The sequence below is a fragment of the Microtus pennsylvanicus genome, chromosome 8, assembly GCF_037038515.1.
Source record: "Microtus pennsylvanicus isolate mMicPen1 chromosome 8, mMicPen1.hap1, whole genome shotgun sequence".
Lineage (NCBI taxonomy): Eukaryota > Metazoa > Chordata > Mammalia > Rodentia > Cricetidae > Microtus > Microtus pennsylvanicus.
Genome location: NC_134586.1, coordinates 24,525,965 through 24,670,143, shown reverse-complemented (window position 1 = coordinate 24,670,143; position 144,179 = coordinate 24,525,965). Strand labels below are relative to the sequence as shown.

Sequence of the window (144,179 nt, the reverse complement as noted above, 5' to 3'; positions counted from 1 at the left end):
CCAAGTTGGATTTAGGCTTCAAGGAAGGACAAACCATCAAGTTGAGTATTGGGGTAAGTGTGATTTCTTTATTTTTATTTTATGCATATGAGTGTTTTCCTGCATTATATGTTCATGCATCATAGCCCAGAAGAGGGTGTTGAATCCTCTGAACTGCAGTTACAGATGTCTGTTAGCTGCTCTGGATGCTGTGGTGGTGCTGGGATTCAAACCTGTGTCTTCTGGAATAGCAGCCAGTGCTCTTTACTGCTGAGCCATCTCTCCAACCCTTGTTTTCTTTTGGGAGACAAAGTATCACTGTATAGCCCTGGTTGGCCTGAAACTTGCTGTGTAGCTCAGGCTAGCCTTGAATTCACATATTTGCCTGCTTCTGCTACCAGAGTGCCGGGACTGAGGTTGTCTGCTGACTCAGTGTCAGCTTTGTTTTCAAAATCATTTTCCTATTATTCTTTAGGTCAGTGATCTCTCTTTCCTCTCTCTCTTTCTCTCTCCCTCTCTTTCAGAACATTACAACCAAGAAAGGAGGTGCTTCTAAGCCCCGGGCCACAGGGACTGGAGGCCTGAGCTTACTCCCACCTCCACCTGGAGGCAAAATCACTATTCCCCCACCATCCTCAGTTGCCATCAGCAACCACGTCACCCCACCACCTATTCCAAAATCTAACCATGGAGGTAGTGATGCAGGTAAATCTGATATAACTTCGAAAGTAACTTACTGAGTAAGGCAGTAATCCAATTATCCTTTTTTGTTTGTTTGTTTTTCTTTTTTCTTTATTGTTTTTGGTTTCTCAAGACAGGATCTCTGTGTAAGTCCTGATATCCTAGAGCTCACTCTGTAGATCAAGCTATCCTCACACTCAGAGATCTGCCTGCCCCTTCCTCCCAAGTGCTGGGAGTCATCAACTTAGTCATCAAAGCTTAAAAACTTGTGACTATAAAGCTGAAGATTAATTTTTTAATGAAACTTTATTTTGAGAATTAGAGAGTCATACACAGTTATAAGAACTAATGAAAGGAAGTAGGTGTGCTGGTACACACCTCAAATCCCAGCCCTTTGGAGGTAGAAGCAGTTCTATGATTCGGAATGACATAACTTCCATGTCAGCCTGAACTATTGGGACTTCGTCTCAAATTAAAAAAAGAGAGAGAGAGAGAAAAAGAAAGAAAAGAATCTTGTATGCTCTTTGTTCAGTATCCCTCACCATATCATCTTATAAAACTTTCTTTGATTGTCACAATCAGGGAATTGACATTATCTAATCTTATCAAGTTTCTCATTCTGTGTGCGTGTGTGCATAGGCCGGTGCCTGTGGTCTTGTGCAGCTTTGCCCTGTGTAGGTTCATGGATCTGTTGTGATGGTCAGGCTGCAGAACAAGTCTGTATCACTTTGTCTTTTACTTTAAAAGATTTTAAATTTATTTATTTATTTTAAAATATTTATTTATTATGTATACAATATTCTGTCTTTGTGTATGTCTGCAGGCCAGAAGAGGGCACCAGACCTCATTACAGATGGTTGTGAGCCACCATGTGGTTGCCGGGAATCGAACTCAGGACCTTTAGAAGAGTAGGCAATGCTCTTAACCACTGAGCCATCTTTCCAGCCCCAAGATTTTAAATTTATTAATATTAGTTTTTTTTTTCTATTTTTTGAGGCGAGGTTTCTTGTGTAGCCTTGGTATCCTGAAATTCACTCTGTAGACCAGGCTGGCCTCTAACTCAGAAATTCTCCTGCTGCCTTCTGAGTGCTGGGATTAAAGGTGTGTGTCACCACCATTCAGCTAAGATTTATTATTTTTAAAGTGAGTGCAGGTGCCTCAGAGGCATTGGGCCCCTGGAGCTGGAGTTAGAGATGGTTGTGAGCCATCTCTGGGGCTGGGAATAGAACTTGGGTCCTCTGGAAGAGCAACACTTAAGTGAGAGAGTACTCTTAACCAGTGAGCCATTTCTCTAGCCTCACCGTTAGGATCTTTGGTGTCACCCTTTTATAACCATACCCCTGTGAGCCTTCCTTCTCCCATCCCTGACTCTTGGCAATCTCTCATCTGCTTTGTGTTTATATAAAGTTTGTGTTTTAGGAGTGTGAGGTAAGTGGAGTCATACAGTATGTAAACTTTTGGGGATTGGCTATTTTCACTTAGTGTGTGTAAGTCTCTAGAGATGTACCCCCAAGTTGTCCTATATGTCGAGTTTTTTCCTTTTTATTGCTGAGAATGTTTTTACTGCAGTGTTTTTAGCCATCACCTAAGAGCATCTGAATGGTCTCCAGTGTGAGCGATTATAAAAAAAAGTTGCTGTGACCTTTGAGTATAGGTTTCACTGTGAACATATGATTAAACCACCCCCTGTTCAGATATCCTTCGGGTGTAGGTTTCCCTGTGAACATATGATTAAAACCACCTCTTCTGTTCAGATATCCTTTTAGATTTGGATTCCCCTGCTCCTGTCACGACTTCAGCACCAGCGCCAGTTTCTACAAGCAGTGACTTGTGGGGAGACTTCAGCACTGCATCCAGGTAACGGGCACAGTGCACCCAACAGCCTCTCCCTTAGGGTGTAGGCCAGTGGTTCTCAACCTTTTAAATGCTGCGTCCCTTTAATACAGTTTCTCAGGTTGTGGTGACCCCCAACTATAAAATTATTTTCATTGCTACTTCATGACTGTAATTTTGCTACTGCTAGGAAGCATATGTAAACATCCGCTCTGTGACCCCTGTGAAGGTGTTGTTCAGCCCCCATAGGGGTCGTGACGTACAGGTTGAGAATGATGCTGTAGAGGAATATGTAGTCAGGGAAGCAAATGCCATCATGTGGGATTCAGTACGAGTTCCCGGGAGGAACTTGGGAAGTGGAGTTCATGTGAAGAGCTCTTTCAGACTTTCTCACGCAGTGTCTTGGCCACTCGGAAGTGACTGGACTCTCATACTGATGTGCTCTCTTGGCTTCTGTCTTTTCCCCTGTCCTGCAGCTCTGTTCCGAACCAGGCGCCACAGCCGTCCAACTGGGTCCAGTTCTGAGTATCATTGGCAAGATGTTAAGGACACACTTGAAGAATAAATGACCTGGAGGGCACCATTCTATGAGGGAGTTGAGGGACCGCTTCATTTCCCAGAACCAAAATCAGTCGACAATCTTTTCCATAGCTTCTCTGTTGCTTTCAGGCTGGATTATTTTGTTACCTCTGTGTTACTTGCTGTATAAGCCAGGAGACCAACTGCTGTTTCCTGCTCACAACTGAGGCAGGGGAGTAGTGGAAATTATCACACTGACCGACTGTGCAGAGTTCAGAAAGCCACCTGTGAGAATAAGAGTGACCTCTGACATATGTAAATTCTTGAACTTATTTCAGAATCATCTCATGGTTCCTGTGTATCTGTTTGTGATGCCCTAGTTAGCAGTTTCAGGAGAGACAATGCCTTGAATGGTCTTTCTCATAACCCGAGACTATAAATGGGCAGACTGGCCTCCACACTTAACCATGTTAGGATTTTCATGGGAGTAGGTTTGTGGAAAGCCGTGTCCGGCTCTCTTCTGTAAGGCCTCCTTCAGGCTTACCCTATTCAGTGAGCATCCGGTGAGCCGCAGCACCACCACCGCCTTGTGTGTTTACGTCTTTTCCTCTGATGAAAGGCTCGGGTTGGTGGCGCCCCACGGTTTTCTGCATGTTGAATAGTGCAGCATCTTTGACGGTGGCTGTTTCTGAGATGAAGGAGATGGAGGCTGTGCTTTCCAAGTTGTAGTCTGCAGAGGCGTTTCTGCTGCATTTGAAGCATAGCATTAACTTTATTCACCCCGTGTTTGACCTAAGGTAAGCATTTTAACGTGATGTGTAGAGCAGAGAGGGGAAGCACTTAGCTCTCATGCAGTACCACATGCCTTGCTGCCTGGTCTGGAGCCTTGTCATTAGCATTTCCTTTAGTCCACTTAGCTGGCCCATGAAAGCTGCTATTAGATTATTGTCAGTGTGAAGAGGCTGCACCACAGCTCTGTCTGTGACAGCCTCTGCCCCAGACTTTGACCCCCAGCTAGGATATCTTAAGCAAGTTCCCGTCCTATCTCTTCCCCGTCCTCTGCCCACCATTCCTTTTATAATACTGTGAAGAGGGTCCTGTTCAGGTCAGTGGGTACTGTCCGTCTGTGTGCTGGACAGTTTGAGGATGAGGGTGGGATGGGAGGATTTACCTTCTGGGAGCACTGTTTGGATATGTACATTCTGGCTGAAGAGGGTTCTTACATTTAACTTCAAACACATTATTTCCTCTGGATATTTTTCTTAGCTTTTTCAGACTTGGGGTCCATTTGTTTGCATTGCCATCCCCTTTCCAGGCAGCTCTCTTTTCGCAGAGCCATGGCAGGACAATTAAGGTTCCAATAAGAACACTAAGAGGAAAATATAGAAAATATAGTGACTATTGGGAAACCTATTTTCTCAATCTTCCTCCATTTTGTGTTATTTGTATTCTTAAGATGATAATATATTATGTATTTGAATTACTGAAAATTGAAAATGAAGTTGAAGATATATGTATATAAAGCGTATGCTGTATTGGTGCAATAATGGTAATTAAAGATATGAAAAAAAAGGTGTTTTTTTCATTTTTTGGTTTATGTCCTATCTCTCTCTACCAGTGGTAGGAATTAAACCCAGGGCTTTGTGCATGCTAGGCAAGTGATTTGCCGCTTAGATACATTTCCAGCCCTGTTTGTCTTTGTAATTTAACTGGCCCAGGACAAAAGGGCCAGTAATAAGAGGACACATGCACTTGTCACTCTTTTAAGAAACAAGACTATGGCAGACATTTATCACTCAACCCCTCCCCTTTAATACTCACTATCCAGGACCACTCAAGTAGAGGAATACAGAAAAGGGCTTTGATGGTCACAGTACCAGATACTTTGGATATGGCATCAGAAGCACAGACACAGAAGTAGCTCAGTTGATAGGTGCTTCTGAGTGTGCACAGAGCCTGGGTTCAGGCCTCAGCACCACGTGACACTGGGCATGCTGGTGCGTGCCTGTGATCCCAGCACTCGTGGAAACCGGAGCAGGAGGACCGGAAGTTCATCATCTTGGCTACATAGCGAGTCCAAGAAGCAAATATGGAAAGTTTCCGTGTAGTGTTAGAAACACTCAGCAAAGAAGACAGCATGAGGAAAATTGCGAATTACGAGTAAGGGGGATCACATCCAAAAAGTATAAGGAATTCTTATCACTCAAGCAAAACAATAAAATAATCTGCCTTGAAAAATGGCCTAAGGATGGGGCTGGAGAGAAGGCTCAGTGGTTAAGAGCACTGGCTGTTCTTGCAGAGGTCCTGAGTTTAATTCCCAGCAACCACATGGTGGATCTCACAACCATCTGTAATGAGGTCTGGTGCCCTCTTCTGTCAGGAAGGCATACATGCAGGCAGAACACTATGTAATAAACCTTTAAAAAAAGTTGTTCTCTGACTCTCATATTAAAAAAAAAAATGGTCTAAGGACCCATGATACATGGTTTTGAAATGATTCTAAATACCTGCTGTACCCGAGTGACATGCTGGTATGGAATGTGACCCCTTGTGATAGTGGCACACTAGGGGAGTCACTTGTCTCTGCTGCTGAACCTGAAGACAAGCCCGAGGTTTTCCCAGAGATTAGGAGTTTAGACTGTAGCAGAGTTGCTGTCTGGCAGCCTTTAAAGGGCCCTGTATAATCTCAAGGTTTGGTAGAATCATGCACCCTTTGTGCTGGGTTTCCTCTGTTGGTCAGCCATACATGTCCTTGTTCCTTGTTGCAGGATATTTGATCATCCTGTGGAACCTGAGATTATTTATTGGAAAAACTTGTTTCTAGTTGTGTGGCTCAGCCCTAGCACACACCTTTAATCCAGAATTTTCTGCTTGAATATTGTAAACAGGATTAAATAAAATCAGTGATAGGTCAAGAGGTGGATCAAGCAACAGGAAGTGAAGATAGGATTGTTAAGAAAAAAACAGAGTAAGAGGGAGTCAGGATGGATAGAGAGATGCCCAGGAAGTAGGAGGGAGGGACATTCAGTTTGAGGAGTTTGAGATGGTGTGGGAGGAGGAGGGGCAGCTGGGTGCTTCTCTGCCTCTGAGCTAGGAGGCTTTGACCCCAAGTCTATCGGTAAAATCAAATGATTGAGATTTTGTTAAGAACAGTGCCTCAAACTTCAACCCAGCTTTCCATGCAGAGCCCAGCTTCCATCCTGTCAAGGGGCTTAAACTTTAAGCACTGGAATTTAAACATTGAAATTGGCTCACATTTAACCTCTGTGTTTAATTTCTCTGTCCAGTGTTCCCACACTCAAGGCATTATGAAAAGGAGAAAACATGTTCTTACTGTATGGACGTAAAGCATTGTTGAACCCTAGAATCCAATCACCGAGGAGGAGTCGCCCCCCAGAGACTGTCTCTCACCACCACAGCTGATGTAAAAGCATGAGGCTTTTATTAAGTCTGTCCTGACAGGGTCTTCCAGCATTAGGGAGGCTAGAAAGACCCCGAATGGCTGGTACAGGCTATTTTTTAAAGGGAAAAACCACAGAAGGAAGGGGTGTCTGGGGTGTACCTGTCCAGCAGGTCCAGTTACTCCAGGGTCTGAAGAGGCACTGCCTGAAAGAACAGGGGCGGGAGAGAGAAACGAGGCCAAGCAAAATTCACTTGTCAAGGCCTCTCTTTATTAGCGATGGTTGCGGCTTATATAGCCCTAAAATGAGGAATTGGGTTTGGGGTGGGGGGTAGGGGTAAGAAGGAATTTTGCCGGGGTAGCAAAGGTCACTAGTCAGCACACCTGGTAAGCGGAAACATTCTTTTAGTGGCTCCATTAACAAACAGCTCTCAAGGTAGTTGGGATGTGGGGGCTCTCTGCAAACATTCTTAGGACAATGGTCCCTGCTATCAAGATGGGATGTTAGCAAACAGCTCTCAAGGTAGTGGTGCTTTCTGCAAACATCCTTAGTCCTAAGGGGGGGCGGGGGTTGTTCTTTAACTAATATGATTGGCTTATTCAAAAGGGCTATTACCAATAATTGGCTGGAGAGTGGTTGCCAGATCAGATGAGGTAAGGGAAAACATCTGAGGGTCACTTGGCCCCTTTCCCAGGGACTGAGTCAAAACATCAGTCACTGAGTCAATACCTAAGGGTTATCTTGCCCCTATTCAATAACTGAGTTCTATTTGGAGAACATTCACAAGGACTCAGGGAGATGATGGAAAGTTCCCAACATTTCAGTACGTGTGTGGGCAATTGTTAGGTCCTTGGTTCTCACGGGGAAGGGGGAGCATTACTGCCGAGACTGAGAGGGCTCAGAATTGTCATAAATGGCTTCAGAATTGTCTTAAAGTTTTAAAGCATGACTGGTATCAAAAAGCCAAAAAGAAGGCCGGTGAGATGACTCAACAGGTAAGTGCTTGCCATGAGGCCTGATGAGCTGACCCTGGTCTTCAAGACCAGCAGTGTAGGAGAGTTTTCTTCTGGCCACGTGTGTGCCATGGACATTGGTCTGGCTGTCTTTTCTTTTCCTTTCTTTTTCTCTTTTTCTTTTCTTTTGTCAGCTTGACACAAGCTAGAGTCTTCAGAGAGGAAGGAACCTCTCTGAGGAAATGCTTCCATGAGACCCAGCTGTAAGGCGTTTTCTCATTTAGTGATCAGTGGGGGAAGGGCCCAGCCCATTGTGAATGGTACCATCACTGGGCTGTGGTCCTGGGTTCTTCTATAAGAAGGTGGGCTGAGCAAGCCACGGGAAGCAAGCCAGTAAACAGCACTTCTCCATGGCTTCTGCATCCGCTTCTGCCTATTCTCCAAGTTCCAGTCCTATTGGAGTTCCTGTCTTGATTCCTTTGATGATGAACAGCGATGAAGTGTAAGCCACATAAATAAACCCTTTCCTCCCCAATTTGCTCTTTGGTCATTGTGTTTTGTTGCAGCAATAGAAACCCTAACGAAGACAGGCAAACACACACACACACACACACACACACACACACACACACACACACACACGTGTAAATATATAAATAAAAATGAGCACAAGAGGGGCTGGCAAGATGGCTCAGTAGATCAAAGTGCTGGCCACCAAGCCTGAGTACTTGAGCTCAATCCCTGAAACCTGCATGATGGAAGGAGAGAACCTAGTTTTATATCTTGTCCCCCGAGTTCCACTCCTGAGTTCCACACACATATGTAGACATGTACATAGTAAAGAAAATACTGGTGAAGTGTGCAAAAAAGAACTGCAAAAAAAATGTGTGTAGTTTTTCAATAAGTTTTAAAAAAGACTGAAGCAATGGCTCAGAGGTTTAGAGCATTCTTGCAGAGGACCTGGATGAACTCTTGGAGATTTGATGTCCTCTTCTTACCTCTGCAGTCACGTGTACACACGGGGTGCACATACATATACATAAATATAAAATTATATGGGCCTTAAAATATAAAAAAATACTGTATGATCCAGGAGTCTGTCTTCTAAGTAAATATCTTAGATTCCCTACCTACCAGAAATATATATATATATATAATATTCTTTATAATCTTATTTAAAGATTTATTATCGTTATTTATTATTTTGGGTGTGTCTCTGGTGGTCAGAAAACAGTGTCAGGTCTCTTGGAAGTGTACTAGTGCATGTGAGCCGCCTGACATGGGTACAGGGAGCTGATCTCAGGTCCTCTATGAAAGCAGTGAGCTCTGTAACTGTTAAGCCATCTTTCCAGCACCTTTTAAATCTAACTAAATAATATTCTCTTGCTGTGTGTTGTATACCTCTGTGTGTGACTGTGGGGTATCCACAGAGAACACTGCTCAAACATGGGTTTAAGCCAATAGAACGTCTATTAGCTGGCCCGCAATTACACTGGGTGTTCAGGATCCCAGTTTAACCTTTCTCAGGGTGAGATTTTAAGTACAAAACCCACATTCTGGGTTAACATACTTCAGTTAACAAGAACAGTTAGCCAGAAGCGGAACTCCAGAAGCCAAAAAGCAAGGCCAGTACCTTAGAGACTTTCCCAGAACTGTGCACTTCCATGGCCTAGGTCTTGGTTTTCTTTGTGGCTCTCTGCATGCTAAGTACCAAGGCTTGAATGGTACTTCCATCATGGAGTCTGGGGGCCTGTTACATGTGTGCATGTGGATGAGAGTGTAGAGGTCAGAGGAAGATTTGGGGTGCCCTGCTCTACTACACTTAGGCTATCCCCTTGAGACAGGGTCGGTCAGTGAAAATGGAGCTTGCTGTTCTTCAGCGAGACTGATGGGCAACAAGTTGCAGTCACCTTTCTGCCTCCTTTCCCTCTGCATGCTGGTTATCAATGCTGGTTATCAATGCTGGTTATCAATGCTGGTTATCAATGCTGGTTATCAATGCTGGTTATCAATGCTGGTTATCAATGCTGGTTATCAATGCTGGTTATCAATGCTGGTTATCAATGCTGGTTATCAATGCTGGTTATCAATGCTGGTTATCAATGCTGGTTATCGGTGAGTGTCCAGCTCTTCTCTGGCGCTTGCTGCAGCCAGTGCTCCTACCCACTGAACCATGTCGCCAGCCCTGACATCATTAGGTTACAGAGAAAGAGGGTGGAGTTTATTTACTTATATTATTTTGATTGTTTTGTTTTTTTGAGACAGGGTCTCTCTAAATAAAAGCTGTCCTGGAACTCGCTGTGTAGATCAGGCTAGCCTCTAACTCATAGAGTTCAAGGATTAAAGCCTGGGATTGAAGGTTTGTGCCACCACACCCTGCTACTTGTTTGTTCTTGAAGGCTGGGATGTATATAGGCTGTGGTCTCTCCTTCCCTCCCTTCATCCCTCCCTCCCTCATTCCTTCTCTTCCTCCCTCTGTCCCTTCCTAGTTTCCTCCTGAAAGATACACTTTATGAGGACAGCATATATTCCTAAAGATGTCTAGTGTGCTTGTAATGTTTCATTTGAGTCACAAGTAAAGTGTTGTCTATTGTGAGCTCATGTTGTGTCCCATGAATCTAATAACAATATCACATTCTAACAGTCAGTGTAAAAAGGACTAATACTGATTTCTTGTTTGCTTTTCAGTAGGTTTATTTTTGTTTATTATTACTTTTTTTTTTTTTAATTCCTGTATGTTCTGATGCTATGGCAGGAAAGAAATATTATGACACTTCTTGTGGGTGTTACACTGTGGGACCACTAGAGGGCACTCTTCCTCTAGCAACTGGAACAACTGTGGGCTGGACATCCCAGACTTGCTGATGAAGGGGACTCTGTAGAAAGAGAGACAAGATCATCTGAGGTCTTTTTAGTTTATTAGTCTCCTATAGCCCTCACTGTCCTGGAACTCACTATGTAGCCTAGACTGACCTTGAACTCAAGCCTTATTTGTGTGTTTTGAGATAGGATCTCATGTTCAAGGATCGCCTTGAACTGGATGTATAGGCAAAGATGACCCCTGCCCCCAAGACAGGGTTTCTCAGAATACCCCTGGTTGTACTGGAACTCAGTTTGTAGACTGGACTAGCCTTGAACTCACAGATACACTTGCTTCTACCTCCCAAGTTCTGGGATTAAAGGCGTGTGCCACCACCACCCAGCAGCCAAAGATGACTTTGAACTTCTGACCTTCCTGTTTCTACTTCCTGAATTCTGAAATTACAGGTACGTACTCCCACAGTTAACTGACTGGGGGTCACTTTATGTAAAGAGTTGGAGCCTTTACCCAAGCCAGAGTAGGAAACTGTAGGAATAACAGATGTTTAGTCAGGCTGCAAGTAAGGCTCAGAGTGGTAGTTTTCAGATTAAACATTTGGTGGGAGATGTACTTACTAATGACCTTCTCTGCCGTAGCTCAGGAATAGTAGATGGCTAGAGGCCAGTAGAGACTAATGTCTAGGAATGTGGATTTGGGATGACTATTGCCTTTGCACAAATTTTTTTCTCTGTCATTGTCTCGACAAATTATTAAAGTTTACTTTATTAAAGTACATCATAGTGTCATTGTGTCAGTGAACTGACTCGAATAACTGAAGAGCTTGTGGTTAGTTAGACCCTGTAGGTCTCATCCTTGACTGACCTAATTGACATGGGAAAAGGCTCGGTACACAGGAAACTCCATGTAAGTATTTGCCACCACTGCTAACCTGTGCAACCGCCCCACCCACTGCGCATGCGCCCGGATGGCCGCTCTCATTCTGGCTACCACAGTAGGAGATGGGATGGTGTCAGGGAGTGGCGTTGTACCACACCTGAGTAGGTACTCTCTGGGATATGGAGTGGAGGAGTCACTGGAGAAGAGACAAATGGAGAGTAAGAGATGGTGGGGGACAAACTTAGGGAGACTGAACGTACCCCGAGGACCACACTCTTCATCCACTAGTCCCACACAGACTCTCAGAACGTCAGACACCCCAAACCGAGTACAGCCTCACTGTCTCCGTTTTCGGATCTTTGATTCCTTGTTAGGCACCAGCTAAGTGCTTTATGAGCTAGCTCAGTCTCCACAGGATCGCTAAGGTACGGTCATCTACATCTCAAGCGTAGAGAAGTTAACACAGCTTCACCCGCCTGTACCCAAAGGGATGGTGGGCTATGTAACTGCTGACTCTGGCCATTGCATGTACTTGAATTAAAAGAGAAGCACCCCGATTCACCTTCATATTGCAGCCATACTGAGTCAGTTACATTCAGTTCTGTTTTGTTCCACAGTGGCCCTGCGTTGTTTGATCTTTCCGCCCCAGGTAGCTGCGATGGCGTTAGGGTTTGGATGTGAAGTGTGCCCAGGGTGATCCAGACATTGAGAGGCAATTGGATCATGAAGGTTGTCTTAGTTAGGGTTTCTATTGCTGCGATGAAACACCATGACCAAAGAGCAAGTTGGGGAGGGAAGGGTTGGTTAGCTTACACTTCAGCATGGCTGTTCATCACGGAAGGAAGCAAGGACAGGAACTCAGACAGGGCAGGATTCTGGAGACAGGAGTTGATGCAGAGGCCATGGAGGGGAGCTGCTTATTGGCTTGATTCCCATGGCTTGCTCAGCCCACCTTCTTATAGAAGCCAGGACCAGCAGTCTTGGGATGACATCACCTAAGGGCTGGTAAAGGCTGGCCTTTCCCCTTTGATCAGTAAATGAGAAAATGCCTTCAGCTGGATCTCAAGGAGGCATTTCCTCAGCTGAGGCTCCTTCCTCTGATGACTCTAGCTTGTGTCAAGTTGACACACAAAACCAGCCGGTACAAGGGCTGCGTTCTGATCAGTGACTTGATCCATTAATGGGTTTATAATTTAGTCGCAAATCCAATTGATAGCAATAATTTGGAACGTATTCTTTATGCCTTTAAAATGTTTTTTGTTAGCATACATTAATTAATATAATCGTGGGTTTCTTTATGACATTTCCACACTCGTGCATCATGTGTTTTGAGCATATCCACCTCCTCTGTTCCCTTGTCACCCACTCACTTCTGTTGACACTCCTTCTACTTCTGTGTCTGTTTTTAAATGACCCAGTGAGTTTCATTAGGGCTGCCTACAGGAACATGGGTGGATATTTGTGTATAGTAGCCTGGGCACCAGACTAGTGGCTACATCACCGAAGATTATGTCCTTCCGTCTGCCACTAACCATTGGCTGCATATAAACTCTTAGGGCAGGGCTTCAGGAGCTTCTCCACAGTCCAGGTCTGTAGACCCAGTCTTACACGGTTATGCTAAGTGCTCTGAGTTCGAGTGTGGAAGTTACTGTCACCCTCCTGCCGTATACCTACTCCTCTGGCTGTTAGGTCTTCCCACTTCCTGAGCTGCTCCATGGCCTGGAAGGGATGATATAGGCGTCCCATTTATGGCTGAATACCCAGTAGCCATCATCTTGGCACTTTGAGCAGTTATGAGTCTGTAGTTACTGTGACTGCTGCAAAATCTTGATACATTTTATAAAACAGTTTTTGCGTGTTTATGTGTAATTGTCTACTTAAATATACTTAGATAAAACTTATACTAAAATAAACTTTACTTTAGAATTTACAATATTTTGAACTTTCCTAGGCCTATATATTTATATCTATTGATTTATTTTGCTGTGTATGTATATACATGTTTCTGTGTATGTGTGTGTACATGTGGAGGCCAGAGGCTCATGTTGAGTGTCTCCCTCAACTGCTCTTCACCTTAATTTTGTACCTGGAACTGACTGACTAGGGTAGACTGGCTGCCAAGTCCCAGGAATCCCTGTCTTTGCCTGTCCAAAACTGTAATTCCAAGTACACACCATCACTCCTAGCTTTTAGGTGGTGCTGGGGATCCACACTTAGGTTCTCATGCCTGGGCAGCGAATGCTTTATCTGCTGGGCAATCTCCTTGGCCCTGTGTATGTTCTTAGTGCTTAGATTATTCTTTTCAACATCTAACCAGGCCCTCGATATATGGATGTGCTGTAATTTATTTAATCACTACTCTTACTAACCCTGTTATCCACAGGCTTTCTTTGTGGTGTTGAGGATTGTCCCCAAGGTCTCACACAGGCTAGGCACTCTTCTTAGCCCCATTTCCTACATTTTTGGTTAAAAAAAATCACTAAATGTCTCTTAAGTGAGAACATTTAAGGCATATATTTTCTAAGAGAAAACTGATACATAAAAAGGAAAACAGTAGCCAGGCAGTGGTGGTGCATGCCTTTAATCCCAGCACTCAGGAGGCCAGAAGCAGGTGAATCTCTTTGAGTTTGAGGGCAGCCAGGACTACAAAAAGAAACCCTGTTTCGAAAAACCAAAATGCAAAACCCAAAACAAACAAAAGAACAACAACAAAGAGCCATTTCAGGGCTAGAAAGGTGGCTCGGTATTAAGCGCTCTTGTTGCACTGTAGAGTTCCAGGGTTCAGTTACCAGCACCCAGGTTCACTGTTTGCGTGACTCCAGTTCCAGGGGATCTGAGACCCTCTTCTGGTATGCATGTGGTACACCTACATACATGCAGATAAGTGTTTATATACACAAAATAAAAGATAAATCTTTTTTAAAAGAAGGGTTCCATTTTAATATTTAAATTTTGGTTTCTCTTTTGAGACAGGGTTTCATGTATACCAGGATAGCCCAGAACTAGGTAGTCAAGGGTGATACTGAACTCTTGACCTTTTGCCTCCACCTTCTGGGTAATGGAATTTCAGGTCGTATGCTGGCTTGCCCAGTATTCAGTGAGGGCTTTTTGTATGTTAGGGAAATGCTCTTCCAACTGAGCTACATCTCCAGCCCCCTTCTAAATGCCGTAGATTTTTTGATATACTCTGCTTAATACATATAATCAGTATGTAAGTTTGTTTTTTGGTGGGACACTAGAGATAGTTAATCAATATGTTTAGGACAAGATGATTAAGACTGTGGATAAGATGGGAGGTTAGAAGCTGTGCCTGAGAGAGTGGGTGACTATAAAGTTAAGGGTAAGAGAAGGACTAGGGTTGTTACTGTTATAATTTAGAAAAAAGCGACACATGAAAGATGGCATGCGACAGAGCTCAGGTGGAGAAGTTTTTTGTTTTTGTTTTTAATTGGGGGAAAGTGAATGGGAAAAGGCAGGGAGGGAAGATGGAAAACCAGCCTCTGGGGACAGGGGTGGCAGAAGAAAAGAGAGAGGCAGACAGAGAGACAAAGAGGCAGAGAAACAGGTGGAGAAGCAGAAAGAGAGAGAAAGAAAGAGATGGGAGATGGGCAAAGGCCCCCTTTTAAAAGAGAACATTGCGAATGTGCACAGGAGGTGCTCTTAGTGGCTGCCGCTGAGGACGTATCCTGTCAGAACCCCAAGGGCTAGCCAGTACAGTTGCCTGAATACTAACAAGTTACCATGGGAGTCTAAGCTATCCCTACCAGCTCCCTGAATATCTTTGGGAATGGGCCCGAATTTCCACCAGCATTGCGCCCACTAATGCAGTGTCTGGAGCCATGGCTGCCACAGCCACACTGTGAGTCAGCCTCAAACATTGCTGTCCGTGGGTTGCCTTCCAGGAGCAGCACCGTTAGTGAGCTTGAGATCCTTCTGCTGCTGCTGCTGCAGCGGCACAATGTAGGCCAGCATTCGTTGTCTCTACCAATGAGTTTCACGCAGGAGAGGCACCAGGAATTCAGACAGAACTGGGCTGGAGACAGAAGCAGAGTCAGTACAAGAGGATGAATATGTGATGTATGGCCAGGAAAGCCAAACACCAGATTGCCAGCCAGAGAAAGTGACCCCAAGGGAGAGCCGTGCTGTGGAAACCAGCCAGCTGCTGGTACACAGAGGTTTTCAGGAGGGGGGTTCTTCTCCGTAGTTCAGAGCCCACATCACATAATGCTCTGTCCGTGAAGGCATAAGTCATAAACAATGCCACACCAGTTTGGAATTATGATTAATAGGGTGGTATTTACTTAAAGGGGAAAAAACTTACAGATCACCGTCAGCCCTCTGCGCAACCAGGAAGGGAGTCTAGTCGCTGGTGGAGCAGGAAGTGAAGAGAGAGAGGAGAGGGAAGTGGCCGCTTTTTTAAAGGGAGAGAGACCACGCCCCAATGGGCTGGTATCTCAGTTGCGATAGGCTGGAGGAGTGGGAGGACCTCCCGTAACATGCCCGTGGAAGGCTGGGTCTCTTAAGTAATTAAGGGCAATGCTGTAACTTCCTGGGAGCGGGAAGTGTGGGTGGGAACTCTAGCCAGGAGATCCCGAGGGAGCTGTTTATGCTCTGTCCTCATCTGGAAGGACACACTTACTAATTTATCTGAACTGCTGAGACTAGAAGACCCTTCTCACAATGATCCCGGGGGAGGGGGGAACCGCGTCATCCCAGTAAGGATGACTGAGGAGGTCAGAAGAGAGTGCCAATCCCCTGGAGTTGGAGTTCCAGGTGATTGCAAGCTGCTTAACATGGGTGCTGGGAACCAAGTTTGGATCTTCTGCAAGAGTGGTACCTGTTGAACCTTCCCCAGCCTGTTTGTTTGTTTCTTTCATTTTCTGAGTTTCCGTTGGTTCTTTTTTGATATTCTGGTTCCTTGCTAAGTTCAAGTTACTGTCTTGCTCATTCACTTTAGTGACTGTCTTGACTAGGTCCTGAATTGATTACATTAGTTTGTTCATCTGCTTATTTGAGGTCATCGATCCTTTTTAAAAGTAGGATTCTGAATTCTTTCTCAAAATCGGTGGAGCACTAAGGACATTTCAAGACAAATACATAAGAAGGCAGTTCATGACAGCTCACCCAGCACTCCAGACAAGTTTGTCAAGAATAGTTAGCTGGGTGGGGAGGTAATACATCTTTAATCCCGGAACTCAGAATGCAGAGGGAGATAGATCTCTGTGAGTTTTAGGCCAGCCTGGTTAGTTCTAGGACATCCAAGGGCACATAATGAGACCTTGTCTTCCTACCTTGAAGGAGTAATATACACTGAGGAAGAAGAAAAACAGTCTCACCCACAAGAACACAGGAGAGTGCATTTGATGAGGGGAATAGATGAACCAAAAAGAGCTGGGAAAGACTCAATCATACCCAGTTCACCAGACTAGCAAACTTCTATGCTAATGGGGGAAGAAGAAAAGAAATACCAATTGTCCAACCAACCAGAATATCAACTAACAAAATCTCAGGAAACAGCAAACCCTTCTCAATACGAACACGAATGCAAATATCCTCAACTGACAAAATGACACAGACTAACTGAACCAAAAAGAAAAAAAAATCCACCTATCTGTTGTCTCCAAGAAATGCTCTTGCCAGCAAAGACATTCAAAAGCAGAGCCGAAGGATAGAAATGAACCTTCCAAACAAAACCGTGAGTAGGTATAGCAGGTCTTGTATATGTTAAAAACAACACCTTCCAGGAGGATGGGACATGGAGCCCCACCAACCAGGCCAGCCTGTGTTCTCCAGGAGAGAGGAAAAGGGAAAAGAAAAAGCAACAAGAAATGTAAGTGGTGCAGGGCAAGAACAGCAGGACTGAGCAACGTAGCAGCCTGCTGAACTAATACTGGGTAATAAGGAAGAATAGGTATGGCAGGAAGGCTTCTGTGAACAAAGAACACGAGGCCTTTCTGGAAGACTCTTGTCCCTCTCCTAGCTCTCAGAAACCTGTCTCACTCCTGGGAGCTCCCCTGCAGCAGATGGTTCTGTTGTCCCCTTGGGGTCTTCCTTTGATGGACCAGGTCCAGTGTCTGTGCTTCACAGGTGGAGTCGCGGATGCTGGCCGTTCCTCTGTACATCCCTTTGGGGTTTACATGTCTGCCCTACCTCTGAGAGATTCTTTTCAATCTGGGAGCAGTTCGGAGTCTGTGAGAAAGTTCCTCTGCTTTGGCTCCCAGACTTTGGTCCCTGCGTGGTCTTCTGCCAGCTGACGACCATGCAGTCCTGATGCAATGCTTTCTTTTCACATTCTCACCCTGTGCATGGATGCCCTTCTCACCCTGTTTGAAGTTGGTCTTTCTGGACCTGACCATCCTATCTGTCACATAGACGCCCTCTTTACTGTGTGAGCCGAAGTTCTCAGAAAGAAAGCATCGCCTGTATGGGAGATTCTCCAGGGCTGATTGGCTGAACTCAGGTGACTGTGGAGATTTGGAATGCTGCAGCTCCAGAACCACATTACCTTGGGATATGTTTTAGATCCCTTATTAATCATGCATTACTCACCTCTGTGTTTTATGTAACATTCTTGTGACTGTTACCTGAACCCTTTGGGAAAGTATTCACCACTAGCTTCCACCAACTTAGAGGCGGAGAATGTCATCCAACAGCACGCGAGGCCTATAATCCCCCATCACCATAACCTGTCTACTAACGTATTTTATTTAATTTTTAACATTTATTTTACGGGTCTGTAGAGGTAGTTCAGAACTTGAGACCACCTGCTGTTCTTCCAGAGGACCCTGGTTCAATTCCTCGCACCCACAGGGTAGCTCACAACTGTCTCTAACTCCAGTTCCAGGTTATAGAATGTCTTCTTACCTCAGTGTGAGCTGCACATGGTACACAGACATACACGCAGGCAAAATACCCAGACACATAAGACACTTAAAAATTTTATGTATTTCATATTTGTGAGCGTTTTGCCTGCTGAGATATATGTGCATCACACGCATGCCTGGTGCCTCTGGAGGTCAAAAGAGGGTGACAGATCCCCATTGTCTGATCCCCTGAATGGGGTTAAGGATGGTTGGGAAAGGCCATGTGTGTGCTAGGAACCAGCCCTAGTCCTTGGTGAGAGCAACGCATGTGCCTAACCACTGAGCCACCTCTAGACCACCAATCCATTTAAAAGTGCTTCGGCTTATGTCTCTCCTTTGTTACACAACGATAAGAACTTTAAAAAATTGTCGGCCCATTAGGTCATAGTGTTGGAGCTATGACCATATGTTTCCAGATCATTGTCACTCCTGTTTGACTCCAGAACCTGTCACTTATTTCCCTTGTGGTGAGAGCTGTGATTTTGGGTTGACAGTTTTTGGTACTCGAATGTGGGATCCCGAGATCATTCATTTTCATTGGAGAAATTCCCCAGATTGGCACTGGGTACCTTTATGTGCCCAACCGTCCATCACTGCTTTCTTGGGTGGATGTTGGTGAGTTCCTTCTGGGGCGTGGATATCCCTTGTTTGGTGGAGGGTTCATTGGTTTATCTTGAGCTAGTTGTTTGGATATCTTTTTAAATATTTCACAGCACCCAGTTTAAGATATTGAATGTTGCCAGGAGGTGGTGGCGCCTGCCTTTAATCCCAGCTCTCATGAGGCAGAGGCAGGTGGATCTCTGTGAGTTTGAGGTCAGCAGCCTGGTCTACAGAGCTAGTTCCAGGACAACCAGAGAAACCCTGTGCTGAAAAACAAAACATATCTATATATATAGAGAGATGAATATATTTATCTACATCTAGTGTTTGTTGTCCAAGTTTCAAATCTTTTAAGAATGCTTGTTGATATGGTAGCATTTGGCCTTTTTCTTCTGCCACACCTCCAATATCTACTTCTGAGATTTTCTGTGGTTTCTCTTGTTTAATGCATCTTTGCCACATGACTAATGGAGGGCCTGTTCTCCCCTAGCCCCACAGTGTGGTGTTGTGTGCCCTGGAGTGTGTGTGTGTGTGGGGGGCAGGGCACCTGCGCTTCACAGCCTAGCCTGATGAAGAGTATCCTCCTGTTCTTGAGTGAGTGGAAAAGAACTGTGTTGACTCAGCAGGGAAGACACGTAAGGGTTAATCACCCAGTGCCTTGAGCCCCTCATGTTCCTGTGAAGATGCAGAACAAGCGCAAGACACTGGGTGTGTGGGGCGCACGCGTGGCGGCAGGTACTTTCAAATGCAGCACGCAGCGTGAACAAAGACAGTAGATGTCATCCAGGCAGTCTGCCAGAGTCTCCGAGAAATAATCTGGAGAAAACAGAGGAACAGCTGGAAGAGGCGACTGTCACCCAAACCTTACTTTACCCAGAAAAGCAGGGCAAGGAACTTGACACATCAGAAAAGGAAGTCCACAGCCTATCCCAGGATGCCTTGGTTTCGGGAGCACCTCACTCCCACAAAAAAGGAGCCAGAGAGACTTAGAAAATCTGCCCCATTTTACAATTTACAAAGCTGAAAAGAAGCCAAGGTCAAGGAGATTCTTAGAATGCGATGCCCAGAACCCAGCGGTCCTGCTAAAGAGAATGCTGTGGCTCCAGTATTAGTAGTAGCCAACGCTGGCTGCTTCTTCAGAAATCGTGTTTGTTCCTGGAAGCTCGTGAACTCTGCTGGAGAGAGCTGAGAGCTCGGGTTTCAGGACAGACTTCTCTATTGCCTGGTTCCTCTTTTCCTTTCCTTCCTGTTTTTCCCCACTCCTGGTTTCAGTCCACTGCTCACAGTATTTGCATATCCACCCAGAACAGGTTTAATGTGATTCTTTTTTCTGACTGTGGGGATCGGACCTCTCTGTGGTCCAGAGACTTCCACCCCGTGGTTTTAAATTCTCATGCTGTACTCTCAGAGGCATTTGCCCACTTGGTACCTCTGCACCTTCTCGTTGATGGTGGGGTAATTATCACCATGATTACTTCTTGTTTATAAGAAAAAGAAAATTACGAATGCCGCGGGTTTTCTGAAGAAAGCAGATCTCGTCTCAGTATGGCTTCACCAAACATTTATACTGACCTGAACTTCAAAACTCAACCTGTTTCCTCAGGCACTATCTTGGACTCATCTTCAGGTAAACATCCCTCCCTCACCTCCAGAACAATGCAGCCTCATTTTCTGGTGGTCTAAGCTGATGGAGACGTGAAGATGGGAGTGTTTATGAGCAAGGACTAGGGGATCTTTGCCGCTGGCTGGCTGAGTGATGTGTATGGAGACAGGAGGCTCAGCTGCTTGAATTGTCTGTGGAGAGCTTGATGGGGTTGTTGTGCTGCCTTGTACCATGGAAAGAGTTCACGATACTGTCTTTACCATCGCCATTTAGAGAAAGTCTGAATTCTACTGCATATTTCTGAAGTATGTAAAACTATACTTTCTCCATGAAAATGAATTCATGTAATATAAATACTGAAGTTCTTAGTTTTCTACTTATGTGACAACATACTTTAACTTTAAGAAATTAGTTTGTATTTTGGGGGCAGTTTTATCTTGAAGGACAGTTTGAGTGTTCCTTTCTCCATTCATACAAGGGATAGACACAGGACCTCACACGTACGTTACAAGAGTCTATAATATTTCTGGAAGGAATTTTATTTTTTTTTAATTATTTATTTAGGTAGCATGCAAACCAACCGGTTGATTCATTAAGGCATTTGTTACAATCACATCCTTTGTGCGTATCCCTAGCCCTCCTCCACCTTCCCTCTAGTTCTTGTTCATCCCCTTCCTTTCCTGAAACTTTTCTCCTTCAGCTTTCATGTCGCAGGTTTACATATGTAGCAAGTGTGAAAGCCGCTGTGATACTTTGTCTCCGGGCCCAACTGCTCTGTTGTTCTTTCTCCCTCCCTCTTATACCTCTTCCCCGCCCCTCGGTCCCTTTCAACCCAGAAAATGGTTTCTAACCAAGAGATAGTAGCTAAAAAGATAACCTTAGACCACATCTTAAACATGTGAGATATGCTTATACATATTTCTCTGTTTCTGCATGCTTTAAAGTAATACTGGAAGCAGTTTGGGAGATTGTTTAAATATATGTTGAAGTACTATGTAGCCAAAATAAAGAATGTTAAAGAAGAAAACATGGCGAGGAAAAATGTTCATGATGCAATGTGCAGGAAGATAACAGAGTAGAAATTGTGGTTGTGATATGTTGGTCATACGGGGAAATATGCGTGCACGCATACACACTTTAACATTCCATGAAAGGGTATTCGTCTGTACTTACATGTCTCTCAAATATCAATATTAATGAGTTATTGTCAGTGGTAGAAATTTGTGCTTTCATTTTATCCAGTGGACATCATTGTTTTTCTTCTACTCATTTTTAAAATGCTGTTTCAAGAGTTTATACTGTTAATATTTCACAGTAGAAAAGAAGAAGATGAGGAAGAGGAAATGACTAAATTCATTACTGATTTAATCAGTTTGGTTTTTCCTTTAGCCCACCCAAAGAAGACCACCATTCACAAAAGTAATCCTGGCTTTCCCACACTGCCTTTTACCTCGATGGTGTTTTTCCTGCTGTTGGCAGCCTTCTCCTCTGTTTCTCTGAACAGTAAGTATGCAGTGCCCATCTTGGAGTAGGTAAGCAATGCCCATCTTGGAGTAAGTAAGCAATGCCCATCTTGGAGTAGGTAAGCAATGCCCGTCTTGCACAAAGACATACATTCGAAACCGATAATTACCAGTGGTTTTCATGAGAAACCCGAGACAGAAGCTTTCTCTGAAGTTGGATGACACTGGGAATTTTGCTCTATTTCAGAATAACTCTTCTGTAAAAGTCATTTGTTTTTTATTGGAGAAGCAAGTGAGTGTTTGTTGGTGACACAGAGTGAAATCCTAGGCATCTGTGTGAGACTCCATTCCTGAGGACGAATCTGTACTTCCTCAGCAGCATTTGGAAGCCAGCCCCATTGAACACACAGACACTCATCTTTTGGAATGAGTAGAAGGATCAGAAGAGATGACGGATCTATTCCAGGGACAGAGCTCCACTGGAACTCCTAATTATTTATTCCTGATCCACACTATGTGAGATCGAAGCCAATTTAGCAAACAGAGGATTTCTTTATAAGCTTGGCTTTTGGAGTTTATTAAAAAATTAAAAGGCAAGGTCAGGCAAAGTGGCATGCCTTTAATTTAATCCCAAATTCAGGAGGCAAAGGCAGGTTGGTATCTGAGTGAAAACTTGTCTAAAAATAAAAGTGTAAAATTAGTATATTTTGTCTATTTTATCTTTCCCCTCAATAGTTAGTAACATCCATTCACTATGTGCTAGACAGAAAGAACAAAATAGCCTTTGTTTTTAAAAAATTCTGAGAGTGGTGAAGTGAAGTAACATTTACAAACGTATCTAGAAAGTATTGTTCAGGCAGGATGTAAGCACAGGGGCTGAGGCAGGCTTGGAGGAGGTGACATTTAGACCTATGTCGGACAGCAGAGTCCTGGAAGCTTGAGAGCATGGGAAAATATGGGGAAGACTAAGTAAGCTTGTCTGGAACACACACACAGTGAAGAAGAAGTGAAACCATAGCTGGTAGACACAGACAGAGCTTACACAACAGGAAAGTGTTGTGTAAGTATTAAAAAAAGTTTGGGTGGGACATAGTGTTGTATGCCTATAATTTTAGCACTTGGGAAACTGAGGCAGGAGGATTGCAAATTCTAGGCCAACCTGGACTACATAGTATGTTCCAGGCCAGTCTGGGTTATATTGTAAGATCCTGTCTCTAAAACAAAACAGGTTTGAAAATTTCCATTAATCATTTTTTCTTTCTTTCCTCCCTCCCCCCCTTTCCCCACTTCTTTCCTTCCTTTTTGTTTTCCAGACAGAGTTTCTCTGTAGCTTTGGAGCCTGTCCTGGAACTGGCTCAGTAGAGCAGGTTGACCTTGACTCAGAGTTCCGCCTGTCTCTGCCTCCTGAGTGCTGGGATTTTATTTTATTTTTTATTTTTTTGATTTTCGAGACAGGGTTTCTCCATAGCTTTTGGTTCCTGTCCTAGAACTAGCTCTTGTAGACCAGGCTGGCCTCGAACTCACAGAGATCCACTTGCCTCTGCCTCCCGAGTACTGGGACTAAAGGCGTGCGCCACCACGGCTGGGCTCCGAGTGCTGGGATTAAAGGTGTGCACCACCACTACCACCTGGCTATTGAAAATTTTTACAAATCTTTTTCTTCTCCACAAACAGTTCTACAGTTTCACAGATTAACGCAGCTTTTGTTTGTTCATGCTTCTGTGGCTTGGCGGTTATATTAACATCAGCCAGGAGGTTCCTCAGCCCTGTTGAACCCAGCCACCCTCATACATGTGGTCAGGAACATGCAGCATAGCTTCTGAGGAAGAGATTGTCACCTGAAATTACAGGAGCAATATGGCCACAGTTCTCTCCTTCATCAGGATAAGCCATCTCTGTTCAAAGAACTTAAACACAAAGATAGAGGGTGAGAGCCAGTCATGCCCCTCAAAGTCTCAACTGGGGGGCTGGAGAGATGGCTCAGTGGTTAAGAGCATTCCCTGCTCTTCCAAAGGTCCTGAGTTCAATTCCTGGCAACTACATGGTGGCTCACAACCATCTGTAATGAGGTCTGGCGCCCTCTTCTGGCCTGCACTTTTGAATGATTGGCTGTCCAGATGAAACACAGGCACAAGGATATTGTTAACATTTTCCCAATGTGTCACATCAGGGAAGCCAATGAAGAATATTAGGCAGGGAGTTGAAAGCGTCAAAGAGACATGCAGAAGTGTGCTGTCAGGCGACATGAAAATGAAATAGAGAAAACTAGAGGTAAAGACACAGGCTAGAAAGAGATTCAGGTGAGCAGAGACGACCCCCGGACAGTGTTCGGAAACTGGTAAGGCAGACAGAGCCCAGGAGGAAGAGGCTTGTCGAACTGGGGCTGAAGGAACCCGGGAAGTGAAGTCACTCCAACACCTGGACTTGTAGGCTCAGTCGTGGTGAAGGTGTTCACACCGGTAGACAATACAGTGCGAGCGAGGTGCGGGCTTAGGATGGAAGATGCTGATTTGGGTTTTGAGCATGTTGGGCCTGTCTTCAAGAGTCATGTTTAGTGAGCACACACTTGTCTGGGTGTCAGGTCTGAGGTTTCCCGTCCTTTTAGGTAGCAGATGAGACCATGGGATACCCTGCCATCACTTGGGAGGAAGAAAGTATGAGAAGGAAGGATACTGACGGACAGTGGGGAGCGTTGCGTCTCTAAGGGGGTGGATGGGGGAGAGGAGATTATACAAGGCAGTGAGAGGTGACAGCAGGAGAGGTGAGGCAAAGCCCAGCAGTGTCCGAAGAGGTGAGCGGGGAGAGAACTGGGGTCAAGACCACCAGCAAGGTGGAGAGTGAGTGCCCTGGGAAATTACTCATAATCCGTCTCAATTTTTTTTCTTTAAACCACTGCCCCACTTTGTAACCCAGACTGAATCTGAACCTGATACAGTTCAGACTGGCCTGGAATTTGCAATCCTCCTGCCTCCACCTCCCCAGTTTTGGGATGAGCGGTAGGCACCATCATGTTTGGCTCAAGGATGGTTTTAGTGAAGTGGTAGAAGCCGCAGCCGGGATGTGGTGGGTCAAGGAGCAAATGGGACATAGTGAGGAAAGAGAAAAGCCGGGTTCTAAAGGGTCAGTTAGTTAAAAACAGAACCATGTTCATTGCAAATCACAGACAAAAAGTATTTCCCTCTTTTTTGTTTTAAAATATATTTCCATGGATTGTTTGAGAATTTCATACAATGTGTTCTGATCGTATTCATCCACAGTCTTTCCCCTAATTTCTCCCTGATCCACCGCAACTCCCTGTCTCCTCAATTTGTGTCTGGGAGTCAACTTTAAGTTGGGATTACGATGCCAGTTTGGTTCATTAACTAAGAGCCACGTGTGAGGGCTCAGGCTCAGCCCTCTCTGGAGGAGAGGTGGTGAACTGTGGGTGTGAGACCAGTCTGGGCTACACAGCTAGGCACTGCCTCAAATGCCGGGCGGTGGTGGCACACACCTTCAATCCCAGCATTCGGGAGGCAGAGGCAGGTGGATCTCTGTGAGTTCAAAGCAAGCCTTCTCTACAAAGTGAGTTCTAGGACAGCCAGAGCTGTTACACAGAGAAACCCTGTCTCGAAAAAAACAAATAACCAACCAGTCAAAAAGTGTGTGTGTGTGGGAAGACGTGAGTAAAGAGTAATATTAAAATGCTGCCAGGAAAATGAATATCTTTTATTCTTTTTTCCCCAGTTTTGTTTCAAATGTATTCTGATCTCCTTGAAGAAAAAAATAGTATAAAACAACTGAATCACACAAAATTGTATTGTATAAAAGACCACCCATCCGAGGAAGGTAAAAGTTAATGTGCTTGAATCCAGTTGTCAAACACAGAATATAAGCTCCCTATATAAGTATTTCTGGGTTATACTGAGATGTGGATTATTAGCCATTAGACCTAGCAACATAATATTTTGAAGTTCTTATGAGATTTGTCTTTTCTATCCATTTATTATTGGGCCTAATCACTTGTATCTGCATGTACCCACAAATATTTATTTTGTATTATAATTTGATACTTTTGTGTTTTCTGCTTTGTGCTTTAGGATCACTTCCCATTGGTCCTTCTGCCCTTTTGACATTTCATTTCAATAATTTGTTTGCTTTCTTACTTCTGGGATTCAGAAAGGCTCTGTCCTAGACTCACGGTGCATAGTCTCCATTCCTGTCTCAGCCATTTCACTGAGTAGTCCTGGGTCCTTTTACTGAAGAATAGTGTCCTACAAGTGTGGACATTTTGTATTTCCATTTTTGTTCAGCTCAATTTTATTTTGAGATAGAGTCCCATACAACCTAGGCTGACCTCAAACTTCTTATGTAGCTGAAGATGACATTAAACTTTGGATCCTCTGCTTGCACCTTCCTAGGCCTGGGATCTTCAGTGTTCACTGCCACATTTGGTTTTACGATGTGCTGTGGATGGAGCCCAGGGCCTCTTGCTCACTAGGCAAACACTCTAACCGAGATTCATTCCCAGCCCAGTTAGATGTGTTTTAAAGTAGACCTTGACGTTTGGATACCTATATTATTTAGAAGTGTGTTTATTAGTTCTAAGAATTTTTTTTGTCTTATCTTGTTTACTGACTTAGATTTCTTTTTTTTTTTTTTTTTTTTTTTGGTTTTTCGAGACAGGGTTTCTCTGTGGTTTTGGAGCCTGTCCTGGAACTAGCTCTTGTAGACCAGGCTGGCCTCGAACTCACAGAGATCCGCCTGCCTCTGCCTCCCAAGTGCTGGGATTAAAGGCGTGCGCCACCACGGCCCGGCTCTGACTTAGATTTCTTTCCATCATGTTGGGAGATGCCCTTTGATGCTCTTCTTGTTTTTGGAGTGGTCGTCTCTATCTCTGAGGGCCTCATTTCCCCTGCCCACGTATCAGTTACCCTTCACATATCTTGGCCCTGTGTTATCTTCTACATACACACTTGGGCTCAGGATATGAGGCTGTATTTATTTTTATGTATTTCATTTTTCTTAAGTTGGTTATTTTTTATTATCTTATTTAACAATTCACTGATTTGTCTTCCCCACCCCCATTCTGCTATTGGATTTATATATTGTAAGCTGAAAAGGTTATTGAGCAGTTTTTCTGTAGTTGGAGGGTGCTTGTTCATTCCCCAGCTGATGGCGGAAGGTCATTGGCTAATAAAGAAACTGCCTTTGCCCATTTGATAGGCCAGCCTTTAGGTGGGTGGAGTAAACAGAACAGAATGCTGGGAGGAAGAGGAAGTGAGGTAAGATGCCTCAGACAGATGCCATAGCTCTGCTCTCTGAGGCAGATGCGATGAATCTCTGACCCAAGATGGACATAGGCTAGAATCTTCCCGGTAAGCGCACCTCGGTGCTACACACATTAATAGAAATGGGCCAGGCAGTGTTTAAACGAATACAGTTTGTGTGTTGTTATTTCGGGGCATAAGCTAGCCAGGCGGCTGGGAGCAGGGCCGCAGGAATGCAACCCGCAGCCCCTTCAACACCCAGCCACTCTTATTCAAAATAATCACACAGAAACTATATTATTTGCAATACTGTTTGGCCAATAGCTTAAGCATATTTCTAGATAGCTCTTACATCTTAAATAACCCATTTATATTATTTTATATCTTACCACAAGGTTCGTGGTTCACTGGCAAGGTTCTAGCACGTCTGTCTCCTGTGGTGGCTACATGGTGTTTCACCAACTCGGCCTTCTTTCTCCCAGAATTCAGTTTAGTTTTTCCCACCTAGCTTTATTCTGCCCTGTCATAGGCCTAAGCAGCTTCTTTATTCATGAACCAATAAAAGCAACACATATACAGAAGGACTTCCCACATCAGTTTTTCCAGAAAAAATAACTTCCATTTTGATTCTTATTACGTCTGCTTCTTTGCTGGTTTTTCTTTTTCCAAGATGTCTGTATCTTCCCATTGAAGCATTTAAAATTGTCTCTTTTATTTTTTGAGTTTATAATAGAATTATATAATTTCCCTCTTCCCCTTCTTCCATCCAAACCCTCCCATATACTCCTCCTTGCTCTTTCAAATTCATAGCATCTTTAAAAAAATTAATTGTTGCTGCATATACACACACATATGTGTATATTATATACATGTATACATATATCTATCATTTATCTATATCTATATATCTATATATTCTCAAAGGCTCTCTGTGAAGAAAAAATAATTACATAAGTACAATTTTCTTATTTTGCTGAATGTTAATTGTATGTATGTTTTCAGTGCTGACCATTGATATTGTATAACCAGGGGATACATTTCTTCAACTCTCAGTATTCTTTAGTTCCCTGTAGTTCTTTGTGTAGGGCTGAGGCCTTGTAGACTCCCTACCTCATACTTCATCCATATGAGCATGTCTGTTGTTGCTGTCCTTGTTTAGCTCATGTTTAGACAGCCATGTTGGTGAGGCTTTATGAGTGTAGCTTCTGACATTCTTAGGATAAACAATCCCACAGCAGCTCCCTGATGCTTTTGGTCTTACACTCTTTCCACCATCTCTTATTGAAAAGATTCTTAGCTTTAGGTGCAGGAGCTGTTTTGTAGATGTATCCCTTGGGAATGGGCTCCACAACTCTTTTGTTTGGTTGTGGTTTTCTGTAATGGTCTTTGTATGTTGCAAAGAGAAGTGTCCTTGATGAGAGGTGAGGATTACATTCATCTGTGGCTGTAAGGACAAATATTTAGGTTGTAGTTAAGGATTTTGCAGGTTTAATAAAATTGTAGTTATAGGTTCTTCTTCAAGATCTATGACTGCACTAGCCCTGGGTAGTTGGTTAGATTTCCAGTACCAGGCACGATTTCCCTCTTATTGAGTGACTCTTAAGTCTAAATAGAGAGCGGTTGGTTACAAGGTATGCATGCCACTGCTGCACTCTGTGGGTTATCCTGCTCATCAAAGCACTTTTATCATGGCTGGTTTTAAAGCTTGTACAGAAAATTGTAACATTCTTGCTATCTTGCCTTTTCAAAAAATATTCCTTCACATTTCCATACATACATAACATTCTTTGATCAAAGTCTCCCACTATCCTCTTTAATTCCCTGCCCTTTTCGGACAAAGCCCTTCTTTGTGCCAAGTTCCCTGCCTCCTTCTTCCTCTTACCTTCACGTCTTGCTTCCTGGGACTCACTGGATTTAGGGAGGATTTCTCGCATGAGCCTGGTTGGGGGTTCGTTACCGGAGTGAGAACAGTATACCCATGGCTCCACCAGTGAAGAGCATGACTTCCTCATTCTGCAGCCTTTAACTGCTGAGCTCCTCTGGGAAGGGTAGGTGATAGGCTCAGTTTCATGTGGTTCGCCACCACTGTGAGTGTGTAATGTGCAACAACTGCATCGTGTCTGGAAGTCAACACTCCTTCCCATCCTCTGGCTCTGAGGTTATTTCTGCTCCCTCTTTTTTGACGTTCCCAAAGTCTCGGAGGAGTGTTTACCTTGCTTCTAGGCATCGATTACCTCTTGCTTTGTTTTGTTAAGTTTGAAAATTCTTTGGTTCTTGGTATGATTAGTTACTTTCTTCTGAGCCTAGATGTACGGATAAGTCCCGCCCCTTAGGGGGCGTGTTCGCCTCAGGCTAATGTTTGCCTATAAATTTGGCAAGTGTGCTCCCAGCCGCTTCTTCTGCTTTCCTGGTCTCGTGGTTCTGTAAGTCTATTTCGCCATTAAAGCTGTATATATATTTTTACAATCTGTCTGCATTCGTTTACGCCGTTACATTTTGGCACCCCACGTTGGGCACCATTCTGTTTTCTGTTGTAATAGGAGTGGTGGGGCTACGTCCCCGGCACCCCGCGGCCCATATGGCTAGCTCTAGCTTATGCCCAGAAATAATTACACGGAAAACTGTATTCTTTTAAACACCGCTTGGCCCATTATATCTAGCCTTTTCTCGGCTAACTCTCGCACCTGGACTAGCCCATTTCTTATAATCTGTGTAGCCCACGAGCTGGCTTACCAGGAATGATCTTAACCTGCGTCTGCCTGGAGTGGGAGAATCATGGCGACTCACTGACTCCGCTTCTTTCTCCCAGCCTTCTGTTCTGTTTTCTCCGCCCACCTATGTTTTAACCTATGAGGGCCAAGCAGTTTCTTTATTGCTTAACCAATGAAATCAACAGATTGATATATGACACTCCCACATCACCTAGGGAGTATTTATGTATGATGCCATATTTAATCACTGTGCTTTGTACTTGAATCTCCTTTCTCCCTAAAGACAAGGTCTGGAGCTGTTGCCCAAAGGACTGGGAGCCATTTAGTTCCCACTGCTACTTCATTCCCACTGACTCAGCATCTTGGAGCAAGAGTGAGGAGAAGTGCTCCAGCATGGGTGCTCATCTGATGGTGATCCGCAGCCGGGAAGAACAGGTGCATGCTGGGAGCAAGTGGGGCCTGGGCCCAGCCTGCTGTCTGCCCTTTTTACTAAGAGGGAGTTTTGTTGACATGGGTGTTGGTGCTGTGGCAGAAGGCTTGCCATCAGGTAGCTGGAAAGGCTGCTTCAGCCTTGGCATTCTACACCTTGCTCCCACTGCCGTGAACTAAACAACCCACAGGAACCATGGCAACAGAAATGCAGTGCCTGAGGGTGGTGGGAAGGATGGAATGTTTCTGTTTGAAAGACCAGTTTGTGATTTCAGCACTCTAAGGCTTCCTGTAGTACCAGCTGCCTAACAGAGGAGGGCGCAGAGCTGACTAGGGAAAGGGGATCCAATCAGGAGAGTCACAGATAACCATCAGAAATGAAATATCTGCAGTTATGAATGGAGAATGATTAAATCTGTAAAATCCTCTCATGCACAACCTTCAAGAATGGTGTTGGGGAAGAAAAGAGGGGAGTGAGTCTGAGACGAGAATTCATTATGACCATGGACAGAGATTGTTTCTGGTGTCATGGAAATCAGGTCTATGAGGGATGTCTTTGTGTTCTGGTCGGCAGGGGAAGTGGCACTCCCAGGGGTGGGGCTCTTCCAGTCCTTGAACCTTTCTTTGTCTTCTCATCTCTGTGTGACCAGAAAAAGTTCACGGTGTACCTCTTAAAATGTGTAATTACTGTGTATTCATCTAAAATTTGAAAACTATTTAAGGGCCTAGAAAGATGAACTAGGATTTGATATTGTGTATTTGCATATGTGTGTCATGAATCTATAATTTTGCATAGGTAAAATAAAATTTGAAAGATCTTATAAAAATTCTGTAACAGAAAAAGAAGCCCTCAATTTGGGCTCAATGCTCTCTTTCTTTCCTCTTAGGATTTCATCACTACGATCCTGAACCGTAAAACTGCTTATTTTATCGGGCTTTCAGATCCAGGTCATCGACAGTGGCGATGGGTTGATCAGACACGGTACAATGAAAATACCACGTGAGTCTAGAGTTACCCAGAGGAGTCCTGGGTCCTGGGCCATGAGAAGGCTTTAGGGTGTTCCAGTTGTTGGCTATGAACCAAAACAGTGGTGTGATTGCTGGGGATGGTGCTTTTAGTCAATCGTGTATATTTTTAAAAATAGGTTTTATTTTAATTTTTATTTGTGTGTCTCTGTGTGAGTGTGTGCCATGTGTATGTGTGTGCTCATGGAGCCCATAAGAGGGTGTTGGATCCCCTGGAACTGGGGTCACAGGTCGTATGACCATGCCAATATGAGTGTTGGGAACAGAGCTCTCCTATTTTCTGGAAACGCAGCAACCACTCTTAGTTTCTTAGCCATTGCTCCAGCTTTCCTCTATATCATTATAATAAAAATTATTATGATTATTTCTTATAAATCAAAAAATCAAATATACACAAAATATGTGTCGTATTTATGTAACTATTTAAAAACTTTAATATCTTACATGTTCCCATATTCTATCAGATTTCTGTTGTGAGAAATAGATAGTAATGTATTGTTATTCTCAGTTTTCAGAGAAGAGAAAGTAGGAATCCAGGATATTAAATTACTTGTCCTAGATGACAGAGATACGTAGATTATCTAGATATTTACCTAGCTCTCCAGTGTCTAAAATAAGACTTTGTAAAATGAAAAAAACCTTCATTAAGACACTAGAATAAAGAGAGACCTTTTCAGCACATAAATAAGCACATGGAATGACAGTCCCCAGGGTACCAAGACCTAGGGATGAAGTAGCCTCTGGGATGTGTGCTGGGAGAACAGGTAAGTAACAAGCTAAGAGAATATTAAATATGGTGGGCCCCGTTTTCCAGGAAAAGGTCAGATGTGGGTGGTGGAGAACGGTTGATTTGTCCACTCTAGAATCTGATTTCCACAGATTCCAACCTCATCCCCAGGCTTGCTTACTCTTGCTTTCTCTTTCCTGGCATTACTGTGGAAACACCTGATGCTCTTTCCTCCCTTGCAGGTTCTGGCACCCAGGTCAGCCCAGCAGTGACCACGAACAATGTGTTATCTTAAGTCATCCTTATACACATTCTAGCTGGGGCTGGAATGACATCCCTTGCAGTACTAAACAGAAATCAGTTTGTCAGATGAAGAAAATATACTTATGAAAAAGCATATATGGAAAGTCCTTCTGTGGAAGAGATGTCCACAAAATTTTAGGTAGGCAGCCAACAGTTATACATATGATACTACTGGTCCACATATATACTTATTTATTCATTCATTACTCTTTTATACAATGAGAATTTCCCATATACCAGAGACTATACAGGATCCCCTGTGTGCATATGTGGAATCGCATCAGCTTCTCTGTCTATTCTTAGATTCCTAGAGTCTTATTTGATGATAGAATTGTATGGTGTGGTCCCTCTTCCCATCTCTCTCTCTCTCTTTGTTCTTCTGTTATTGGATTTATTGATGTATAATTGACAAATAAATGATGTATATTTGCATGACACTCTCTTGATGTGGAAATGCACTGGGCAATGACTAACTACCACAATCAGGTTGACAACACCCTCTATTACCTAACACAGTTGCCTGTTTTGTGTGTCCATGTGATGTTAGAACATTTAAGATCTTCTTAAGCAAGTTCAGACAGACAGGGTGACATTGTTACCTACTGTCACTTTGACCTCCAGTGCTTACTCATATTTTCTCTGTCAGTTTGTGTCCTTCCAACAGCATTTTCACATCTCCCAGTACTAGGACCTTGGACCCAATGGCTGGTGTGTGGATAGTATGGGTATTGTGAGGATGATGGGGGTCACTAATGGTGGCTGATCATGAACTGGGTGAGATACATTAAGAGCAAATTTAAGAAGATGATAGTCAACCCTTTTACTGCTACACCCTTGGTGCCTGCTGTATTAGGACATCTCTGCCCTGTGGATGGACATTGAGGACACTCTCATGTCCCATGGATCCCTGTATGCTGATTAATACTTTGGAAACCTTTTAAACTTCTTATCATGATCATTTGAAAGAGAAGTTGACAGGATGATTGAAGATGGACGCTAACAAGAAATCCCACACTAGCTCAGAATCGAGTATAATAAAGGGTTATTTATTTAGGGGTAGACTCACAGATCACAGTCCTCTGCTCGAACGGGAAACAGCAACTGAATCCAGCAGCTGGAATAGAGAGGGAGCGTGCACACTTTACATCAGCCGTGCCAAGTGGGAAGATCACTTAAAGGCTACTGGCTGAAGAATGTCCTACAACACATGATATCATCAATACTCATATAACTGCCATCTATAGTTATAGTTGTTGACATCTTGATAATTTGATATACATATTATATACATATATGTATATACACATATGAGTGTGTATATACATATATATGCACATGTTACTTGATAGAGCATTTGAGAGTTAGTTTGATACATGAAACTCCAGAAAATATTTCAGTATATGTCATCTGAAATTGTCGTTGCATAACAAAACAATACCATTATCACTCTTGAAAAATTTAACAACTCTTTTCTCATATGATGTGTGGTCTTTCCTGTGTTTCCCCAGACATCCCCAAAATGTTTCTTATGGCTGTTCTAGTAAGCCATAGCCAAAATCACTTCATTTGCTAAATAAAATTATTCTACAAATTCAGGCCATGCCTCTAGAAGACTGTCCTTTTTTCAGACTCAAGCTTCAGGGTCAAGAAGTTCCCAAGGATGCCATTACTTATTGTCATCTGTCTGCAGGGCCCAGGGTCCCACGAGACCTGCAGATTTATAAATTGCTAAGATGACCCACTGAACTAATGAATCTACTCTATTAGGATCATAATTTTGTTATATTAGAAAACAGAAAGCAGAACTAAAGGGAGGGACATATCAGGTGAGATCAGGGAGGGTCCCAAATAGGGAACTTCCATTGACCTCGTGTGTGTTAGTGACAATATACAAAACAGGCCAACCAGTGGGCACTCATCTGAGCTCTGACGTTTTCAGGGATTTATCGGGGTTCATTATATAGGTGTGAGTGTTTGGTTGATAAATGAAGGAACTCAGCTCTCAGCACCACTTCAGTGCTGGGGTGAGTATCTCATGGCTCAAAGGCTCAACATTTTAATCACAAGGTCAGGGTTTCCAGAATGGTGAGCTCCCACCATGAATCGTCTTGTTACCATGAACTATGAGAGAACTGAGCAGCATAAGGCTTCGTGGCCTACTATGATTAAACAGACTTCTCAATAGTTCCAGGAATTCCCAAGAATTAAAGTGGTAACCTCCCATGACCTGGGTAAAAGTCCAGAGAAAGTCTTTCTTCGACAGGTCAGGAGTAAATGATGTGAATGCAGATGAAAATGAACAGGAGAATGTGCCCCATCAGCTTCCCAGGCTCCCCCACACTACTTCACGACAGACACTGTGGCATGCATGACACACACCCAATGCTAAACCTGCATGACACTAGTTCACTTCAATATCAGAGATAAGTAAAGCACAATTTGAATATATTATGTATATGAATGCTCTATCTGAATGTATGACTTTACACCAGAAGAGGGCATCAGATCCTACTATAGGTGGTTGTAAGCCACCATGTGGTTGTTGGGAATTGAACTCAGGACCTTTGGAAGAGCAGGCAATGCTCTTAACCACTGAGCCATCTCTCCTGAAACTTTTAATATTTTATGCTTGTGCTGCAATGGTACCTCTTTTTTTTTTTTGCCGATGGGACTAATGTTTCATTTTGAAACCCAGTAAGAAGACATCTCTTGAGTAAATAGTAAAGGAATTAGGTGTAAATGCTATGCTAGTTCCCAAGTGCTTACACACTCTTCTATAAAAGAACTGTTTCATTGCATTTGACCCATCTTCCTTTATATAGAGTATGCTTTCAACTGAAAACAACTGGTCTGTTCAAGTGACTTTCACTGGCCCATAGAATAAGAATTACAGAACAATCTCCCTCATTAACATTGACATGAAAATACTCAAAAAATAGGCCAAATAAATTCAAGAACATATCAGAAACATCATCCACCATGATCAACTTTATGGCTTCATCCCAGAAATGCAGGGATGCTGTAGGAAATCCTCCAACCAGTAGCCTTTAAGCTACCTGCCCATTTGGGTGTGGCCTCTTATACTATAAATGCCTATGTGAAGCACTTGCTCGCTCTCTCTTCTTGCTGCTGGATTTGGCTGCTGCTTCCCGTTTGAGCAGAGGACTGTGATCTGTGAGTCCCCCCCTAAATAAATAACCCATTATTATACTCAATTCTGAGCTAGCGTGGGATTTCATTTTAGCGTCTGTTTTCATCTGGCACCCCACGTGGATCCACACCTACTCCACACCTACTCCACACCTATCCACCTACTGAATAGAATGGTCTAAAAGGCCCAAAAGTCCAAGGTCCAGAAGGTCTCCCACCTCCGCCCTCCTGACTTGCTTTCACCTACTTAGTGTTTTTTTGTAAAACCCTGCCATAGCAGAGTTAATTGTGGCAATGTGGAAATTTCCCGGGCTCACACCCATTCCCCCCACTGCCGTGGCATTTGTGCTCCCTGCTCATGAGTTCTAGGATCCTTGCTCCATGTATGGAATTTATTTAATTGCTTTTCATTTGTCAAGCAAAGCATATTTGTCCTTATTTAACCTCGCACCAAGGTAGAAAACCAGAGCCACATTGGACTGTTTGTGCCATCACTGGTTGAGCCTCTACCGGTTGTGACTTTTCGCCACATGGCTGCAACCATGACACTTGCTGGACAATAAAGATTATTACACCTAAAACAATTTTCCAAATCTTATAACAAAGGTAACTACTAATTAATAAATAAACCAATAAACTTGAAAGTTATATAATGGCAGACAATATTACCATGCAAAAATTTTATAACCTCTCTGCTGATACTATGGATTGTATTCTGCACAGCTTCTATGGTTATTGTGATACATCCATTTATTGGATATTGGGACTCAAGTTTTCTTCTTCAGATTATATCCTCAAGAAAATGTTTTGATGACAGAGCCAAGAATGAGGCACTTTTAGAAATGATACAGTCTTTACAGACTAATAATGAACAGCTAGCTGACAGGATTAATACCATTGAAAATCAAAAGTTACCTGAAAAAATTAATACAATTGAAAAGGATAACATTAATTTAAAAAACAAAATTCAATCCACATCAAAGGGTACTGAGAAATTATCTGAAAGAATTCACACTATTAAATTTGACAATAAAAATCTATTAAAATCTATGATAGGTTAGTAGAATGAGTATCTCTCTAGGAAGGCAATCTGCATGCTATCCAAATAATGTCCAAGGATGAGATGTTATCTTTAAAGGAAAAACATCAAACCTTGGAATCACATGTGCAGAATGATGACCAGAGACAAGGTGCCTCAATGAAATCATTAACAATATATACAGGCCAGGAGATTCAGGCTTTACAAGACAGTAGTCAAAAGATTTGAAATGATTGAGGAAATTATTGGAGCTGATGATCAGGGAAAGAAGGTACAAGGACAGAATTTAACATCACCAGTACCTGTCAGAGATGACTTACCCAGGATTTTAGCTTTCTACCTTGTTATCTACTCTGAAAAAGCATCAAATTATAAATGCCCAAAGGGATCCAAAGAAGGTAAATGGATACCTATAGGAATGAATGATCTAAAAGAAATTAAGCAGGCAGTAGTAACTTCTGGCTTGCATTCTGCATTTGTTAGGGTTACGGTAAAGACATGGGCTCTAGCAATAAGGATACCCCACATGACTGGCTTCAATTAGTTTCAGCAGTTCTGGATGATGGGTCACAATTACTGTGGAAATGTTATTTGTGAGAAAAGGCAAAAATTTTAGAACAGCAGGGAAACACAAAAGGGCTTGAGTCTTCCCAAGATCAAATTCCTGACCAGGGCACTTAGGTTGACCCATAAATTCAAGCTCCTGCATACATTGAATACAGAGACATTTGACTATATTACTGAATCTAGGGTATGAGAAGCAATTTCCAAAGGTATGAGGAGTCATGAAAATATCATTGTTTTAATTTTGGTAAAATAGGACATCCTATTTTTGTCTACAACATTTGTACACCTAGGCAAAGTTATTTTGTCATATTGTATGCATGCATGCTTCTACCTCTACTTAAGACATTTTGTATATTGATACAAGTTTAGGATATATTTATCATATTGCAATATATATTTCTACCTTTGATCAAGATACTTATACATTGTTTGCATTTTGAGATCTTTGTCCTCATTTGTTGCACAGTTGTTTAAAAATTGTTTAATATTCTAATATAAAGTCTTAATATTTAAACTATATAGGTATTAAGAATTACAGGTCAATCGTCATCCATGTTTGTCATACTTTTAGTTAGAATAATCAGGTTCTTTAAATAAATAGAGATTGTACTTTGCATAGATAGGTAATCTTCAACCACATCAGAGAGCTGTAGAATATGGCATTTAAATAACTTAGGGTTCTAATGACTTGAGACACGATTGCTCCTGACAGTACTGATCTGTTACCAAGAGAATGTTGAGCAATGAAGACACTCCACTTGGAGTTTTTTTTTCTTCTTGGCAAAACTGGCCTTTGGACAAGGAACTGCCCATGCATCTACCACTGACAAAATGTACGATATCTGGACAGGGCAAGCAGGATACAAGAAAAAGAACTGTCAAATCTTACAAAGACAGGGTAAGACAGTTTTGAAAAATTTCCTGCCTCTGAAAATGGTCTGTCAGTTAGTCTAGTCCTTAGCCAAAGTTGGTTATTCCAACATTTCAAATGAGACTTTGGTTGATTGCCCAGATAGCCAGTGGTCTCTGTTATTTGTTGCACATTTTGAAAGTTGCTTGGTTGTACTTCCTGCTTACTCAAGTAATATCAATTCCCTTCTCAGGTATTCGATGGGGTTGAAGAATAGTTATAGTTACTTTCCTTTCATGTCTTGGCCAAGTCATTCATAATACAAGACTTAGACTCCTTAGGATAGGATAATTATTGAAACATTTATCACATGTTTTTTGGCTTGATATTGTTTATGTTGGTTGTAACCCTAATTTTTATACTTGATATTTGTTCTTAATGTATATAATTTTGTATTAGGCTTAGAACTCTCATATTTAAACAAAAGAAGGAGGCACTTCAGGGAATCCTTCAGCCAGTAGCCTTTAAGTTACCCACCCACTTGGGTATGGCCTCTTATACTATAAATACCGATGTAAAGTGCGCATGCTCCCTCTCTTCCAGCTGCTTGATTCAGTTGCTATTCTCTGTTCAAGCAGAAGACTATGATCTGTGTGTCTACCCCTAAATAAATAACCCTTTATTATACTCAATTCTGAGCTAGTGTGGGATTTCTTTTAGTATCTGTCTTCACAGGGATAGTTCAACAAATGAGAATCTGTCAATGTAATCCAGATTAAAGAAACAAACTGAAAGAAAAACCACATGATCATTTCATTAGATGCTGTAAATGCTTTCAACAAAAATCTAACATTCTTTCATGATAAAGGTTTTGGATAGATCAGGGATACAAGTAACGTTCCTAAACATAATAAAGGCAATATACAGCAAGCCAATATCAAACTAAATGGAGAGGAACTTAAAGCCATTCCAGTAAAATCAGGAACAAGACAAGATTGTCCACTCTCTCCATATCTATTTAATACAGTTCTTGAGGTCCTAGCTAGAGCAATAAGACAACAAAAGGAGATCAAGGGGATACAAATTGGAAAGAAAGAGGTCAAACTTTGCTATTTGCTGATGATATGGTAGTATACATAAGTGACTGTAGTGAGCCGGACAGGATCGCCATTACAAGATGGCGCCGACATCCTGTCTTGTTGGCAATAAACAACTCCATATTTGGCTATGGCTTTGAGAGCTGCGTGTCCCCGCTTCCCGCATGCGCGGTGGATGTGGATTCTTGGGCCTATCCCGATGCGGTCTGGTGTCAGCTGTTGGTGGCAGCCAATCACAGGGCGACCCGTGTGCCAATTCCCTATTTAAGCGGCTGCCTAAGTGCACCCCCTTCCCTTCGCTTCCTGCTCCCCTTCGCTTCCTGATGCCTCTCCCCTGTGCTCCCTGCCCCTTTGCTCCCTGTCCCTCGTTTTCCTGCCCCCTCCTTTCCTGCTCCCCATCAATCAAGGGCACTCCAGTAAAGCGTGATCTGAGTGGAATCCTGGTGTGGTGGTCGTTCTTCCGTCACCGGCAAAGAAGTCCGCCGCAACTGGTGCCGAAATCCCGGGAACTTCGGTCGCCAGGCGAAGGGCCGAAGAGGATTCTGAACTCAACACGCGGAGTGGCGACGTCGGTAAGTTTCTCCCAGTATGCTGAGTTCAGTCTCCCCAAGTATGCTGTTTGCGGGAGTGGGTTCTTGGATGTTTGGTCTCGTGTTCGTGGCGTTTGTGGTGTTGGTACTGGCCTGCTTTCTCTGGTTTCACTGCCGTAAGTCCGGCTGCAACCTCAGAGCAGGGAACAACGTGGACGTTCCGAGAGAGGGGCGAAAGGCCCGGATTAAACACAAGAATGGTTTTTCAGATTCAAAGGGAGGAAACTTGGAAAGGCCTGAAAGAAAAAAAGTAAAAGAAAAGGATCCTGATACAATCCTCTCTAAAAGAGAGGCTAATGAGAAGAGGGGAGGTCCCCTCTATCCAGCGCTCGAGGAATTTGCGGGCCTGGATCGGTCTGAGGAGGAGTTAGACCCTCAGGAGGAGGAAGAGCTGGAGAAAGCCGCCTCTGGTAATCTTAATGTGTCATCCTATGATAGGCTTGGTAGAGATCTGGCCGCTAAACAAGATATGCTAAGGAAGGAAATTATATTCTTCTGGTTCGAGTTACCAAGGCCTCCAGATTTTGTAGAATGTGAACAGCTGCGGCTCCAAGATGCAAAGCTGCAAACACAGGACCTGCCTTGAGGACAGACAGGCCAGAACGCTAGGCCACTCCCAGCGTGGGCCTCAGGGCATAGAAGCGCAGCACGACCGTGGTAAGGCTCACCAGCTTAAACGGTCGGGCCCAGCTGCTCTGCTCAGCCAAGCCTCCAAGCAAGGCTGAGCAGATGAGCACATGTTCTTGTGGTTAAGCAACTTTGTATTTAGGCTCAAAAAAGGGTATTGCTAAGTTTTGAGGTAGATATTTGCCTAATTTTAAAAAATAGACATAGTGGGAGACTCCCAATGCTGGGGAAACTCTCACTCGGGTCTTGGGATGGCGCGGGCCCCGCATGGCTCGCAGGAGACCATCCTTGCTGAGGTCGCACATGTGGCCTTGGTTGGCGGGGGAGGAGTTCAACCCCGAGTACCAGGAAAAAGAATTTTTAAAAAGGAGGCCACTGCCCAGTGGTCCAAAAGGGTCATAAATTCCAAAAAATCCACAGGTGGTTGCCTTGGAACCACTCCCAAGGTCGTAATCTGTTAGTTCCTACAACACAGCAAGCTGATAATCACAAGGAGGAAACTCACTGTTTCTTGGGATCGTTGTCAGAATTGCAGTCTGGTTTTGTCTTCAGCTAGTTCCTGATGCAAGGTCGCTGTACAGGCTAGTCCTGGATTTTTGGTTCTTCTCTTCCTGCTGGGAGAATCTGGTTTGTTCAGGTTTTTCAGTACGATGTGTGATCCAAAGGTGGCTGTCGGTTTGCACTTCCAGCAATGGAGTTTTTTCTTTACCCACATTTTCTTAAACATAAATTGTTAACAATAATTTTTAATCTTGGTCATTTTTACAAGGATAAGGCAAAATCTCAGAGTTTTGGTTTACATTTCTCTGATGGCTAAAGGATGTTATGTTTGAGCATTTTTAAGTGTCTCAGTCATTTTTAAGTTCATCTGAGAGTTTTCAGTTTAGGTCTATAACAAATATTTTTATTGGATTAAAATTTTTAATAACTAAGTTCCTGAGTTCTTCATATATTTTTGAAATGGATTTATGATAAGTAAAGATCTGTTCTCACTCTATAGCCTTGTTATACAAAAGTTTCTCAGTTCAGGAAATTTATGGTTTCTCCAAATGTTTATGCCACTGAGGCTGTGTTTGAGATGTGGCAAAATGTGCTTCAAAAATTTTTCTCTGTGAGGTTCAACATAATTTTTATATGCTGAGGCCTTTGGCTCATTTAAACTTAAGTTTTATACATGGAGATGGATATAGGTCTATTTTCATTTTTCTACATGTTGGGGCCTGGTCTTGGCACCAGATAAGATCCAACAGACTACTGCTATAAAATTTCTGGGGGCAGTTATATCCCCTTTGACGGTGACCCCTCAAAAGATTTCCATTCGCACCCATCATTTGAGGACACTTAATGATTTTCAACAATTATTGGGGGATATTAATTGGATTAGGGGGTATTTAAACATCCCCCGGGCAAAGTTGTTGCCCTTGTTTTCTATTTTGGAAGGTGATCCAAATGTTAATTCGAACAGAACTTTGACCCCCTTGGCTGAAAAGGCTTTAAAACAGGTGGAGAAAGCAATGACTAAGGCACAATTGTGCCGAGTCGATCCTGCTTTGCCCATATTCTTATGCATCTTAAAAACTGCACATTACCCTACTGGAGTGCTATGGCAAGATGGCCCCTTGTGGTGGATCCATGGTAATTCTTCAGGTACCAAAACCATTCAATATTATCCCGAGTTGGTTGCTTCTCAAGCGGTATTGGGGATAAAACATTGTTTAACATCTTTTGCAACTATGCCAGATAAATTGATTATTCCCTATACCAAGGGACAGGTGGAGACATTGGCAGCTACAGTAAATGAATGGGCTGTTTTGGTTTGCGCCTTTCCTAACCTTATTGATAATCATTATCCAAGACATCCCCTATTAAATTTTGTGGAAAGGAACTTAGTGTATTTTCCTAAGGCCCATTAATATGGCCTTGACTGTTTTTACTGATGGCTCCAAAACTGGCAAAGGTGCCATAGTAATTCAAGGTAGGGATCCCATTTTGCTTGATTTTCGACCTGATTCCCCACAAGTCACGGAATGTATGACCGTGCTGGAAGTTTTTAAAAGATTTTCAGAACCCTTCAATTTATTTTCAGATTCTAAATATGTGGTAAATGCTGTTGCCTCATTGGAGGTGGCTGCCTTTGTTAGAAATTCAAGTACAGTTTCCAATATTTTGTGTCAAATTCAAGCATGCATTTTACAAAGAGATAATCCCTTTTTCATTGGACATATTCGGGCTCATACTTTGCTTCCAGGACCCATGTCTGAGACCAATGATTTGGCTGACTGCCTTACCCGGTCCATGGCTTTGGTCGTCTCGGACCCTGTAGAATTAGCACGAGATTTTCATAAGCTTTGACATGTGCCTGCCAATACCCTTAGAAAAAAATTTCATATTTCCAGACAAAGAGCCAGAGAAATAGTTAAAGCCTGTTCTTCATGTGTGACCTTTTTATACCCCCCTAATGTTGGGGTCAACCCTAGAGGGCTACAACCTAACGCGTTGTGGCAAATGGATGTTACCCATCTGCCTGATTTTGGCAAATTAAAATATTTACATGTATCAGTGGATACCTTTTCGGGCATTATTCATGCCACGCCCCTAGCGGGAGAAAAGGTAACTCATGTAAAAACACATTGCCTGGAGGCCTGGGCCGCCTGGGGAAAACCCCTACGCCTGAAGACAGACAATGGCCCGGCATATACCTCCCATGGATTTCGTGCCTTTTGTGCACAGCTCCAAGTGACCCACATTACGGGTCTTCCATACAATCCACAAGGACAAGCTATTGTGGAGAGAGCCAACAGAAATATTAAAGAAATTCTACAAAAACAAAAAGGGGGAATAGCTGAATCCGCTTCCCCCAGGGAAAGAATCTCCCTTGCTCTCTTCACACTTAACTTTTTAAACCTGAATGAGTCGGGTACTGCAGCAGCTGAAAAGCATGCAGCAGGCCCTATGGAACAAAAGGAATATGTGAAGTGGAAAGATGTATTGGATAACAAATGGTATGGACCGGATCTTGTGTTGGCAAGATCCAGGGGAGCTGTATGTGTTTTTCCACAGGGCCAAGAGGCTCTGCTTTGGGTTCCGAGCCGGCTGACACGCATGATCAAGGAAGTTCCTAAGGATGAGGCTGAGTCTCTGGAGAAAGTTCCTGCAGACATCCCTGATGACGTGGATCCAGTGGAAGGCGGAGCACTGAAGGGGAATCCTGTCAGCCTTCCCAAAGGCGATGCCTGTTCGGCATGATGCCACAGTTCTCCCCAGATTTTTACCTTATAGGAGAAGCACGTAACTTTACAGAGAAAGGGTCCCTGTGCTTTCAGTTGCGTGGACATGTTTTTGGCAAGCTGCCTGGGTGGCTGTGTGTTGTGCCTGTGGTTGGTTTGCTGCCTTCGAGCCCAGACCAATAGGGATAAGGCTATATTGGGATAAGGTTGTAATCTCTCAGGCATTAGCTACCCTGGAGTGTGGCTCCTTCCCCCAGATATGATTGTCAGCACTAAGAGATGCTTAGGGCTTCCATCCTGCACAGCCTTGGCACCCCATGAGATCTGTTGATCCATTGCACTTGGGTAGGTGTGCGGATGTAGACTCCTGCGACACAGCCTTTGCACCCCCGGGGTTTCTCAAATACCCATTGCACAGGGAAAGGTGTGTCCATGGAAAATATCTTTCATCCTCGATCGACCAACACATCATGAGGTGGGGGTCAGATTGGATGACGTTAGTCCTGCGCTCATTGCTTACAAACAATAAGGGGGAACTGTAGTGAGCCGGACAGGATCGCCATTACAAGATGGCGCCGACATCCTGTCTTGTTGGCAATAAACAACTCCATATTTGGCTATGGCTTTGAGAGCTGCGTGTCCCCGCTTCCCGCATGCGCGGTGGATGTGGATTCTTGGGCCTATCCCGATGCGGTCTGGTGTCAGCTGTTGGTGGCAGCCAATCACAGGGCGACCCGTGTGCCAATTCCCTATTTAAGCGGCTGCCTAAGTGCACCCCCTTCCCTTCGCTTCCTGCTCCCCTTCGCTTCCTGATGCCTCTCCCCTGTGCTCCCTGCCCCTTTGCTCCCTGTCCCTCGTTTTCCTGCCCCCTCCTTTCCTGCTCCCCATCAATCAAGGGCACTCCAGTAAAGCGTGATCTGAGTGGAATCCTGGTGTGGTGGTCGTTCTTCCGTCACCGGCAAAGAAGTCCGCCGCAAGTGACCCCCAAAATTCTACCAGGGAATAAACAAAATTCTACAGGTGATAAACACCTTCAGCAATGTGGCAGGATGAAAGATTAACTCAAAAAGTCAGTAACCCTCCTATGATCCTACGATGATAAACAGGCTGAGAAAGAAATCAAAGAAACATCACCCTTCACAATAGCCACAAACAACATAAAATATCTTGGGCTAACTCTAACCAAACAAGTAAAAGATCTGTATGACAAGAGTTTAAGTCTTTGAAGAGTAAAATAGAAGATGATATCCGAAAATAGAAAGATCTCCCATGCTCTTGGACAGGTAGGACAACATAGTAAAAATGACAATCTAACCAAAGCAATCTACAGATTCAATGCAATGCCCATCATAATCACAGGACAATTCTTCACAGATCTTGAAAGAACAATACTAAAATTCATATGGAGAAACAAAAAACCCAAAATAACCAAAACAATCCTGTACAATAAAGTCACCATACTTAACTTTAAACTCTACTATAGAGCTATAGTAAAAAAATTGCTTGGTATTGGCATAAAAACAGACAGGTGAACCAATGGAATCTAATCAGAGATCCACAAACCTATGGACAGCTGATTTTTGACAAAGAAGTTAAAAATATAAAATGGAAAAAAGAAAGCATATTCAATAAATGGTGCCAGCATAACTGGATGTCAATGTATAGAAGAATGCAAATAGATCCACATAAATTGCTATGCCCAAAACTCAAGTCCAAATGGATCAAAAACCTCAAAATAAATCCATCCACATTGGACCTCATAGAAGAGAAAGTGGGAAATACCTTTAAATACATTGGCACAGGATACCACTTCCTAAATATAGCCCTATTAGCACAGACCCTGAGAGCAACAATTAATAAATGGGATCTCCTGAAACAGAGAAGATTCTGTAAAGTAAAGGACATGTTCAACAAGACAAAACAGCTGCCTACAGAAGGTGAAAATATCTTTCTCAACCCCACATCAGACAGATGGCACACACAACAAACTCAAGAAACTAGACATCAAAATACCAAATAATCCAATTAAAAATGGGGTACAGATCTAAACAGAGAATTCTTAACAACAGAATCTCAAATGGCTAAAGGACACTTAAAGAAATGTTGAATATGTAGTCATCAGGGAAATGCAAATCTAAACAACTCGGAGTACATCTTACACCCATCAGAATGGCTAAGATCAGAGACACTGATGGCAGCTTCTGCTGGAGAAGATGTGGAGTAAGGGGAACACTCCTGCATTGCTGGTGGGAGTGGAAACTTGTATAGCCACTGTAGAAATCAGTATGGTGATTTCTCAGAAAATTAGGAATCAATCTGCCTCAAGACCCAGCAATACTACTTTTGCGCATACACCCAAGGAGGTATACTAATATCATAAGGACATTTGCTCAACAATGTTCATAACAACTATATTTGTAATAGGAAGAACCCGGAAACAACCTAGATGCCCCTAGACTGAAGAATGGATAAAGAAAATGTGATTCATATATACAACGGAGTACTACTCAGCGGTATAAAACAATGACATCTTTAAATTTGCAGATAACTGGAAGAAACTAGAAAAAGCCATTCTGAATGAGGTAACCCAGACCCAAAAAGACAAATATAGTATGTACTCACTCATAAGTGTATACCAGACGCAAAGCAAAAAATAACCAGCCTACAGTACAGAACACCACTAAGGCTAGAGCCCTCTTCCAGAAACAGATGGAAGCACATACAGAGATCCACAACTGACCACTGGGCAGAGCTCCTGGAGCACAAACGAAGTGAGGGAGGAGAGATAACATGAACAAAAACATCAAGACCATGATGGGAAACCCACAGAATCAGCTGACCAAGCTAGTGGGAGATCATTGACTCTGGACTGAATAATGGGGACCCTGCATAGGACTGAGCTAGGCCCCCTGAATACAGGTGACAATGGTGTGACTTGAGCAGTATGTGGGGTCTCCGGCAGTGGGACCAGGATCTAACTCCAATGCATGAACTGACTTTGTGGAGCCCATTCTCTATGGAGAGATACTTTGCTTAGCCTAGACATGGGGGAGGTGGGGCGAGGGGAGGAACTTCACCCTGTGTCTATGAGGTGATGGGGCAGACTTAGCTGACTTCCCAGGGGAAGCCTTAACGTTCTCTGAGGAGCAGATAGGGGGAGATATGGGGAAAGGGGGGTAGTGGGAGAAAAGGAGAGAGGAGAAACTAGGATTGGTATGTAAGAAGTAAATAATAAATTTTAAAATAAACCGAGGTAGCTTTTTAACTCTATTTTTATGCCAGTACCGTATTGTCTTTATTTCTATAGCTCTGTGGTATAACTCGAAATCTTGGGCGGTGATGCCTTTTTTTTTTTTTTTTTTTTGTCATTGTTGTTCAAGATTGTTTTGCCTATCCTGGGTCTTTTGTATTTCCAGATATAGGTTAAGACTATTTATTCGATTTCTGTGAAAGCTGTGCTATTTTAAGGGTTATGCATTGAATTATTAGATTGTTCTTGATAGATTGGCCATTTTCACAATATTAACCATAAGCAGGCGGAGATCTTTCCATCTTCTGGTATCTTCCTTAACTTCTTTCTTTGGTGTCTTAAGGTTTTGGAATAGACTTTAAGTAACAACGTTTTAAAGATCAGAAGATTTCAGCCTCGGTTGGAAAGTACATGAGTGATTTAGTCATCAAGAGGAAAAGGGGAAGTGGTTATAGCACATTACTGTGTGTTTCCAGTTCCTTCCTTAGGGAGGAAGAGATAGATGCTGAAGGACTGAACAATCTGATTGTGCAGACAGAGAAAACATTCCGTAAGCTGCACCAGCAGAGCAGCTTCCTTTGCTTTTCCTCATCTGCCTGTTGTGCTGTCTGCTCTGTCCACGGACAGCCCTGTACCCCTCTCTGCTTCCTCCCTTCCTTCTGTCCTGAGTTTTTAGATTATGCTGGCACATCTTTGGATAAAGAGTGATGGGGTAGTAGAACAAGGTCCAACAGAAGATCAGGTCTGGATAAAATATAAAATAATAGGATAAATAATAGGAAACACAACAAAATGCTAAGGAGAAACGGAAAGCTCGGAAAATGGATGGAGCTGTAGGGAAGTCCACAGGTGAATGGGAAAACTTTTAGCTTTTCCAGGGAGCTAGATGTAAAACCAAGTCCTCAATGAATGATCCCTCTGCAGGACTTTGCAGCCAGATTTGTCCTGGTTCATATGAGGATTGGTGTCCAATACACAGACACGACATTACAGGAGGAAGAACAGTTTGGTGTGCTTTAGATTGTCCTTCTTTGACCTCACCAGAGGGCTGGAAAACTGTAGCTATGGTGTGGGAGGCTGAAACCTATCAAGATGATATGCCTAAGCTCACAGGGGCCACAGGACCATTTCAGGTTCTAATGTAAGCTCTGAGCTCTCGGATGGATGTTCTTTCATAAATGTTTTAAAACAAACTTTACAAATAGTACTTTTTAAAATTTTAGTTTCTTAATATAAACAGTACGAGCTAGTTTTGACTCCCCCAAAAGCATCTCTTTTCTAATTTTTCTGTAAATATTTGAACCATTTGTTGAAATAAAGAACAATCATTTTGATCTCAAGTAACCTCATTACCTGCTATCATTTGCCCTAAGGTTGACATAAAGGCCAAGCAGAAGCAGATGAGCAGTCCCAGACCCAGCAGCTCAACTTGAGCCATCTAAGCTTGTGAAATGGATTTAGGTGACTGAAGGATACTACAGCCCTCCGCTGGGGAGCAGAAGTAACTGGGCTCTGATAAAAGATTAACAGGCCATCAAATTCTTCATGCAATAGCTCACGGAATTCAACCACAATACAAACAGATATTATAATATATATGCGTGTGTGTGTGTGTGTGTGTGTGTGTATACAAAGAAATAGTAAGTGCATGGAGCTCAAAATATTTGGAGCTATTTTTTCAGATCTACTATTTGAAATAAGTATGCTTAATGTGCCACAGGATAAAAATCAATACTGAGAATTTCTATGAAGACGTGGACATTTTTAAAAAGCAAACCGTGAAGTTAATGGTTAGAGAAGGCAGCATCTGCTAATTAAGTACTCGGTGGCCGGGTAATGCAACCTGCAGTCACTGTGAGATCATCTGGACCCATCTGCTAAGTGTGGAGAGGCCAGAGCCGCAGGCTTTGCAGATGCCAGGTCCTGAACTGTGTTTTCCTGTGAGCACAGCAGCAGCAGGTGAAAGGCACTAGATCCAGACTCCATGCTTAGATCCAAGCCAGTCAGAGGTCTTTGGAGGAAGAGGTTGTGCCTTCTGGTTCAGGAAAAACTATTGGGATGTCTGTGCTGAGTGCTTAGCTTGCTGCAGCCACCTCAGGCAGCAGGATCTGCGCTGGCGGCAGAGGCCCAGCAGGGTGAGGGGCAGTGTGCACAGTCTCCGAGGCTGCAGCAGATGCAGGTGAGAGCGGGTGCCCCCTGGCCACAGGAGCCAGGCCTGGACTGATGGAAACGCTTCAGACATGCAGGTGCCCCTGCATCCTCTGCACAGCATCTGAATGGTGCTACACCCGCCGTTCTCAACCTTCCTAATGCTGCGACCCTTTACTACAACTCTTCATGTTGTGGTGACCACCAGCCATGAAGTTATTTTCATTGCTAATTCATAACTGTAACTTACTGTTATGAATTGTAATGTAAATATACGTGTTTTTCAATGGTCTTAGGCGATCTGTTGAATGGACATTCAACCCTCCCAGGGATCTCAACCCACAGGCTGAGAAAGCATGTGCTACACAGACCAGAAGATCTGAGTTCTGCTGGGGTGACCATGTCCTTCTCCACCTAGTTCACCGCTCTCCCAGTTCCCACCCAGCATTGCTCAGAGTCATCCAGACAGAGGCTCTGACACCCAGTGGCCTTCCTGAGGTGCCTGGAGAGCTGGAAATGGAGCCCCAGTCTCCCCTCCTCCTCACTGTGTGCACCTTAGATACAAAGGAGCCAGTACAGTGCCCAGTATTTTCCAATCTCCCTGTGCATTCTGCCCATCTGGTTACTGGTGTGTGCAGCTTTTGCTTGTGGGATATCTTTTCAGGCATCAAGCCAAGCTGAGGCTATGCAAGAGACAGAAAGCCAGGTTTCAGTATCTGATCCCTGACAATTACCAAATGCTTGGAAATCCTGGCTCTTCTACAAAACATGCAAAGTAGCTACCTAGGAAGGTTGCTAGACTGCAGAGGCCTCCCCAAAGCACAGCAGCTCAACTACTCAGACACCAGTGCACAAGTAATGACAGTAAGTCTCGTAGCAACAAAGGAAACCCAGGCCCAGCCCCTCCCACAGGTTTTTCCAGAGAGGTCGGTTTAGGAGCTAAGACACCCACTAGCACCACTGTCCTTTCCCCTGCGTTTGTTCTAGCAAGTATCAGGGCTAAACAGGACATCATCTGCAACTAAACACAAGCTCTGAATATTTCAGCAAGATGTTACAATTGCTATCCACACTGGAAATAGTTACTGTCCTGAGGCATGGGCTCCATGTGACAGGAGACCTGGCTACTAGGATGGGCTCAGGTGATCGGAATCCTCCTGCCTCCTGGGTCTTTGCCTCTGAGAACACAAACAGCTCCTCTCTGGTCCACAGGGAACCTTCCCTGCCCCTGGCATTGTGGGAATTGTCTGGGAAAGACTGGATTAAAATAAATTCGCTGTTGCTCAAGGGTGGCCTAAATTACAAACAACAGATTGCTTTAAAACATTATTTACAAAAGGCCTTTAGTCTAGTTTGAACTTGCTTTGAGTTGAAATTGAGCTAATTGTGTGCAGTTAGTCTGAGCCAAAAGGCTTTGAAGTGTCCATAGTCCTCACGGGACAAACAGGTTTACTTATGAAGCATGTCCTAATAAATATCCTATATATCAAATTATATAGCCAAGTGAAAAGTCATCTTCCTGACCACCCACAGATATATGTGCCCATTAAGATTGAGATGCAATCATGAGATTACATATACCAATCACATGAGATTACATATACAAATCACAGGAGATTACACAGTACAATACAGGTATTGGGTAGGCACCAAGATGCCTTGGCAAACATGAGCAACGTTTTTCAGAGTCAATGGTCCAGACCTTGTCTGGACAGGATCAACCTCCATCAGATAACCACTCCTCATCTGAACACTCGTTGTCACCTGCTGTAACTCTCATGGCCCCTGTCAAGCAAGGGTAGGATAAAATGTTGCCCTCCTCTGATAAAGCAGAGGCTGCAGAAGATGTGTATATTTTAATTAGTTCCTCAGGTTCTAAATCTCTCCATTAAAAAGGGGCAGATGCACACATGAGCTCATAGAGACTGGGACAGATGCACAAGACCTGTACAAGCTCAAGCTAGACAAAGTCCCAGCACGGAGGAGGCGACATGGGTACAAAATCCCAGCCCGAACCAGGAAGGTCTTCCCAATAAGATAGCTGCTGGAAGAGGGGAAGTCAGCTTTCTCACACTCCTGTAAGGCCCCATGCTCAGATGTCAAACACAAGTGGACTCCATGATTTTTGTTTTTTTTACAGTGACAAAAGAAAACATGAAGTTGGGTAGACAGGTAGGGAGTTTGGAGAAGGTCGGAAAAAATTTGGGATGGGAGATAATACGATCAAAATATGTTGTATTAAGTTCTTCAAGGATAAATAATAAATAAATAAATAAAATGTTATTTTAAATAAGGATAAAGCTATTGTCCATAATACTGATGTGAGATATTTTCATCAGATGAGAAAGCTTTTGAAAGGTTATAGGATTGAGGTGATCCTTTGGGATACTTGCCTGCACTCTATGTAACACTTGTTAGGTGCTGTGGGCTGTTTTCAGGGGAAATATCAGAGATTCAAGAGGAGTTTACTGTTTTTACTTGTGCACTGGTGTTCGAGTAGTTGAGCTGCTGTGCTTTGGGGAGGCCTCTGCAGTCTAGCAACCTTCCTAGGTAGCTACTTTGCACATTTTGCAGGAGTGCCAGGATTTACAAGCATCCCTGATAGGTGGGGGTCAAATATTGAAACTTGACTTTCTGTCTCTTGCATAGCCTCATTCTTCAGTTGCTGCCTGAAAAGGCATCCCACAAGCAAAAGCTGGGCAGCATGCACAGGGAGATGGGAAAGTGCTGGGCATCGGGTTGGCTCCTTTATATCTAAGGTTCCTACTGTCAGGAAAAGGGGAGACCACAGTAGCTCCAGCAGCTACTGGGGCTCCATTTCCAGCTCCCCAGGCCTGAGGAGCCTGAAGTAGTGTGAGGCTATTACCAGGTCAGCCCCTCTGTCCTGGATGACACCGAGCAGTGCTGTGTGGGAGCTGGGAGGTGGAGAACGGTGTGGTGACACACACTGCTGGTAAAGAAAAACAGCATCCCTTTGCCCCAGCTTTTGTGTTACCAACAAAACCATTTTTGGTACTGGTTTCATCATAGGGCCCGACCAGATTTGGTCCTGCACCTACATGACTTTTTGATGGAGGAGGGTCATATGTCTATTGGTTAATAAAGAAACTGCCTTGGCCCTTTTGATAGGACAGCAGCTTAGATAGGCGGAGTAGACAGAACAGAATGCTGGGGAAAAGAAGCTGAGTCAGGCAGTTGCCATGATTCTCCCACCCAACACAGATGCAGGTTAAGATCTTTCCTGGTAAGCCACACCTCGTGGGGCTACACAGATTATTAAAAATGGGTTAATCGAGATGTGAGAGTTAGCCAATAAGAGTCTGGAACTAATGGGCCAGGCAGTGTTCAAAAGAATACAGTTTCTTTTATTATTCTGTAATTATTTCAGTTGTAAAGCTAGCCGGGTGGCGGGACGCAGCCCTCCGCTTACAACAACTTTTGCTTGTTGGAAACAAGGTTTTGGTTTGATAACTCACTGCAGAAGTGCTGAATGTATACTGATCTGCTGCCGATTGTATTTCTATTATTTTCTGTTTGCCGAGGTATGGAGCACCTGTCCTCCAATTTTCAGGTGTTAGTGGGGGAAAGGTGAACCATATTTTAAAGTCACTAATGAGTGCATTTTTTTTTAAATTTTGGAACTGGGGTTCCCAAAAGGAAATTTTACCATTCAAATCTCACATGCTTCTTAGCCTTTTATGAGCCAACAGACTGACATAAAAAATTATCCACAGTTCATAAGATCTAGCACATATACAAAAATAAAACTTTATAAATTAAAAAAAACAGGTAAAACTCAGAATTTCTGGGTGTGTAGCACATGGTTTCTCAACCTATGGGTCACATTCCCAAGGCGGGTTGAATGACTCTTCACAGGGGCTGCCTAAGATCATTGGGAAACGCTGATATTTACATTATGATTAATAGCAGTAGCAAAATTACAGGTATCCATTAGTAACAAAAATATTTTTATGCTTGGGGGCCACCACAGCCTGAAGAGTTGTATTAAAGGATCGCAGCATTAGGAAGGTTGAGAACCGCGGGTGTAGCGCCTTTCAGATGCTGAGCAGAGGATGCAGGGGCACCTGCATGTCTGAAGCGTTTCCATCAGTCCAGGCCTGGCTCCTGTGGCCAGGGGGCACCCGCTCTCACCTGCATCTGCTGCAGCCTCGGAGACTGTGCACACTGCCCCTCACCCTGCTGGCCCTCTGCCGCCAGCGCAGATCCTGCTGCCTGAGGTGGCTGCAGCAAGCTAAGCACTCAGCACAGACATCCCAATAGTTTTTCCTGAACCAGAAGGCACAACCTCTTCCTCCAAGGACCTCTGACTGGCTTGGATCTGAGCATCAAGTCAGAATCCAGTGCCTTTCACCTGCTGCTGCTGTGCTCACAGGAAAACACAGCTCAGGACCTGGCGTCTGCAAAGCTTGCGGCTCTGGCCTCTCCACACTTAGCAGATGGGTCCAAATGATCTCACAATGACTGCAGGTTGCATTACCCAGCCACTGAGTACTTAATTAGCAGACACTGCATTCCCTAACCATTAACTTTCATGATTTGCTTTAAAAAATTTCTAAATATTGATTTTATCTTATGGCATATTAAACATACTGCTTTCAAATTGTAAATCTGAAAAGAAAACTCCACATATTTTGAGCTCCATGCAATTTCTATTTCTTTGGATATATTACATATATACATATATATATATATAAGAAATATATGTCTATATATTTACATAATATCTCCTCATGTTGTGTTAACTATAAACTATTGCCCAAAGGGTTTGATGGCCTGTTAATCTTTCATCAGAGCCCAGTTACTTCTGCTCCCCAGGGGAGGATACCAGTATCCTTCAGTAACCTAAATCCATTTCACAAGCTTAGATGATTCAAGTTGAGTTGCTGGATCTGGGACTGCTCATCTACTTCTGCTTGGCTATTATGTCAACCTTAGGGCAAATGACAGCAATTATTGAAGTTACTTGTGATCAAAACGATTGCTCTTTTCTTTAAATATTTCAATTATTTATAGAATAATTAGAAATGAGATTTTTTTGGGGGGGTGTCAAAAATAGCTCATACTCCTTATTTTAAACTAAAAGTTTAAAAGACTATTTGCAATGTTTGTTTTAAAACATTTATGAAAGAACATCCATCAGAGAGCTCAGAGCTTACATTAGAACCTGAAATGGTCCTGTGGCCCCTGTGAGCTTAGGCATATCATCTTCATAGGTTTTAGCCTTTCACACCATAGCTACGGTTTTCCAGCCCTCTGATGAGGTCAAAGAAGGACAATGAAAGTCACACAGAAAAACTGTTCTTCCTCCTGTAATGTCATGTCTCTGTGTTGGACACCACTCCTCATATGAACCAGCAGGACAAATCTGACTGTAAAGTCCTGCAGAGGGATCATGCGTTGAGAACTTGGTTTTACATCCAGCTCCCTGGAAAGACTAAAAGATTTTCTGTTCACCCACACACCTGACGTGGATCTACCCACGGTTCCACCCATTTTCTGAGCTTTCCATTTCTCCTTACCACTTTGTTCTAAAATATTATATTTTATTCAGGGCTGTTCTTCTGTTGGACTGTGTTCTACCACCTCATCACTCTTTATCCAGAGGTGTCAGCATAAATACAGAGACACAGGACAGAAGGATGGAAGGAAGCAGACAGTGGGGTACAGGGTTGCCAGTGGGCAGAGCAGACCGCACAGCAGAGCTCACAAAGTTGAGGAAAAGCAAAGGAATCTTAAGCTGCTTCATTGGTGCAGATGAGGGAATGTTTTCTCTCTCTGCAGGATCAGATGGTTCAGCCCTTCAGCGTCCATCTCTTCCTCCCTGAGGAAGGAACGGGAACACACAGTGATGTGATATAACCACTTCCTCTCTTCTGCTCAATGACTAAATCGCCCATGTACTCAAGTCAGCTCTGGCTGAAATCTTCTGATCTTTGAAACACTGCTACTTAAAGTCTAGTTCAAAACTTTAAGGGACTAGAGAGCTGGCTCAGAGGTTAAGAGCACTGGCTGGTCTTCCAGACGTCCTACGTTCAATTCCCAGCAACCACATGGTGGTTCACAACCACCGATAATGAGAAATGGTTCCCTCTTCTGGCCTGCAGGCACACATGCAGGCAGAACACTGTATTCATGATAAATAAATCTTTAGCTCCTTTATGTCATGTATGCAACCTGAGTTTATGCATCTGTCTCAAATCTAAGATCACAAATGAGAAACCTATGCTACATTTCATGGTGAGATTGGTTTAATCCACTTAATATAATTATCTCCACTAGCATACATTTTCCTGCAAATGCCAAAACTTTGTCTTCTTTATGGCTGAAAAATTCCATTGTACACAGATGCACATTTTCTTTATCCATTCCTCTGTTGTTGGAAAACTAGGTTGGTTCTATAGCTTAGCTATTGTGGACAATGCTCCAGAATTTTATGGTAAGACCCTATTGCTGCTGACCACACATTTGAGTCATAGGACATGAAAAAATCAAGTTGGTATTGACCTAGAAGCTTCGTCCCTACTGTTTAGCTTTCACAGTGCTGGAAGGTGCTGTGCACGCTACTGGACAAGGGAAGTCATCATCAGTCTTATCCAGCTGTGACCCCTGGGAGCTGCAATTGTGACTGTCCTCACCAGACATGCTCACTGGTGCAATAGTGACTGCAGCGTCCTGGCAGCAAGTAATAACTTTCTGATTAGATTTAAGTTTTTCTTAAAAATATTTATTTATTTATTATGTATACAATATTTTTTTCTATGTGTATGCCTGCAGGCCAGAAGAGGGACACCAGACCTCATTACAGATGGTTGTGAGCCACCATGTGGTTGCTGGGAATTGAACTCAGGACCTTTGGAAGAGCAGGCAATGCTCTTAACTGCTGAGCCATCTCTCCAGCCCCTAGATTTAAGTTTTGTTCCTAAGATGAAACACATACTTGACACCATTATTGGGCTAAGAACCTATAGTTAGACAGATCATAGGCCAAGGAGAGAATCTATTACTATTGCTTAGCTAAATGGACATTGTATACTGTGTCTTAAAGACCTATTGTTGAATCCATAGATCAGTGTGTCTCACAACCCTCCTTTGAGATGCTTCAACTTGCTGTAGATGATGATTAACATAGGACTCCTAACTGGTCAAGGTGTAGAGAATAAGCAGAATGCTCACTCCTAAGTGGAACATTTGTACAACAACTCTGTTTCCCATAAAGCTCATGGAACATTATGGAAGCTTTGGAGAGGGTCTTCTTTTGTTTTCACAGAGGACCAGACCCTGTGGATTTCTTCTATTACAATTTGGTATGATAGACCATGCCCTCCTGAAAGGTTGTTGTGAACATCTTCAGAAAATTGCTTCGCTCAACTGCCAACTGAGATGAAACTAGCACACAGGTTATACCATGAAAGACCTAATTAACGACGCCCCCATTCAGCAGGAAGCAGTTTGGAGAAAAAAAACTGCGCCCATGTTCCCAAAATATTATTTATAAATGTTCTTTTACATTTAAAGGGGGATATGATATAGGTATGAATAATTTGCATTGGTATGGATTTTAAGGTCAATTTTGTTATATGTATATGTATTTTTGATCTTGAATAAGGTGTGATTATGTAGTTCATTTTTAAAATGTAATGTATAAGTAGGAAATATAGGTTGTTGATGGATAATCATAAATAATAGTCAAGTTTGTAGTCATGTTACTTAGATTTTCTAGATATATAGAGATATATTTCAGATAGGCATTCTTCATATCTCTCAAAGGCTGCAGAATGTGGCATTTAAAATATTTTAATAACTTAGGACTTTTCATGACAATGAGACATGTCTGCTCCTGGCGGCACCAATCTACTTCGAGAGGAAGATGGGCATCGAAGAGGATCGTTATAGAGTTTGATAGCCCTTTGGGCAAGAAACTGCTCTTGCCTGGACTGTTGCATAAACTGGACAAAGAGAACCCGCAGAGAGAGGACTGTTGAACTTGCCTAAAGGTGAAATGGTCTTTCGGGGTTCCTGACTCATGAAAGAGTCTGCGAGACATTCTGCAGGACACAGCAGAAAGTAACTGAACTGTCTTTGGAATTTCCTGCTTGATGAAAATGTCTGCTGGATACTTTGGGCCTGAAGGCTAAAGATGGATGCCCCAACGGTACAAAAGAACTTTGGATGACTGTCCAGGCAGCGAGATGTCTCTGTCATTTCTAGAGTTTTCTTATTTCTTGTTTACTTAGGTAGTATTATATCCTTCTGGAGTCTTTGATGAAGCTGAAGAATGAATAGATAGTTATAGTTTTCCTTAGTTATGATAAAAGATAAAATAGATATAAATATTGTAACTGTAATTCTTGCTTAATAACTGTTTTGCTATATGTAATTTTGCTATGTTAAAGTTAAAGCCTTCCATTTTTTGTTTAAACAGAAAAAGGGGAAGTGATGTGGGAGTGTCATATATCAATCTGTTGATTTCATTGGTTAAGCAATAAAGAAACTGCTTGGTCCTCATAGGTTAAAACATAGGTGGGAGGAGTAAACAGAACAGAAGGCTGGGAGAAAGAAGCTGAGTCAGGAGTCACCATGGTTTTCCCACTCCAGGCAGATGCAGGTTAAGATCATTCCTGGTAAGCCAGATTGTGGGCTACACAGATTGTAAGAAATGGGCTAGTCCAGGTGCGAGAGTTAGCTGAAAAAAGGCTAGATACAATGGGCCAAGTGGTGTTTAAAAGAATACAGTTTCCGTGTAATTATTTCTGGGCATAAGCTAAAGCTAGCCATATGGGCGGCTGGGTACCAGGGACGCAGACCGCCGCCCATATTACAACAGAAGTAGAAAGTTTAAAAGCCAAATGTGATGGATGACTGGAAGGGAACTGTGTCTTTTGGATACAGCAGGGCACCTGAATATATGGACTCACAGTGGTTGTTAGAGAATGCACAAGCCCAAGTCATACCAAATCCTATCATGGGAAAAGCCCTGCTTGTAGATTGTTTCCAGGTTCTGGTTATTACAAATAATGCTGCTATGAACATAGTTGAACAAGTGTCCTTGTAGTATGATTGAGCATCCTTTGTGTATATGTCTAAGATTCTTCCAGGAATTGTTATGTTTACTTTATTTTGAGTGGTGTAAGTTGGAATTTCAAAAATGTTTAACTATTTATTTCCCTTATGACTAAATATTTTAGGTATCTATTGACCATCTGTATTTCTTCCTTTGAGAACTCTCCATTCAGTTCATGAATCCTGTTGGGAAAGATTCCCCTCCCCCATCCTGAGAGCCTTCTCTTCACCCTGCTAATTGTTTCTTTTGCTGCTTATGCCACATTTTTGAGGATGTTGTCAGAGATCCTTTAACAGGGTAATGTTAAGTGATGGGAAGTGGTTCATGCAATTGGTCAAAAGTGTTTGCATAATTCTCTGTGGAAGGAGTAAACTTTATGCTCTTGACATATTTTTCTGTAGGATCTACAATGTAAGTAGTCTTTCTACCTAATTTATAGATTGTGCAAGTGACTGCCACTGACCATTATTATATGAATGGCTTCTTAATGATCACTATATTATTTATTCACGTGTGTGTGTGTGTGTGTGTGTGTGTGTGTGCGTGTGATGGATAAGGAAGTGAGAGCAGAAGAAGAGCATCCAGGAGGTAGTTCTCTCTTACTTTGGGAGATCTAGGGATTGAACTCAAGTGGTCAGGCTTGATAGCAAACACCTATAACTGCCTAGCCATATCTCTAACTCTGACCTCCACATTAAATGAGGAGTGTATTGCATGCTCAACTACTCTGTGGTCTTGACTCCAGAGTGAGGAATGCATGGAAGGATTCAAGCAGAATTAATCAGCCTTATGCCAACCCCAAGCACAAATAAAAGGTGATTGGGAAATAAGTGTTTGATATTGTAAGTCAGTTAGGTACTGGGATTGTTGATGACATGGGATAGTTCATGCACAATGTGATTTCTTTCCCCAGAGAGATAAACGTATCTTTAGAATTCAATTTTTGTATAAGGATTTTGAATGCTAGAGACTCTCTGGTAAGTGATTATAGTTGGGAGGGTCTGTGTGCATGACTTACTGGGTCCCTGAACCACAGATGGAGAACTACTAATTCTGTTGTTCTTCTTCTGTCCTTTAAAAATACTATTTTTCCAGCCCGGAGAGAGCATCCATGACTCAGCAAGGCCAGGATGTGCTGGGTGACAGTGTTAGCACCTTGGCGGGCCTGGCCATGCTGGCAGATAGCATCAGCACCAAGGAGGGCCCAAGCTGCACTGGGAGACAGAGTCAGCACCATGGTAGACCTCAGCAACAGCAGTGGCCTCCAGAAACTATCCTACCACCAGAGCCTCAGCCTTAGCTCAGCAGGAACCTAGAGGAGCAACTATTGGAGCTGCACTGAGAGGAGTGACCATCTAAGTCTTGGGCCCATATACACCTGGAGGAATGATAGCCAGAGGCTCAACCCTGCCAGTACCTGAAAGAATTTTCAGGGAAGTCACTGCCCCCAACTAAACCAATTGGAGAGAGGGACCCCCAAAGCACAGGCTCCACTTATACCCATTGGACAAGAGATGGGTAGACATCAGGGTAAGAATACACTTAAAAACACAAAGAATAACACAGCACTACCAGAAACTAGTGGATCTACAGCAACAAGACCTGAACATCCCAACGCAGATGAAGCAGAAGAAAATGTCATTAAAAATAACCTTGTGAAGATGATTGAGGTCCTTAAAGAGGAAATGAAAAATTCCCTTAAAGAAATGGAAGAAGGCATCACAATCCCTGACTTCAAACTCTACTACAGAGCTACAGTACTGAAAACAGCTTGGTATTGGCATAAGAACAGACAGCAGGACCAATGAAACTGAATAGAAGACCCGGATATCAATCTACACATCTTCAAATGCCTGATCTTTGATAAAGAAGCAAAAATATCAAATGGAAAAAAAGAAAGCATATTTAACAAGAGGTGCTGGCATAACTGGATATCAAAATGTAGAAGAATGAAAATACACCCATATCTATTACCATGCACAAAACTCAAGTCCAAATGCATCAAAGACCTCAACACTGAACCTTAGAGAAAAGAAAGTGGGAAGTACACTTGAATGCATTGGTACAGGGATCCACTTCCTGAACATAACCCCAGCAGCACAGACACTGAGAAAAACAATTAATAAATGGGACCTCCTGAAATTGAAAAATCAAAGGATGTGGTCAAAAAGACAAAATGACAGCCTACAGAATGGGAAAAGATCTTCACCAACCCCACATCAGAGAAAGGTTTGATCTCCAAAATATACAAAGAACTCAAGAAATTGGTCACCAAAAGAACACATAATCCAATAAAAAATGGAGTAAAGACCTAAACAGAGAACTCTCAATAGAGGAATCTAAAATGGCTGAAAGACACTTAAGGAAATGTTCAACATCCTTAGCCATCAGAGATATGCAAATCAAAACAACTCTGAGCTTCCATCTTACATCTGTAAGAATGGCCAAAATAAAAAACACTGATGACAACTTATATTGGAGAGGTTGTGGGGAAAAGGGAACACTTCTGCATCATTGGTGGGAATGCAAGCTGGTACAGCCCCTTTAGATGTCAGTGTGGCAATTTCTCAGAAAATTAGGAAATAACCTTCCTCAAGACCCAGTAATACCACTTTTGGGTATATACCCAAAGGATGCTCAATCATGCCAAAAAGACATGTGCTCAACTATGTTCATAGCAGCTTTGTTTTTCATAGCCAGAACCTGGAAACAACCTAAATGCCACTCGACCAAAGAATGGATGAGGAAAATGTGGTACATTTACACAATGGAGTACTACTTGAATTTTGCAGGCAAATGGATGGAGCTAGAAAGCATTATTTTTAGTGAGGTAACCCAGATACAGAAAGACAATTATCACATGTACTCACTTATAGGTGGTTTTTAAACATAAAGCAAAGAAAGCCAGCCTACAAACCACAATCCCAGAGAACTTAGACAACAATGCAGACACTACGAGAAACTTACATAGATCTAATCTATATGGGAAGTAGAAAGTAGAAAAAGACAAGATCTCCTGAGTAAATTGGGGGCATGGAGACTTTGAGGGAGGATTGAAGAGGGAGGGGAGTGTCAGGAAGGGGAGCAGAGAAAAATGTAGAGCTCAATAAATATCAATAAAAAAATAAATGGAAGAAAAGATAAACAAAAAACTGGAAAAAATCAACAAATTTTGTAAATAAAACCAAGAAAAAGCAATTAAACAGATGAAAGAGAAGGTTAAAGACTTAAAAAATGAAATAGAGGATACAAAGAAAACATGATCCGAGGAAACTATGGAACTGGAAAATCTGGGTAAAGATCATGAACTACAGATACAAACATATACAACAGAACTTAAGAGATGGAAGAGAGAATCTTAGTCATTGAAGATACGATAAAGGAAATAGATTCATCAGTCAAAGAAAATGCTAAATCCAACAAATTCTTAATACAAAATATCCAGGAAATCTGGGACACCATGAAAAGACCAAACTTAAGAATAATAGGGATAGAAGGAGAAGTCCAGTTTAAAGGTAAAGAAAATATATTCAACAAAATCATAGAAGAAACATTTCCCAACCTAAAGAAGGACATACATATAAGAGCACAAGAAGTTTACAGAACACCAAATGGACTGGACAGATTAGATACAAAAACAGAATACACCCTTCTGCTGGATATAAGAAACACACCTCAACTACAAAGACCGTACTTCAGAGTATAGGGTTGGGAAAGCCTTACTTCAGAGTATAGGGTTGGGAAAAGATTTTCCAATCAAATGGACCCAAGAAACTAGCTGGTTATCCTAATATATAACAAAGTAGACTTCAAAGTAAAATTAGTCAAAAGAGATGAAGAAGATCATTTCATATTTGTCATAGGAAAAGTCCATCAAGATGAAGTCTCAATTCTGAACATATATGCCCCGAAACAGGGGCTCTCTCAAAACAAGGGATTCCCCAATTGTAAAAGAAATCTTGCTAAAGCTTAAATCACACATCACACCCAACACACTAATAGTCGTAGACTTCAATACCTCACTCTTACCACTGACAGACAGAAACTTAACAGAGAAATAAAGAAAGTAACAGATATTAAGCCACAAATATGCCTAACGGACATCTATAGAACATTTCACCTAAGCACAAAAGAATATTCCTTCCTCAGCACCCCATGGAACCTTCTCAAAAATTAACCACATACTCAGTAACAAAGCAAACCTCAACAGATACAAAAAAAAATGAAATAACCTCCTGCATCTTATTGAATCACCATGGTTTAAAATTAGAATTTAACAGTAACACTAATTGCAGAAAGCCTACATACTTATGAAAATTGCACAGTGCTCAATTGACCCACCCCTTGGGCAAGGAAGAAATAATGAAATAAATTAAAGACTCAAAAAATATTGGCAAACCAAATCCTAGAATGCATTAGAAAAATCATCTACCATGACCTAGTAGACTTCATCCCAGAAATGCAGGATAGTTCAATGTATGAAATTCCATTAATGTAATCCACAATATAAACAAACTGAAAGAAAAAAATAACCACATGATCATCTCATTAGATGCTGAAAAAGCCTTTGATAAAATTCAACACCCCTTCATGATAAAGGTCTTGGAGAGATCAGCGATACAAGAAATACACCTAAACATAATAATGGCAATATACAGCAAGCCAACAGCCAACATCAAACTAAATGGAGAGAAACTCACAGTGATCCCACTGAAATCAGCAACAAGACAAAGCTGCCCACTATCTCCATATCTACAGCAAAAAGATAAAAAAAAAGGAGATCAAGGGGATAAAAATTGGAAAAGAAGAAGTCAAACTTTTGCTACTTACTGATATGATATTATATATAAATAACCCCCAAATTATACCAAGGAACTCCTACACTTGATAAACATCTTCAGTAATGTAGCTAGATACAAGATTAATTTTAAAAAAATCAGTAGCTCGCCTATATACGGATGATAAATAGGCTGCAATGAAATCAGAGAAACATCATAATTTACAGCACCCTCAACCACCGAGTCATCTCTCCAGCCCCTAAAGAGCATTCTTTTTTATTTTTTGAAAAAGAGTTTTCTATGAAACAATTCTGGTTGTCCTGGAACTCTCTTTATAGACTAGGCTGGCCTTGAACTCACCAAGATTCACCTGTCTCTGCCTCTCAATTGCTGGGATTAAAGGTGTGTGCCACCACATGGCATTTTTTTATTCACAAATAACATAAAATATCTTGGCATAACTCTAATTGAACAAATGAAAAACATGTATGACAAGAACTTTAAGTCTTTGAAGAAAGAAATTGAAGAAGACATCACAAGATGGAAAGATCTCCAATGCTTTTGGGTAGGTTGAATTAACATAGTAAAAATGGAAATCTTACCAAAAGCAATCTAAAAATTCAATGCAATCCTCATCAAAATCCCAATACAATTCTTCACAGACCTTGAAAAAAACAATACTCAACTTTATATGGAAATACAAAAAGCCCAGGATAGTCAAAACAACCCTGTATAATAAAGGAACTTCTGGAGGCATCACCATACCTGAATTCAAACTACTGTAGAGCCACAGTAGTGAAAACAGCTTGGTATTGGCATAAAACAGACAGGTGGATTAACGGAATAGAATTGAAGATCATGATGTTAATCTACACACTTACGGACACCTGATTTTTGACAAAGAAGCTAAAAGTATACAATGGAAAAAAGAAAGCATCTTCATCAAATGATGCTGGGATAACTGGATGTTGACATGTAGAAGAATGCAAATAGATCTGTATCTATTCTCATGTATAAAACTCAAGTCCAAATGGCTCCAAGACCTCAACATAAAACCAACCACACTGAACCTCAAAGAAGAGAACGTGGGAAGTACCCTTTAACACATGGTCACGGGAGACCACTTCCTAAATAGAACCCCAGTAGCACAGACACTGAGAGCAACAGTTAATAAATGGGACCTCCTAAAACTGAGAGGCTTCCGTAAAGCAAAGGACACAGCCAACAAGATAAAACGATAGCTTACAGAATGGGAAAAAAAATCTTTAACAACCCCACATCTGACAGAGGACTGATCTCCAAAATATACAAAGAACTCATAAAACTAGACTTCAAAAGATCAAATTATCCAATAAAAAATTGGGGTGCAGATCTAAACAGAGAACTTTCAACAGAGGAATCTCAAAAGGCTGAAAGACACGTAAGGAAAAGCCATCAGAGAAATGGAAATCAAAACAACTCTGAGATACTATCTTACCCCTGACAGAATGGCCAAGATCAAAACGCTGATGACCACTTATGCGTAAAGGGAACACTTCTCCATTTGCCGATGGGAGCGCAGAGTTGTACAGTCACTTGGAAATCAGTAAAGTGATGTCTGAAAATTGGGAATCAATCTACCTCAAGACCCAGCAATACCACTTCTGGCATACACCCTAAGAATAAACACTAACACTACAAGGGCATTTGGTCAGCTATTTTCATAGTAGCATTAGTCGTAATAACCGGAACCTGGAAATACCCTAGATGCCCCTCATCTGAAGAATGGAAAAAGAAAAGGTGCTACGTTTACACAATGGAGTACTACTCAGTGGTAAAAAACAAGGACATCTTGAAATTTGCATGCAAACGGACGGAACAAGGAAAAGCCATCCTGAGTGAGGTAACCCAGGCCCAGAAAGATAAGTACAATATGCACTCACTCGTAAGCAGATATTAGACATGAAGCAAAAGATAAACAGCCTACATGCTACCACCCCAGAGAACTTCGGTAACAAAGAGGACTCTAAGAGAAACATACATGGATCCGCCTAGGAAGGGGAGAAAAGACAAGATCTACTAAGTAAATTAGGAACATGCAAAGTGGGAGAAAGGTGAAAGGGGAGAGGAAAGGAGGGAAGGGGAGTGGGGAAAAAGTATACCACAATCCTATTTATACAATTAAAATGAAAAGGATTTTAAATATACTATTTTCCCTTTCCTTACTAAACAATTCAATTTTGAGCAAAGTGTTACACAGGGCAAAGCAGGGTAGGTGTCTATAGTAGGGTTATGTGTGGGGAACCAATGATCTCCCCGTGCAGAGGGCTGGCTGGCTTCATGGCAGAATTGGAACAGTGAGGGGACATGTGTCTTGACCAGAGAGTGAGTCCACAAGCAGCAGCCTGATGTGAGACCTCTGAGTCTGAGAGGTGACGAGGGCAGCCATGTCCTAGAGTGGGCCGCCATGTCCGAGAGTGGGCAGCCATGTCCGAGAGTGGGCAGCTTCAGAGAGTCTGAGCTCAAGCAGGGTGAGAAGTTGTCCATGCTTGAGGCCACTTCTCACCAGAAATCAGAACCCTAAATGAATGAGCAGAGGGTCCTCCAGGACAGCCTGGTGTGACCCGTCAGTATAGCACAAATAAGAAAAAACCTAGAGACAGATACTGGGGTTAAAGCTGAAGATCAGAAAAGCAAAGTGACCAAGCACCGGCTCTTACCTCGTCTCAGACCGAAATGGACGATCCTACCTACAGGTATCCTCAGATGAGCCTGAGCCTGCATTGAGCTCCTGCCTTATTGTTCTCTCTAGTGCTGGGATGTCCTCCCCAATGCAGGGATCAAGGGTGTGCTGGAATCTTTTAGAATGATTCCCTTTCAATGGCCTCGAGTCCTGAGTACAAAGGTGTGCACTACCACTGTTTGGCCTCTAGGGCTAACTAGTGTGGCTGCTTTGCACTTTGATCTTCAGGCAAGCGTTAGTTATTAAAACACGAATAATATACCACTATACATCAGCACTTGGAAGAGGTGAAAATGGATCCCACTGCACTGTGTTGGTTCTAGGTCAGGCTGGGATCTGGGTACTCAGCAGGCCAAGGGGATGAGGGTAAATCAGGAACCAGGCAAGGTACAGAGTGTGGGAGTGGAAAACACAAGGTGGAACTCAGTGACTTTCAGGAAAAAGTGGAAATCCTTGCTGGGTGTGGAGGAACTGGGCTGTCACAGCCCAGGCAGGGGAAAGGAAGTATTCTTGCATTATACAGAGCTGTTGTGGGTTCCAGAGACTGAGCAGGGCGAAGACACTGTCCCCATGAGGTGGGACAGTCTAGGGTGCATTCAAGGTCCCTTTGGGTTGAAGAATGTTTCTGTCCATGGGGCCGACTTGAATGTGGTGTTAAAGCCCCAGGGAAGCCAAGGGGCAGCTCTTCAGGAATCAGGAGTAGGAATCTCAGTGCAAGATGAGACATGGAGACTTTATTGTAGAGGTTAGCTCAGACTGAGAATCAGAACCTCAACACCATGAGGAGCTTGACTTCTCCAATGGCCTGGTTCCTCTTTTCCATTCCTTCCTGTTCCCCCCACCCCAACTTGGTATCGTTATGATTGTACGATGGTCCTGGGTGCATTCTCCACCAGCGATTCTCCCTTTGCAGGTCAGGGGACTGGACGTCTTGCTGCATGCTCAGGGCAGCTTCTGTTACTGCCTCTCATCCCTAGCTGGAATCGGGATAATTTGCTGCCACCTTTGTTTCTTGTTCAAGGCCTATTTTACAGAAGGGGGACACTCATCTTCTGAGGGCAGGGGAAGATTTTCAGAAAACATTTATATTAACATGAACCTCAAAAATAACTTTGACTCCTCAGACATCAATGTAGACTCTCCTCCAGGTAAGACGTCCTTTCTGTTGTTCCTAGTTAGTGATGAAGTAAAGGACAAAGACAGATGATCTTAGTTTCTCACCGTGCCTGTGGGTCACTGGAGTCACAACCAAGTGTGCTGCCTATAGACAGATGTGAAAGGTTGTGGGATTGTACAATGGAAAAGAGAAGGTGTTGGTTTTTACGATCTAGAGAAAATCACACCACCCATGTTATTGTATATTTTCCACATATAAATACACATAAATATGTGTAACCAGTTGCTTCAACAGTTGATGCATGGTCTACTGATTTCTGCTCTGTTAGTAACATGTCAGTCTGTTGGCATCTAAGTCCTGAGCAGCTTCTTTCACTCATCTCCCTGTAGTGATGGGGACAGAGCTCTGGACCTCAGGCACGCTTGGAATGTATTGCTACTCTTTTAGAAGTGGTGACCAAAAAGATGCTGACTTTGTCATAAAATGTGAGGGACACCAAGACTTCCTGACTTTCGCACACTTTGAAGTATGAAGCAAGCTGGAAGACTTTAAACGTATATAATGCAAAATCATGCAATCTCTATGAAACTGATAAAGAAGACATGATGATATTGAAAATGTTCATTCAGATGCACTGTAGCAAGTCTGTGATCACAAACTCAGGAGGCTGAGATAGGGGTTGCCAAGAGATTGTGACCAGCTTGGGCTAAATAATGAGTTCAAGGTCAGCCTGGGGTACATACTAAGACCCAGTCTCAAAAGAAAACAAAGAAATCATAACAGAAAAAAGTGATGTCAAAGAAAATGCTAGTCACAAATCAGTATTTAAGATGCTCCAATTGTATAGACCATAGATTTATATGTAAAAGCTTTAAACCTTTTGGACAGATACATGCCAAAATACTGACCACAATCATTCTCAATGTCAGGAATGAGTGATTTTGTAAGCACTGTAATATTTTTATAATTAACATGACTATTTCCTATTTTCATCTTCCTATTATTCCAAACATCGTGTTATTTGTGTTTATCCTGCATAAAAACAGAAGAAGATGAAATAAATACAGAATTCAGGACATGAATTTGGTTTGTGTTTCAGCTCCTCAAAACAAGATCACGTCTCTTAAAGGTAGTCATAGATTCGCCAAGATCAACCTCACCTCGTTCATAATATTTTTTCTGCTGTTGAAAATCTTACTCTCCATTGTTCTGCTCAGTAAGTACACCTGTAGTACAAGTAGCAATGAGAAGGAAGGGGACCCATTAGCCAAAAGGTTACCCAGAAACCTGAGACAGGAACCTCTGGGGAGATGGACGACATTGGGAATTTCTCTGTTTCAGAATAACTCTTCTGCAAAAGTCATTTCTTCTTAGTAGAAAAGCAAGTGTGTGTTTTTGGTGTCATAGAGTGAAATCCCAGGGCATCAGTGTTAGACTCCAGTACTGAGTATAAACCTGTTTTCTCAGCAGCGTTTAGAAGACAGCGCCTTCAGATGCATAGATACTTACATTTTGGATTGATCAGGGTGATGAGAAGAGATGACAGAGCTACTCCAGACACAGAGCTCAGGGGATTTCCTTCTAATCATTCATTTGTGTTCTAGACTGTGTGAGACCTGAAATCTAATTTAGAAAAATAGTGAATTTCTCAGCAGATTGCCTTTCAAATTTATAAAAATTAAAAATCATAAACCATGTTTTAATGTAGGTGTTATATTCATTCATTCAATAATTAGTACCGTCCATTTACTATATACTGGGCAGCATGTCAGAGTTCAGAAAGAGCAGCCCCAGTCTCAGGAAACGTAGAGAATAGTCACGTGAAGCAGCGCTTAAAAGCTCGCATGGAAAATGCTGTGCAGGTGAGAACTGAGCCCAGGAGGCTAAGGAAAGCTTGGAGCAGATGACGCCTAGACCTGTGTGCCAGCAATGCCAGAGACACGGGGGAGCATGGGAAATACGGGCAAGTATAGGTTGCATTACTGTACCGTGTAGTGCTGCATGGAGAACTGAGCACGGAGCTGTAGGGCAGACAAAACTGGACTCTGATCATAAAGTCGTACAGACCATATTTCACGGATATCCCTTCCAAATGTTATTTTATTTAGTATCTGTGGCTGAACCCTTAGCCAACTTAAAAGTTACTAGGTTAGTTGAGCTATTTATTTAATTCTTCCTTGGTGGCGTCACCAAGCCTGGTCTCTCTTGGGAGATTCCCGTGGTCCGAGGTGAACTTACTCATCCTCATGGAGTCATACATCAGTTCAACTCAGCTTCCCGTGACCACCTCAGACTTGCAGGGCAGATGGTGGCAGTAAGCCAAGATTAACATAGAGTGCATACACATCTGTTCTTGTGTATCTTAGTGGCCAAAGAAATTCTTAAAGGCAGCTCGGACAATGTGATGTAGAAATAGACCCAGTTCATTGATGAGGGAACTGAAAAGACATAGTCCAAGTGGATATTCATATCAGAAAGATTTGCAGTGTGCCAAGTCATGGAGACTGACCGAAGAATCTGCAGCAGGACATGATAAAATTAAAACTGTCTTAGAGACACGTGCTCTTACTGAGGTGTGAAAATGAAGGGAGGGAGAAATTAGGAAGCTAATTCAGAATCCATTTGGGCAAACACAGTTTTGTAAATTAGCAGAAATGAAAGCCAGAATCTAGGGACTCAAGGAACAAGTGGAAGATGAGGAAGGCAAAAAAGAAAATTGAATTTCTAGCACTTAGGTGACTTAGTTTTAAGTTAGGAACACCATGGAAGTGTGGGGACAGTGAGAAGTGTCGAGGGAGCATAAAGAAAAGAAGAGGATGAAGACAAAGTCCTTCTGATCAGTGTCGGGCTCTATAACTTCCGTGCTAGGGAAACCTGGAACTGCTTGGAATTAGCTCACTTCTCCCTCTCCTTTCCCGGGCTATGCACATATTACATAGGATTTATCACCTGAGATGTAGTCTGTAGTGTGCCCTCCATTAAATGTTGGAGAGACCCAGGGTCATGGATCTGTCCCTTCCAGCTCTTCCTGGAGATATTTGTGGTCATAAATCACTAGGAGCAGGGTTACCCTGACTGTGGAGTGAGGGAAAATTGTCTTTTATTGTGGTAAGGTCTCATGTAGGCCAGGCTAACCATGAGCTAACTAAACCAACCAACCAACCAACCAACCAACCAACCAACCAACCAACCAACTAAACTAAGTAGTTAGGCAGTCAACTAAACCAACTTGTATAGTTAAGTATGACCTGAAACTTCTCTTCCTCATTCTAATTCCCAAGTTCTAGGGCCACAGCCACCACACTCCATGGTGATGGGGAATCTTTCCCAGGCAGCCTCTAACTACTCAGGTAACTGGACATTTATAGGTTTTGTTTCTACAAAGAAGGGCAGAAGGTAAAAGCAGAGAGTCTAGTCTTAGCACTACCAGAAAAGTGAATGGTTTTTATTCTGTTTTACAGTTTTGTTTAAAAAATATTCTCAGCTTCTTGAAGAAAAAGCAATCATAAAAGAACTGAACTTTACAGGATTGGAGTGTACGAAAAGGCATTCACTCTTGAAAGGTAAAAGTTAACGTGCCTAGAATCAGCATTTCCAACAAGATTCTCGGGTAGATCCGTCAGCAATGGGCACTGTGGGGACACGTCATACAGCACACTCAGTACCAGCTGCTTGGGGAGTCCTTTTTAGAGGTCTCCAGTCAGGCAGGATTGGGCCGTGTGGACCCCCTAGTGTCAATGAAGAAGGATTTCAGGGAGGAAGAGCCAATGCCAGGCTGAGTTAAATTTCATCAGGCACAGAAAGGATGAAGCAGATCTGATGGTGTGAATGTGAGCATCTCCAGGGAGTCATCTCAAGTGTGTGTTTAAGATTTTGTTTTTAATGTGAAATATGTTTACGTGTATTATGTATGTGAGGCAGTGCCTGCAGAGGGCAGAAGAGGGAGTTGGATCCCGGGAGCTGGAGTTATTTGTGTTTGTGAGTCACAGGTCGTAGGTTCTGGGAACTGAATTCCAGTTCTCTGTGAGAGTAGTACACTTTTTATGTTTTATTTAATTGATTTTACTTTTGTCTGCTCCCCCCTTCCTTCTACCTCCTCTTCTACCCTTGCTCTCCCTGCACTCCCAAGTTACTCAGGAGATCTTTTCTTTGTCTACTTCCCATTTAGATTAGATCCATGTATGTCTTCTCTTAGAGTCCTCATTGTTGTCTAGGTTCTCTGGGAAGAGCAGTACACTTTTAACCACTGAGTCATTTCTGTAGTTCCTCAAGTGTTTTCTTAAGTGTGTGTGCACAGGCGTGTGCCTGTGTGCCTGTGGGTAAGTGTGTGTGTGTGTGTGTGTGTGTGTGTGTGTGATGATCTTGTTGCTTTCTCAGTTATAGTGTTTACAAAGAAATTTATTCAAGATTTTAATAGGGATTTTGTTTTCTCATAAACTAAGCTGGAAGGTGGACTCATGAAGGTGCATTGCTTAGGTTTAAGGAAGGGAGGGGAATGTTTAGGCTATTCTTCACTTTGGCTCTGAGTAAGCAAAGTGTCTCCACTGTCTTTAACATCTGTAAGTGAGATATCTTTGAATATACCACCTGGTCCTAAGTAGGCACAGTTTCTTTTTGGTCTTTGACAAGATGTGTTTTGGAAAAGACAATTTGACCTTGTCTGGGTTCCTGCCTTTCCTTCCGTCTGTCTCTTCACCCTGCTGTCTCCTTTGTTATACAGAAGCAGGGCATCTGCTGTCCTATGCAGGGAGCCTTTGCCCAAGCCTACATCTTGAGATGTCTTAATAATTTTTGTCTGTAACCATTGCAGGGTTCCAGGCCTCACAGTGAGGCGTTTAGCCCATTTAGACTCTACTTTAGAGTTGTTTTTATTTGAATAGCTATAGATCTAGCTGCAATCCTCTGCACATTGATGCCTAGTTTCCCCAGCACAGTTTGGTGAAGAGCCCAGTGATGTCGGAGTGCCATATATCAATCTGTTGATTTCATTGGTTAATTAATAAAGAAACTGCTTGGCCGGATAGGTTAGAACATTGGTGGGTGGAGTAAACAGAACAGAATGCTGGGAAGAAGGGAAGTTAGGCAGATGCCATGCCTCTCCCCTCCAGGCACATGCCGTAGCTCTCCTCTCCGAGATGGATGCTGGTTAAGAATATTCCCGGTAAGACACACACCACCTCGTGGTGCTATACTCATTAGAAATGGGTTAATCAAGATATGAGAGTTAGCCAGAAGAGACTAGATATAATGGGCCAGGCAGTGTTTAAATGAATACAGTTTATGTGCTGTTATTTCGGTGCATAAGCTAGCCAGGCAGCCGAGAGCCTGGTGGCAGGATGCAGCCCACAACTCTCACTACAGAATGGTGCCCAGATGTGGATAACTGAATCCACAGAAAGCCTGAGAAAGCTTGGGAAAGAATAGAGTAAAGCATATTTTCTTGGTAGCAGCAATTTCTTGGGTCTGCTCTGCTTGCTAGAGGCAAGCAAGCGCTCTCATCTAAGAGAGGCTTCCTGACTCAGCTTTAGCTGCAAAACCCTGCAGCTCTTAAGAGGTCCTGCCACGAAACACTTAAATGGTGTTGATAAAAGCCGACTGAATGCTTGTTTGTTTTCAGCAGTAGCAGGAAAAAAACCGAGTTGTTTTAAAATGTTGGCATTTATAAGAGGGCACGCCCAAGTAGGTGGATAACTTAAAAGCTACTAGATGTAGGAATTCTTACAGCAAAAGCTGCATGAACTTTGCAAATTCCTATGCTGTCCCATGGACTACTGGTCTTGCCAAGTGAGAATCCATTTCCACAGGTGCCTTGCCCTGCAGAAACCCGTTAGACCCATATGCTGATCTGAGTCTATACTGCTCTCAGCAGTCTGCTAACTCTGAAATTTTGCTGCCTTGGTTAATGATATATATTGTTTTTCTATATAAATATGTATATATTTATGTAATATGAGAACTTTCTGGCTCTTGATATGATAAGTTCTAATGTTTGGAGACCCAGACTGTTTGGAAATACGTCCTCACTGTTAGAGTATGTTTTACACTGTTATCCTAACAAACCTAAGTAGGACCAAGGGGCCCTGACTTTAGTGTCTATGGATGGAGACTGGAGTTACTTGGCACCTAAGGGTGAGGGGTTCCTGATGTATCTGGAGATGCAGGAAATCCCAGTTTCCATGTGGTCTCCACATACAGCAGATGTTAAATGACTTTATGACATTGTACTTACATCTCCTTCCTCCCCATAGACAAAGTCTGGAGCTGTTGCCCAAAGGACTGGAAGCCATTTAGTTCCCACTGCTACTTTATTTCCACTGACTCGGCATCTTGGAACGAGAGTGAGGAGAAGTGCTCCAGCATGGGTGCTCATCTGATGGTGATCCGCAGCCAGGAAGAACAGGTGCATGCTGGGAGCGAGTGGGGCCTGGGCCCAGCCTGCTGTCTGCCCTTTTTACTAAGAGGGAGTTTTGTTGACATGGGTGTTGGTGCTGTGGCAGAAGGCTTGCCATCAGGTAGCTGGAAAGGTTGCTTCAGACTTGGCATTCTACACCTTGCTCCTGATTCAGTGAACTAAACAACCCACAGGTGTAGTAAAGAGAGAGGGTCTGCTTTTGGTCTCGGCAGCCCTGTTAGGTTACACACAAAATAATCACACAGAAATTGTATTAATTAAATTACTGCCTGGCCCATTAGCTCTAGCCTCTTATTGGCTAACTCTCACATCTTGATTAACCCATTTCTAATAATCTGTGTATCACCATGTGACTGTTGGCTTACCTACATCGGTCTCAGGCCGGAGATTCATGGCGTCTCCCACACTGCCCTTCTTCCCAGCATTCTGTTCTGTCTACTCTGCCTACCTAAAAGCTGCTCTATCAAAAGGCCAAGGCAGTTTCTTTATTCAACCAATGAAAGCAACACATAAACAGAAGAACCTCCTACACCACGCAGGAACCTTGGCAACAGAAATGCAGTGCCTGAGGGTGGAGGGAAGGATGGAATGTTTCTGTTTGAAAGACCAGTTTGTGATTTCAGCACTCTAAGGCCTCCTGTAGTATCAGCTGCCTAACAGAGGAGGGCACAGAGCTGACTAGGGAAAGGGGATCCAATCAGGAGAGTCAGAGCCAACCTTCAGAAATGAAATATCTGCAGTTATGAATGAAGAATGATTAAATCTGTAAAATCCTCTCATGCACAACCTTCAAGAATGGTGTTGGGGAAGAAAAGAGCAGCGTAATTCTGAGATGAGAATTCATGATCACGTAGAAGGATTATTTCCAATGTCTATAAAATCAGGCCTGTGAGTGATGACTTTGTGTCCTGGTCAGCGGGGCAAGTGGCACTCCCGGGAGTGGGGGCTTTTCCAGTCCTTGACCCACTTTGTCTTCTCATCTCTGTGTGACCAGAAAAAGTTCACAGCATACCTCTAAAATGTGTAATTACTGTGTATTAATCCAAAAATTGAAAAGTATTTGAGGGCCTAGAGAGTTCAACTAGGATTTGATGATTGTGTATTTGCATATATGCATCATATTGAATCTATAATTTTGTGTAGTTGGAATAATTTTTAAAAGATCTTATAAAAATTCTGTAACAGAAAAAGAAGCCCTCAATTTGGGCTCAATGCTCTCTTTCTTTCCTCTTAGGATTTCATCACTAAGATCCTGAGACGTGATGCTTCATATTTTATTGGGCTTTCAGATCCAGGTCATCGTCAGTGGCGATGGGTTGATCAGACGCCATACAATAAAAGTGCCACGTGAGTCTAGAGTTACCCAGAGGAGTTCTGGGTCCTATGCCATGAAAAGGCTTTAGGGTGTTCCAGCTGTTGGTTATGAACCAAAACAGCTCAGCCCTGGCATGAGTGCTAGGGATGGAGTTACTTTTATCCCTGTTTACTCATCGCAGGAGTCCTGTGAGTCACATGTTGCTGACACTCCCAGGAGAGATGAGGAATTGAGTGAGAAGAGTGTAGGATGATAGGTACCCAGGGTGCCCAACCAGGTGCTTACAGATGGGGGGGGTTTATTGTGCTTTCAGTCATTCATCTATTTTCTTTTTTTTTTTAAAATATTTATTTATTTATTATGTGTACAGCATTCCTTCCATGTGTGCCCGCAAGCCAGAAGGGGGCACCAGGTCTCATTATAGATGGCTGTGAGCCACCATGTGGTTGCTGGGAATTGAACTCAGGACCTCTGGAAGCGCAGTCAGTGCTCTTAACCACTGAGCCATCTCTCCAGCCACGACTCATCTATTTTCCTAAAAATAGGTTTTGTTAGCTGGGCGGTGGTGGCGCACGCCTTTAATCCCAGCACTCGGGAGGCAGAGGCAGGCGGATCTCTGTGAGTTCTAGGCCAGCATGGTCTACAAGAGCTAGTTCCAGGACAGGAACCAAAAGCTACGGAGAAACCCTGTCTCGAAAAAAAAAATCCAAAAAAAAGTGGGTTTTGTTTTTATTTTTATTTATGTGTGTATAAATGTGTCTCTCTGTGAATACGCATAAGAGGGTGTTGAATCCCCTCCAGTTAGGGTCACAGGAGGTATTACCATGCCAATGTGAGTGTTGGGAACAGAACTCTCATGTGTTCTAGAAAAGCAGCAAGCATTCTTAATGTCTGTGCCCTCTTTCCAGTTTTCATTAATATAGGAGGAGACCAGACTGTTTGTTGGTTCCTGGCTGCTCAACCCTGAAATAATCACACAGAAATTGTATTAATTAAAACACTGCTTGGCTCATTAGCTCTAGCTTCTTATTGGTTAACACTTATATCTTAATTTAACCAATTTCTAGTAATCTCTGTATTGCCATATGGCTGTGGCTTACTGGGTAAAGTTTCTATCATCTGTCTCCAGCGGGGCTACATGGCGTCTCTCTGACTCTGCTTCCTTTCTCCCAGCATTCAGATTAGTTTTCCTCCACCTACCTAAGTTCTACCCTATCAACAGGCCAAGGCAGTTTTCTTTATTCATTAATGGTAATCATAGCACACAGACAGGAATCCCACATCACATTTATATCTTTATAATAAAAATTAATGTCAATATCATAACTGATTATTCCTCATGTATCAAAAGCCCTCAATTTGATATTGTTATGTGTCATATTTACAATTTATGTAAAACTCTAATATATTAGTATATTCCCATATTCTATCAGATTTCTCTGTGAGAAATAGGTAGTGATGTTATTGTCATTGTCAGATTTCAGAGAAGAAAAATAGGAATCCAGGATTTTAAATTATTTCTTTAGTTGACAGAAATAAATAGATTATCTAGATATTTTAATTAGCTCTTAAGTTTCTCATTAAAACTGATGTAAAATGACAAAATAGTTTTATTAAAACAGGAGAATAAGGAGAGACTTTTTCAGCACATAAATAGGCACATGGAATGATAGTCTCTGGCTGGGTACCAAGACCTAGGGATGAAGAGCCTTGGGATGTGTGCTGGGAGAACAGTTAAGTAACAAGCTGAGAGAATATTAAATGTGGCGGCCCTGTTTTCCAGGAAAAGGTCAGATATGGGTGGTGGAGAATGGTTGATTTGTCCACACTAGAATCTGATTTCCACAGATTCCAACCTCATCCCCAGGCTTGCTTACTCTTGCTTTCTCTTTCCCAGCATTACTGTGGAAACACCTGATGCTCTTTCCTCCCTTGCAGGTTCTGGCACCCAGGTGAGCCCAACAAGGACCACGAACAATGTGCTGCAATATATGTTTGGCATAATAATTGGGGCTGGAATGACATCTCTTGCAGTACTAAACAGAAATCAGTTTGTCAGATGATGAAAATATACTTATAAATCAAGAATTCTTCATGGACATGGGGCTGCATTTTTATCCACCATTACAAAGACACTTGGAAAGTTCTTATGTGGAAGAGATGTCCACAGAATTTTAGGTAGGCAGCCAACAGTTATACATATGATAATACTGGTCCACATATATACTTATTTATTGATTTATTCACTCATTACTCTTATATAATGAGAATATCTTATATGCCAGAGACTATACAGGATCCCCTTTGTGCATATGTGGAATCACATCAGCTTCTCTATCTATTCTTAGATTCCTAGAGTCTTATTTGATAACAGAATTGCATGATGTGGTCCCTCTACCCATCCCTCTCTCTATTGGACTCCTCTGTCTTTGGATTTATTGATGTATAATTGACAAATAAATCATGTATATTTACATTACACTCTCTTGAGTTTACATGGAAATGCATCGGGCAATGACTACCACAATCAGGTTAACAACACCCTCTGTTACCTAACACAGGTGCCTGATGTGTGTGTGTGTGTGTGTGTGTGTGTGGTGTTAGGATATTTAAGATCTTCTTAAGCAAGTTCAGACAGACAGGGTGACATTGTTACCTATTGTCACTTTGATCCCCAGTGCTTACTCATATTTCCTCTGGTAGTTTGTGCCCTTCCAACAGCATTTTTATGTCTCCCAATACCTGCACTACCAAGACCTTGGACCCAATGGCTACTGCGTGGGATACTATGAGTGGTGTGAGGCTGATGAGGGCCTCTAACGGGTGGCTGATTGCTGTTGTCCGTAGGACCGAACAGTGGCAAGTACAGCTCACAGGTTTCTAGGCTAACCCATGGGAGTATCCCAGTGAGAAAAGCCGATTTGCAATATTGGGGATGCTTCTCTTCTGAAGAGTCGCTGTCATTTCTGTAAAACCTTTGTGAAACCATTGCATTTCCCCCTTCATTCTGAAAGAGTCAGCAGTGCACTAATCAGTTATTGAGCATAAGTGTGTTTTCTGTCCTGCTAACTGGATGACTTTTCCCCACACTGTGGGACCCCGGTGAAAAAGTATTCACTCAAAGAAACCTTTGTTCTCGTATTCAAATCAACATAAAGCAAGCCTCCCCACAGTTAATCTTTATGGCAGAATGTTCAGCAAGAAGAGGAGCCTTGCAAATAGACCACAAAAGAACCTCAAAAGATAGGCACTTAGTAGGAGAGACAGCATGTCTTCCCTTACTGATAAGCAGGACCAGGTGGCCCTGAATTCTCTAACAGCTGACTCAGGAGAGCGCAAGTCTACTGGTCTTTGCTCTACCCTAACAAGCTATTAATATTTTGTACTTACCTTCACCTAGGTTTCATTCAACACAAAAATCTTAGTCTAGGAAATCAACTGTTTGTGCCTTTGCCCTGAGAGATACAGTAAAAAAGCTTGAATCACTAAACCAGCCCCAGAGAAAGGAATTTCTTCACACCAGGGCATCAGGGGCTCTGAGTGCACCACTTAGCCTGGGGCTGGAAGTGGCAGTTTCTGATATTTACATAGGAGTAGCTTTTCACTTTGACCTAGTACAAAGAACTTCCTTTCCATTCAGCTAGCAAAAATTCCCATGCAAATCAAGCACCAGACCTTTCCTCAGTGGCTCCCCTTGGTTGTCATGGTTACCACAGCCTTGTGTTCCCAGGGAACCAAGGGAAATCGTGCAGGGGGTGCAACAGCAGTGCTGTCTTCCTTCCCTCTTTTTCTGCACTTACCAATTACAAACATCTTGCTTCATTAACCACACAAATGTAGTTAACATGCAAACTCCCCTTTCCCCTCTTAGAGATGGCTCAGTGGTGAAGAGCACTGGCTGCTCTTCCAGAGGACCCAGGTTCAATTTCCAACACCCACATGGCAGCTCACAACTGTCTGTAACTCCTGTTCCAGGGGCTCTGACAATCTGACACCAATGCACATAAAATAAAAGTTAAATAAATCACAAAAATTATTTAAATTATTAAAAAAAGAAAAAAAGACCATAGTCCTTACCTTTCTTCACCCCCTTTGGATAAGTCCAGGCATTTCACAGCCTTGCCTCATCTGAGACATGAACAAGCCAAGGGGTGCCTGCTTTGTCACCAGATTCTGATTTTTGGCCCTGTAAAATGCGTGCCTGTATCCTTGTTACTGCCTAAAGAATGATTAACTGTGTCTGTGTGGGTATATAAACTGGAAACTTTGTGGGATAGAATGGACATTGAACAGCATCGAGGAAACGTAGCGAGAACTTTGGAAGAATAAATGGGATATGACGGAAACACTTATGTGAGCCCATGTATTCCTTTTACCCTTGGGTCCCTTTTATTCAGTTTTCATTTGCTATAGTGTTCCTTCTGGATCCTGAGAGGTTTAGGGGTCTAGCACCCCACATCTCCATTGCTAATCCTGAACTGTGTGGCATGAATCAACAGCAAATTTAAGAAGAGGATAGCCAGTCTTCTACTGGTACCTCCAGTGATTCTTGGTGTCTCACCTTGGTGCCTGCTGCATTAGGGACAGCCTCCGCCTTGTGGATGCACACTGAGGAGACTCACATGTCCCATGGAAGCCCGTACGCTGCTTACCTCTTTGGAAGCCCTTTCAACTTCTTATCGTGAATATTTTGAAATAGAAGTTAACTGGATGGGATTCTCAATACTCATACAACTACCATTAATATTAATGGTTGTTGACAATTTGATATCTATATATGTGTATGTATACACATAGATGCAAATGTTACTTGAGAGAACAACATTTGAAAGTTATCTTGATATGTAACACTTCAGGCAATATCTCAGTATTATAGATGGAAATTCCTGTTCTGACTAGTTCCACAGCTGTTCAGAATCACAGAAACACACAGAGGCTTATGTTAATTATAAGCTTTTTGGCGTATTTTAGTGAGGCTTATTATTAACTAGTTCTTACAACTTAAATTAACCCATAATTCTTTTTTGATGGACAAAATGCAAATTTTATTAAATGGATTTAGTATATAGAATTCTTTACTGTTATTCACATAACAAGTTCCTTTAAAGCATCCACCATTTTTTCCTCTTTTTAAAATTGATTTTATTGAGCTATACATTTTCTCTGCTCCCCCTTCCTCTTCCCTTTCCTTCTACCCTCTCCTATGATCCCCATGCTCCCAATTTACTCAGGAGATCTGGTCTTTTTCTACTTCCCATGTATTTTAGATCCATGTATATCTCTCTTAGGGTCCTCATTATTGTCTAGTTTCTCTGTGATTGTGATTTGTAGGCTGGCTTTCTTTGCTTTATGTCTAAATGCCACTTATGAGTGAATACATATAATATTTGTTTTCTGGGTCTGGGTTACCTCATTCAATATGATGTTTTCTACATCCATCCATTTTCCTGCAAATCTCAAGAAGTCATTATTTTTTTCTGTTGTGTAGTACTCCATTATGAAACATACCGTATTTTCCTTATCCATTCATCAGTCAAGGGGAATTTAGGTTGTTTCTAAATTCTGGCTATGACAAACAATGCTGCTAAGAACATAACTGAGCACATGTCCTTGTGACATGATTGAGCATCCTTTGGGTATGTACCCAAAGTGTTATTGCTTGGTCTTGAGAAACGTTGTTTCCTGATTTTCTAAGAAATCGCCACACTGACATCCAAAAGGGCTGTACCAGCTTGCATTCCCACCAGCAATACAGAAGTGATCCCTTTACCCCACAACCTCTCCAGAATAAGTTGTCATTGGTGTTTTTGATCTTGACCATTCTTATAGGTGTAAGATGGAATCGCAGAGTTGCTTTGATTCACATTTTTCTGATGGCTAAGTGTGTTGAACATTTCCTTAAGTACCTTTCAGCCATTTTAGATTCCTCTGTTGAGAGTTCTCTGTTTAGGTCTGTACTCCATATTTTATTGGATTATTTGTTCTTTTGATGACCAATTTCTTGAGTTCTTTGTATATTCTGGAGATCAGCCCTCTGTCTGACGTGGGGTTAGTGAAGTTCTTTTCCCATTCTGTAGGCTGTCATTTTGTCTTGTTGACCATGCCATTTGCTTTACAGAAGCTTCTCAGTTTCATAAAGTCCCATTTATTAATTTTTTCTCTCAGTGTCTATGCTGCTGGGATTATATTTAGGAATATAAATATAATTATATTTATATAATTATAAATTATATAAATTTCTCTTCTATGAGGTTCAATCTGGTTGACTTTATGTTGAGGTCTTCGATGCATTTGGACTTGAGTTTTGTGCACGGTTATAGATTTGGGTCTATTTTTATTCTTCTACATGTTGATATCCAGTTATGCCAGCACCATTTGTTAAATATGCTTTATTTTTGCTATTTTATATTTTTTGCTTCTTTGTCAAAAATCAGGTGCTCGTAGGTGTTTGGATTAATATCTGGGTCTTCAGTTTGGTTCCATTGGTCCTCCTGTTTGTTTTTATGCCAATACCAAGCTGCTTTCTTTACTGTAGCTCTGTAGTAGAGTTTGAAGTCAGAAATTGTGCTGCTTCCTGAGGTTCTTTTGTTGTACAGGATTGTTTTGGCAATCTTGAGTTTTTTGCCCTTCCATATGAAGTTGAGTACTGTTTTATTGAGGTCTTTGAAGAATTTTTACAAAATTTTGATGGACATTGCATGGAATCTGTAGAGTTTTTTTTTTTTTTTTGGTAAGATTGCCATTTTTACTATGTTAATTCTACCCACCTAAGAACATGGGAGGTATTTCCATTTTCTGGTGTCTTCTTCAATTTCTTTCTTCAAATATTTAAAGTTCTTGTGATACAGGTGTTCCACTTGTTTGGTTAGAGTTACTCTGAGATATTTTGTGCTATTTGTAGCTACTGTGAAGGGTAATGTGTCTCTGATTTCTTTCTCAGCCCACTTATCATCTTTGTAAAGGAGGGATACTGATTTTTTTTGAGTAATTTTGTATCCTGCTACATTACTGAAAGTGTTTATGAGTTGTAGAAGTTCCTTGGTAGAATTTTTGGGGTCACTTATGTAAACTATCATATCATCAGCAAATAATGAGAGTTTGATATCTTCTTTTCCAATATGTATTTCTTTGATCTCCTTTTGTTGTCTTATTGCTCTAGCTAGAAGTTCAAGAGCTATATTGAATAGATATATAGAGAGTGGACAGCCTTGTCTTGTTCCTGATTTCAGTGGGATTGCTGTGAGTTTCTGTCCATTTAGTTTGATATTGGCTGCTGTCTTGCTGTATATTGCCTTTATTATGTTTAGGTGTATTCCTTGTATCTATGCTCTCTCCAGGACCTTTATCATGAAGCAGTTTTGAATTCTGTCAAAGGATTTCTCAGCACCTAATTAGATGATCATGTAGTTTTTATTTTTCAGTTTGTTTATATGGTGGCTTACATTGACAGATTCTCATATGTTGAATCATCCATGCATCTGTGGGATGAAGTTGACTTGATCATGGTGGATGATTTTTCTGATGTATTCTTGGATTCTGTTTGCAAGTATTTTATTGAGTATTTTTGCATTAATGTTTATAAGTGAGATTGGTCTGTAATAATCTTTCTTAGTGGTTTCTTCTTTATGTGGTTTGGATATGAGGGTAATTGTAATCTCATAAAAAAAGTTTGGCAATGTTCCTTCTGTTGCTATTGTGTGGAATAATTTGAGGAGTTGGTATTAGTTCTTCTTTGAAAATCTTGTAGAATTCTGACCTGAAATCACCTGGTCCTGTCCTTTTTTTTTTGTTTGTTTGTTTTGTTTTTTTTTGTTTGGGAGACTTTTGATGACTGTTTCCATTTCTTTAGCAGATAATGGTCTACTTAAATTGCTTATCTGGTCTTGATTTAATTTTGATATCCAGAAAGTTGTCAATTTCCTTTAAGTTGTCCAGTTTTGTAGAGTACAGGTTTTCGAAATATGACCTGATTATTCTCTGGATTTCCTCTGAATCTGTTGCTATGTCCCCCCTTTCATTTCTGATTTTGTTGATCTTTGAAGAAAAAAATTGAAGAAGACACCAGAAAGTGGAAAGATCTCCCATGCTCTTGGGTAGGCAGAATTAACATAGTAAAAATGGCAATCTTACCAAAAGCAATCTACAGATTCAATACAATGCCCATCAAAATCCCAGCAAAACTCTTCACAGACCTTAAAAGAATGATACTCAACTTTATATGGAAAAGCAAAAAACCCAGGATAGCCCAAACAATCCTGTACAATAAAAGAACTTCTGCAGGCATCATAATCCCTGACTTCAAACTCTACTACAGAGATATATTACTGAAAACAGCCTGATATTGGCATAACAACAGACAGGAGGACCAATGGAACCGAATCGAAGACCTGGATATTAATCCATACACCTTCAAACACCCGATTTTTGACAAAGAACCAAAAATATTATAAATGGAAAAAAGAAAGCATATTTAACAAATGGTGTTGGCATAACTGGATATCAACATGTAGAAGAATAAAAATAGACCCAAATCTATCCCAGTGCATGAAACTCAAGTCCAAATGGATCAAAGACCTCAACATAAAGACAGCCACACTGAACCTTACAGAAGAAAATGTGGCTTGAACGCATTGGTACAGGAGACCACTTCCTAAATATAACTCCAGCAGCACAGACACTGAGAGAAAAAATTAATAAATGAGATGTCCTGAAACTGAAAAGCTTCTGTAAAGCAAAGGACACGGTCAACAAGACAAAATGACAGCTTACAGAATGGAAAAAGATCTTCACTAACCCCACATCAGACAGAGGGCTGATCTCCAAAATATACAAAGAACTCAAGAAATTGGTCATCAAAAGAACAAATAATCCAATAAAATATGGGGTACAGACATAAACAGAGAACTCTCAACAGAGGAATCTAAAATGGCTGAAAGGTATTTAAGGAAATGTCCAACATCCTTAGTCATCAGAGAAATGCAAATCAAAATAACTCTGAGATTCCATCTTACATCCGTAAGAATGGCCAAGATAAAAAGCACTGATGACAACTTATTCTGGAGAGGTTGTGGGGTAAAGGAACCACTTCTGTATTTCTGGTGGGAGTGCAAGCTGCTGCAGTTCCTTTGGATGTCAGTGTGACGATTTCTCAGAAAATTAGGAAACAACCTTTTTCAAGACCCAGTAATACCATTTTGGGTATATATGCAAAGGATGCTCACTCATATCTCAAGGACATGTGCTCAACTATGTTCATAGCAGCATTGTTTGTCATAGTCAGAACCTGATTTTATTAATTTGGGTTTTCTCTCTCTGCCTTTTGGTTAGTTTAGATAAAGGTTTGTCTATTTTGTTTATTTTTTTGAGGAACCAACACTTTGTCCCATTGATTCTTTGTATTGTTTTCTTTGCTTCTATTTTGTTGATTTCAGCTCCCATTTTGAATATGTTCTGTGGTCTAGTTCTCCTGGGTTAGTTTGCTTCTTTTTCTTTTAGAGCTTTCAAATGTTCTGTTAATTCACAAGTGTTGGATTTTTCCAGCTTCTTTATACAGGCATTTAGTGCTATGAACTTTTCTCTTACCATTTTTTTTATTGTGTCCCATAAATTTGCATATGTTGTGTGGTCATTTTCATTGAATTTGAGGAAGTCTTTAATTTCTGTCTTTATTTCTTCCTTGACCCATTGATGATTCAGGTGAGCATTATTTAATTTCCATGTGTGTGTGGGTTTTCTGGTATTAGTGTTGTGGTTGAATTCTAATTTTAAGCCATGGTGATCTGATAAGATACATGGGTTTATTACAATTTTTTTGTATCTGTTGAGGTTTGCTTTGTTACTGAGTATGTGGTCAGTTTTTGAGAAGGTTTCATGAGGTGCTGAGAAAAGGTATATTCTTTTATGTTTGGATGGAATGTTGTATAGATGTCTGTTAAGTCCATTTGAGTCATAAGATCTGTTAGTTCCCTTATTTCTCTGTTAATTTTCTGTTTGGTAGACTTGTCCAGTGGTGAGAGTAGGGGTGTTGAAGTCTCCCACTCTTCGTGTGTGTGGTTTAATGTGTGATTTAAGCTTTAGAAGTGTTTCTTTTACATATGAGGGTGCCCTTGTATTTGGCGGTATAGATGTTCAGTATTGAGATTTTCTCTTGATGGATTTTTTTCTGTGGCTAATATGAAATGTTCTTTGTCTCTTTTGATTGATTTTAGTTTGAAGGCTATTTTGTTAGATATTAGGATAGTTACCACAGTTTGTTTCTTAGGTCCATTTGATTGGACAATTTTTTTTCCCAACCCTTTTCTCTGAGTTGACATCTGTCTTTGAGGTTGAGGTGTGTTTCTTTTATGCAGCAGAAGGATGGATTCTGTTTTAGTATTTAATTTGTTAGCCTGTGTCTTTTTATAGGTAAGTCAAGTCCATTTATATTAGGGGATATTAATGACCAGTGATTGCTATCTCCTGTTATTTTAGTTTTTATTGTTAGTGATGTCATTGTGTGTGTTTTTCCTTTCTTTGGGATTTGCTGCTGTGAGATCATCTATTGTCTGTGTTTCTGTTTTGGTGACCAGCTTCCTTCGGTTGGAGTTTTTTTTCTGGTACTAATTCTACAGCTGCTGCATGTTTTCCCTCTTCACCTGAGTTATAGTCTGGCATCCATTTACTACAAGTTTTTAATGTTTCCAGTAAATGAGTTTCTACCAATCCAATGACATCCCACCAGAAGTGACTGAGCTCACGCATGAGCGAGCCTCTTCCCCCAACTGTGCTCTCACATTCCAGGTCCCTATGGGTGACTCTTTTGGCATGAAGTGCCTTTCCTGCCCATTTCTATCAGCTCCGCTTCCCCTTTTGGCTTTGAGAGAGAGAGAGAGAGAGAGAGAGAGAGAGAGAGAGAGAGAGAGAGAGAGAGAGAGAGATGCATCATCTGTCCTGCTCTTAGGACATAGTTATTGGGGCACTACTAGACTCTGGAACTTTAACCCAGGCGTTTCTATTGAACTTGTCTGTATTGGGTTTCATGGTCTGAGTTGATGAGGATAACTGACCAGGTCTCTCCTTCTTCTTCATGTGGTAACTTTAGTCAACCAGTTGGACCTCTTTCCACACCCGTGTACCAATTTCCCCAGGTTTCCAGAGGAACTAGCTGGTCGTTTTCAGTCTCACCATCAAGGAGGCAGCTACCGAGAGACCCGTGTTTCCTCAGCCATCCCCAAAATGTGTCTTACGGCTGTTCTAGAAAGCCATAGTCAAAAAATTTTCATTTACTAATTAAAATTGTTCTGCAAGGTCAGTCCATGCCTCTAAAATACTGGTCTCATTTCAGACTCAAGCTTCAGGTTCAGGAGTTCCCAAGGATGCCATTACTTATCATCATCTGTCTGCAGACTCCCAGGATCCTGTCACTCCTGAGTGAAGGAGGAGGGTCATCTGTCTATCTGTTGTTTCCTTGGTTAATTAATAAAGAAAACTGCTTGGCCTGATAGGTCAGAACATAGGTAGGCGGGGAAGACAGAACAGAATTCTGGGAGAAAGAAAGCTGAGTCAAGTGGATGCTATAGCTCTCCTCTCTAAATGGATGCAGGTTAAGATCCTTCCCAGTATGCCACTACCTCGTGGTGCTACACAGATTATTAGATGGGTTAATCAAGATGTGAGAATTAGCCAGTAAGAGGCTAGAGCTAATGGGCCAAGCAGTGTTTAAGAGAATACAGTTTCCGGGTAATTATTTTGGGTAAAGCTGGGCGCTGGCCAGGAGCCAGGGCAGCAGGAACGCAGCCTGCTGCTCCATCTACACCTGAGGAGTTATAAGTTGCTAGGATGACCCACTGAACTAATGATTTTGCTGTATTAGAATTATAGTTTTGCTATGTAAAATGATAGAAAGCAGAACTAAAGGGACATATCAGGCAAGAGCAGGGACGGCCCCATATGGGGAACTTCCATTGAGCCCACATATGCATCTCCTTTCCACAATTTTTATGAGTGGCAATATACAGAGGAGGCCAATCAGGGACACTGAGCTTAGCTCTGATGTTCAGAGAGTTATCAGGTTTTAGTCATTGATTAGAAGATGTGGTTCTGCCCCATCTCTGCTGTTTGTCTTTCCTCTTTGGCTTCATTGATGTATAATTGACAAATACACTTTTGTAGACTTAAGATGCCAGATGTGGTGATCTGATGTACGTATATACTAGGAACTGATTTCAGGTTAGTTAGCACATCCATTGCTGAAGACAGTGGCAGACTCTGAAGACAGAGTTTATTTGTATCTGTGTAATAAGAACACCTAAGGTCTTCTTAAACAAATTTACATCACACTAGAATATTATTGACTATTATCAAGATGCTCATTGGATCACCAGACCTTCTCTTTGATCTGAAAATTTCAGGTTACCATCATCACCTATTTCTCCCAACACCATCTCCTTGAAATCGCTACTGTATTTTCTTCCTGTGAGATTTACTTGTGAAGATTTCACACATCAGTGGGCTTTTATCTACACACGGCCATCACAATGTGACCTCCAGAGTTCCCCCAACTGAGCCTATCATTTTCTGACCATATCTAAAGTCAAGTTATTTTTATACAGTTTCCAGTTTCATGTGTTGTCAGATTTACAAGTTCACTTTCCAGAGATAAATTTACACAATAATTTCGGGGGGACTTTTTTTTCCCAGACAGAGTTTCTTTGTGTCCTAGAACTCACTCTGTAGAACAGGCTGGCCTCAAACTCGGATATCTTGCTCCTGAGTGCTGGGATTAACGGTGAGGGCCATTACTGCTGACAACTGGGGGGAAGGGCTTTTACTTTATTTAAAGTGAATTTCCCCATTGTTTGTACAATGGATTTTGGTAAAGGAAGTTAGAAAGTCCCCTTCCTGAGCACATCAGACGGCACAGTAGAGCGCACTTGGACTGTAGCATCGCCCTAGGACTCAGTGCTGGACGGCTTCCCGCTACTTTGTGTTTTATGTGCCTCTTTAATTTTCCTCAGAGCACCTTTAGATAAGCAGATAAGTCACAAATTAAATGAGGTCTGTGTTTGCAGAGTGATACTAACCTGAGATCTACCCAGGTGAGCCCAGATCAATGAATGGACATAATAAACACCGAGTCAGCTCTTTAAGCGCAAAGGGTTTGGGTAATTCACCATCTGCCTACAACTGAAACAAGTTTTTAATTGTATTACATGTTTTGAACTAGGATTTTGCAAACAACATTCAATCACCTTCTATTTCTACAAATTTGAACAATTTCTAATGTATTAAACACCCCTTAATTCCATGATCTTCCTGTTCTGGCTCTTGAGTGCTGGGACAAGGTGCTACCTAAGTAATTTGAAACAAATAACATTTTTGTTTTGGGAACGGGAACAGAGGTAGCAGAAGTAAAGCAATCTATGGTTTGTAATTTAAGGCACCCTTGAGCAACAGCGAATTTATTTTAATCCAGCCTTTCCCAGACAATTCACACAATGCCAGGGACAGGGAAGTTTCCCTATGGACAGAGAGGAGCTGTTTGTGTTCTCAGAGGCAAAGACCCAGGAGGCAGGAGGATTCTGATCACCTGAGCCCATCCTAGTAGCCAGGTCTCCTGTCACATGGAGCCCATGCCTCAGGACAGTAGCTGTTTTTAGTGCGGGGAGCAATTGTTACATCTTGCTGAAATATTCAGAGCTTGTGTTTAGTTGCGGATGATGTCCTGTTTATTCCTGATACTTGCTAGAACAAACCCAGTGGAAAGGACAGTGGTGCTAGTGGGTGTCTTAGCTCCTAAACCGACCTCTCTGGAAAAACCTGTGGGAGGGGCTGGCTCAGGCTTTCTTTTCTGTTACCCGAGTTCTAAGAAATGCTTGTCCAGACTTACTGTCATTACTTGTGCACTGTTGTTCAAGTAGTTGAGCTGCTGTGCTTTGGGGAGGCCTCTGCAATCTAAGCGACTTTCCTTGCTAGCTAATTTACATGTTTTACAGAATAGCCAATATATCTAAGCATCCCTGTGATTGTTAGGGTTCAGATATTGAAACTTAGCTTTCTGTCTCTCCCGTGGCCTCAGCTTCAGTTGCTGCCTGAAAAGGCATCCGCAAGCAAAAGCTTCTCAGACCAGAGACCAGCTGGGCAGCATGCACAGGGAGATGGGAAAATACTGGCACCGCGCTGGCTCCTTTATATCTAAGGTCCCCACAGTGGTGTGGCTGCAGCAAGCTAAGCGCTCTGTACTGGCATCCCAATAGTTTTCATGTTCAGGAAGCACAGCCTCTTCCTCCAAGGACCTCTGACTGGCTTGGATCTAAGCATGGAGTCTGGATCTAGTACCTTTCACCTGCTGCTGCTGTGTGCTCACAGGAAAACACAGTTCAGGACCTGGCATCTGCAAAGCCTGCGGCTCTGGCCTCTCCACACTTAGCAGATGGGTCCAAAGGATCTCACAATGACTGCAGGTTTCATTACCCAACCACTGAGTACTTAATTAACAGACACTGCCTTCTCTAACCCTTAACTGTCATGGTTTGCTTTAAAAATATCTCAATATTGATTTTATATTATGGCACATTAAACACACCTTATTTCAAATTGCAATTCTGAACAAAAAAATCAACTCCATGTACTTTGAGCTCAATACACTTACTATTTCTTTGGAAAATATATTTAATCTCTTTGCTTTGTGGTTGTATTCTGTTAACCATGAACTATTGCATGAAGGGTTTGATGGCCTGTTAATCTTTTATCAGAGCCCAGTTACTTCTGCTCCCCAAGGCAGCGGAGGGCTCCAGTATCCTTCAGTCACCTAAATCCATTTTCACAAGCTTAGATGGCTCAAGTTGAGCTGCTGGATCTGGGACTGCTCATCTGCTTCTGCTTGGCCTTTATGCCTAGCCTCTAAGGAGCCAATTTAACCTCGGGGCAATTAATATCAATTAATGAGGTTATTTGAGATAAAAATGATAGTTCATTTTTAACAAAGGGTTTTAAAATTTACAGAAAAATTAGACATGAGATTTTTTTGGAGGGGATCAAAACTAGCTCATACTGTTTATATTAAGAAACTAAAATTTTAAAAAGTACCATTTGTAATGTTTGTTCTAAAACATTTATGAAAGAATAGCCATCAGAGAGCTCAGAGTTTACATTAGAACCTGAAATGGTCCTGTGCCCTGGGAGCTTAGGCATATCATCTTGATAGGTTTCAGCCTCCCACACCATAGCTACGGTTTTCCAGCCCTCTGATGAGGTCAAAGAAGGACAATAAAAGTCACACAGAAAAACTGTTCTTCCTCCTGTAATGTCATGTCTGTGTGTTGGACACCACTCCTCATATGAACCAGCAGGACAAATCTGGCTGCAAAGTCCTGCAGAGGGACCATGCACAAGGACTTGGTTTTACATCTAGCTCCTAAAAAATTTTCTGTTCACCCACACACCTGACGTGGATCTACCCACGGTTCCACCCATTTTCCTAGCTTTCCATTTCTCCTTACCACTTTGTTCTCTTTGATATTATATTTTATCCAGGGCCGTCTTCTGTTGGACTTTGTTCTACCACCCCATCACTCTTTATCCAGAGGTGTCAGCATAAATACAGAGACACAGGACAGAAGGATGGAAGGAAGCAGACAGTGGGTTACAGGGTTTCCAGTGGGCAGAGCAGACAGCACAGCAGAACTCACACAGATGAGAAAATGTATAGGAATCTTAAGCTGCTTCACTGGTGCAGCTGAGGGAATATTTACTCTCTCTGCAGGATCAGATGGTCCAGTCCTTCAGCGTCCATCTCTTCCTCCTGAGGAAAGAACGGGAACACACAGTGATGTGATATAACCACTTCCTCTCTTCTGCTCGATGACTAAATCGCCCATGTACTCAAGCCAGCTGTGACTGAAATCTTCTGATCTTTGAAACACTGCTACTTAAAGTCTAGTTCAAAACTTTAAGACATCTAAGACAGAAATTGAGGAAGATACCAGAAGAAGGAAAGATCTCCCCTGCTTGTGGATTAGCAGGGTTAATGTTGTACAAATGGCCAGCATACCAAGAGCAATCTGCTGAGTCAATGGATAACTTTAAAATTTTAAAAGAGTTTTCACAGGAATCTAATAAATAATCTTAACTTTCATCTAGAAACACAAAATCCTAGGATAGCCCAAACAATCTTGAACAACAATGACAAAGACAAAACAAAGAAACCTGCAGAGGACATCACAATCCAAGATTTCAAGTTATACTGCAGAGCTATAGTAATAAAACAATATAGTATCGTCATAAAAACAGACTAGAAAAGCTACCTTGGTTTTGACAAAGAGGCCAACAATACGGTTTGGAGAAAAGACAGCATCTTTAACACATGGTTCTGGTGAAACTGGATAGGTACATGTAGAAGAACAAAGCTAGGTCCTGATTGCTGATTCTGCACAAAACTCAAATCCACATGAGTCAAGAACCTTAACCTAAGACTTCATATCCTGAATCTGATAGGGCAGAAAGGATGGATCATGCTTGACTTCAATGGCCAAGACTTTTAAAAGGAAAAGGCTATCTGAACAGAACTGCAATGTATAGACATTAATTGTAACAACAATTAATAAATGGGACCTCATGAAACTAAAGGCTTCTGTACAGCAAAGGCAGCCCATGGAATGGAAAAAAAAATTCTCTACCAGCTAGCTATACATCTGACAGAGTTAATATCTAGAATACACAGAAAGCTGTACAAAAAAAGAAAATACCTCCTCCAAAAGGGAAGGAAATGGACAACTGAACAAAAAAGAAAGAGAAAATCTTTTAAGAGATCCTTAGCCATGCAAGTTAAAATTCTTTGAGATTTCTGTCTCACTCCAGTCAGAATGACTAATGCAGAAGAAAACAGAAGCAACAATGCCGACAAACGCTGGGCTGGATGTGGGAAAGGGAAGCGCTTATTCATTGCCAGGAGAAGTGCACACTGGAGCAGTGACTGTAAACATCAGTGTGGGTTCCCAGAAAGCTAAAATAATGTCTACCACGTGATCAGGCTAGACCACTCCTGGGCATTTACCCAAAGGACTCCACACCTTAATCGAGAGACACTGCTCCTCCACGCTCATTGCTGCTCTGCTCACAGTTGCCAGGAGAGGGAAGAAGCCCGGATGTCCATCAGCTGATGAATGATTAGCGAAAATGCATAACTACACAAGAGATGATTATTATACTGTTAAGAAAGATGGAATTATAAAGTTTTCAGGTAAATGAGGCGAACTGGAAACAGTCATTCTAAATGAGGTAATCCAGACCCAGGAAGACAAAGGTTGCACATTTTTCTCAGTTGTGGATGTTAGCATTGAATCTTCAGATTTGTATTTTATTTGTAACAACTATAGAGGTCAGGAATTTCTAAGGGGCCAGGAGAAGGGGCTTTCAAAGGAGGAGCAATACAATGCAGTGGTATAAAGGATTAAATGGGAATAATTATACAGAAAGTGTTATATTGGGGTCAGGGAGAGGAGGCTAGGGCTAGAGAAGTATTATAGGATGGATAAATAATACTAAAGGTATTTTGAAAAATCATAGAAACATATTATGATATAGGATTTCTAAAATATATCTATATATACACACAAAAGAGATAAAATGGATATACCCTACAATAGGGCAATGGTGTCCCTACTATGTAGGGTCTAACAAATAAAAGCCCAGTGCCAGGAATGCAGAATACCTCTTTTTGGAGTTGTAGGTCCTATAGACTCTCAAACATTATAGGCTATTTTCACCATTCTTGATTACTCTTCAGAACGCTTTTGGAAGTTCTATTTTACTTTATTATTTTTCAGAACTCTCATTGTGTTATTCATCGCTCATGGTACAATTACACAGGGTATTTTCATATCCTAAATAACCCATGCTGAGCCCATTTTCCACATACTCCTTGACTTTGCCTTTTCTCTCGCCTAGGCCTCCCATCCATCCCTCTTTCCTCTAAAAGATTTTACTTCTATTTTCATGCCATGTATGCAACCTGAGCTTATGCATCTGTCTCAAATCTAAGGATCACAAATGAGAAACCTATGCTATATTTCATGGTGAGATTGGTTTAATCCACTTAATATAATTATCTCCACTAGCATACATTTTCCTGCAAATGCCAAAACTTTGTCTTCTTTATGGCTGAAAAATTCCATTGTACACAGATGCACATTTTCTTTATCCATCCTTCTGTTGTTGGTTCTATAGCTTAGCTATTGTGGACAATGCTCCAGAATTTTATGGTAAGACCCTATTGCTGCTGACCACACATTTGAGTCATAGGACATGAAAAACTCAAGTTGGTATTGACCTAGAAGCTTCGTCCCTACTGTTTAGCTTTCACAGTGCTGGAAGGTGCTGTGCACGCTACTGGACAAGGAAAGTCATCATCAGTCTTATCCGGCGGCGACCCCTGGGAGCTGCAATTGTGACTGTCCTCTCCAGACATGCTCACTGGTGCAATAGTGACTGCAGCGTCCTGGCAGCAACCAATGACTTTCTGATTAGATTTAAGTTTTGTTCCTAAGATGAAGCACATACTTGATACCATTATTGGGCTAAGAACCTATGGTTTGAGAGATCATAGGCCAAGGGGAGAATCTATTACTATTTCTTAGCTAAATGGACATTGTATACTGTGTCTTAAAGACCTATTGTTGAATCCATAGATCAGTTGTCTCACAACCCTCCTTTGAGAAGTTTCAGCTTGCTGTAGATGATGATTAACATAGGACTCCTAACTGGTCAAGGTGCAGAAAATAAGCAGAATGCTCACTCCTAAGTGGAACATTTGTACAACAACTCTGTTTCCCATAAAGCTCACGGAACATTATGGAAGCGGAAGTAGAAAGTTTAAAAGCCAAATGTGATGGATGACTGGAAGGGAACTGTGTCTTTTGGATACAGCAGGGCATCTGAATATATGGACTCACAGTGGTTGTTAGAGAATGCACAAGCCCAAGTCATACAAAATCCTATAATGGGAAAAACCCTGCTTGTAGATTGTTTCCAGGTTCTGGTTATTACAAATAATGCTGCTATGAACATAGTTGAACAAGTGTCCTTGTAGTATGATTGAGCATCCTTTGTGTATATGTCTAAGATTCTTCCAGGAATTGTTATGTTTACTTTATTTTGAGTGTTGTAAGTTGGAATTTCAAAAATGTTTAACTATTTATTTCCCTTATGACTAAATATTTTGAGCACACTTTTAGGTATCTATTGACCATCTGTATTTCTTCCTTTGAGAACTCTCCATTCAGTTCATGAATCCTGTTGGGAAAGATTCCCCTCCCCCATCCTGAGAGCCTTCTCTTCACCCTGCTAATTGTTTCTTTTGCTGTTTATGCCACATTTTTGAGGATGTCGTTAGCAATCCTTTATCAGGATAATGCAAAGTGGTTGGAACTGGTTCACACAATTGGTCAAAAGTGTTTGCATAATTCTCAGTGTAAGGATTAAACTTTTATGCTCTTGACACATTTTCCTGTAGTGATGGAGGTGGGTCTTGTATTTATCTGTTGCTTTCATTGGTTAATTAATAAAGAAAACTGCTTGGCCCTGATAGGACAGAAAATTAGGTAGGCGGAGTAGACAGAACAGAATGCTGGGAGAAAGAAGCCAAGTCAGGCAGTCGCCATGATTCTCCCACTCCAGAGAGATGCAGGTTAAGATCTTTCCTGGTAAGCCACCTTGTGGTGTTACACAGATTATTAGAAATGGGTTAGATCAATATGTAGGAGCTAGCCAATAAGAGGCTGGAACTAATGGGCCAGGCAGTGTTTAAAAAAATACAGTTTCCGTGTAATTATTTCAGGTATAAAGCTAGCCGGGCGGGTGGCCGGGTGTTAGGAAAGTAGCCCTCCACTTCTATTTCAACTCTGTAGGACCTACAGTGTGCATAGTCTGTCTTTCTACCTAATTTATAGGTTTCTGCAAGTGCCTGCCTTGACTGTTATTTTAACAGTAACTTTTTAATGACCACTACTTAATTCTTTCTTTCTTTCTTTCTTTCTTTCTTTCTTTCTTTCTTTCTTTCTTTCTCTCTCTCTTCCTTCCTTCATTTTCTTTCTTTTCCTTCCTTCCTTCCTTCCTTCCTTCCTTCCTTCCTTCCTTCCTTCCTTCCTTTCTTTTGTGTGTGTGTGTGTGTGTGTGTGTGTGTGTGTGTGTGTGTGTATGTGTACAGATGGTTAAGGAAGTGAGGACAACATGCAGGATGTGGATCTCTCTTACCATGTGAGATCCAGGGATTCAACTCGGGTGATCAGGTTTCATAGCAAACACCTATACCTGCCTAGGCATATCACTACCCCTAATGTCCAAATTAAATAGAGGAGTATATTGCAGGCTCAACTGTTCTGTGGTCTTGGTTCCAGAATGAAGAATATATGGCCGGATCCAAGGAGAATTAGTCAGCCTTAGGCAGACTCTAAGCCCAAATAAAATGTAATTGATAAATAAGCGTTTGATATTGTAAGTCAGTTAGGTACTGGATTTGCTCATGACACAGTATAGTTCACGCACAATGTGATTTTCCCCCCTAGGGAAATAGAGGTAACTTTAGAAATCAATTTTGTATAAGGATTTTAATGAATGATAAAGTGTTTTATCTGTTAAAAATAGTATTTTAAAAATACTATTATCTCTTAATAAATAATTCAATTTTGAGTAAAGCATTATGCAGGACAAGGCAATGTAGATATCTATAGTAGGGTGGGGTGTGGGAAAGCAATGACCTGTTTGTGCAGAGGGCTGACTTGAGCAGAAATGGAATCTGAGCAGTGGGAGGAAATGTGTCTTGATTGGGAAGCAGCAGCCTGAGGCAAGACCTCAGAGTGTGAGAGGTGAGGAGGGCAGCCATGTCTGAGAGTGGGCAGGTTCAGAGAGTCTGAGCTCAAGCAGGATGAGAAGTCACTCAGGCTTGAGGCCACTTCTTGCAGGAAGTCAGAATCCTAAATGAGTGAGCAGAGGGTCCTCAGGGACAGCCTGGTGTGACACCTCAGCACTTGGAAGAGGCAAGGGTGAACTCAGTGCACTGTGTTAGCTCCAGGTCAGGTTGGGATCTGGGTACTCAGCAGATCGAGGGGACTTTCCTCTCAGAGGGTAAACCAGGAACCAGGCAAGGTACAGATGGTGGGAGTGGAAAACACAAGTTGGGAACTCAGTGACATTCAAGAAAAAGAGAAAATCTTTGCTGGGTGTGGAGAAACTGGGTTGTCAGAGCCCAGGCATGTTAAAGGGAGTATCCATGCATAAAATAGAAGCAAGGGTTCCAGAGACTGATCAGGGTGAAGACACTGTCCCCATGCAGTGGCACAGTCTGGGTGCCTTTAGGTTGAAGAATGTTTCTGTTCTTAGGGCCCACTTAAGTTTGGTGTTGAAGCCTCAGGGAGGCCAAGTGGCAGCACTCCAGGAATCAGGAGTAGGAATCTCAACACAAGATGAGAAATGGATGGTTTATTGTGGAGGTTAGCTCAGCCTGAGTGTCATAACTTCAACTCTGTGACAAATTTGACTTCTCCAATGGCCTGATTCCTCTTTTCCATTCCTTCCTGTTTTCTCTCCCCTCCCTGCCCAGCGTTGAGTTCTTGGTATCGTGACGATTGTACAATGGTCCTGGGTGCATTCCCCGCCTGTGATTCTCCTTTTGCAGGTCAGGGGACTGGACCTCATTCTGCACGCTCAGAGCAGCTTCTGTTACTGCTTTTCATCCCTAGCTGGAATCGGGGTAATTTGCTGCCACCTTTGATTCTTGTTCAGAACTTATTTTACATCTTCTGAGGGCAGGGGAAGATTTCTTCTCAACATGTTTTCAGAAAATATTTATATTAACTCGAACTTCAAAAATAAAATTGATTCCTCAGACATCAATCCAGACTCTCCTCCAGGTAAGAAGTCCCTTTCTGCTGCTCTTAGTTAGTGATGAAGTAAAGGAGAAAGACAGATGATCTTAGTTTATGGCCATGCCTCTTGGCCATTGGAGTCACAACCAAGTGTGCTGCCTGTAGACAGATGTGAAAGGTTGTGGGATTGTACAGTGGAAAAGAGAAAGTGTTGTCTTTTACCATCTGGAGAAAATCACATCACCCATGTTACTGTATCTTTTCTCACATAAGTAACCTTAAATGCGTGTAACATATTTTTTCAACAGTTAAACCGTGGTCTTCTGATTTTCTCTCTCTATTTGGTAACATATCACAGTCTGTTGGCATCTAAGTGTTGAACAGCTTCTTTTATTCATCTTCCTCCAAACTATATGATGAAATACTATGCAATCATTATAAAACTTATAAAGAAGACACGATTATATTAAAAATGTTTATTCAGATGTGCTAGCTGAAGCCTGTAATCTCAAACTCAGGAGCCTGAGACGGGGGTTTCTGTGAGATTGAGATCACCTTGGACTACATACTGACGCCCTGTTTCAAAAATAAAACAAAATATAGGGAAATAATGACATAATGTCAAAGAAAATATTGTCACAAATCAGATTTTCAATTGTGGAAAACACATTTATAACTAAAAGTTTTTAACTTCTTAGAAAGGTACATACCAAAATAGCAACAACAATCATTCTCAATATGTCAGGAATTAGTATACACACACACACACACACACACACACACACACATACACACACAACATATATAGTAATGTTTCTATGTTTCACATGATTTTTTCTATTTGCATTTTCTGATTATTTTAAACATCATGTTATTAGTATTTATCATGGACAAAAAGAGAAGAAAAGGAGAAAGAAGAGGAAATGGGAACAGAACTCAAGACATGGATTTTGTTTGTCTTTCAGCTCCTCCAAAGAAGACCACGACTCGTGAAAGTTGCCATAGATTCTCCAGGGTGCTCTTCATCTTATTCACAATATATTTCCTGCTATTGACAATCTTATTCTCCATTGCTCTGATCAGTAAGTACGAACGTGGGACAAGTAGCAATGAGAAGGAAGGGGACCCATTAGATAGAAGGCTATGCAGAAACCTGAGACAGGAACTCTCTGAGAAGATTGATGACATTGGAAATTTTTCTCTGTTTCATAATGACTCTTCTGAAGAAGTCATTTGTTCTCACTAGAGAATCCAGTGTGTGTTAGATGGTGTCACAGAGTGGAATCCTGGGGCATCTGTGGAAGATCCCAATTCTGAGGATAAATCTGTATTTCCTCAGCAGCATTTAGAAGCCAGCCCCATCAGATGCATAGATACTTAAATTTTGGAATGGGCAGGGTGATGAGAAGAGATGACAGAGCTACTCCGGGGACAGAGCTCCAGGGGATTTCCTTCTAATCATTCATTATTTCCCAGACTGTGTGAGACCTGAAATCTAATTTAGAAAAATAGCGAATTTCTCAGCAGATTGCCTTTCAAATTTATAAAAATTAAAAATCATAAACCATATTTTAATGTAGGTGTTATATTCATTCATTCATTCATTCAATAATTAGTACCGTCCATTTCCTATATACTGGGCAGCATGTCAGAGTTCAGAAAGAGCAGCCCCAGTCTCAGGAAACGTAGAGAATAGTCACGAGAAGCAACGCTTAAAAGCTCTCATGGGAAATGCTGTGCAGGTGAGAAGTGAGCCCAGGAGGCTAAGGAAAGCTTGGAGCAGATGACGCCTAGACCTGTGTGCCAGCAATGCCAGAGACACGGGGGAGCATGGGAAATACGGGCAAATATAGGTTGCATCACCGTACCGTGTAGTGCTGCATGGAGAACTGAGCACGAGACTATAGGGGGCAGACAAAACTGGACTCTGATGACAAAATAGTGCAGACCATATTACACGGGTATTTCCTGTAAATGTTATTCAGTTTAGTGGCTGTGGCTGAACCCTTAGCCAGCCTAAAAATTAGTAGGTTAGTTTAGCTATTTATTTAATTCTTTCTTGGTGGCGTCACCAGGCCTGGTCTCTCTTGGGAGATTCCCATGGTCCGAGGTGAACTTACTCATCCTCAGGGAGTCACGCATCAGTAACAGACACCCCAGCTTCCCGTGGCAACTTCAGAGTTTCAGGATGGATGGTAGCAGTAAGCCCAGTTCAACATGGAGTGAACATCAATTTGCCTTTGTGTGTTTTAGTGGACAAAGAAAGTCTTAAAGGCAGCTCATATTAGGTGGTGTAGGAAACAGACCCAGTTTCTTTTTCAAAAAAATTATTTATTTTTATTTTATGTGCATTTGTGTTCTTGCCATGGCTGTCGGGCCCCTGGAACTGGGATTACAGACAGCTGTGAGCTGCCATGTAGGTGCTGGAAATTGAACCTAGGTCCTCTGGAAGATCAGTCAATGCTCTTAACCGCTAAACCATCTCTCCAGCCCCAGACCCAGTTTCGTGAGTAGGAAACTGAAAAGACATAGTCCAAGTGGATATTTACAACAGGAAGATGGAAAAGTGTGTGCAGATTTGCAATGTGCCACAGTCATGAAGACCCACTGAAGAATCTGAAGCAGACATGATAAAGTTAAAACTGACTTAGAGAAGCATGTTCTTACCGAGGTGTGAAAATGAGGGGAAGGAGAAATTAGGAAGCTAATTCAGAATCCATTCGGGCAGCACTGGAGGCTTGGTCCAAGGGTCCTGCTGATGATGCACAGGAGAGGAGATAACGTCGAGCACAGGAGGTGAAGTTCTGGTCAATATTGATAGCTGAGAATTAGGGGACGCAGAGGAGTGAGGTGTGACTCTAGTGTTCTGATTTCATAAAGTCAGCAGTCAACCCACTCCAACAACCCATGAAAATGCAATACCACTAAGGAAGAGAGAGAGAGAATTACAGATGGAACTGGGTGAATTTTCTATTGGAGGAGAGGCAGTTGCAGAAGGAAGCAGGTAGGAAAGAGCACAGGACACAGCAGCAAACGGCCAGGCAAACTGGAGGGAGTCATCATCTCCCAACAGTTAAGAAGGAAGAGAAGCAGGCTAGGTCATGTGAGAAGTCCCGCAGTAAGATGACTGATAAGTGTACATGAGGAACCAGTAATATCTATTTCAAACACAGTTTTATAAATTAGCAGAAGTGAAAGCCGGAATCTAGAAACTCAAGGAACAAGTGGGAGATGAGGAAGAGAAAAAAGAAAATTCAACTTGTAGAGAAAAGGTGAATTAGTTTTAAGTTAGGTACACCATGAAAGGGTGGGAACATGGAGAAGTCAGAACTCACTGGGGTTGAGGGAAAGGAAATGAAAGAACGAAAGCAATGTCCTTCTGATCAGTGTCGGGCTCTTTATAACTTCCATGCTCGGGAAACCTGGAACTGCTCGGAATTAGCTCACTTCTCCCTCCCCTTTCCTGGGCTATGCATATACTTAATAGGATTTATCACCTGAGATGTAGTCTGTAGTGTGCCCTCCATTAAATGTTGGAGAGACCCCAGGATCATGGATCTGTCCCTTTCAGCTCTTCCTGGAGATATTTGTGGTCATAAATCACTAGGAGCAGGGTTACACTGACTAGAGTGTGGGAAAATTGTTCTTATTTGTAATAAGGTCTCATGTAGGCCAGGCTAGCCATGAACTAACTAACTAACCATGTAACCCAACCAATTAACTAAACAAACTAGCTAGTTAGCTAGGTAAACCAACCAATCAACTATACCAACTTGTACAGTTAAGGATGACCTCAAACTTCTGATCTTCCTCATCCTAATTCCCAAGTGCTAGGGCCACAGCCACCACACTCTATGGTGATGGGGAATCTTTCCCAGGCAGCCTCTAACTACTCAGGTAGTTGGACATTTATAGGTTTCGTTTCTACAAAGAATGAATGAAGGTAAAGGCAGAGGGTCGAGTCATAGCACTAGCAGAAAAATGAGTGGTTTTTATTCTGTTTTACAGCTTTGTTTAAAAAATATTCTCAGCTTCTTGAAGAAAAAGCAATCATAAAAGAACTGAATTATACCAGACTGGAGTGTACAAAATGGCATTCACTCTTGAAAGGTAAAAGTTTACGTGCCTAGCATCAGCATTTTCAACAAGAGTCTTGGGTAGATCCGTCAGCAACGGGCACCATGGGGACACGATTTCATACTGCACACTCAGTGCCAGTTGCCAGGGGAGTCCTTTATAGAGGTCCCCAATCGGGCATATTTGAAGAAGAGTTTCAGGGCAGGAGAGCCAATGCCAGGCTGAGTTGAATTTCATCAGGCACAGAAAGGATGAAGCAGATCTGATGGTGTGAATGTGAGCATCTCCAGGGAGTCATCTCAAGTGTGTTTTTAAGATTTTATTTTTAATGTGAAATATGTTTATGTGTAAGTGTCTGGGTGTGGGTTTGTGTATGTGAGGCAGTGCCTGCAGAGGGCAGAAGAGGGTGTTGGATCCCGGGAGCTGGAGTTGTATGTGATGATGAGCCACAGGTCGTGCGTGCAGGGAAGTGAACTCCAGTCCTCTGCAAGAACAGCACACTATCTTAACTGCTGAGTCATTTCTGTAGTCCCTCAAGCGTTTTTATAACTCCCTCCCTCCGTCCCTCCGTCCCTCCGTCCCTCCGCCCCTCCCTCCCTCCCTCCCTCCCTCCCTCCCTCCCTCCCTCCCTCCCTCCCTCCCTCTCTCCCCCCTCTCTCTCTGTGATAATCTTGTTGCTACCTCAGTTACAGTGTTTCCAAAGTGTAGTTTACCTATGGTTTGAATACAGAATTTGTTTTTCTAGTATACTAAGCTGAACAGTGGACTTACAAAGGGCACTGTCAGAGTAGACTGGGGTTCCTTGGCATCAGAGCGAGAGGGGCTCCTTGCTGCATCTGGAGAGGTAGGGAGTCCCAGTTTCCATGTGGTCTCCACATACAGCAGACTTTAAATGACTTTATGACATTGTACTTACATCTCCTTCCTCCCCATAGACAAGGTCTGGAGCTGTTGCCCAAAGGACTGGAAGCCATTTAGTTCCCACTGCTACTTTATTTCCACTGATTCGGCATCTTGGAACGAGAGTGAGGAGAAGTGCTCCAGCATGGGTGCTCATCTGATGGTGATCCGCAGCCGGGAAGAGCAGGTGCATTCTGGGAGCAAGTGGGGCCTGGGCCCAGCCTGCTGTCTGCCCTTTTTACTAAGAGGGAGTTTTGTTGACATGGGTGTTGGTGCTGTGGCAGAAGGCTTGCCATCAGGTAGCTGGAAAGGTTGCTTCAGCCTTGGCATTCTACACCTTGTTCCTGCTTCAGTGAACTAAACAACCCACGGGAACCATGGCAACAGAAATGCAGTGCCTGAGGGTGGAGGGAAGGATGGAATGTTTCTGTTTGAAAGACCAGTTTGTGATTTCAGCACTCTAAGGCCTCCCGTAAAACCAGCTGCCTAACGGAGGAGGGCGCAGAGCTGACTAGGAAAAGAGAATCCAATCAGGAGAGCCACAGCCAACCATCAGAAAGGAAATACCTGCAGTTATGAATGGAGAATGATTTAATCTGTAAAATTCTTTCATGCACAATTTTCAAGAACAGTGTTGGGGAAGAAAAGAGCAGGGTGATCCTGAGATGAGAATTCATGATCATGGAGAGGGATTATTTCCAATGTCTATAAAATCAGGCCTATGGGTGATGACTTTGTATCCTGGTCGGGGAAGATGGCACTCCTGGAGGTGGGGGACTCCTTTAGTGTTTGATCCTCTTCGTCTCTTCATCTCTGTATGACCAGTGTACTTCCAAAATGTACAATTATTACGTATTAATCTGAAATTTGAAAACTATTTAAGGGCCTAGAAAGATGAACTAGGATTTGATTATTATGTATTTGCACAAGTGTATCATATTGAACCTATAATTTTGCTGATGTAGGTGTTGCTTTCTATGTGTTGCTCTCATTGGTTAATTAATAAAGAAACTGCCTTGGCCTTTGATAGGCCAGCCCTTAGGTGGGTGGAGTAGACAGAGCAGAATGCTGGGAAGAAGGGAAGTGAAGCGGTCGTCATATTTCTCCGACCTGAGACAGATGTAGGCTAGAATCCTTCCCGATAATCTGGTGCTACACAGATTATTAGAAATGGGTTAAGCAAGATGTGAGAGTTAGCCAATAAGAGGCTACGGATAACGGGCCAGGAAGTGTTTAAAAGAATACAGCTTCCGTGTAATTATTTCGGGTGAAAGCTAGCCAGGAACTGAGCGGCGGGAAGCAGCCCTCAGCTCTATCTACATTTTGCATATTTAAAATAATTTTTAAAAGATATTATAAAAATTCTATAACAGAAAAAAGCCCTCAATCCAGGCTGAATGCTATGTCTTTCTTTCCTCTTAGGATTTCATCACTAAGATCCTGAACCGTAACACTGCTTATTTTATCGGGCTTTCAGATCCAGGTCATCGACAGTGGCGATGGGTTGATCAGACACCATACAATAAAAGTGCCACGTGAGTCTAGAGTTACCCAGAGGAGTCCTGGGTCCTATGCCATGAAAAGGCTTTAGGGTGTTCCAGCTGTTGGTTATGAACCAAAACAGCTCAGCCCTGGCATGAGTGCTGGGGATGGAGTTACTTTTATCCCTGATTACTCATCGCAGGAGTCCTGTGAGACACGTGTTGCTGACACTCCCAGGAGAGATGAGGAATTGAGTGAGAAGTGTGTAGGATGATAGGTACCCAGGGTGCCCAACCAGGTGCTTACAGATGGGGGGGGGTTATTGTGCTTTCAGCCACTCATCTATACTTGAAAAAGTCGGATCTGTTTTTATTTTCATTTGTGTGTATATGTGTCTCTCTGTGAGTGTGTACCATTTGTATGTGAGTGCCCATAGAGCCCATAAGAGCGTTTTGGATCCGCTGCAGTTGAGGCACAAGTGATGACCACACCAATATAGGTTAAGGAAACATAACTCTCATGTTTTCTGGAAAAGCAGCAAGCATTGTTAATGTCTAAGCATCTCTCCAGCTTTCATTTATATCTCTATAATAAAAATGAATGTCAAGACAATAATGATTATTTGTCATTAATCTAAAGCCCCCAATCTCATATTGTTGTGTTTCATATTTATGTAATTATTTAAAAACTCCAATATCTTACTATGTTCCCATATTCTGTCAGGTTTCTGTAGTGAGAAATATAGTGATGTTATGGTCATTCTCAGTTCTTAGAGAAGAAAAGTAGGAATCCAGGATATTAAGTTAATTAAGTAGATTATCTAGATATTTTAACTAGCTCTCCAGTCTCTAAAATAAAACTGATGTAAAATGAAAGAAAGCTTTATTAAAATATGAGAAAATGGAGAGACCTTCTTAATATATAAATAAGCACATGGAATGATAGTCTCTGGCTGGGTACCAAGACCTAGGGATGAAGTAGCCTCTGGGATGTGTGCTGGGAGAACAGTTAAGTAACAAGCTGAGAGAATATTAAATGCAGTGGGCCCTGTTTTCCAGAGAAAGGTCAGATATGGAGAACGGTTGATTTGTCCATACCAGAATCTGATTTCCACAGATTCCAACCTCATCCCCAGGCTTGCTTACTCTTGCTTTCTCTTTCCCAGCATTACTGTGGAAACACCTGATGCTCTTTCCTCCTTTGCAGGTTCTGGCACCCAGGTGACCCCAACAGTGACCACGAACAATGTGTTATCTTAAGTCATCCACGTTCTAGCTGGGGCTGGAATGATATCCCTTGCAGTGATAAGCAGAGGTCAGTGTGTCAGATGAAGAAAATATACTTGTGAGAAAGCAGTCTTCATGGACATGGGGCCGCATTTTTATCCAGCATTACACAGGCACCTGGAAAGATCTTCTTGTGGAATATATGTCCATAGAATTTATGTAGGGAGCCAACAGTTATACATATGAAAATTCTGGTCCACATATATACTTATTCATTCATCCTTTACTCTATTATATAAGGAGAATTTCACATATACCAGAGACCATACAGGAATATGTGTGGAATCGCATCACTTTTTCTGTCTATTTTTAGATTCCTAATGTCTTATTTGATGATAGAATTGTATGGAGTGGTCTCTCTCTCTCTCTCTCTCTCTCTCTCTCTCTCTCTCTCTCTCTTCACCTGTTTTTGGATTTATTGATGTAAAATTGATAAATAAATCATGTATATTTACATTACACTGTCTTGAGTTGATATGGAAATGCATTGGGCAATGACTGCCACAATCAGGTTAACAACACCCTCTGTTACCTAACACAGTTGCCTGTTTTTTTTTTTTGTGTGTGTGTTTGTGTATAGTGTTAGAATACTTAAGATCTTCTTAAGCAAGTTCAGACAGACAGGGTGACATTGTTACCTATTGTCACTTTGATCCCCGGTGCTTACTCATATTTTCTCTGGCAGTTTGTGTCCTTCCAACAGCATTTTCACGTTTCCCACTACCTGCACTACTAGGACCTTAGACCCAATGGCTAGTGTATGGATACTATGGGCGCTGTGGGGCTGATGAGGGCCTCTAATGGATGGTTGATCCTGGATTGGGTAAGATACATTAACATCAAGTTTAAGGAGATGATAGCCAACCTTCTACTGGTACCCTCAGTGATTCTTGGTATCTCACCTTGGTGCCTGCCGTACTAGGGACAGCCTCTGCCCTGTGGATTTACATTGAGGAGACTCTCATTTGCCATGGAAGCCTGTATGTTGATTAATACTTTAGAAGCCCTTTCAACTTCTTATTATGAATATTTTGAAACAGAATTTGACTGGATGATATCATCAATACTCATTTAACTACAATCTATTTTTTAAAATTTTTATTGCTTTATAAATAATACCATTCAAAATTTCCACCTCTTCCTCTCCTCTCATTTCCCTCCCACTCCCCCACTCACCCTCCTTCCTCCCCCTCTAGTTGTAAGAGAGGGCAGGGTACCATGCCCTATGGGAAGTCCGAGGCCCTCCCCTCTCCATCCAGGCCTAGGAAGGTGTGAATCCAAACAGACTAGGAACCCAAAAAGCCAGTACATGCAGTAGAGACAAATCCCAGTGCCATTACCATTGGTTTCTCAGTCTGCCCCCATTGTCAGCCACAGAGAGTCCAGTTTGATCACATGCTCATTCAGTTCCAGTCCAGCTGGCTTTGGTGAGCTCCCATTAGATCAGGCACACTGTCTCAGACTACCATCTATATTAATGGTTGTTGGTATTTGGATAATTCGATATATATGTGTGTATATATGCATATATATGCACATGTTATTTGATAAAGCATTTGAGGGTTAGTTTGATATATATACTCCAGAAAATATTTCAGTATATGTCATCTGAAATTCTCATTGTACAACAAAACAATACCATTATCACTCTTGGAAAATTTAACAACTCTTTTCTCATACGATGTGTGGTATTTCCTGTGTTTCCTCAGCCATCCCCAAAATGTTTTATATGGCTGTTCTAGTAAGCCATATCCAAAATCATTTCATTTGCTAAATAAAATTATTCTACAAGTTCAGGCCATGCCTCTAAAACACTGTCCTCATTTCAGATTCAAGCTTCAGGGTCAGGAGTTCCCAAGGATGCCATTACTTATTGTAATCTGTCTGCAGGGCTCCAAGGTCCTGCAACTCCTGAGGAGTTATAAGTTGCTAGGATGATCCACTGAACTAAAGATTCTGCTCTATTAAGATTATGGTTTTTTATACAAAAAGATAGAAAGGAGAACTAATGGGAGGGACATGCAAGGCAAGATCAGGGAGGGTCCCAAATAGGGAACTTCCATTGACTCCGTGTGTGTGTGTCTCCTTCTCAGAATGTTAGTGACAATATACAGAACAGATCAACCAGAGGACACTCATCTGAGCTCTGAAATCAGCGATTTATCAGGGTTCATTATATAGGTGTAAGTGTTTGGTTGATAAATGAAGGAACTCAGCTTTCAGCACCACTTCACTGCTGGGGTGAGCATCTCGTGCCTCAAAGGCTCAACATTTTAATGACATGGTCAGGGTTTCTGAAATGGTGAGCTCCCAACATGAATCGTCTTGTTACCATGAACTATGAGAGAACTGAACAGCATAAGGCTTTGTGGCCTACCGTGATAAAACAGACGCCTCAATAGCTCCAGAAATTCCCAAAAATTAGAGCGGTAACCTCCCATGACCTGGGTAAAATCCAGAGAAAGTCTTTTTCTACCGTCAGGAGTAAATGATATGAATGCAGATGAAAATGAACAGGAGAATGTGCGCCATCAGCTTCCCAGGCTCCCCCACACTGCTTCACGACAGACCCCATGGTGTGCATGACACACACCCAATGCTAAACCCGCATGATACTGGTTCACTTCAATATCAGAGATAACTGAAGCAGAAGTTTGAAAATTTTGTCTATATGAGTGTTCCGTCCTCATGTATGCCTTTATGCCAGAATTGGGCATCAGATCCCACTATAAATGACTGTGAGCCATGAATTGAACTTACAACCTTTGGAAGAGCTGTTAATGCTCTTATTCACTGAGCCATCTCTCCAGCAAGTTTTAGTATTTTATACTTGTGCTGCAAAAGCACCTCTTTCCTGCCGAAGGGGCTAATGTTCCATTTTGAAACACAATAAAAAGACATCTGAGAAAAGAGTAAAGGAATTAGGTGTAGATGCTATACCAGTCCCCAAGTGCTTACATACTCCTCTGATAATGGACTCATTCAATGCCTTTGGCCCACCCCCCTCTATATACAGTATATTTTCAACCCCGAACGGCTGGTTTGTCCAGGTGACTTTCACTGGCCCATAGGATGAGAATGAACCCGATTCTCTGAATACAGGAGACAGCCACATATTCAACTCACAGCAAGCTATGGTTCTCTATGATCTGGCTAAAAATGATGAATGTGGAAAGAAGTCAAACAGAATTACAGAGACCATGGCCAGACCCTTAGGAGAGAAAAATTTAAATACACAATTTGAATTTGGAATTGTCTGTGACTTATTCTCGGGTGTATCAGATACGATAACTATGGAAATATATTTTTTTCTGAGAGGGTAAAACCCCTGTGCATCTGTGACTGAGTGAAGTGTTGTGCAGGAATATTTGTCACTGTGGAAATACTCCAGAGGTTTAATAATCACACAGGACTGTATATACTCTGTCATATCTGAGTTCCTTTCTTGCAGTACCTCAGTTGCTTAGGAAGTTACTGAATAAAGAATGGTGGGGGAAGGGCAAGGCAGGTGTCTGTGGAAGGGTCAGGTGTGGGGCAGCAATGGTGTGGCCAAGGGTGTAAAAATCCAAGCTGGGTGACCTTGCAGAAGGCTGGCTTGACAGAAGAAGTGGAGCCCAAGTAGAGAGTGGAGTGTCAGCATGCTGGTGAGAAAGTGTGTGGGTGGATTCAGGAGGGAATCTACAAGCAGAAGCCTGGTGTGAGACGTCAGAGCCTGAGAGGTTGAGGAGGGCACCCATGCAGAGTGATTAGGGCACCTATGCAAAATGAGGAGGGCACCCATGCATATTGAGAGAGGTCACATGTGCAGGATGAGGCAGGCACCTGTGCATGGTGAGGAGGGCACCCATGCATATTGAGAGAGGTCATATGTGCAGGATGAGGCAGGCACCTGTGCATGGTGAGGAGGACACATGTGCAGAGTGAGGAGGGCACCCATGCCTGATGTTGGCTCCATCATGGGTTGGGATTCAGAGACATAGAAAGTTGAAAGGAGTTTCCTTGGATAGTGTAGACCAGACAAGGGTAAAGTGTGTGTGTGTGTTTATGCATGTACTGTTTGCATATTAGTTGCATGGAAACAGCTAGAGGATCTTCCAAGAAGGGGAGTGTTTGGAAGAGCTGACGGTTGAGCATGTGGGTATGAGCTGGAAGTCTTCTGTGAGAGGGATTCAATGATCCCATGTGTAGTAACTGGTTTATTTTCCCTCTCCTATATTGTGATCCATTAATCCTCCCAACGGTTGACAACAGTGCTGTAAACCTGCAAAAATCATGCTGAACAGGGCAGAGATCCAGGAAGAGAGGCACAAGGAGAGAGAGAGAGAGAGAGAGAGAGAGAGAGAGAGAGAGAGAGAGAGAGAGAGAGAGAGAGAGAGAGACTCCTCCCATACCTGTTAACCAGAGTCCTTTCAGGATGTGGCCAGGGGCACAGTGAGTGGAGCGGCCCATGCAGTGAGCTATGAACTGCATGAGGAAGCAGAAGGCTCAGAGGAGCAGCTTCAGAAGCAACAGGCTGCACCCACAAAAACACAGGCAACAGATAACCTCACACCTCACACCAGCAAACCCCAAAGAAAGGAAACACACAAACACTACCATCAAAAAAATAACACGAATTAACAATCATTGGTCATTGATATCGCTCAATATTAGTGAACTCAATTCCCCAATAAAAAGACATGGGTTAGCAGAATGGACGCTAAAACAGGATCCATCTTTCTGCTACACACGAAACACACCCCAACCTCAAAGACAGACTTCACCTCAGAGTAAAGAGTTGGGGAAAGATTTTTCAACCAAATGGACCTAAGAAACAGCGGCTGTAGCTATACTAATATTTAACAAAGTAGACTTCAAACTAAAATCAGTCAAAAGAGATGGAGAAGGACCCTTCATACTCATCACAGAAAAAATCCATCAAGATGAAGTCTCAACCCTGAATATATTGGCCCCAAATACAAGAGCACCTACATATAAAAAAGAAATATTATTAAAGCTTAAATCTTACACCAAACCCACTCATTAATAGTAGGAGAATTCAACACCCCACTTTCACCAATGGACAAGTCTGCTACACAGAAACTTAACAGAGAAATAGGAGAGCTAACATATGTCATGATTCAAATGGGCTTAACAGGCATCTATAGAACATTTAATCCTAACACAAAGGAATATACTTTCTTCTCAGAACCTCAATGAACCTTCTCTGAAATTGACCACATACTGGGAAACAAAGCTAACCTCAACAAATACAAAAAAAAATTGGAGTAACCCCCTGTATCTTATCAGATCACTATGGTTTAAAGTTAGACTTCAACAAAAACACTAATTGCCTACAAACTCATGGAAATTATTAATTCACATCTGAGTCACCAATGAATCAAGGAAGAAATAAAGAAATTAAAGACTTCCTAGAATAAAAAAAATGCACACCATACCCAAACCTTTGGGACACTATAAAAGCAGTCCTAAGAGGAAAATTCATAGCACTAAATGGCTACATAATGAAAATGGAGAAATCTCACCTAGTAATTTAACTGCACACCTGAAAACTCTAGAACAAAAAGAAGCAGACTTACCCAGGAGGAGTAGATGACAGGAAATTATCAAATTGAGAGCTGAAATCAATAAAATAGAAACAAAGAAAACCATACAAAGTATCAATGAAACAGAGCTGGTTCACTGAGAAAATCAGTAAAATAGACAATCTCTTATCCAAAATAACCAAAGACAGAGAAAGAATATCCAAATTAACAAAATCAAAAATGAAAAGGGGGACAAAACAATAGACTCTGAGGAAATCCAAAGACTCATTAGGTCATACTTTGAAAACCTGTACTCCACAAAAATAGAAAATATAAAAGAAATGTATACTTTCTTGGATAGGTGCAATGTACCAAAATTAAATCAAGACCAGATGAAAATTTTAAACGGACCTATAGCCACTAGGAAAATATAAGAAGTCATCAAAAGTCTCCCAACCAAAAAAGATCAAGGCTGGATGGGTTCAGTGTAGAATTCTACCAGAACTTCAAAGAAGAGCTAATATTTATACTCCTCAAATTGTTCCATACAACAGAAACAGAAGAAACATTGCCAAACTTTTTTTTAAGAGAATGCAGTCATTCTGATAACAAAATCACACAGACAACTTAAATGTGATTTAAAAGCAAAGGAGGGGGCTATAGGCAGTATGGCTCCTCCTCAAAATATATTTTAATTTTTAAAAAATTTGAGCAAGTATGGCTTTACTGCTGTAGAATGTTTTGGGGACCCTTGAAACGATTCAGGGCCATGGTTCTGTGAAGAGCTATGTCTGATCAACAGGACAGCCTGGACTCAGCCTTTCACTGGAGCCAAGGCTGCGTTTCTGTCTTTCCTCAGGGTGCTGAAAAGCTCGTATAGATCCCTGAAAGACGAAGTCGACCTGGGGAAGATGAAGGAAGGAGTTCTAAAGCATCTGCAGGGGCTTCTCCTGGAGAAAAGAAAGTGACAAGAACACCAAAGTTATCAAGCAAAGAACAGAGTCTCTCTACTAACAGTGGATCGGATGAAGAAACTAGTGACTGAGGGAGAAGATTGGATGAAATCTAAGGGGGGAAGCTGTAATGTCAGGAGCTGTTTCCCACCCAAAAGCGGTTTACATTGTAACTGCAGAGTTGCAGTTTCTTGTGTGTGCCTCTGTTGAATGCATCTGTTCCTGCAGAGATACATTTGGCTTATGTACCTGATCCTCCTGTGTTTTACTTCGTTAACTGGGAAGAGAATAACATCCCTGTTTATGTCAATGATTCTCAGGTCTTGGGTAGCTCCACTGCAGATCATATTGTTCCCCAGGCAAGGAAGGTCATGTGACAACCTGGGTATTGATGTTCAGGAGTTACATGAAGAAATAGTATCTATTCAGTATTCAAAGTTAGATATATTACCCTGAACAAACAAGCAAAGATTTTTGATCTTTTTTTTTGGGGGGGGGTTGTCTCTAATTGGACTTCTAAACTGTGGTCCATAGGAATGTTTCTGGAAATTTTGTTATTGGTTATAGTGGGAAGTATTATAGCCTTAAGATAAATTCCCTATTCCATATCTACTTTAAATATTGACTCACATTATTATAATGAGTTGTAACATTGACTTGCATAGCCTGAAATTAAAAAATAAAAAGAGGAACCATGAGGAATCGTTGAGTTGGCCTTGCCTAGTTACCTTGGAAGACAAGTGTCATAGGTTTTTCAGGTTAGAGTCCGTGGCTCCAGGGGTACTGTGTGCCTTTCTGTTCCTGAGAAACCAAGGCACTCCCTCAGACAGCAACATATTCAGGCCACCTTGTGTTTCTCCGTGTTCCCTAGAAGTCAGTGAGGCATATAGTAGTGTGACAGACAGTTAATCTTAGACATTAATCTTGAATACTTTGTATCTTGTAAATGTCATTGTATTCCTACAGGGAAAATTACATTTTTCTTGGACCCTGGCATTATGTTCTGTTTTGGATAAGGGTATAAAAAGTCTGACTGCTTGTAACAAACCTGTCACAGCCTCAGTCTTGCTGTGACCCCTCTGACCTGTGCCTGTTAGATGACATTTCCTCCGACTATAATCAGGTAACCCTGGCTCCGTAAGTAAGGGCTGGAGCTTACAATTATGGTTCTGTGTACATTTTGGTCTGCAATGCTCCCTTTGCAGTTCATGGGACTGGACTTCATGCTGCATACTCAGGACAGCTCTCTATGAAGAGCTTTTTATCCTGCAGCTTCTGTATAACTTTTGGTGGGAGCACAGACCGCAGCTGTGGTGGGACCATGGACCCAGACATGGTCCTTGGCGGCAACTGGGTCTGGATGTCACCATTGCCCCAGGTGGCAGTACAGGTCACTCAGATCTGCAAGGCCCCAGCAGCAGCATGACCCTTGGACAATAACATGACCCTAGATCTCAAGTATCATATGGCCTTCAGTGGTAACAGGAACTTCAAACATCAAAGCATACCCAGACATGGCCCCCAACTGCAACCCTGGCCATGTCAACAACACTATGGCTGTGGATGGCAACACCAACCTTGATTATCATCATGGCTCTGGGTGGTGGCACAGCTTTGAACCCTTACATGGCCATTAGTGACAGTCCCAGACACTAGGCATCCTTATGGCATTTGGTGGCAACATGGGCCATAGATGACCAAATAGACACTGGCCGTGGTAGATCTACAACCCAGACATGACCCTTGGAAGCATCCCAGGCTTGAACATCACCATAGCCCATGCAGTATAAATGTCTCCCACCTCAGCCTACTCCTCCCTCAACATTCACATTTTTCCATTCTGTCTCTTTCCACAGCATATGAACCATTCAACTTCTCTTTCTCTCTCATTCCTCCATCATGGACTTGCTCCTCATGATGGGACCCACTCAACCGGCTCTGTGAGTGTCTGGGTGGGCCAGTGGGCATCTTCCCTCCACCCAGGATGGCCTCTGGGTGGCTTGCATCTGCCTGAGCCAGATGGCCAACAATAACTATTCTAATTTATTTATTTTATCATAAAGGTTTTTGACATTTTCTTTTTTCTTTTATTGAAAAGAGATTCTGTTCTTTTTTTTCTTCTGAAGCTGAGGACCGAACCCAGGGCCTTGTGCTTGCTAGGCAAGCGCTCTACCACTGAGCTAAATCCCCAACCCTGAGATTCTGTTCTTATTTCTCTGTTTCAGAATAACTCTTCTGCAAAAGTCATTTCTTCTTAGTAGAAAAGCAAGTGTGTGTTTTTGGTGTCATAGAGTGAAATCCCAGGGCATCAGTGTTAGACTCCAGTACTGAGTATAAACCTGTTTTCTCAGCAGCGTTTAGAAGACAGCCCCTTCAGATGCATAGATACTTACATTTTGGATTGATCAGGGTGATGAGAAGAGATGACAGAGCTACTCCAGACACAGAGCTCAGGGGATTTCCTTCTAATCATTCATTTTTGTTCTAGACTGTGTGAGACCTGAAATCTAATTTAGAAAAATAGTGAATTTCTCAGCAGATTGCCTTTCAAATTTATAAAAATTAAAAATCATAAACTATATTTTAATGTAGGTGTTATATTCATTCATTCAATAATTAGTACCGTCCATTTACTATATACTGGGCAGCATGTCAGAGTTCAGAAAGAGCAGCCCCAGTCTCAGGAAACGTAGAGAATAGTCACGTGAAGCAGCGCTTAAAAGCTCGCATGGGAAATGCTGTGCAGGTGAGAAGTGAGCCCAGGAGGCTAAGGAAAGCTTGGAGCAGATGACGCCTAGACCTGTGTGCCAGCAATGCCAGAGACACGGGGGAGCATGGGAAATACGGGCAAGTATAGGTTGCATTACTGCACCGTGTAGTGCTGCATGGAGAACTGAGCACGGAACTGTAGGGCAGACAAAACTGGACTCTGATCATAAAGTCATACAGACCATATTTCACGGATATCCCTTCCAAATGTTATTTTATTTAGTATCTGTGGCTGAAACCCTTAGCCAACTTAAAACTTACTCGGTTAGTTGAGCTATTTATTTAATTCTTCCTTGGTGGCGTCACCAAGCCTGGTCTCTCTTGGGAGATTCCCATGGTCCGAGGTGAACTTACTCATCCTCATGGAGTCATGCATCAGTTCAACTCAGCTTCCCGTGACCACCTCAGACTTGCAGGGCAGATGGTGGCAGTAAGCCAAGATTAACATAGAGTGCATACACATCTGTTCTTGTGTATCTTAGTGGCCAAAGAAATTCTTAAAGGCAGCTCATATCAGATGGTGTAGAAATAGACCCAGTTTCTTGAGTATGGAACTGAAAAGGCATAGTCCAAGTGGATATTCATATCAGGAAGGTTGAAAAGTATGTTCAGTTTTACAATGTGCCACAGTCACAGAGACCCACTGAAGAAACTGCAGCAGGACTTGATAAAATTAAAGCTGTCTTAGAGAAGCATGCTCCTACTAAGGTGTGAAAATGAAGGGAAGGAGAAATTAGGAAGCTAATTCAGAATCCATTTGAGTAGCACTGGAGGCTTGATCCAAGAATCCTGCTAGTGATGCACAGGAAAGAAAGGAGCTTTGGCTGATAGGGGGGTGATGTTTTGATGAACACTAACATCTGGGAAACAGAGGACACAGAGGAGTGAGGTGTTGGGGTCATATGAGAGAAATAGCAAGCAGCTTTGGAACCCATGGAAAATGGCCCGCAGGCCGTAAACATGATAGGTGAGCCTTTGAGAGGCAGAGCCCCAAGGACTACATTTCCTGAAGACCTCATGCTGTTATTGAGCTTCGCTCTGATTGTTGCCCTTGCAGTTCCCTCATAATCTACGAGTTGTATAAAAACTCTAAGGGGGCTTCTAGCTCCTCACTGAACAGTATCACTGGTACTTGCAATAATAGTGATTGACCTTTTTCAAGCGTTGCTGCTGGAACAGATTAATGAATCAGCCACCACCCTCAGAAAGAATTTAGGGAAGTAGATTATTGATAAAGTTAGGTTAAGATGTTGATAATGGCTTTGATGTAGAAAATCTTGGAGGAAAATTTAAACTTTGGAAAAACCCACTTTTGATAGTTGAGCAAGGGATTTATTGAGGTCAGGGAACAAGAACAATGGCAGCCTGGATGTTGCTGGCTGATGTACCTTTCTTGCTAAGGATGGGTTGGTTATCAAAGGCGATGATTCATTTCTTGTACCCATTTTGTCCTCCTCTTTCTGTTGTGACTTAATAAAAATTGTTGATGACTGGGTGTGCAGTCTGAGGATTTAAAGTTGAAATGACTGATTTTTTATATATAAAAGTTTAGTTTTGTCATTTTTTAAAGAAAAATCTTTAATTAATAAAAATTAATTACCTTTTGAGATAAATAATAAAATAATAAAATGATTTCTTTGTAACTTGAAATGCAACCTGCCAGTAAAAGAACTGGCTGAGGGGAGCAGACCTGAGACAACAAATTCCACAGGAGTGGAACTGAACCAGTTACCTAAGCCGGAGTGAGCCTAAGGAAGCAAGCTCCATGGAAGCAGGAACGGATCCACTTCAGGGACATTGGTGGACCAGGACTGAGCCAGAAACCTGGGCCAGAGAAGACCTTAGACAGGGAACTCCACAGGAATAGGTACAGGAGAGCAAACATTGAGTGAATAAGCCAGAGACAGAGACCGCTGAGGATCTGTGAATCTGGAACAGTAGACCTAAGCCAGGATCCCTGTGGGCCTGGGCATGAGCCTAGAACTTCTGAGGAACTAGGCCTAAGCCAGGTTCCCTGCAGGTCTGGGTGTGAATCTGGGAACTCCAAGGGAGTAGGCAGGAACCAGAGATCTCTGCAGGGCGGGCATGAGTCTGGGATCTCTGAGGAAGTAAGCCTGAGCCAGATCCTCTGTGGGTCTGGGCACATCTGAACCTGGGAACTTTGAGGCAGAAGACTGGAGCCAGAGACCTTTGCAGGACCAACTCCAAGCCAGGGACCTCTGCAGGACCAGATCCATACCAGGATTTAGAGAAACAGGTCAAAGCCAACAACTTAGACTAGAGAAGGCCTGAGACAGCAAACTCCAAGGGAGTGGAGCAAAGCCCGGGTGCACTGAACGACCTCCAGGAACACGGAGTGACCAAAGGGGTAACTAGAACAGTGGCACTAACTGTACCATGAGGAACAACCATCTGAGCCTTGGATTCATTGGCACCAAGAAGATTAATCAACAGAATCATCAACAGTCCCAAAGACACCTATTAGAGAAAAGATGAGTAGAAGAGGTAAGAACACATGCAACACCACAAAGAGCAACACAACACCAGTAAAACCTAAAGACCCTACAACAGCAAAACTTGAACAACCAAATATAGATGAAGCAGAAGAAAATGACCTAAAAAATAACTTCAGGAGAATGTTTGAAACTCTTAAAGAGGAAATGAGAATTTCCCCCAAAGAAATGGAGGGAAAAACAAACAAAAAATTGGAAGACATCAACAAATCCCTTAAAGAAAACCAAGAAAAAGCAATTGAACATATGAAAGAAACTATTCAAGACTTGAAAGCTGAAATAGAGACAATAAAGAAAATGCAAGCTGAGGGAATCATAAAAACAGAAATCATGAGAAAACAATCAGGAACCACAAACGCAAACATAAACAGCAGAATACAAGAGATGGAAGAGAGAATATCAAGCACTGAAGATATAATAGAGGAAATAGACTTGTCAGCCAAAGAAAACATTAAATCTAACAAAAGCTTAACCCAAAATATCCAGGAAATATGGGACATCATGAAAATGCCAAACCTAAGAATAATGGAGAAGTTCAACTCAAAAGCACAGAAAATATATTTAACAAGATCATAGAAGAAAACTTTCCCAATCCAGAGAAAGACATGTCTATGAAGATACAAGGAGCTTACAGAACACCAAATAGACTAGATCAAAAAAAAGTCCTCTTGCCACATAATAATCAAAACAATAAACATATAGAGTAAAGAAAGAATATTAAGAGCTGTAAAGGAAAAAGGCCAAGTAACATATAAAGGTAGACCTATCAGAATTAGACCTGACTATTCACTGGAGACAATGAAAGCCAGAAGGTCATGGTGAAGAGTTATGCAGACATTAAGAGATCATGGATGCAAGCCCAGAAAACTATACCCAGCAAAACTTTCAATAACCTTAGAAGGACTAAACAAAATATTCCATGACAAAACCAGATTTAACCAATACCTAGCCACAAACCCAGCCCTATACAAAATACTAGAAGGAAAACTCCAACCCAAGGAAGTTGGCTACATTACCAAAAACAAAGATAGCAGCAAATCCCAAAAAAGGGGAAAATGCACAAATTAGCATCCCCAACAATGAAAACTAAATTAACAGGAGATAACAATCACTGGTCATTAATATCCCTTAACATAAAAGGACTCAACTCACCTATAAAAAGGCACAGGCTAACAGATTGGATATGAAAACAGAATCCATCCTTCTTCTGCATACAAGAAACACATCTCAACCTCAAAGGCAGACATCGTCTCAGAGTAAAGGGTTGGGAAAAAATAATCCAATCAAATGAACCTAAGCAGTTGTAGCTATCCTAATATCTAACAAAATAGACTTCAAACTAAAATCAAACAAGACAAAGAAGGACATTTCATATTAGTCACAGGAAAAATCTATCAAGAGGAAATCTCAATACCGAACATCTATGCCCCAAATACAAGGACACCCTTATATGTAAAAGAAACACTTCTAAAGCTTAAATCATACATTAAACCCTACACACTAATTGTGGGAGACTCCAACACTCCACTCTCATCACTGTACAGGTCAGTCAGACAAAAAATGAACATAGAAATAAAGGAACTAACAGATGTTATGACTCAACTGGACTTAACAGAAATCTATAGAATATTCCACCCAAACAAAAAAGAATATAACTTTTCTCAGCACCTCATGGAACCTTCTCGAAAATTGACCACATACTCAGTAACAAAACAAACTTCAACAAATACAAAAAAATTGGAATAACCCAACGTATCTTATCAGATCACACCATGGTTTAAAACTAGAAGTTAACAGCAATACTAATTCCAGAAAGCCCACAAACACATGGAAATTAAACAATGCTCACCTGAATCATGAATGGGTCAAGGAAGAAATAAAGAGAGAAAGTAAAGACTTCCTGAAATTCAATGAAAATGACCACACAACATACCCAAATTTATGGGAGACAATGAAAGCAGTGTTAAGAGGAAAGTTCATAGCACTAAATGCCTACATATAGAAGCTGGGAAAATCCCACACCAGTGAATTACCGGAACATTTGAAAACTTAAGAACAAAAAGAAGCAAACTCACCCAAGAGAACTAGATGGTAGAAAATAATCAAATTGAGAACTGAAATCAACAAGATAGAAACAAAGAAAACAATACAATGAATCAATGAGACAAAGAGTTGATTCTTCAAGAAAATCAACAAAATAAACAAACCTTTATCCAAACTAACCAAAAGGCAGAGAGAGAAAATCCAAATTAACAAAATCCGAAATGAAAAAAAGGGACATAACAACACACACAAAGAAATACAGATAATCATCAGGTCATAGTTTGAAAACCTGTAATCCACAAAATTGGAAAACTTAAAGAAATGGACAACTTTCTAGATAAGTATCGCTTACCAAAATTAAATCAAGACCAGATAAGCAAATTAAACAGATCTATAACTGAATAAATAGAAATAGTCATCAAAAGTCTAGCAGCAAAAAAAAAGAAAAGCCCAGGATCAGAGGGTTTCAGCTCAGAATTCTACAAGATTTTCAGAGAAGAACTAATACCAATACTCCTCAAATTATTTCACACAATAGAAACAGAAGGAACATTGCCAAAATCTTTTTATGAGGCTACAATTACCCTGATACCCAAATCACAGAAAGACATTACAAAAAGAGAATTACAGTCCAATCTCACTCACGAACATTGATGCAAAAACAAAATACTGGCAAATCGCATTCAAGAACACATCTGAACTATCATCCACTATGACTGAGTTGCCTTCATCCCAGAGATGCAGGGATGGTTCAACATATGAAAATCTGTCAACGTAATCCAACATATAAACAAACTGAAAAATAAAAACCATATGATCATCTCATTAGATGCCAAAAAAGCTTTTGACAAAATATAACATCCCTTAATGATAAAGGTCTTGGAGAGAGCAGGATACATACCTAAACATAATAAAGGCAACATACAGCAAGCCAACAGCCAACATTAAAGTAAATGGAAAGAAATTTCCAGTGATCCTACTGAAATCAGGAACAAGACAAGGTTGTCCACTCTCTCCATATCTTTTCAATTATAGTTCTTGAGGTCTTAGCTAGGGCAATAAGACACCAAGAGGAGGTCAAGGGGATACAAATCAGAAAAAAAGAAGTCAAACTCTCACTATTTGCTGATGATATGACAGTTTACATAAGCGACCACAAAAATTCTACCAAGGAACTTGTACAACTTATAAGCACTTTCAGTAATGTAGCAGGATACAAGATTAACTCAAAAAAATCAGTAACTCTCCTGTACTCAGATGATAAAAGGACTGAGAAAGAAATCAGAGAAGCATCACCCTTCACAGTAGCCACAAATAGCATAAAATATCTTGGAGTAACTCTAGCTAAACAAGTGGAAGACTTGTATGACATGAACTTTAAATCTTTGAAGAAAGAAATTGAAGAAGACACCAGAGAGTGGAAAGATCTCTCATGTTCTTGGGTAGGTAAAATTAACATAGTAAAAATGGCAATCTTACCAAAAGCAATCTATGGATTCAATACAATGCCTATCAAAATCCCAGCAAAATTCTTCACAGACCTCAAAAGAATGGTACTCAACTTCATATGAAAAAGCAAAAAACCCAGGATAGTCAAACCATCCTGTACAATAAAAGAACTTCTGGAGGCATCACAATCCCTGACTTCAAACTCTACTACAAAGCCATAGTACTGAAAACAGCCTGTTATTGGCATAAAAACAGGCAGGAGGAAAAATGTAACCGAATCGAAGACCCGGGTATTAATCCACACACCTTCAGACACCTGATTTTTGACAAAGGAGAAAAACATATCATATGGAAAAAAGAAAGCATATTTAACAAATTGTGCTGGCATAACTGGATATCAACATGTAAAGGAATGAAAATAGACCCATATCTATCACCATGCACAAAACTCAAGTCCAAATCGATCAAAGACCTCAACATAAATCTAGACACACTGAACCTTATAGAAGAGAAAGTGGGAAGTACACTTGAACACATTTGCACAGGAGACCACTTCCTAAATATAACCCCAGCAGCATAGACATTGAGAGAAACAATTAATAAATGGGACCTCTTAAAACTGAAACGCTTCTGTAAAGCAAAGGACATGGTCAACAAGACAAAATGACAGCCTACAGAATGGAAAAAGATCTTTACTAACCCCACATTAGGCAGAGGTCTGATCTCAAAAATATACATAGAACTCAAGAAATTGGTCATCAAAAGAACACATAATCCAATAAAATAATGGAGAGCAGACATAAACAGAGAACTCTCAACAGAGGAATCTAAAATGGCTGAAAGACACTTAAGGAAATGCTCAATATTTTTAGTAATCAGAGAAATGCCAATAAACTCTAAGATTCCATCTTACACCTGTAAGAATGGCCAAGATCAAAAACCCTGATGGCAACTTATGCTGGAGAGGTTGTGGAGTAAAGGGAACACTCCTGCATTGCTGGTGGGAATACAAGCTGGAACAGCCCCTTTGGATGTTAGTGTGGTGATTTCTCAGAAAATTAGGAAACACCCTTCCTCAAGACCCAGCAATGCCACTTTTGGGTATATATCCAAAGGATACTTGATCATGTCATAAAGACATGTGTGCAGGGCCGGGCGATGGTGGCGCACGCCTTTAATCCCAACACTCGGGAGGCAGAGGCAGGTGGATCTCTGTGAGTTCGAGACCAGGCTGGTCTACAGAGTTAGTTCCAGGACAGGCTCCAAAGCCACAGAGAAACCCTGTCTCAAATGACCAAAAAAAAAAAGACATGTGTGCAACTATGTTCAAAGCAGCATTGTTTGTCATATCCAGAACTGGAAACAACCTAAATGCCCCTCGACCAAAGAATGGATAAGGAAAATTGGTACATTTACACAATGGAGTACTACACAGCAGAAATAAATAATGACATCTTGAATTTTTCAGGACAATGGATGAAGCTAGAAAATATCATTTTGAGGGAGGTAACCCAGAAAGACAATTATCACATGTACTCACTCATAAGTGGTTTTTAAACATAAAGCAAAGAAAAACAGCCCACAAATAACAATCCCTGAGAACCTAGACAACAATGGGGACCCTAAGAGAGACATACATAGATCTAATCTACATATGAAGTAGGAAAAGACAAGATCTCCTGAGTAAATTCTTAGCATGAGGACCTTGGGGGAGGGTTGAAGCGAAAGAGAGTGATAGGGAGGGGAGCAGAGAAATATGTAGAGTTCAATAAAAATAATTATAATAAAAAGAACTGGCTGAGAAAAATACACTGCTTGCTAGCACTTTGTTAATCTATGACAAGTTTTTAGACATGAATTATAGTTCCTGGGTAATAATTTGTTTTAAATTTAATATGTAAAATGTTTAATCATACAAAGGTAATGGGGAACATGCTGCTTTTCATTGTAATCATTCACTTGAAGAAAAATTGAATATAACCCACATTGCCATTTTTATTTTGCTTGAAAGATTTTTGGGAGCATAAAAGCTAAAAAGAGAAAAATAAAGGAAGTAGAAGGAAAATATCAGGGAAGATGTAGAAGGAAAACATCAGGGTAAAGTAACAGAACAAAGAAAGAGCATATTAGGAGAAGCAGAAAGAAAAATAAAATAAAGAATGAAGTTTTGACCCCTCAGATAGTCTCCTGGCGAGGGGCGGTTTCACAGAGTCCACACCTCCTCCTCAGTACCTGATCTGCTAATGTTCCCTGGGCAGTGAGGTACGACTTTAACATTCTGATTGCATAAAGTCAACAGCCACGAAGTTATTGGAAATGAAGAAGGTGTGTAGGAGTTTCTTTTGGTTGGAACATTATGATTTCAGTTTGTTTCTATACATCTAAACCTCGGATGCATAGATTTAGTTGGGTTCATATAACATATTTTAGGAAAGAGTATTCATTTTAGAGGACCTTTGCAGCAGCTAACAAAAACAGACTGAAAAGCAAAACAACTACTCCTGCCCCCAACAACCCAGAAAAATTAGTATTATCAAGGAAGAGGAATTTGGAGGCGAAAGAGAAATAGAGAACTGAGTGATTGTTCCATTGTAGGAGAGGTGGGTATAGAATGAAACAGGTGGCAAAGTGCGCAGGGAACAGCAGCAAGCAGGGCCAGGCAAAATTGAGGAAGCCATCATCTCCCAACAGTTAGCTGGAAAAGAACCAGCAGTTTTGGGTAGTATGCCAAGTCTCATCAAAGATGACTGATACATGGACAGGAGGAGCCGTTCACATCCATTTCAAGAACACTTGGGTAAATTAGCAGAAGTGAAAGCCAGCACCTAGTGATTCAAGGAACTAGTGGAGATGAGGAAGAGAAAAAGAGGAATTCAATTTCTAGAGGAAAGGTGAGTTAGTTTTAAGTTAGGGACACCATGAAAGTATGGGGACACTGAGAAGTCAGAGCTTGCTGGGGTTGAGGGAAAGGAAAGGAAAGAACGAAAGCAATGCCCATCTGATCAGTGTCGGGCTCTTTATAACTTCCATGCTCGGGAAACCTGGAACCGCTCGGAAGTAGCTCACTCCTCCCTTCCCGTTCCTGGACTATGCACATATTTCATCAAGTTTATCACCTAAGATGTAGTCTTTAGTGTGTCCTCCATTAAATGCTGGAGAGTCCCCAGGGTCATGGATCTGTCCCTTCCAGCTTTTCCTGGAGATATTTGTGGTCATAAAATCACTAGGAGTGGGATTATATTGGTTGTTGGGTGATGGATTGTGTGTGTGTGTGTGTGTGTGTGTGTGTGTGTGTGTTAGGGTCTCATATAGCCCAGGTCAACCATGAACTAACTAACAAACCAACTTGTATAGTTAAGGATGACCTGACACTTCTGATCTTTCTCATCCTAGTTCCCAAGTTCTAGGGCCACAGCCACCACACCCTATGGTGATGGAGAATCTTTTCTAGGCAGCCTCTAACTGCTCAGGTAGTTGAACATTAGTAGACTTGGTTTCTGCAAAGAATGTAAGAAGGTAAAATAAAACTGAGTCTTAGTACTATCAGGAAAATGAATGGTTTTTATTCTGTTTTTCATCTTTGTTTACAAAATATTTTCAGCTTCTTGAAGAAAAAGCAATCATAAAAGAACCGAATTTTTACAGGATTGGAGTGTACAAAACGGCATTCTCTTGAAAGGTAAAACTTAGCATGCCTCAAGTCATCATTTCTAACAAGATTCTTGGGTAGCAATGGGCACTGTGGGGACACAACATCACACCGCATGCTCAGTACCAGCTATCTGGGGAGTCCTTTTCAGAGGTCTCCAGTCAGGCAGGATTGGGCTGTGTGGACTCCTAGTGTCAATGAAGAAGAGTTTGGGGGGGGGGGAGCCAATGCCAGCATAAATAGGTGTTAACTAGAAACATAAAGGAGCTTCAGAAAGTATAAAGCAGATCTGATGGTGTGAATGTGAGCATCTCCAGGGAGTCATCTCCACTCCAGTGTGTGTTTAAGATTTTACTTTTTAATTAAAACACACAGATATGCCTGTGCCTGTGTGTGGGTTTGTGTGTGTGAGTGTAGTGCCTACCGAGTGCAGAAGAGAGTGTCGGATCCCTGGGGCTGGAGTTATACATGGTTGTGAGCCTTAGGTTGTGGGTGAGAGGAACTGAACTCCAGTCCTCTGCGAGAGCAGTGCCCACTCCTAACCGCTGAGCCTTTTCTGTAGGCCCTCAAGTGTTTTCACTGTGTGTGTGTGATCTTTCTCAGTTACAGTGTTTACAGACCATAATTTACTCAATATTTTTGTTTTTGTTGTGTTTGTCAAGACAGGGTTTCACTGTGTAACAGTCTTGGCTGTCCTGGAAGACACTGTAGACCAGGCTGGCCTCGAACTCACAGAATATCCTCCTGTATCTCTGTCTCCCAGGTACTGGGATTAAATCCTGTGTCACCACTGCCTGGCATTATATAAAGCATGTTTTCAATCCCAATGGGCAGATGTGTTCGGGTGATTTCCATTGGTCAACAAAATGAGAATGAATCTGATTCTCTAAATACAGGAGGCCACTGTGTGTTCCTCTTACAAGGAGCTGTTATTTTCTATGACCCGGCTCCAAAATGATAAACGTGGAAAAAGCTCAACAGAATTATTGTGACCCATGGCCAGACTCTTAGGATATATATAAATGAGAAATATTCATTGTTGTAAGTTATTTGAATATTGTGCATGGCTTCTTCTAGTGTATATGAGATATGATAACTTTAGAACTATATTTTGCTGAGAGAGAAAAACCTCTGAGTATCTGTGACTGGAATAAAGTGGTATGTAGGAATATTTATCACCATGGAAATACTCAATAGGTTTAACAATTACACAGGACTGTATATACTTTGTCACATCTGGTTTCCTTTCTTGAAGTACTCAGGAAGTTACTGAATAAAGAATGGTGTGGGAAGGGGAAGGTCTGTGGAAGGGTCAGGCTTGGGGCAGCAATGGTCTCTTTGAGGGTGTGAAAATCCAAGCTGGGTGACGGTGCAGGGCACTGTCTTGAAAACAGAACTGGAGCCCAGGCATTGAGGGGAATGCCAGCATGCTGGAGAGAAAATGTCTGGATTCAGGAGTGAGTCTGTAAGCAGCAGCCTGGTGTGAGACGTCGGAGCCTGAGAGGTGAGGAGAGCAGCTCTGGTATGGAATTGTCACTTGGAGGGAGTCTGTGCTCAAGCATAGCGAGGAAAGTAGCAACTCATATGTCCCAACCTATGGGGAGTCAGAACGCCAAATAGGTGTGTGTGTGTGGGGGGGATACTGATGGTGGAACTGAGCATTTGAAAGGGTGAGGAGGGCACCCCTGCAGAGTGTGGAGGGTGCCTGCATGTGGTGGGGGGCACCTGTGCACGGTGAGGAGGGCATGCAGGCATTGGTGTTAGCTCCATTGTGGGTTGGGATTCAGAGACATAGAGGTTGAAAGGAGCTTCCTTGCACAAGGCAGACCAGGTGTGGGTAAAGAGCATCTCTATGGTGGACATCAATGTAGGACTTTAGTGTCTAGTATGGTAAGGAGAGAATACTTGCCTGGTTGGGGATATCCAGGGATTAGGTCTTTGTGGTCAGATAGGCCAAGGACGGTGTCTGTGCAGAAGGCAGAACTGGTATGGGTTTCAGAGACTGGCAAGGTAAGGGTGCTGTCTACCTGGGGTATAGCTCTGTGTGGCCCCTCAATACCTTCAAGAGTGATGGGGGCTTCTGCCTGTAGAGGTGACCTTGGCAGACTGCTAAAGCCTCAGGGGGAAGTGGAGACGCCTCAGGGAGACGCACCAGGAGTCAGAGGACAAGCCTGCTGAAGGAGGCTTTCCTCAGCCATGGGGTGAGAACTTCAGCAAGGTGTCTGGTCCTGAGAGCGAACATCCAGCTAAAGGAGGAAGGCATCAGTGCAGGGGACATAGGCTCGACCTGAGGCTGGAGCCCATCCTGGAGAGGCAGGCGTAGTGGAGGATGTGGGAGGGCAATGGGCAGGATCCTAGAGAGTAGCACTTGAGAGCCAGCAATCTAGATAATGTACATAGTTTTTTTTTTTCAGCCACAGATCTAGGTTAGAAATGCAGAAATTTGGGAAATAAAATGGAACCTGTGGCATCACATTGAAATGGGGGTAATAGTGTCAACTCATGGTTTTTAGTATGTTTGGATACAAACTGGAGAGAAAACCTAGAAATACAAACTAAGTGTGAGTGTGTGTGTGTGCGCACACACACACGCTGATGCACCTGCTGTTTGCTTACTATGTATGTGAACATGGGAGTAGCTGGAGGAAATCCCAAGAAGGGGAGTGTTTGGAAGAGCTGAAGCCTGCGCATGTGGGTCCGAGCTAGAGGTTTTCTGCAGGAGGAACTCAAGTGATCCCAATTTTAGCAACTAGTTTGTTTCCCCTCCCATGTATTGTGATCCATTAATTCTCACAACCCATTAATTGACCCAATAGAGCAGGGCAGGGAGCCAGACAAGAGAGGCACCAGGAGAGAGACAGCTTCCTCCCACAGCTGCTACCCAGAGCTCTTTCAGGATGTGGCCAGTGGCACGGTGAGTGGACCGGCTCATGCAGTGAGTTATGAATTCACGTACTCAGGTGCAGCTTCAGAAGCAACCGGACTGAGCCTTGCCTTCCCGCTGCTGGAGGCAGCTGAAGGGGAAGTGGGAGCCCACACAATGGTGAGGAGACCAAAAAATGTGGTAACAGAATTTGCCTGTTCCGTCAAAATGGATGTCTTTGTGCCTTCAGCGTTTGCTCACGTTGTCTGGTTTCGTCCGAAACCATTTTTTGCTTATAGACGGGCATGAATTTATGTTTGCTGCAGAGCGTTTTAGGACAGAGTTCTCTGAGGGCATGGTTCCTCTTCTCCCCTCCTTCCTGTTTCTTTCCTTCCCCCTTTGAGTTCCCACTTTATAGATTTGCATAGTAGCTGAGTAGGTTTGAATGCTGCAATTGTTATTTTCTTGTTTTAAGATGTCGCGTCTCTGCGTGTGTGGCCCAAGTGATTCTGTGTTGGGGTTTCTCATCCGCACGTGATATATCCCAGCGGGAAATCTCTCTTCTCTTATACAATTGTGTAATATGACAACTTATCACCGTGTTCGGTTCTCACATACCACGGAGTTTTTGGGAGGAGACGAGGTGCGTTACCTGAGGGAGGCAGGTCTTTTCTTGATATGGCTTCAGAAATCACGTATGCAGAAGTGAGATTCAAGAATGAATCCAACTCCTCAGGCCCCTGCTCAGATTCTGCTACAGGTAAAAAATATTCTGGACTTAATGTAGGGGGGAAGATGAAGGAAGGGTGATGTTGGTTACTGATTCTCTGAGTGCTCTTGACTGGGATTTGACTGGAGTCGCAGTGGGTTGAAATGTTTGCAGAGTGACTTTAAGGACGGGAGAGCTGTCTAGTGGGAAAGAAAAGTTCTCTTGGCATTTGTTTGGCTCTTCCTGCTTACAGAAATTATTCCTTGCATCTTGCTGCCTTTCCAGCTATATATAAATGAACAGAAAACGAAATAATACTTTTCAATATTGAGCGCTCCCCTCTGTGCTTGACAGGATGTTGCAACTTTATGAAAACTGTTTCTGTGTTTGGAGCTTTTTTTTTCTTGAAGGAACTTTTTCTTTTATACTGTGGATCAAAGCAGAGCTTCTCCCTCGGTAGGCAAGTGCTCTGCCACTAAACTGTACCTTCATCTAGCAACTGTTTTCCAGCCACAAGACTGGACTAACAGACTAACCTTATGCTAAAGCAGTGGAATACAATTGGAGATAGTTAGCTCTTGTTGTACATGTGTCTTTAACGTTTGGGCAGTCTGGAAGTTATTTGAGTACCTAGTGCGGCAACCACAGCAAAGAACACCAAGAAAACATAATGATACAAAAATGCGCTTATGCTGGGTGGTGGTGGCGCACACCTTTAATCCCAGCATTCTGGAGGCAGGCAGATCTCTGTGAGTTTGAGGCCAGCAAGGTCTACAGACAAGTTCCAAGACAGCTCGGGCTATTACCCAGAGAAACCCTGTCTTAAAGAAAATGTACTTATGATACTGTGTAAAAGAGAAATGGCAGGCCAGACGGCAGTATTTATGTTGTGCGACAGCACAGTGTGTGTGCGTCCTTTCACATTTGCCGAAAGGACCAGTGCGGTGTAATTCCAGCACCCCTGAGGCAGAGGCAGGAGGATCACTGAGGATTTGAGGCCAGCCTGGACTACATATGAGTTCCAGACTAGCCTGGTCTACATAGTGGAAGCCTAGCTCATTACACCTCCAACCACCACCCCCAAAAAACCCCATCAAAGTGTTTTTGTGAATATATATATATATATATATTCAAATTATTTTTTCAGATCTAAAAATACTAATATCAGTTATTTCAATACTGTGTGTGCATTTATTCTTTGTAATGTTTTTACAGTGGACATTATTTTTCTATTATTTAAATATCCACATGTTAGTAATTGTGAGATGTGGAGGAGAAGGGAGATGAGGAGGGAGGATGGAACTTACTACTCATGAAATGATTGTGGTTCTCTTTCCAGCTCCCAAAGTGAAGCCCACCCCGCATCTAAGTAAGCCTGGTTTTCCTTCGCTGCTTTTTACATCACTGATGGCCCTTTTCCTGCTCTTGGCCATCTCATTCTTAGTTGCTTTTATCTGTAAGTATCCCAAGCGAACCCCTGGGCGACGTCTGCCTCAGGTGACAGGAGGTTCCACTGCAGCCCTTGACATTTAACAGAATACGAAGAAGAGACATTCTCTGAGGAAAAAAAAATTCAAGGGATTGAATTGTGACTTTTACTTTGCCCTTGGACTTAGCTATTGCTTTGGGATAAACGTATTCTTTCTCACTAGGGAAACTGAAGTGTATTTATGAGTGTATGTGGGGTTGTGGAGTGAACTCAACTCTGTGGAGTGCTGTCTCTGTTAGACTGGGAGATCAAATTTATATTTTCTCATTGGCATTGAGAAGTCGAAGTCAAGCTGTGTGTGTAGACAAGCTGTGTGTGTGTAGACAAGCTGTGTGTGTAGACAAGCTGTGTGTGTAGACAGACAAGCTGTGTGCGCAGACAAGCTGTGTGTGTAGACAAGCTGTGTGTGACGAAGTCTCCTTCATCTTGGGATGAGCTTGTCGACAAGAAGGAGGTAGGATAACCAAGAAATGTTCTTCAGCTAACTCCTAATTGCTTCTGTCCTACCCAGGACGAGTAAAATCTATAAGCGAACTGAGCACATGGGTGAATTTCTGCTCATCAAAAATTAGAGACGCTCTGAAAAGTTTAAATGCATGCAAGCTAGTATATTTAGGATGTTTCACTCACTCGCTCATCAGTCAGTATCAAGTAGTAGCCGTTTACTGTGTGTCACACAGCGAGCACCCGGACTCTGTTCCCCAGAATCAGTGGCAGTCAGGTGCAGCCACACCTTCGTACCAGCTACTCAGGATGTTGAGACAGGAGGACAGCAAGTGCGGAGCTAGCTGGGACCATGTAAAAACTCTGTGTCGAAAAAAAAATAATGAAGAAAAACTGGGCTAGTGTCTGCAGCACTGTCCAGGAAGTCTTGTGGAGACAGATTTCCTAGAAGAGGCGACATCTAGAGCTGTATATCAAGAATGTCACAGAATTGTGTGAGACAGAAACCTGAATAGCTGAAGCACACAGTGCTAAGAAATGACATTTCCCTAGGTAGACAAAGCAGGATCAGAGCATTGCGGTGCTCCTTTATGAAAGACTTAGTTTTTAGTCCTAATAATATATTTTTTTATTAAGTATTTTTTTTTGCTAAATAAATTGGCATAAAATTAATGAGCTAAGATGACTTACTTATCTTATGCTTCTACAGTATGGCAATTTAGGCGGATCTCCACTGAGTGGCTCTTCTGTTCCTAGCTGAACTTAGGCATGCATATGTGGTCAGTTACGGGTCCAGGCACGATTCCTTGGGATAGCCTGGGCTGGTTTACATAGCAGATTGCAGACTTCTAAGATTGAAGGTGACCATGAGCCAGGCCTCTCAAAAATTTTAATGTGTAGGCTGGAGAAATAGCTCAGTGGTTAAGAGCACTGGCTGTTCTTCCAGAGGTCCTGAGTTCAATTCCCACCACCCACATGGTGGCTCACATTCATCTGTAATGAGATCTGGTCCCTTCTCTTCTGGCTGCAGGTAGACATAACATATATATAATAAATGAATAAATCTTTAAAAATAACTTACAAGTAGATCAGAGTGGACTTTGCACATTCTCTTGGCTAAAGAAAGTCTGTGTGAGGCAGCGCATACAGAAGACTTTACCTTTTTTTACATTTCTCTTCCTTCCTTTCTTTCTTTCTTTCTTTCTTTCTTTCTTTCTTTCTTTCTTTCTTTCTTTCCCAGGAAATTTCAAAATCATGTTGCAACAGTGTGTGGATACAGAAGTTAAAAGTTGTGTTTTTTTTTTTTTTTTTTGCAAAGCCTCATAGTCATGGAGAACCATTGCAGCATTCCAAATATAGAAGCAATGCAGCTAAATTTAGATTATCGATGGCGCTGTTGCAGAAATCTGAAAATGGAGCCATTAGAACAAAGAGAGATATGGGAAGGGCAGTTTGTGACCTGATAATGCGATAAGTGTCTGAAGGACATGAGAGGAGGTGACATGAATGGTAAAGGGCACAGGACCAAGGAAATAGGTTCTTGGTGAATATTGGGATCCAGGGATTAAGAGGCCCAAGAAGTGCAGTGTGACTTCAATATTCTGATGATGTTAACTCTGCAACAGCAACCATGAAGTCATTCAAAGAGGTAGACAGTAAACAATAAGTCACAGGTTTAAGTTGGTAGGTACTGATTTGAGTTTTGGGCATACTGAGTCAAACCTAATATGTTTGTGTTTAGTGAGCACAGAATCTTGCACACATAGGTAGCAAGCAAGACCATAGCAATACATGACATCACTTACGAAGATTCTGCATGAGGAGAAGGCACAATAACAAGACTGTAAGAAGTGTGACATTTTATAGGGGTGGATGGAGGGAGAAGAGATTATAGGAGATAAGAAGTGAGCCAAAACCAAGGCAGAGCAATGGCGTGAGAGCTGAGCAGGAAGAGAAGTGGGGTCAAGGCTAATAGCAAGATGGCTGATAAGTGTCCTGGGATATTACTGAGCATTCATTTCAAACTTGTTAGTGAAATGGAGAAGGCAAATGAGGTGGGGTGAGGAGGATGAGGACACAGGAAGGAAAGTGAAGAAATTCAGCTCTAGAGAAGCCAGTCAGCTTCAAACCAAAAGAGAGAGAGTGTGTGCTCAAAGTGAGTCTGTTGTGCTGAAGGGGATTTAAGGAGGAAAACATGGATCCATAGATACATGCTGAGTTATTTATTTCACATTCTAAAACACCTAGAGCTACCAGAATTAGCTAATCCCCTTTCCTCCCAAAGCCAAGGCAGTTTGCATCCTTAAATATGAGTATCTATGTCCTCTTCCCCTCCCCCGAGAGTTTGCATTTTCATCTTACATTAAGCACTGAAGGGTACAGTTCACTCCCTTTAGAGCCATGACAACAGACCCATCCTGCCTTTTAAATCACTGGTCTTTCTATGAGTCCTGGAAGGACCTGTGATTTCTAAATAGGAGGCTGAGGGCTCCATTGACAGTGGGATTATGGGATTGTAGTCAAGCCCTGTCTACTTAGGTAATCAGGACTTAATAGATCTGTGTGGTGACGGTAAGTAGAAAGTAGAGAGTCACAATTCTTTCATGAAAATGAGACATATTGGTTATGTTTTTGTTTGTCTGTTTTACAGTTTATTTTCAAAAGTATTCTCAACTTCTTGAAGAAAAAAAAGCCATAAAAGATCTAACTTACACAGGATTGAATTGCACAAAAGACAGCTCACACATAGAAGGTAAGAATTTAATGTGCCTAAGAGTTTGGTTTCTGGCTATAGAGTGTAATGGTTCCATATAGATCCTTCCTTCCTTCCTTCCTTCCTTCCTTCCTTCCTTCCTTCCTTCCTTCCTTCCTTTCCATCTCTCTCTCCCTTTCTTTCTTCCTTTCTTTCCTTCCTCCTCTTTCTTTCCATTTATTTTTTCTCTCATCCATTACATCACAGTTCTCCTTCTCTCTACTTTTCTCAGTTCTTTTCTCCACCTCCTCTCTACCCCAGATCCACTCCTCCTCCATTTCTCTCCAAAAAGGAGCAAATCTTTCAGGGATATCAACTGAACATGGCATAACAAGTAAGACTAGGCACATACCATCATATCAAGGCTGACCAATGCAACCCAGTAGGATGAAAAGGTTCCCAAGAATAGTGAAAGAATCAGAGACACCCCTTTTCCACTGTTAGAAGTCCCATAAGAACACCAAGCTACACAACCATAACAAATGTGTGCAGCTTGGTATCCTTAACCTCTCTGGCTCCTACAAACTTTTCTCCCCCTCTTCTGCAGGCTTCTTCAAGCTCCATCTAAAGTTTGGCTGCCAGTCTCTGCATCTGCTCCATCAGTTGCTAGATGAAACCTCTCTGATGACAATTGGGCTAGCCACCAATCTATGAATATAGCAGAATACCATTAGGAATAATTTCCTTGACTTTTGCTTTTATTTTGTGTTATTTTTGTGTTTGGTTCTACCGTAGGTCTATGAGCCATTCAGTTTCAGGTTCCTGATCATCTAGGCAGTGTTGGGCATGGGCTCCCTTTTGTGGCTTGGGCCTCAAGTTGGACCAGTCACTGGTAGGCTACTCCTACAAGTTCTGTCACACTTTTACTCCATCACATCTTATAGGTAGAATAAATTATAGGTCAAAGGTTTTGAGGCTAGGTTGGAGTCCCAGTTCCACCACTGAAAGTCTTAGCCTGGTTACAGAAGATGGCAAGTTCAGGCTTCATATCACCCATTACTAGAAATCTTTACTAGGGTCACCCGCGTAGATTCCAGACGTTTCTCTCGGTACTCCCTCTCTCTACCCTCACACCTTGATCCCTCGTGTTCCTATCCCCATCTGCCCTCAGTTTACCCACAAAATCTATTCTATTTCCCCTTCCCAGGGAGATGCCCCCATGGGACTTAGCCTCTCTGGGTCTATGGATTTAGTAGCATGATTATCCTTGAAACAATAGCTAATATTCACTTATAAGTGAGTAATGTCATGTTTGTCTTTCTGGTCTGGGTTAGCTAACTCAGGATTTTTCTCTAGTCCCATGCACTTGCCTCTAAATTTCACAGCATCATTTTTTAAACAGCTGAGTACTACTCTACTGTGTACATGCACCACATTTTCTTTAGCCATTCTTCTGAGAAACATCTGGGTTGTTTCTAGTTTCTTGCTATTATGAATAAAGCTGCACAAACATAGTTTAGCAAGTATCTTTGTGGTAGGATGTAAAAAGGTGTTTTGCCTTTTTCACGTTGTTTTATTGAACACAAACTTTTAGCCTATAAATTTAGTCACACTTAAGAAATGTAGAATAGTACATGAATTCTTTGCCTCCTCCTTATATTTCTCTTTGCTTTAGTTTCTCCCCTTTGTGACCCCTTCCCCTTTATGAGAAGCTGAAGCTTTTTCCAGCCACAGCTGCAACCCTGAGCCATAAAAAAGCTGACAAGTTATTGCTCTGTGTGTCTCTTATTGTATCTACAAAGAATTCTTTGTGACCCCAAGAAATGGCCTGGTGACCTCTCTATTGCCAAAGAATTGCTGTTGTATGTGTATATAAATTATAAATCTTTGAAACTCAAGGAAGAACAATAAAGGACATGACCAGAATAGCATGTGTGAGTTTGTTCTGTATTCCTTAGTTATAAAACCCTCAAGCTCAGTTTTGCTTTGCTATGGATCTCTTTCTTGAACCCCAGAGGTAGTGTTGAAGAGGTAGACTCTCAAGCTATCATTAACTTTACTTGTATCTGAGTTTTGTGCAGGCTTTTAGATATGGATCTATTTGCATTCTTCTACATGCATACATTCAGTTAGACCAGCATCATTAGTTGAAGATGCTTTTACCCCCATTGTTTATTTCTGTCTTCTTTTTTTTAAAAAAAATCAGGTGACCATAGGTGTGTGGATTCATGCCTGCATCTTCCATTGAATTCCATTAATCAATGGGTCTGTTGTTATGCCAATATCATGCAGCTTTTATTACTACACCTCTGTAGTACACCTTGAAACGAGGGATGGTGATACCTCTGGAAGTTCTTTTATTGTACAGGATTGTTTTAAGTATCCTGTTTTTTTTTTTTGTTCTTCCATATGAAGTTGAGGATTGTCTTTCCAAGGTCTGTAAAAAAATTGTTTTGAAACTTTGATGGTGATTGCATTGAATCTGTACATTGCTTTTGGTAAGCTAGCCATTTTTACTCTATTATCCTACTGATCCATGAGCATGGGAGACCTTTTCATTTCCTGATATCTTCAATTTCTTTCTTCAAAGACTTGAAGTTTTTGTCATACAAGTCTTTCACTTGCTTGGCTAGAGTTACCCCCAAGATATTTTATATTGTTTTTTGGCTATTGTGAAAAGTGTTGTTGACCTGATTTCTTTCTCAGCCTGTTTGTCATTTGTAGGAGGGCTACTGATTTTATTGAAGGTGTTTATCATCTGTAAAAGTTACCTGGTAGAATTTTTGGGGTCACTTATGTGTGCCATCATATCATCTGCACATAATGATACTTTGACTTCTTTCTAATTTGTTTCTTTCCAATCTTCTTTAGTTGTCTTATTTCTGAAGCTAAAACTTCAAGAACTGTATTGAATAGATATGGAGAGAGTGCACAGCCTTGTTTTGTTTCTGATTTTAGATGAATTGTTTTAAGTTTTTCTCCATTTAATTTGATGTTGGCTATAGGCTTGCTGCAAATTGCCTTTATTATGTTCAGATATGTCTCTTGTATCCCTAAACATACATTTTAACATGAAAGGACATTGGATTTTTTCAAAGGCTTTTTCAGTATCTAATGAGATAATCATGTGGTTTTTTTTAAATTTGTTGATATGGTGGATAATACTGATTGAATTTTCATATCTCGAATGATCCCTGCATCTCTGGGATGAAGCTGACTTGATCACAGTGCATAATGTTTTTTGATGAGTTCTTGGATATGGTTTGGGAGTATTTCATTGAGTATTTTTGCATGTATGCTCATGAGGGAAATTGGTCTGTAATTATCTTTCTTTGCTAAATCTTTGTGTGGTTTGGGTATCATGTAGTTTGTGGTCTCATAAAAAGAATTTGGCAGTGTTCCTTATGTTTCTATTTTGTGGAATAATTGGAGGAGTATTGTCATTAGCTGTTTGAAAGTTTGGTAGAATTCCATGCTAAAACTGTCTGGTCCTGGGCTTGCTTTTTTTTTTTTTTGGCAGGAGACTTTTAATGACTGCTTCTATTTCCGTAGGGGTTATAGGTCATTTAAATTGTTTATCAGATTTTTACTTAACTTTGGTAAGTGGTATCTATCGAGAAAATTATCCATTTCTTTTTGATTTTCTAGTTTTGTGAAGTATAGATTTTTAAAGTATAACTTAATGATTCTTTGGGTTTCCTCAGTATCTTTCTTTATGTCCATCTTTTTTTTTGTTTCTGATTTTGTTAATTTGGATACTCGCTCTCCACCTTTTAGTTAGTCTGGATAAGGGTTTGTCTGTCTTGTTAATTTTCTCAAAGAAGTGACTCTTTGTATTGTTCTCTTTGTTTCTATTTTGATGATTAAAGCCCCCAGATTGATTATTTTTTGCCATCTCGTCCTCTTGGGTGGATTTGTTTCTTTTTATTCTAGAGCTTTCACATGTGCTGTTAAGTTGCTGGCATGAGATCTCTCCATTTTCTTTTTGTAGGCATATGTAGTGCTATGAAATTTCCTCTTAGCAGCACTTTCTATGAAATTTCCTCTTGGCAGCACTTTCCTTGTGTCCCTTAGACTTGTGCACGCTGTGCATTCATTATCATTGAATTCTAGGAAGTCTTCTGTTTCTTTCTTTATTCTGCCTTGACAGAACAGTCATTCAGTAGAGAGTTATTCAGCTTCAGTGAGTCTGTAGGCTTTCTGTTGTTTCTGTAGCTGTTGAAACCCAGTTTTAATTAGTGGTAATCGGATAGGATTCAGAGTTATTTCAATTTTTTTAAATATCTGTTGAGACTTGCTTTGTGACTGACGATGTGGTTGGTTTTGGACAAGGTTCTGTGATGTGCTGAGAAGAAGGTAAATTCTTTTGCGTTTGGCGAAATGTTCTGTAGCCATCTATTAGGTCCATTTGGTTCATAGTGTCTGTTAGTTCCAATATTTCTCTGTTTAGATTTGTCTGAATGACCCATTCATTGGTGAGATTGGAGTATCGCAGCCTATCACTATTGATGTGTGAGGGAAGATATGTAAGTTAAGCTTTAGTAGTGTTTCTTTTACAAACTTGGGTGTCCTTGCATTTGGTAATCTTGGTGGATTTTTTTCTTTGATGAGTACAAAGTGTACTCATCATTTCTTTTAATTAATTTTCGTTTGAAGTCAATTGTTTTTTAGATGTTAGAATGCCTGTTCCAAGTTGCTTCTTAGTTCCATCAGCTTGGAATAGCTTTTCTCAACTCTTTGCTCTGAGGTAATGTATATCTTTGATATTGAGGTGTGTTTCTTGTATGCAGAAGTGTCATGCCCGCCTTGACCAGCAAGGAAGACGCAACACTGGAGCTCTTCTTGCAAGCAGTTTTATTCAGGACCTTTTGACAATCGAAAATCTCTCTCTCTCTCTTTCTCTCTCTCCGGGCAAACCTCTCCCAGCCCTTAAAAAGGCACAGGCCGCCAACCCCGGATTGCCAGGTGGGCACTGCCCATAGGTCCACGCATATGCAAGCAGCTGACAATCATTGTGTGATAATAGCATGAGTCAGGCCTTAGCCATAATAGGAGTTGATTATCACAGAGAGCATTCGCTTTCGGGATCGTGGAGGGCAGAAGCCAGCACTATCAGGTGCAGCTCCACGCAGCTCTCTACACAGAAAGATGGATTATCTTGTATGCAAAAATCTGTGTCTTTTTATTGAAGAATTAAGTCCATCGATATTTAGAGATATCAATGACAAATGATTGTTAATTCTGTTATTTTGCTGTTGCTGTTATTTTTGGCATGTGTGTGTATGCGCTTGCTCCCCTTCTTTCATTTTTGCTGGTGTGAGAGTATTTATTGCCTGTGTTTTCATAGGTGTAGTTAACTTCCTTGGGTTGAAATTTTCTTTTTAGTGTCTTCTGTGGGGCTGGAATTGTGGATAGATATTGCTTGAATTTGACTTCATCATGAAATATCTTGTTTTCTCCATGTATGGTGATTGAAAGCTTTGCTGGGTATAGTATTCTGGGCTGACATTAATAGTCTCTTAGATCATGCAGAGCATCTGTTTAGGCCCTTCTGGTTTTTAGAGTCTCCCTTGTGAGAACCTGTGTAATTCTGATAGATCTGCCTTTATATGATGCTTGCTCTTTTTTCCTTGTAGCTTTTAGTATTCTTTCTTTGTTCTGTATGCTTAGTGTTTTCATTATTATGTGGTGAGGGGACTTTCTTTTTGGCTCAATATATTTGGTGTTCCGTATGCTTCTGTACCTTTATAGGCAACTCCCCATTTAAAAAAAAAGATTTATTTATTGTGTATACAGTTTTCTGCCTGCATGTATGACTGCAGAGCAGAAGAGGGCGCCAGATCTCATTATGGATGGTTGTGAGTCACCATGTGGTTGCTGGAAATTGAACTCAGGACTTCTGGAACATCAGACTGTAGTGATAGGAGGTGAACAGGCCTGCTTTTCATCCTGCCCAGCTCCCGCATGGCTAGCTTTACACCCGAAATAACAACACACAAATTGTATTCATTTAAACACGGCTTGGCCCATTAGTTCTAGTCTCTTACTGGCTAACTCTCACATCTTGATTAACCCATTTCTATTAATGTGTGTAGCACCATGAGGTGGTGGCTTACTGGGAAGATTCTAACCTGCGTCCTTCTCGGAGAGGAGAGCTATGGCGTCTGCCTCACTTTCCTTCTTCCCAGCATTCTGTTCTGTCTCCTCCACCCACCTATGTTCTGACCTACCAGGCCAAGCAGTTTTCTTTATTAATTAACCAATGAAAGCAACAGATAGATAGAAGACTCTCCTACATCATCAGACAGTGCTCTTAACCATTGAGCCATCATCTCCAGCCCAAGAACTCCTTCTTTAGATTAGGAAAATTTTCTTCTATTGTTTTGTTTCTCCTGATTTCTCTGTCACCCCCATTCTACTATAATCACACATTTAAAAAAAGATTAGTCTATCAATTTTTTTAAATTACGAAATAGAAAAACACGTTATTACAGATATAAAGAGTTATACGTACAACATGTTTGATGACGAACAAGGGACCCTGGTGTTAGTGCAGATGGATGGAGACCAGGGTTGCCTAGCACCCGAGTGGGGTGCTCCTTGTTGCATCTGAGGAAGTAGAATGTCCCGGCACCTATGTGGTCTCAGCACACGGTAGCTTTTACATGACTTCATGATATCTCACTTACATCTCCTTCCTCCTCATAGACAAAGTCTGGAGCTGTTGCCCAAAGGACTGGAAGCCATTTAGTTCCCACTGCTACTTCATTCCCACTGATGCGGCATCTTGGAACGAGAGTGAGGAGAAGTGCTCCAGCATGGGTGCTCATCTGATGGTGATCCGCAGCCGGGAAGAGCAGGTGCATGCTGGGAGCGAGTGGGGTCTGGGCCCAGCCTGCTGTCTGCCCTTTTTACTAAGAGGAAGTTTTCTTGACATGGGTGTTGGTGCTGTGGCAGAAGGCTTGCCATCAGGTAGCCGGAAAGGTTGCTTCAGACTTGGCATTCTACACCTTGCTCCCACTGCCGTGAACTAAACAACCCACAGGAACGATGGCAACAGAAATACAGTACCTGAGGGTGGAGGGAAGGATGGAATGTTTCTGTTTGAAAGACCAGTTTGTGATTTCAGCACTCAAAGGCTTCCTGTAGTACCAGCTGCCTAACAGAGGAGGGCACAGAGCTGACTAGGGAAAGGGGATCCAATCAGGAGAGTCACAGCCAACCATCAGAAATGAAATATCTGGGGTTATGAATGGAGAATGATTTAATCTGTAAAATCCCCTCATGCACAACCTTCAAGAACAGTGTTGGGGAAGAAAAGAGGGGAGTGAGTCTGAGACAATAATTCATTATGACCATGGACAGAGATTGTTTCCAATGTCTATAAAATCAGGCCTATGAGTAATGACTTTGTGTCCTGGTCAGCCCGGGAAGATGGCACTCCCGGGAGTGGGAGCTCTTCCAGTCCTTGATCCTCTTTGTCTTCTTATCCCTGTGTTACCAGAAAAATGTCAGTTGAAATATCACAGTGTGCCTCTGAAAGGTATAATTACTGTGTATTAATCCAAAATTTGAAAACTATTTAAGGGCCTAAATAGATGAACTAGGATTTGATTATTATGTATTTGCATATGTGCATCTAAAATAATTTTTAAGAGATCTTAACAGATCTATAACAGTAAAAGAAGCCCTCAATCTAGGCTGAATGCTATGTCTTTCTTTCCTCTTAGGATTTCATCACTAAGATCCTGGACCGTAAAGCTGCTTATTTTATCGGGCTTTCAGATCCAGGTCATCGACAGTGGCGATGGGTTGATCAGACACCATACAAAGAAAATACCACGTGAGTCTAGAGTTACCCAGAGAAGTCCTGGGTCCTGTGTCATGAGAAGACTTTAGGGTGTTCCAGCTGTTGGCCTCCAAGAATCTCAGAATGAGACTGAGACTGAGAGCTGCCCCTCCCATTTTATAAACCTCTCTACTTCTAGGATTAAAGACATGCACCATGACCACCTGGTTTTTATAGCAAACTAGTGTGGCTACTCGTATTAAAGGTGCGAGTCATTATTGCCTGGTCTGTAAGGCTGACCAGTGTGGCTGTTTTACTTTTCTGATCCTCGGGCAAGCTTTATTTATTAAAATACAAATAAAATGCCACTACATCTTTATAATAAAATTTAATGTCAAGATCATAACTGATTATTTCTCATAAATCAAAACCCCTCAATCTGATATTGTTATGTGTCATATTTGTGTAATTATTTAAAAACTCCAGTATCTTAGTATGCTCCCATATTCTATCAGATGTCCGTTGTGAGGAAAGGTAGTGATGTTATTGTCATTCTCAGTTTTCAGAGAAGAAAAATAGGAATCCAGGATTTTAAATTACTTGTTCAAGTTGACAGAAATAAGTTGATTTTCTAGATATTTTAACTAGCTCTTCAGTCTATAAAATAAGACTGTTGTAAAATTGAAATATTAAAATATGAGAATAAGGAGAGAACTTCTCAATATATAAATAAGCACATGCATTGAACAGTCCCCGGGCACCAAGACCTAGGGATGAAGTAGCCTCTGGGATGTGTGCTGGGAGAACAGGTAAGTAACAAGCTGAGAGAATATTGAATGTGGCGGGCCTGTTTTCCAGGAAAAGGTCAGATATGGGTGGTGGTGAACGGTTGATTTGTCCACACTAGAATCTGATTTCCACAGATTCCAACCTCATCCCCAGGCTTGCTTACTCTTGCTTTCTCTTTCCCGGCATTACTGTGGAAACACCTGATGCTCTTTCCTCCCTTGCAGATTCTGGCACCCAGGTGAGCCCAGCAGTGACCATGAACAATGTGTTATCTTAAGTCATCTTTATCTACGTTCTAGCTGGGGCTGGAATGACATCCCTTGCACTGGTAAACAGAAGTCAGTTTGTCAGATAAAGAAAATATACTTGTGAAAAAGCAGTCTCCATGGACATGGGGCCGCATTTTTATCCACCATGACACAGACACCTGGAAAGTTTCTCATGTGGAAGAGATGTCCACAGAATTTCATTAGGCAGCAAGTGATTGCTTATTCATGTATACTTGTCTATTTATCCACCTACTCCCTCATAAATGACCTTTTATTTAGAATTTTCGATGAACCAGATCACTATACATTGATTCTTTTGTCCACACCATTTATTCTCACAATTGTATGATATGTTCTCTCCATTTATCTGTTTTTTTCTCTGATTTAATCTGCCTTTGGCTTCATTGACATGTACTTGAGAAATAAAATTCTATATATTTAAATTATAATATCTGGATATAATATATATATACAGTGAAATATATATATATATATAGTGAAATAGTTATACAAAGCAGGTTCACACCATCCATTTATTAACATGGTTGCTATTGTGTGTGTATGTGTGTGTGTGTTAGGAATACTTAAGAACTTTCTAAGAAAGTTCAGATACAAAGGATGGTGCTAATTGTCATCACTATATTGTGTATCGGCCCCTCAGATTTTATTTGGCAGTTTATGTCTTTTCCTCAACATTTCAGAGATCCCGACATCCGACCCCTTACCACTCAGATTCTTCTCTCTAATTCCTGTGGTTTACATTTTCAGACATCATCTGTAAGTGCTGTCATACACTGACCCATCTTTGATTGTTTCCTGTAGATGAACACCCTCTACAGTCATCCACTGTTACACATCAGCGTGTGTTCATTTTATGGTGGACTAGTATCTAATACACACAGATAGGTATTAAAAATTTACTATCCATCTACTGACATACAAGTTGTTTGCAAGTTTTCACTTTTGTGAGCAATACTGCAAAGAACATAAACATGGACATACTTAGGTGATGGTATTCTTATGTTTCAGTCTATGTATCCCAAAGCAAGATGGCTATATCATGTGTAATTCCATAGCCAGTGTTTGGAGGTCCTTCTGTGCTGGTTTATGTAACAGTTGTACCAGTTCAGTTTCCTGGCAACAGCGAATAAGATTTACCTTAAATATTTTGTGTTTTAGCACTCTTAGACATGGATTTTTTTCTATTTCTATGGAACTGAAAAGGACTTTTCTATGATTGCCACTTATCCATCCAGTGTACAAAGCTCATTTATGAAGTCTAATGTGTGTGTGAGCTATGTATGTATTACGTAGAGATTTTAGGGTTTTCTCTGTAGATGATCATAGTATCATTAAAGAGAGATAGTTACACTTCCATTCCATGTGTGGGAATGTGAACAGTATAGACAAAAAATGTCCGCTGTTGCTTCCTCCCACTGGATGGTCACTGTCTGAAGACTACTTCCCTGTAGACACCACTCCTGTGAGAGTAGCTAAACCTGCCTCCGTGTTCAGCTGTAAGTAATAAACACTCTGAACTTCTGGGGTGTTGCTGCTTCCCATCAGCGAGCCCAACTCACCTGATCCCAGCTTCTCTGCATCCGTGTCTTTGTCCTGCTTTCAGTGTCTGTCCTTTCTTCATTCTCTCATCTCCCCCAGCCATGGCTCTGAAACCCAAGCCATGCATGATGCAGCACATTGCAAACTGGAACCTTCTGAATTCTTTTCCTTGGCTGCTTTTCCCTGTCAGGTCTTCCAGTGAATAGGAGTGGTGGGAGAGGGCATCGTTGTTCCTGATGCTAAAGGAGCGATTTCGACTTTTCGGTGTTGAACGCGGTGCCGGCTGTGAATCTTGTCATTAATATATAGTTCCTTTTATGGTGATTTGTGTTTCAGTTAGTTGTGTTGTCATCAAATATCTTACAGATCGTCTCCCTGTGTAATTGTTCTATCTAATGAGTTGCAAAAAAACACCAGCCCTAGACACCCACAATCAGTATTTTCTGTTTTGTGTGTTGCTCAATTGATGTTTGAGGACAATCTTGGATTATAATTTAATCTTAGATAAATAAAGAATGAGAAAACAAGACCCAACTTGTAACTTCAGTGCTGCTTTAAAAAATGAACTTATATACCTACTATAAATATGAGAAACATTAAATATACTTTATTTGCTATTTCATGAAAACCACACTAAAATGGCTTTCAGCAAGTGAAAGGTTGCACCATTTGACACAAGAAATCCTGACTAAATTGTCATAGAAAAGAATACTGTATTCAATGGATTCCTTCTTCAAACATCTCCCGTAGCAGTATAACAATGACAAAAGGAAACAGGCAAGTCTTGCTCAGCCCCCAGCCAATGGGGCACTGGTTTCTCAGCGTTCACACAACCAGTTACATTAAGTCCACGTGTAAAACAGAACTTCCGTGGCTCCTGAGTTGGTGTTTCCATCTTTGTGGGGAGCTGGACGTTAATAATCTAACCAATTCTGCTCAGAAAAGGAAAGCAGGGGTAGCGTTCAGTAAGCTGGACCTGCTGCTTTTAGAAAGGTCATATTCACTTCACCATGAGACAGCTTTACTTAAACCTAACAAAAATATTCAGCTAGCCCTTCACCATCATGTATGAATAAAATCATGGGGCAAATTAAAAGCCACAAGATGACTGGTTTACAGTAAGTAGGCAATGGATATTAGTCACCAGTAGCCTCTTTGGCATGAGCCATCAAATCTCCCTCTTCTGCCTTCTTAATCTTAGTCAAATATCAGCTTTGTTCCAGAAAAGTCTTCCATCAGTGTACTCCTCCAGAAGACATCTTTGTGCCTGTTGACATTTGTGTAAGAGAACCCAGTGACCTGACCTGATGATTCAGTCCAGCCTTGTGCTACCTCTCTTTCCTAAGGATAGCATACTGCTAAACAAAAATCTTGTCTTTCTCAACAAAACCCATATCTATTTATTATTTTATTTTTGGTTTTGAGATACAGTTTTACTATGTAGGTAGCCCTGGCTGGCCTCAAACTCACAGAGCTCCACCTGCCTCTGCCTCCCAGGTGCTAGGATTAAAGCTCTGCACCATTTTCAATCTGCTTTTTTTTTTTTGGAGACAGGGTTTCTCTGTGGCTTTGGAGCCTGTCCTGGAACTAGCTCTGTAGACCAGGCTGGTCCCGAACTCACAGAGATCCGCCTGCCTCTGCCTCCCGAGTCAATCTGCTTTTCTTTAACACTGAACAGGACCCACGGGAAGCTGGGCTGCCTTTATAGTCCATTGATGTTGATAATCATTCCTGCTGTACCCATTTTGTTGAGAGTCTTTAAAATTATGGATTGCACTAAGTTTTTCAGATACATTTGATAGTTTATTGAATTTGCCAAGATTTCTTTTCTTTTTCATCCAGTTAATGTGGTTCATTGTGTTGACTGGTTTTCATGTGCAACCCATTTGTGTCTGTTATTGATAAGTTCAATCTGATCACGGTGTAATCCTTTCAATTTCTGCTAAACTCATTTGCTAGGTTTTGTTTGTTTGTTTTGTTTGGTCTACAGCAAGGAGACCTGTCAGTCCAAATTATGTCTTCTTCTTCTTCTTCTTTTTTTGTTTGCTTGTTTTTCGAGACAAGGTTTCCCTGAAGCTTTGGTGCCTGTCCTGGAACTAGCTCTTGTAGACCAGGCTGGCCTCGAACTCACAGAGATCCACCTGCCTCTGCCTCCTGAGTGCTGGGATTAAAGGCACGTGCCACCTCTGCCCGGCAAACTATGTCTTCTTATAACAGGTTCTTGTCTCACTTTGGTATTTGTGCCATATAAGGCTTATCAAATGACTTTGAAAATGTGTCATTTCCTTAATGTTTTTGCTTTATTTATTTACTATTTGTCATTTATTTGTTTATTTATGGGTTATTGAGCTTCTTTACTAAGCATTAGAAGAGAAAAGGTGTTTCTTAGGAGTACAGAGAAGTAAAGGTTGGAATTGCACTGTGAGAAGGGCTCTGCCTTTCAGCCTGGTTCCCTCTATTAGGAAAGCAGCCTCAATCTAAGATATTTATGTTGAGTACAGCTTACTCCTTTCTAGGAGATAGAATTTCTGCCTCAAGTGTCCTAGAGTTGGAAAAACTATTCCTAAAGTTTCGAAGCCTGAAAATGAGTGATACTAGTCCTCTTGAAAACATTTGTTTTAATTTATCCATGATACCATGTTTAAGGCTTCCTGTTTTAATAGTTATTTGTTTAATAGTTATATTGTATGAATTATAATTGTTCTTAATAATAAAAACTCAGAGTCAGCTGTTAGTGGGTGAAAGATGAAGGATCAGAGATGCAGAGCAGCCAGCCACTAGAGTTCTTACCTCTACCAATGCTCAGAAGGGGGTGATCTTGACCTCAGACTGCATCCTCAGACTGACTGCTTGAGACTGCTGCCTCAGACTGCACTAAGTTCCTGTCTCCTTCCACCTTATATTCCTCTCTCCACCCAGCCATATTACCCCTGTCTCCACCTCCCTAATGCTGGGATTAAAGGCATGGGATCCCAAGTGCTGGGATCACCTTTGTGTGAGCTCTTTTTTTTTTTAGACTGGATCAATTTTGTGTAGCCCAGGATGGGCTTGAACTAACAGAGATCCCTCTGCCTCTCTCTCCTGA

General features: G+C 41.8%; 5 protein-coding genes across 9 annotated transcripts in view; all 5 read left to right on the top strand.

Annotated features, from left to right (window-relative positions):
• Positions 1 to 4,126, top strand: part of Necap1 (NECAP endocytosis associated 1) — a 14,253-nt gene extending 10,127 nt beyond the window's left edge. The window contains exons 5-8 of the mRNA XM_075982850.1: positions 1 to 53; positions 504 to 684; positions 2,415 to 2,517; positions 2,970 to 4,126. The exon at positions 1 to 53 is cut by the window's left edge and continues 56 nt beyond it. Coding sequence (XP_075838965.1) covers positions 1 to 53; positions 504 to 684; positions 2,415 to 2,517; positions 2,970 to 3,018 — 386 coding nt within the window. The 3' untranslated portion in view covers positions 3,019 to 4,126. The remainder of the gene's footprint in view (positions 54 to 503; positions 685 to 2,414; positions 2,518 to 2,969) is intronic.
• A 15,693-nt stretch (positions 4,127 to 19,819) lies between these two features.
• LOC142856054 (C-type lectin domain family 4 member A-like) lies at positions 19,820 to 32,471 on the top strand. 2 transcript variants are annotated; one of them, XM_075982845.1, is made up of 6 exons: positions 19,820 to 20,153; positions 21,519 to 21,632; positions 25,316 to 25,417; positions 29,833 to 29,984; positions 30,866 to 30,978; positions 31,974 to 32,471. In XM_075982845.1, exons 1-6 carry the CDS (start codon positions 20,072 to 20,074, stop codon positions 32,119 to 32,121), a joined length of 711 nt encoding a protein of 236 aa, XP_075838960.1. In that variant the 5' UTR covers positions 19,820 to 20,071; the 3' UTR covers positions 32,122 to 32,471. The 2 variants fall into 2 exon arrangements, with proteins under 2 accessions (XP_075838960.1, XP_075838962.1); XM_075982847.1 differs by lacking the exon at positions 25,316 to 25,417 and having other exon boundaries at positions 19,842 to 20,153.
• Positions 32,472 to 66,153: 33,682 nt separating this feature from the next.
• On the top strand, positions 66,154 to 104,043 carry LOC142856055 (C-type lectin domain family 4 member A-like). 2 transcript variants are annotated; one of them, XM_075982849.1, is made up of 7 exons: positions 66,154 to 66,233; positions 95,799 to 95,889; positions 96,810 to 96,926; positions 99,853 to 99,954; positions 100,857 to 101,008; positions 102,244 to 102,356; positions 103,510 to 104,043. In XM_075982849.1, exons 2-7 carry the CDS (start codon positions 95,808 to 95,810, stop codon positions 103,649 to 103,651), a joined length of 708 nt encoding a protein of 235 aa, XP_075838964.1. In that variant the 5' UTR covers positions 66,154 to 66,233; positions 95,799 to 95,807; the 3' UTR covers positions 103,652 to 104,043. The 2 variants fall into 2 exon arrangements, with proteins under 2 accessions (XP_075838964.1, XP_075838963.1); XM_075982848.1 differs by lacking the exon at positions 66,154 to 66,233 and having other exon boundaries at positions 95,602 to 95,889.
• Positions 66,227 to 76,479, top strand: LOC142856051 (C-type lectin domain family 4 member A-like). 2 transcript variants are annotated; one of them, XM_075982841.1, is made up of 7 exons: positions 66,227 to 66,309; positions 67,378 to 67,494; positions 69,560 to 69,628; positions 69,740 to 69,841; positions 72,527 to 72,678; positions 73,925 to 74,037; positions 75,944 to 76,479. In XM_075982841.1, exons 1-7 carry the CDS (start codon positions 66,255 to 66,257, stop codon positions 76,083 to 76,085), a joined length of 750 nt encoding a protein of 249 aa, XP_075838956.1. In that variant the 5' UTR covers positions 66,227 to 66,254; the 3' UTR covers positions 76,086 to 76,479. The 2 variants fall into 2 exon arrangements, with proteins under 2 accessions (XP_075838956.1, XP_075838957.1); XM_075982842.1 differs by lacking the exon at positions 69,560 to 69,628.
• A 19,799-nt stretch (positions 104,044 to 123,842) lies between the features above and the next one.
• On the top strand, positions 123,843 to 139,983 carry LOC142856053 (C-type lectin domain family 4 member A-like). 2 transcript variants are annotated; one of them, XM_075982843.1, is made up of 8 exons: positions 123,843 to 123,994; positions 125,451 to 125,533; positions 125,829 to 126,113; positions 127,402 to 127,518; positions 130,646 to 130,747; positions 137,396 to 137,547; positions 138,418 to 138,530; positions 139,490 to 139,983. In XM_075982843.1, exons 3-8 carry the CDS (start codon positions 126,032 to 126,034, stop codon positions 139,635 to 139,637), a joined length of 714 nt encoding a protein of 237 aa, XP_075838958.1. In that variant the 5' UTR covers positions 123,843 to 123,994; positions 125,451 to 125,533; positions 125,829 to 126,031; the 3' UTR covers positions 139,638 to 139,983. The 2 variants fall into 2 exon arrangements, with proteins under 2 accessions (XP_075838958.1, XP_075838959.1); XM_075982844.1 differs by lacking the exon at positions 123,843 to 123,994 and having other exon boundaries at positions 125,429 to 125,533.
• The last annotated feature ends 4,196 nt before the right edge of the window (positions 139,984 to 144,179 follow it).

Coding starts and splice junctions, on each gene's coding strand:
- LOC142856053 (XM_075982843.1), top strand. CDS start 126,032: ATGGCTTCAGAAATCACGTATGCAGAAGTGAGATTCAAGAATGAATCC. Junction 126,114..127,401: donor CTGCTCAGATTCTGCTACAG/GTAAAAAATATT, acceptor TTCTCTTTCCAG/CTCCCAAAGTGAAGCCCACC. Junction 137,548..138,417: donor TCCGCAGCCGGGAAGAGCAG/GTGCATGCTGGG, acceptor CTTTCCTCTTAG/GATTTCATCACTAAGATCCT.
- LOC142856051 (XM_075982841.1), top strand. CDS start 66,255: ATGAACCTCAAAAATAACTTTGACTCCTCAGACATCAATGTAGACTCT. Junction 67,495..69,559: donor ACTCTCCATTGTTCTGCTCA/GTAAGTACACCT, acceptor CTAATTCCCAAG/TTCTAGGGCCACAGCCACCA. Junction 69,629..69,739: donor GGCAGCCTCTAACTACTCAG/GTAACTGGACAT, acceptor TCTGTTTTACAG/TTTTGTTTAAAAAATATTCT.
- LOC142856055 (XM_075982849.1), top strand. CDS start 95,808: ATGTTTTCAGAAAATATTTATATTAACTCGAACTTCAAAAATAAAATT. Junction 95,890..96,809: donor CAATCCAGACTCTCCTCCAG/GTAAGAAGTCCC, acceptor TTTGTCTTTCAG/CTCCTCCAAAGAAGACCACG. Junction 101,009..102,243: donor TCCGCAGCCGGGAAGAGCAG/GTGCATTCTGGG, acceptor CTTTCCTCTTAG/GATTTCATCACTAAGATCCT.
- LOC142856054 (XM_075982845.1), top strand. CDS start 20,072: ATGGCTTCACCAAACATTTATACTGACCTGAACTTCAAAACTCAACCT. Junction 21,633..25,315: donor CTCCTCTGTTTCTCTGAACA/GTAAGTATGCAG, acceptor TTTTTTCCCCAG/TTTTGTTTCAAATGTATTCT. Junction 29,985..30,865: donor TCCGCAGCCGGGAAGAACAG/GTGCATGCTGGG, acceptor CTTTCCTCTTAG/GATTTCATCACTACGATCCT.